The sequence below is a fragment of the Haliotis cracherodii genome, unplaced genomic scaffold (genome assembly GCF_022045235.1).
Source record: "Haliotis cracherodii isolate W230 unplaced genomic scaffold, xgHalCrac1.p SCAF_17, whole genome shotgun sequence".
In the NCBI taxonomy this organism is placed as follows: Eukaryota; Metazoa; Mollusca; class Gastropoda; order Lepetellida; family Haliotidae; genus Haliotis; species Haliotis cracherodii.
In genome coordinates this window covers 12,704,775-12,848,953 of record NW_027266272.1, presented here as the reverse complement: position 1 = coordinate 12,848,953, position 144,179 = coordinate 12,704,775, and the positions used below count along the sequence as shown (strand labels likewise).

The window sequence follows — 144,179 nt, the reverse complement described above, 5'->3', positions numbered from 1 at the left end:
CAAAGTAAAACAGGTATTGTTATGATCAATTGGAGTTGGTTCACACACACCAGTCATTACGGTTGTAATTTTATTTGTCAAATCTAATTTTCCAGTGTACACTTATTTTTGCCCGGCAGTTTCTATCCACTGAATATATGTCAGATGGGTCTGTTTTCGGATGAACGTTTTTATTTTAATGTTTATTTCTTTTAATGTTTGTTTATGTGGTTTGATGTTATAGTGTATGGAATCACCTTTCTTTGAATTTAAAATGTAACTTCGAAAGAATATTCATGATTACGAATTAAAGCAAACTATTGGTTACTTGAAAATAAATACAGATACATACTCGGCACTGATTAGTTTTGAGAGAGAGAGAGAGAGAGAGAGAGAGAGAGAGAGAGAGAGAGAGAGAGACAGACAGACACACAAACAGAGAGAGAGAACGAGAGAGAGAATGAGAGAGAGATAGACATACACACAAAGAAAGAGTGAGGTAGAGAAATAGAGTACAAGAGAGTGAAAAGGAGAGAAAATGGGGTAAATTGGATACTAAAGATGAGAGAGATATCGGGACAGAGGCCGCTTTAGAACTACGTGATTGTCTACTTTACGTCATTGCAGAACCGTCACTATGGCAACCGCTGCTGTCTGGGATTACCACCGCTTCTGCCTGAATCTAACACCCCAAACAAAGAAAGTCTACGGCATTAAATACGTCAACATAGAGTTACCTCCCCCTCTATCATACGTCCCCTCCGAAACACGTGACTATGACGATCAGTTTGAAGACACGGACGAAGAGGAACTGCTGTTTTCTGATGACGAGGAAGAAACGCGTCATCTCCCTGTGCGATCTGCTGCATCAAGATTACAAGCGATTCAAACACCGAGCCGTGGCCTAGCAACAGCGATTGGAGACTGCCTCCTATTGTCCTCCTCTGACCAACCAAGGAACATATGTTGTCCGCCAGGGATAAGATGGACCACCAGCGCTAAAGGCAGACGATCCAAATCATGTGATTCAAAATGGCGGTCTTTCTATTCCTCTTCAGCAAAACCTCGATTTAAGTTATCTTATCTCACTCAAGACGGGAGGGTTCACGAAACTAATCCAGCAGAAGCAGTTGAGAAGACGCCAGAATGTGAGGCATCGAAGGTGCCGGTTAATCTTCATCCTCACCCAATGGCAGATGTCGTGTTGGCTACCGACAGAGCGTGGGGGAACGCAGGCAACCGACCTCACACCACCGTCAGTCCAGACAGACAGGCACGGTCCAGACGAAGGTCGTCATACGGCAGACGACCTCATACCGTAGCCCCAGACGTGCCTGCTTGCAAGGGATCTGTCGCTGCGTCCGTCTATGTGTCTCGCAGAATGAAGTACCTTCTTGACTCCAGAGCGTCCATCTGCCCACGTGTTTTGACCGATGAAATCCTGCCGCTGTACGAGGGCGATGGCGCCAGTACACCTATAGATCTACTGGACGGTGAAGGGGAAGGGGTTGGTCAAGCTGACGGCTTGTTGACCGGTAAAAAATGTAGAAGATTTAGAAAGAGAGTTCTCAACTATCTAAGAAAACGAAGAGTTCTGGAGTCGTTTGAGAAGAAGCCCAAGACTGACGTGAGTGCACTTAGTCTTTAAGGGTGAGTGAGTGAGTTGGGTTTTACGCCGCTTTTAACAGTATTCCAGTTATATAACGGCGTGTCGGCTTAATGTGGGAGGAAAGCCCGAAGTGATGCAGGTCTCAGACGATACCATTTCGATGAAACCCACGAGCACGGGTATGGGGCTGACAAACCTAGAAACATAGTCATAGGTTTCTGGCGTGCCGAAGGGACGCAACTCTGCACAGCGAATCGCGGCGCCTTAGACGACTGGGTCACCCGTGCCCCCCAGATGTCCCATAATCAATGGAAGTCGTAGGAAGCGACTTCATGGATCAGGTGGTCAGATTCCTTGGTTTATTTCGCGTTATTTCAGCCCAGCACAATGGACACTGTATTATCTGGAACAGACTGGATTTTTTAATACGATATAGCTGGACTGCGGCGTAAAACACTCTTAATCAAACAAATCGTAAGTTAAGTGACGTGCTGTTATATATACTTAAACTGTATCTGTGAAATATGTGACGATTCATCCATCCTGAATTGAATGAGCGAGTAAGTGAGTTTGGTTTTACGCCGCATTTACCAATACTTCAGCAATATCAAGCGAGTTGGGTTTTACGCCGCATTTACCAATACTCCAGCAATATCAGACCCGTGAAGATTCGGGGTAGAATAGGTCTTCAGCAACCCATGCTTGCCATAAAAGGCGACTATGCTTGTCGTTAAAGGCGACTAACGAGATCGGGTGGTCAGGCTCGCTGACTTGGTTGATGCATGTCATCGATCCCAATTGCGTGGATCGATGCTCATGATATCAATCACTGGATTGTCTGGTCCAGACTCGATTATTTACAGACCGCCGTCATATAGCTGGAATATTGCTGAGTGCGGCGTAAAACAACAAACCAACCAACCAGCAATATCACGGCGGGGCACACCAGAAATGGGCTTCGCACAATTAACCATAGGGAATCGAACTCGGGTCTTAGGCCTGACGAAGCTAATATTTTTAACAACACGGCTACCCCCCCCGCTCCTCGTTTACTTAAGTAATGATATAGTGTTATTTTCGGCAATAATTAAACTAATAAGGATTGGCACTGATTTCAAATATCCATCTGCAATTTTCCGTTTTTACACAGGCGTACCGAAAGTTCAGGATGGTGGGGCGCATCGTCACGACCCTAGTGCGCATGCTCAAAGCTATCATGGCCAACACGGATGATCTGACCACGAAGTCTGCTGCTGAAATACAATGGCAAGCTCTGTACAGTGACAAGGATCCTCATAAACTGGCCTTCAACGTGTCGGTCTTCACCAGAGAGCGGGTAACGCAGTGTTGTGGAGTTGTATTTAGTGAGTGAGTGAGTTGGGCTTAACGCCGCTTTCAACAGTATTCCAGTTATATCACGGCGTGTCGGCTTTAATGTGAGAGGAAAGCCCGAGGTGATGCAGGTCTCAGACGTTTACCACTTCGGTGAAACCCACGAGCACGGGTAGGATGCTGACAAACCTAGAAACATAATCGGGGCGAACCGGGATTCGAACCCACAATCATAGGTTTCTGGCATGCTCCAGGGACGCAACTCTGCACAGCGAATCGCGGCGCCTTAGACGACTGGGCCACCCGTGCGGTCTGAGTTGTATTTAGGCATGTGTTTAAAATACCATGACTAAGGAGGAATAGTTTCCAATTAATGATGACGAAACGTTAGTAAGACCTTAGGAATACATGTCATATTTTAGATGACCCCCCCCCCCCCCCCCTGTCCTTGAACATTTTGTCATGACTCTCCCTAAAAAGACATATTTTGGTGACCCTCCCAAGATTCCCAGACATTGCTATGCACAACGATATGAATATCAAATCTACTTAAATGGGAAATTGGTCGGATAGCTCAGCAGTCAAAGCATTGCAATTCGCTGTGCAGAGTTGCGTCCCTTGGGCACGCCAGAAACCTATGATTGTGGTTTCGAATCCCGGTTCGCCCCGATGATGTTTCTAGTTCTGTCAGCACCATACTCGTTCTCTTGGGTTTCACCATGGTGGCGAACGTGAAAGATCTGCATCACCCCGGGCCTTTGTCACACATATATGCGCCACACGCAACAATATAACTGCAATATTATTCAAAGCGGCGGTGAACTCGGTCACTCACTCGTGTGTACTCAAGTAACTGTTTGTGTTGCTGCAATGTTTACAAAATGATTTAACTGATTGTCAGTGTGACAACTCAATTATCAAGGGTTTTTCTCCAACACATTCAGGCTATCGAGAAACTTCCCATGTGGTCCATGGACATCCTGCATAAGAACCCGGATGAGAGGGATGGTTTTGACTGTCGCAAGCTACACACACTGTTGAAGGGAATGAGGAGCTTTGACAAGTTTACGGAGAAAATCCAAAACTCGCTGTGCAAGACTTTTTCCTACATGTGGTAGGTTAGAGTGATTGAATGTCTTTACACGCCGTGGTAAGCAATATTTCACCACAGAATAAATCCAATTGAGACCATACGGGGATTGCATGTCAAATAATCAAAATCCATATTTGCGGTCTATTAAACCATTGCTTTATATCATGAAACAGCTGGTGGGTGTGTGGACGGGTTGGCGATTTGTCTTAGGACATTATCATATATTGCCGACCCAACCCACCCCCACCCTATTTAATGTAACATAGTTTCACGACCCGCGCCCCTCCCCTAATACATGACCAGTCTCTCAAAAAGATTGATTAAATTTATATTTTTTATTCCGTAAATTAGAATCGTGACATTAAGCGTGTCATCATATTTTGTAATATTTATCATCTTCTACTGTCTGATTCCATAGAATGAAAGGAATGTGTTTGTGTGCAAAACAAAATTGTGGCTGTATTTAGATTCTGATAGCTTTCAGCCTGTATCAGGCGTATTTTTAATCGTTTTTGGACGGACCCGCGATCCTTAATTTTCACAAATGTGGGAAAATAGATACACTGTTTTAGGTATTTTTATATTCTTTCTGCCCCAAGTCTTAAACGTGAGTAAACGGAGGAGTGAGAGAGTATGGTTTTACGCCGCTTTTAGCGATATTCCAGCAATATCACGGCGGGGGACACCAGACATGGGCACCACAGATGTCGGGAATCGAACCCGGGTCTTCGGCGTGACGAGCGAACGCTTTAACCACTAGGCTATGTTTCGACCACCGTAATCCATGTGATGAGGTTTCATCAGTGTGAACATCTTGGATCTGTAACTAAACCTTATCAAAGTTGTTGTTGTTTGTTGTTTAACACCACATTCAGCAATATTTCAGCTATGTGGCAGCGGTCTGTAAATACTCGAGTCTGGACCAGACAGTCCAGCGATTGACATCATGAGCTTCGATCCACGCAATTGGGACACGATGACATGCATCAACCAAGTCAGCGAGCCTGACCACCGATCCCGTTAGTCGCCTTTTACGACAAGCATAGTCGCCTTTTACGGCGCGCATGGGTTTCTGAAGACCTATTCTACCCCGGATCTTCACGGGTAGATTAGTGATGTCATTTGATGGTGACCGATGGTCCGCAAGACATGGAGATGTAATTTCCTTGGTGCGATACGTCCCATGAGATATCGTAAGTAAAAAAGTGTACGTGTGATACTAAATTTTGCTTCCCAAAACTAAAAAAATAGTTTTCTTTTAAGTATAGTTTGTTCCCCAAAAGATTTTTTTAATTTAGTTTTCAGGAGGGCCGTGTGATAATCAGACAGGGTCACGTGGGACAGAACTTTTACCTCATCTATTCTGGGTCCGTGTTCGTCAACGTCACCGAGACAGACTCTAGTGGACGCATGTTTGTCAAGAACGAAGCCGTGTTGATCAAAGGCGATTCATTCGGGGTACGTACAGTGGTCGCGTTCATACTTTGGAAGAGCCTCGATGGTCAAGTGGATCGAGCAGCAGCCCAAAGAGTGGAAGGTCGTAGGTTCGATCCCCGCCACGTCATTCCAAAAGACGTTAAAATATGGTACTTATTGTTACCCTGCCTGGTGCTCGGCATTCAGGGGCTTAAACAAGGAGTATACTGCGTTTGAGTGGGGTATTCATGTTAAACTGCGACATGGTATCGCAGTGGGCTAGCACTATAAATCGGCATTAGTCCGGACTAGTACAAGCAGTCACACATACACACACACACACACACACACACACACACACACACACACACACACACATGTGCACCACGTCGCTATATAAGTGCAATTATCTCGGAAGCGAAGTTAAACCCCATTTCACCTCACCTCTATGTACTTTGGAATATATACATATTAATCAAATATTCGCTGCTGCATGCATTAGAGCGATAGTTTTATAGATCTTCCACTTGTATATTCAAGTACGGAGTGTATACTTCACAGGGAGCTGATCATGAGAACCCAGTGGTACTGCATTGCTATCCAATAAACTGGGAAAAACGTACTTGCATGTTGTCCAGTTGAGCATGCTCCCCTGTGACTTTGTGTCAACATGAATACGTTCACTGTTAAATTATTAGTACTTCAATATTATCACAATACTGTAATGCAATTTAACATTCAATGTAACCGTATTACCGTCGGAGATCCCGCCCCACTAATAACGTACACCCCCTCATACTGAGGCGAAATATCTGCAATAACGAACACTCCTATATCAACGCCAGAGAATAGTCACTCTCGATACTCTGCACCAAACAGATACTATTTGGCGTCAGAGGCAATACAATTACAATTATATGGATGGATCACTGGATATGAGTGATGACACCAGGTGTCCGCAAAACCCGTGGAATTGTACATGAATAGCCATGCATGGTTATTACAAAGAGGTTTAAAATATATGAATCCGCTGCAGCCAAAGTTGAATACATGTACCTATTATTTTCTTTTTGTCCAGTCCAATACAAAACATCCAAATTCTTTTTGGCTAAAGTACATGCATTTTAAAGGAAACAATAAAATATCATATTCAGATAAATTAAAACATCATTTCCTAATGGTTACGCAAGATAACGCATATATATGTTTATCCTCACCCTAACATTCATTCGAGTGGACCTGTGAAGATCCGGGGTAGAATAGGTCTTCAGCAACCCATGCTTGCCATAAAAGGCGACTATGCTTGTCGTAAGAAGCGACTAACGGGATCGGGTGGTCAGGCTCGCCCAATTGCGTGGATCGATGCTCATGATGTCACTTACTGGATTGTCTGGTCCAGACTTGATTATTTACAGACTGCCGTCATATGGCTGGAGTGAGTTAGTATGGTTTTACGCCGCTTTTAGCAATATTTCAGCAATATCACGGCGGGGGACACCAGAAATGGGCTTCACACATTGTACCCATGTCGGGAATCGAACCCGGGTCTTCGGCGTGACGATCGAACGCTTTAACCACTAGGCTACCCGACCGCCCCTATATGGCTGGAATACTGCTTAGTGCGGCGTTAAACAAACAAACATCATTCGAGTTATTTTTTGGGCTGTTTGGTAGCCGGGTTCGATTTCCCAAATGGGTACAATGTGTGAAGCCCATTTCTGGTGTTTCCAGCCGTAGTATTGCTGGAATATCATTAAAAGCTACTCACTCACCCACTCTAGTGATTCCACAACGGTGTGTGCCTTATAAGGTATGGGCCATCTAATCCAGTGGTTGATAGCATGAACACCATCGCCATCCGATTCTCACAAGTAGGTTCTTGCGGGACGTGTAAATACAGGGACATATTCAAACCACGCGGGGAGTGTTTCTGTGTCATGTCTGTGTGTCTTCCAGGAACTGGCTCTCCTCCAAGACATCCGGCGCACTGCCACCATCGTTGTCAGGGAAACCTGCGAGCTGCTGGTGGTCGAGAAAAATGTCTTCTCGCAAGTTTGTCCAAGAATTTTCGAGATCGAGCTGGAAGAAAAACTGGACATTATGACGTGAGTGACCTCGAAACATGCCATTTGACTTTCTGTTGACATGATTTGATAATTGCGAAGGATATATATGTTAATATTCGCCGACGCATTTAATATGTCCACACTTGATGTTCGTGTTACTTCGTCACGGGTGACACATCCATATATCCATCATATAGTTTAATGTCATTTGTAGAATGATAGTTTTACGTTTAGTTTTGGGAGTCCGGTGTTTTAAATGCATGGTGGTTAAAGCGTTCGCTCGTCTTGCCTCGCCGGCACTCTTAATATTTCCTATTGACATAATTTGTATCGTAATTTTGATATAATATTGACGGTTATACCGATAGAAGACAGATCGTGATACTGATAGAATATTTATTGTGATGTTGAAAGAATATTGATCGTGATGTTGATAGAATATTGATCGTGATGCGGATATTAAATTGATTGTGTTATTGATATAATATTGATTGTGATGTTGATAGAATATTGATCATGACATTGATTGAATACTCGTATTGATCGTGGTATTGATAGAATATTGATCATGATAGTGATAGAATATTGATCATGGTATTGATAGAATATTGATCATGATATTGACATAATATTGATCGAGATATTGATAGTAAATTGTTTGTAATATTGATGGAATATTGGACCGCCTCCGTGGTCTTGTGGTAGAGCGTCCGTCCGGATCGGAGGGCGGAAGGCCCGGCGTTCGATTCATGGACGCGTCATGCCAAAAGACATTAAAAGATGGTACTTGTTGTTACCCTGTCTGGCGCTCGGCATTAAGGGGCTAAAACAAGGACTGGTCGGCTCGGAGTTAGTATACTGTGTCTGAGTGGGGCATTCATGTGAAACTGCGGCATGGTATCTCAGTGGGCTATCACTATAAATCGGCATAAGTCCAGACTAGTACAAGCAGCCACACACACACACACACACACACACACACACACACATACACACACACACACACACACACACACACACACACACACACACACGAGCATGCACGTCGCTATATAAATGCAATAATCTTGGACGCGACGTTAAACACAATTTCACCCCACCTAATGGAATAATGTTCTTGATATTGATAGAGTATTGAAAAACAAACAAAACACGAAAAAGTGAGAATGATCTTTTGCCGCTTTAAGCAATATATTTTCAATATCACGATCTGTAATTTATCAGTATCAGAATCAATATTTTATCAATATCGAAATCAATATCACGATCAATATTTTACCATTATCATGACCAATATAGTATCACGGTGCATATTCTAATACTTAATGATACACTTGCCTTATAAAACATGTTCAGCATCTGCATCACTGCTTCAGGAAACTGCATCTGTTCAGCCCTAAGTGGTGGAGCGAACGTGCTAAGAAGAACCTGGCCCTGACTGCCCAGATACAGGATGTGAGTGAGGATGTATTGCTGTTGTTTTCTGTTGTATATTTTATTGTAGTTTTTTTGTAAATATATAATTTTAAAATATTTACCATGATGTATATTTACCATGTATAAGTGTAATATCTCACACCAAATATTGTTTTCAGTACAAGACTAATAAAGTCATAGTGGCTGACAGCGTGCGAGAGGAGTGGATCTATGTCTGCATTGAGGTAAGTACAGTCCGAAACAAAACCGCATGACCACTACTATCTAATATACTAATGGTCAATTGAAATGTGAAACTTATTGATTGCTAAAAAAAGCAATAACTCATTTTAAACTAACAGGAAACCCCTACATAAAGACATTAAGTTTTTATTAGTTGGTTAGTTGGCCTAAAATCCAATGTAGGTGTTCGAAAAAACAATTTCTGTATGAAGACTAGATATCTTTTCAGCTACAGATACAAATAAGATATTTAAAAATTTAATCTGTGAGCCTAAATATTTGTTTAAAATGTATTTTTGTGGCAGACAATTAATTTTTTTTAAATGTCTGAAACATAATTATGTTTTCAAGGATTTTCTGGGACAATTGTTTTCGATAAAATCCCAGGCCCGGTCGGTATCTAATGAATGAAAGTTTTGACATGGCAAGATACCGAAAGAAAATGGATTTTTTATTTTGTTATTAGAATAAAGATTTTTATACTTGCTATTCACGAAATCTCACGAGCTGCGGTGATAAATATCGTGTGTGTGTCAAACGTCATTTTTGTTTTCTTCTTATTTTAGCTTTTTGGTATCGGTCGGTTAGGTCTCGTAAACCAACTAAATCAAAATATAAGGCCTTGTACTACTTTATCATTAGGAGGCACGGGTGGCCCAGTTATCTTAGGTGCCGCAATACGCTGTACAGAGTTGCGTCCCTTGAGCGGGCCAGAAACATATGATCATGGGTTCGAATCCCGGTTCTCCTAGACACCATACCCTGCTCGTGGGTTTCACCGAAGTGGTAAACGACTAGGACCTGCATCACTTCGGGCTTTCCTCCCACATTACGCTGACACGCCGTGATATAACTGGAATATTGTTGAAAGCGGCGTTAAACCCAACTCACTCACTATCTTCCTCATTATGTTAGTGATATGATCCCGACGTATTTTGATAATGTTGACAAGGGAAGCATCTTTAGTTTGTCTTTAGTTAGTTTGACATTTTAAAAAAAGAAGCAATTAGTGGGATGTACCATACTTGCTCTTCTTACCTCTGTCAATCCTACTCTGATGCCTCATTCTACAAAGTGTATGTAAGTTACCAATACGTCTGGAGGTGTGTCACCCGTACACCTACAGTCTCAGACAGTGTAGCTTACTTCAGTGATCGAGACACTTGTACGGTTTATTCTATAAACGCCGAAGAGTTTTAATGGAAGAAACTGTTGGTATATATCGAGGAACGCATGGAACAGTAACTTATACGTGTACTCCACTCCGGGCGAGAACATTTTTTCTCTTTTATGTGACGTTTACGCATCGCACAAATGACGAAAGTAACTGAAACGCACATAAAATATTCACAATTAACATTCCGTAACACACCCTCCCTCCGGTCTGGCCACAGAGCAGTAATGTCCGTGCTTTGACAGTCAGATAGTTCGATGTGCGTATCTCCTGACACTTTCCCCTGAGTTACGTTATGAATTAAATGAGGAAAATATTAAAAAATCTTCTCATGAGAAGAACATGGTCATGTATTATTGCGTAATTCTAAAAAGGAAAAAATGGGTCAGTACACGAGCCTAACATCTAATCTCTGAAATGTACATATTTTACAGATAACAATAGTTGTTACATAATAGTTATAAAAATAGAATAAAAAGAGCCCAGAGATTACTGCAGGAATCTAGGCTTGCCAAATATAATACACTTGTATGGGCTGTATTGGATATATTTGTTGACAGACTAGACAGTGCACCTACGGTTGAGGTAAATAAAACCATTATTACGAGCCAGGAAGGGCCATACAATGTTTTATCTTACACATCCACAGGGCAACTGTCAAGTTATCCGATGTCTGGAGATGGACAAGAAGGAAGAGTTATCTGCCCTTGCCATCAGACGCCGATCAACTGTTTTGCTGTCAGACGAAATTTTGGACCTGCTTGGGAGTTTCCCGGAAAGCAAATCAGGTGAAGATTGTGACACCATATTTACATCAATATACACATCTTGTCAACACAGGCGATGTGACATAGGCCCGCGATAACAGCACACGTGTCAAGAGAATAGTGACAGATCGTTAATACGTACGGTACATAAATGTCATAAGAATCTGATCAGAAGATCTGGTCAGAACGACCTTTCATCCGACCAATCAGAGCGTTGCTTTCCCGAAATGGACGATGACAGTCGGAATGTGTTTTCTTATCATTCAATCTCGATAGAGCTAACACGGGGTAACCCGAACGATAGTTACGGGCTGTTCGTCTGGTTCCGTCAAAATCCCTCGTCTATCTTTCTCTCTAATGGGATAAAGATTTGAAACGGAAGTGACTATTCAAAGCCGTGAAGATCCGGGCTAGAATAGGTCTTCAGCAATCCATGCTTGCCGTAACAGGCGACTATGCTCGTCTTAAGAGGCGACTAACGGGATCGGGTGGTCAGGCTCGCTGACTTGATTGATGCCTGTCATCGTATTCCAATTGTGTGGATCGATGCTCTATGATGTCAATCACTGGATTGTCTAGTCCAGACTCGATTATTTACAGACCGCCGTCATAAAGCTGGATTGCGGCGTTAAACAACAAACAAACAAAAAACAAACAAACCATATTTTTCAAAGTGTAGTCTGGAATGGAATTCGGCAGTTTGAAACTAGTGTCGCAAAGCCCGAGAAAGCTGCTTTCTGACTGGGTAATATTGACTTCTTGTCAGTCATTTCATTGGTCGGACAAAAGTACGCGAAAGTAAATTCTGACGTGGCCCGTAATGGCCTCACATCTTTTTTTAGCGGTGGAGAGCACTAACATCTGGTTTTAATGAGACACTACGGTAAGGCTCTCAGTGAACTCGTCAGGATTAACATATTTCCAAATTTCGGAATGGTGTGTTCAAGCATAGTCGCCTTTTACAGCAAGCACGGGTTGCTGAAGACCTATTCTACCCCAGATCTTCACAGGTCTGATGCCGATGTATTTGACACGGGTATCATTAAGGTGTTTGGACCTAAAGCTTGCAGTGTTTCGATGACTGATTCCAGCCAAGTGACGTTTTGATCATTTTTGTAATTTTCGAGTGGATACTTTCGTCCATGTGACGTCAGATATTGCCTCACCCACTCACTTCAACTATCTAATGCTTCCGCCAGCTCAAGAGAAGACGCGGCGTCAGTCTGGAACTGTTGGACCCAACTCGACCAAGGAGAAGCTCCTGGGCTCGCTCGGTCTCGACTATGTCGACACAGGGAGGGTAAATATTCTTCTTCTATGCGAAACATATAGGCAAGACCAGTTCATTTGTCTGGTGAATTGTTTACATATCCTTCCTTTTCCTAATTAAAAATAGATTGCTGAGGTTGATCGAGAATATATTTTATCACATGTGTCTTGTTGCATTTTCAATAGCTTCTCTGTGGAAATTAACACCAAATCCACCTTACTTTTACCTGTTGCTGCATGGAATATTTCCAGAGAAAATCTTAAAAACAAGATATCATCCATACCCTGACAAAAAGTTAAAGAACACCCGAATCTTTTATTTTACAATTAGTTTATCTGTCATGGAAACCGACTACAGTAATGATAGAATCGGATGTCTTTATCTACTTTTGAGTAGTATATATCGAGAAAGATTAACAATGGTACCATGAAATATTCGCGTGTGTTCCTTAATTTCACGTGAGTAGTATATATCATCTCTCAGGGACAAGGTGAGGCTTCTGTGTTTTTAACAAAAACAAAACCAAAGTCTATTCGTAGCAAGAGTTGTGTTAGAAGCGCTCCATAAATATCGGCATGGGTCGGTTATTACCTTCGCACACGGACGTTGATGTAGAAGCAAGTAACCAGAGTATCGCAGCCAGGGGTTCAGTGGGTAGGGACGACTTAGGTCAACCGAAGTATGACGTCAATCAGTTAACATGAACTAACATTGGTCAGCCAAGGTTAACTTGGGTTATACCTTGGTCAACAAAGGTTCCATGGGTTTCTAATCGAACGGAAAAGGTATCACGTGGCCGTCCCCGACGAGACACACTGCAGACAGATGAGTTGATGAACTGTACTCTTTCTGACATCCTGTTCACGGAACATTTGTCCGAACTGCTACCCCTTTGTATCTGTACAGGGGGCACAGGTGGCCCAGTCGTCTGAGGCGCCGCGATTCGCTGTGCAGAGTTGCGTCCCTTGGGCACGTCCGAAACCTATGATTGTGGGTTCGAATCCCGGTTCGCCCCGATTATGTTTCTAGGTTTGTCAGCACCATACTCGTGCTCGTGGGTTTCACCGAAGTGGTAAACGTCTGAGACCTGCATCACTTCGGGCTTTCCGCACACATTAAGCTGACACGCCGCGATATAACTGGAATATTGTCAAAAGCGGCGTTAAACCCTACTGACTGACTGACTTGTATCTGTACATTTTACTTTTGTTCCTATTAAACGAATATTAGTATCATATAAATATACATTGTTAACAAGTAGCTATTTATATATCGTGAACTATATTAACCGATGGCCAAAATAAAGTCTTGTCCAGTTTAAAATGGTATTGGTTTATCGTTAAAGAGCACCGTCATGTATACAGACTGCAAGTACTCAACCGTAGTCAGTACTGATTTAAAGACAAACTTTCCCATCACTTTTTGACCGTTTGTCAACATATCGTCCCATTACAATTCCACGTTAATGCTAGCTGGAATATTACCTATATTTCAGTTGTCAAATACATATATTCAATAAATTGAAGTTAACAATAGTAGTTATTAGACCGTTTTCACAATTTCAGAGTCCATGACTCGACATGATTTTTTAAAAATGTTTGTATGCTTGGGTTAAAGACATGCACCTGTTCAAATATCAGAAGCTCTGAAACCTATTTATCAGACTTACCTATACATACTTTGTCATCTGTCCAAATTGTTAAAGTGTTAAAATGAACAAATTCTAAATTTCGTTCGTGTGAATAGATCTCATAACTCTCGTTACGATTTCTAAATGTTTTGTTGATTTCCTAAATTATGCAGGTCAAGTCATCCTCGATTCCTCAGTTAATACATTCTATAAATACCCTTGCCCATTCGCCACCATATTTTCGTTTCGGAAGTGACGTCAATACCTCCTGCGCTCCTATCTGTAACTTAGCACAGAATTTCTCTCGCTCATAAAAGTAGTTTCATTGGACGTCTATTTTTAGTGTCGTACCTTTGGAATTTGGCTCGATACGAAGGTGAGGTTGCGAAAGGGCCTGGGGTTAAAAAAAGGCCTATTTATCAAAATAGAACGTAGACATAATAAACTGGATGATCTTAGATGAGATCACTCTGACCCCATAAGGGGTCAAGGGGTCCGTATCATGTCTTGTCGTTTCCCAACGTTGTTGATGATGCTGCAACTGAGCGATGCTCCACTTTCAGCGACAAAAGGCCTTCATCGAGGCCATAGAGCAAGTGGAGAAGAAGAAGGCCCTGTCGGCCGTGAGAGGTCACATGACCTTAACCTCCTTCATGAAGGACAAACTGGAGAAGACGACATCGGACCTTGTATTCCTCCATGTGGCCGTCCTGAACCCTAACGACATATTTGTAAGTGCGCTGCAGTTATTTATGTAAGCAACAGTCAATGTTACATAGCATTGTGCAACACAACCTCCAGTCCTAGGTTGTTGTTAAAGTATGACAGTTACGATCTGTCGTAGGTCAATGTTAAGATATGCTGTTTTTCAGTGGTAGGTCAGTTTTACGATATGGAGATATGACAGTCGTAGGTTAGTCTTATGCATGGTATGGAGTTAAGACAGTCGTAGGATAGTGTTATGGTATGGAGTTACGGCAGTCGTAGGCTAGTGTTATGGTGTGGAGTTACGACAGTCGTAGGTTAGTGTTATGGTATGGAGTTGCGACAGTCGTAGGCTAGTGTTATGGTATAGAGTTACGCCAGTCTTTGGCCAGTGTTATGGTATAGAGTTACGCCAGTCGTATGCCAGTGTTATGGTATTGAGTTACGCCAGTCGTAGGCCAGTGCTATGGTATAGAGTTACGCCAGTCGTAGGCCAGTGTTATGGTATAGAGTTACGCCAGTCGTAGGCCAGTGTTATGGTATAGAGTTACGCCAGTCGTCGGCCAGTGTTATGGTATAGAGTTACGCCAGTCGTCGGCCAGTGTTATGGTATAGAGTTACGCCAGTCGTAGGCCAGTGTTATGGTATAGAGTTACGCCAGTCGTCGGCCAGTGTTATGGTCTGAGGGTTACAACATTCGGTAGATAATGTTTTGGTATAGGTGCTATTAAAGTCATGGGGCTAAGTTTGCTTTGTTGGCCGCGGCCCATCCGCTAACTAAAGACAGTTAATGATAAACGTTTGAGTCGATTAATGTGTACCAAGTCTGTCGGAAAATCACGATTTGAAGAAATGAAACCAATTGACCCCGATTTGATCAGAATTCGTTCTGTGCACTCCATTCAATATCAGATTACACGTTCCCATCGCAAACAATCAAATACAATAATAACAACGCCATCCCGATTTGATTTAGTTCTTACTGGTCAGGATAATGTGCCAGTTAGTCTGGCGTGGTTGATACAGCCTGGTCAGTGCTGACCACATGATTGTGTGTATGACAGATCATAATTAAATCGGTGGAAAATAAATTGGCACTTTCCGATATTTTATTCTGGCGGTCTCGAGGGGCTTGGTATTTCCGTGTCCTTATCCCATTTTATGAAGTGTTTCAACTTGATAGATCTATCATATCTATCATCCTGTGGTATGGTTCGCCTACATGCGTCTGAAGGAAGCTTCTATGTAAACACTATGTTTTTGAGAGACTGTTTGTTTGTTTGTTGTTTAACGCCGCACTAAGCATTATTCCACCTATATGACAGGAGCTTGTAAATACTCGCGTATGGTCCAGACAATCCAGTGGTCGATATTGTGACCAACGATCCACACCGTCAGGTTACGATGACATCAAGTCACCAAGCCTGACCATTCGATCCATTTGTAGCCATTTAAGCCAAGCATAAATATCGATATACTCCCAAGGGAGCTGAGAATGAAATTCCTTGAAATGCTTGCTCACCCGCTGGCCAGCCACTGTAACATGTTGTCGTCGTATCCTGTCGACATGTGACGTTGTTCATAATACTTGTTGTTGTTTGTTGTTTAACGCCGCACTCAGCAATATTCCAGCTTTATGACAGCTGTTTGTAAATAATCGAGTCTGGACCAGACAATCCAGTGGTTGACATAATGAGCATCGATCCACGCAATTGGGATCGATGACATGCATCAACCAAGTCAGCAAGCCTGACCATCAGATCCCGTTAGTCGTCTCTTAAAACAAGCATGGTCGCCTCTTACAACAAGCATGGTCGCTTTTTATGGGTTGCTGAAGACCTATTCTACCCCGGATCTTCACGGGTCTGTTCATGATAATAACCACTAGGTGTGGCTGGCCAGGTGTATTACAGACTGCAGTGATAAAGCTAGAATAGTGAGTAAGTAAGTGAGTTTCACATTGTGAATCCACGTGTGGAATTAAACCCAAGACTTTGGGATGTCAGGCGAACACATTCACTACATTTACGATCTCGCTGCACCATTTTAGGCTTTCCTCCCACGCCCTGACGTGACTGAGATACTGTCCACATCGGTGTTAAACCAAACTCACTCTTTGGCCAATAATTTATGCTTCTGTTCATCCCGTAGCGAATGGGTACCCGGTAGGTTGAGATGGTAAATAAACTCTAAACCTTCTAGCGCCTCATCCGGCACTATAGGTTGCTATATAGTCCCAAGGTTGCTGAGAATTATTATTATTAATAATAATAATTGATTTTGTTGATGCTTCTGTACTGCTGGACGGTACAGAAATGAATGTCAACCATGTGAAGTGCCATATCAAATCGGCCAAGATACAGTTTTTCAAGGAGAGGCTGTCTGAACGACCACTGCATCGAGTTCATGTGCAGTGTGTTGAGGAAAACAGCAACCCTGCAAGCTGGCTGGCCTTTAAAGTGAAACCGAAGGCTTTCTGTTTGCTGCTCAGGACCAGCCACTTCCCACTCGAAACCGTCAATGTCTGAGTTTGCATCAAAATGTTAAATTAATAAAAATTATGAAATGTAGATAATGCAACGAATGTAATGAGAGTGTCCAACACATTGGACACAGTATCTTAAGCGGCACGATGGAGTGGCTCGATCCTTTTATTACTGTCTTCGCCATGCTTGTAGTTTTGACACAGAGGCCCATCCATGGTACGACCCAGAATATGTAGAGGGCTTCATGGAAAATGACAAATACAAAAGTATTTGGAATAGTCCCGTATACAGCCTCAGACCTATCCACTCCAACAAACATGATCTTGTCCTTTTTGATAAATCCAATGAAATCATTTATATATCGGGAAGCGTATATTTAAAGTTGCATTGGCCGTGTGACGTGGCCACACGTTTTAGTTGCCTCAGAGCCCTTGTTCTTTTTATCATTATTAACGATTGAGACGCGACAGTATAAATAATATCGTACTCTGTGCAACATTATATGTCCCCGAGGGCCTCAACACGAGGAACTACGCACGATAATGTTTACACAATCTGCAAGTATTTAGAGACACATTCTCCGAGGTCAAATATGATCCGGTTGCAGACATGTGGTAATTAAGTGTGACGCAAGGAGCGACTCTCTCGCCTATGGTTTTATCAAGTTATTCAAACATCACGGCCATAGGCGTGGGGGCTCTTATCAGGATGTGGAGTTGCTTTATATGAAACAGCATATCAGAATATCGGGAGATGGGAACATAATTAGATTGATTATCCAAAACGTATGGCAGCCTGAAAGGAACATTGTCGCGTTGTTGCGCCTTAAACCCCCTTTTCTGAAACATTTTACCTTGACCTTGAAAATGTCGCGAAGTCGCATTGTACGAAAGCCTAATGGTGCTATTTGGTAGCATGTTTCTTTTTACATCGACATTTCTCGTTATTTCAATTGTTTGTGTATTTTCTCGTAAGTTTTTAGATAAACCTGAAATAGCGAGGAAATGATCGAAGTGAGAGGAAATAACGTAAAATAACGAGAAAAAACCCCGAAGTAACGAGAAAGAACTCGAAATTTCGAACAAATAATTGACATAACGAGAAATTTTGATTGAGAAAAAAAAGAAATATGCTACCAGTATTGTCGCCCTTTGGTAAAAGAACAAAATATTATTCAAAGTACGACAATGCGACAACGTGACAATGCGATAAAATGTTGCTTACTTTTGGTGAAGGCGACAATGCGACCGTTCGACAATGTCCCCACTAAGATTCCATCAAAACATGTGTACATAACTCTTATCTCTCTCTAGCGACACTCGGCGTAAAATGAAAGTACAATGTTCAATCTACCGAACGCCCAGTTTAATTATATAGCTCAAAATATGATAAGGGTGCTTCTGGACGAATGTTTATTTGAATCTTTCGTGACCTCTCCGATAATTGTCACATCTTTTCATCTTTTCAAAAGTTTGGTGAGTTTAAAAATTGACATTTACAGTGCATCATAGAGTGCCCTATCATAGCTGGTCCTTACAGCTCGGGTCTTTGTTGTACCTGTTTTAAGAATCTTTGAATTTCATTGGTTAATGCATATCACGTGACGAAACAATTATAAACCCCAATGCTGACGAAAAATGAATATTAGAAAACATTTCGCTGAAGATACTGTGTTTGTGCCAAAGCTGGGCCTTCACTGACAAAGTGTTGGACAGTCTCATTAAATTGATTGCATAATCTACATTTCATATTTACATTTTGATGCAAAATCAGACATTGACGGTTTCGAGTGGGAAGTGGCTGGTCCTGAGCAGGAGACAGAAAAGCCATCTTTTTCATCATCATCATCATCATCATCATCATCATCATCATCATTATTGAATGATATAGAGAATATTACTTCATTGATTTTCATCATTGAATGATATAGAGATGTTACTTAATTGATTTCTGTGTTGCCCCTCCCCCAGGACCTGACGTGCGTGCTCAACCCCTACCAGCGTCTGGGTAGCAGCTCCTTCATGCTGGTCAGTGGGGGAGCCCGGATACTGAGGATCAGGAGGGACCACTTCCAACAACACGCCCCCAACGCCGCCCTCGAGTACACCCGCACCCAGGCCTACAAACAAAGGTAAGTTGAGGGTGTGGTCTGATCTATATATTACAGGGGGATTTCACTATTTGTCCGAACTGGCACAAGCAGACACGCTCGCACACACACACGTAGGCTAGTAAGGTTTCCTAACTAGCGAGGTTTCGAGACTAGCCAGGTTTCCAGACTAGCCAGGTGTCCAGACTAGCGAGGCTTCCAGACAAGTGATGTTTCCTGACTAGCGAAGTTTTACAGGCTATGCAAAGTTTCCAGACTAGCGAGGTTTTCTGATAAAAGAGGTTTCCGGACGAGCGAAGTTTCCAAACTAGCGAGGTTTCAAGAATAGCAAGGTTTCCAATCTAGCGATGTTTCCTGAAAAGAGGTTTCCAGACTAGCGATGTTTCCAAATTAGCGATGTTTCCAGACTAGCGAGATTTCCAAATTGGCGAGGTACAACGTCGGGTTTCACAGGTTTCACTCTGTTTAAAATGGATTCAGGTTTACAGTTCACAAAGGAATAGTAAGTTTATTACGAATTCTTATGACCCAAGCATTACCTACCGTAAACCATTTGCTTTCCCCCAGACATCAGGCACTGTTGACTGTGTTTCATGAACGAAATGAAAACACTGAAATTCCAAAGCGTGAAATTGCAACGCAGCAGTTAATGTTAACTTTGTCTGGTGAAGATAAAACGCCAACACTGAATTACGTTACACATTGGCTACAGAGTCAACTCACATATGAGCAAAGACAACGATGAATTAATTCTGTTTGCAATAGCATCACAATGAATTATCTACCTGATCTCGTAAAGTCTCGTCAGCGCGGTTTGGCATTAATCTAATCGACGTCAGTTTTTCGCCTGACAGTATAACAGAGTAATAGCCAACTTCACGGAGAGCCGTCAGCGCTGCGAAGACGAGATGATAGTTTAAGTCAAGAGAAATTAATCTCCAAGCGTGGGGAACGACGGGTATGTTGTCGGTATCACTGCACGCGGAACAACTGTCACTTAACGTTAGATATTGCAGGAGTCGAGATCTCCAAAAAATCAATCCTTTCAGATTATGTCAGACGAAGTAATCTCCGAAAATCGCTCACTGGTAAATAGCGGTACGGACCATCCGAACAGGATTACAAGTGGATTGTCGTTCGGGGTTGAATGTTTTACCAAAAGCTCTCTTTTAATCTTAATTTATTGAGGGTACGCTATCAGTTCACCAGCCGTTGCAAGTGTATAATCCGATTCTTCTATAATGGATTACAAGAAAATATTTCATGCTGATGGAAACACGATGTGGCCACGTGGAGACCAAATTAGTTATATTGTAGAATTCTTGCCACGCACGGTATTCTGTACAAGATCGATAGCCGTTAGGTCGTAATTGCATGGATGGTGCTGTGATGAATTTATTTTGTTTAAACCGTAACTCATTTAAGTGAAATCGGAGGTTATTTAGATAAAATATAAATTCGCATGTGGGCGTCCACTTGCTAATTATTTGAGTGGAATAAACGGTTCAGAGATCACAGAGCAGAATGTGCTTGCCTGCTGCGCGGGCGTCTGGTGTCTCGGGCTTTCTGTGATCTATCCCCCACAGTGCATTCCGGTCACTTTCAGTAAAGGTTTTTTGTGCACTTTGCCCACACTATGAAAAATGCACCCCTTATATTAATGATAGACTAGTCCAAAGTATTTTGCAACTGATGATTACTTTACTCTGTGCTGACAAAATTGTGATGTGCTTTGAAACACGTTGCTTATATATTTCCTCTCAACATCCAGTAGAGTAAATGGGAAGCCTGTGCATTTTCAAGTTGTCAATTCTTTGTAGAATAAAAAAACAGTGTTTATAGTCAAGCTATTGTTGTCTAACTCTAACACTTGAGAAGAGCAGGATAAGGGTATGTGGTCACACCTTATTTGTTGACGATGTAGTGGTCGTCGTTTCGTAAAGGTCAAATGAGTTTATGGAGTGGCGTGTTTTCCTCCATCCGTCCTTCCGCCAGCTTCATCTCCGATTGCAGGGATGAATCCTGCACGTACATGTACATCACTACCATGAAAGGGGCCATATGTGCTCACTGTTTCAAAACAATACTTAAAAAAAAGTCGTCTAAGGCGCCGCGATTCGTTGTGCAGAGTTGCGTCCCTTGGGCACGCCAGAAACCTATGATTGTGGGTTCGAATCCCGGTTCGCCCCAATTATGTTTCTTGGTTTGTCAGCACCATACCCGTGCTCGTGGGTTTCACCGAAGTGGTAAACCTCTGAGACCTGTATTACTTCGGGCTTTCCTCCCACATTAAGCTGACACGCCGTGATGTAAATGGAATACTGTTAAAAGAGGCGTTAAACGCAACTTACTCACTGCCCAAAGAACGTAACTCTGCACAGCGAATCACGGCGCCTTAGACGACTGGGCCACCCGTGCCCCTTGTATATGATAACGGATCAGCTGTTTTTCTTACCTTCTGTATTTCCTCTGCCTGACCCCGACCACCCAATCCAGTGTGTTACATCTCCATACCATTATGATAAATACCCAGGTCCAAATCTCTGCCCTATTTTCTTTTGGAGCTCTGTTAGAAAATAACCGTCTAATCAAATCACTCACGTGTGCGAGAGAAAATATGCGCTAAGTTAGTGATTAGATATTGGGGACGGTGACGTCACTTCCGAAACAAAGCTATGGGGGCGAATGTTAAAAGATGAATTATCACAATATGACGGCGATATGATGCATCTGGTAACTGATGATGGATCAAGACAAGTGATACCTGCAAAATGACGGGTTAAAATGAGGCCGGGGCACTTTGGGCATTGAAAATTGCGGGTCACGTTTTTGATAGCTTTCGTATACATCTTTATCACATTACATTACTCTCCAGGTCTAATGCATACCGATTCGACAAATCTGCAAAGCCTCGGGTTCCTGCAAGTAAGAACCAAACCTTAAGTGATTAATAAACATTAGCTGAGGTATTTCCTAGCATAGAAAACAACTACATTGATCACGTAAATTGCTCATGTACAACCTCGTTAAAGTCAGATCTTCTACGGCACGGTCTTTTTGTTGACACGATACAGCTCTGGGTGAAGATCTGAATATACCTCCATAGGTTGTTTTATCAGATGAACCCCGAATGGACTTTGACCATCCATTCTATATCAAAGAAGCGTACTTTCTTTATGATCCAATTTCATGTCAGCTTTCTTATAAGATTCGACTTAAGTTCAATACCACTATTCGGAAAATGTATCCTATCCCATATTTATCTATCTATCTATCCATCGATCCATCCATCCATCCATCCATCCATCTGTCTATCCACTGTCCCTCCGATAGTACTGCCACTTGGTCTAGATGCATGGTCCTTGGAAACGACAGGGTGTAGATGTCGTGCATGGTCATCAGAAACAGTTTGTATAAAAATTCAGAACAAAATAAGGGATCTACGTATATATTCGGATCTGGTCGATGTAAGTTCGAGATACAGAAACTGGTCTGGATGCTTAGCCCCCTCATACCGAGAAATTAGAAGACTTCTTTGAGTGTCATTTAGAAGTGGTGTGATGAAGTAAGACGAGTTCTATGGATGAACAACTTCTTTATTACAATTAGTGCGACGTTTCGGAAATGATGCTTGATAAAGGTGTTAGGATCTACACCGAAACGTCGCACTAATTGTAATTAGAAGTTGTTCATCCATAGAACTCGTCTTACTTCAATTTAGAAGACGCCTAGAGAAAGTTCTCCTGACTGATCTCCTTTGGGATGTCTTTAGATCGTCACACAGCAGTATCGTGTGGGAGTAACAGATCTAGCTTAATGACATTCAGCTCACGTACGGTATTCACATTAACATCATGACGGGGGACAGCTTTTGGGGGGAAGTTTGTGATCATTTGTTCATATACAAGAAACATAACCATGGTATTATTCGTTTATGTTGATGTGGTCAGCTGTCTCGAATTTGATGGAATTTCAAATAATTGTTAATAATAATAAGTGACGTTGCCAGTGTGATGTGAGTCTCACAATCTTTGCATTTGTTTGTCAAATATGTCGACGGAATTTTAGAATCGTCGAAGTTTTTACAACGCAGATCAACGTATTGAGACACCACATTTGCCTCGTCTGTATAGCATACTCCGTAGGCCAAGATGTTATCACCCTTTATATTGCACATGAAATATTCAAGATATTGTTATCAGTTGTTGCAATATTCCTGCTTTATGACGACGGTATGTCCAGTCTGTCCAATCTCCAGTCTCGATCAGACAGTTTAGTGATCTCCACAATTGGGATTGCATCAACCAAGTCAGCGAGCCTGACCACCCGATTCTGTTAGTCACCTTTTACGACAAGCATGGGTTACCATTTCTGACCCGGATCTTCATTGGGGAGACAAGCATAGGTTGTTGAAGACCAATTCTAACCCGGATCTTCACGGGGAGACAAGCATAGGTTGTTGAAGACCAATTCTAACCCGGATCTTCACGAGGAGACAAGCATAGGTTGTTGAAGACCAATTCTAACCCGGATCTTCACGGGGAGACAAGCATAGGTTGTTGAAGACCAATTCTAACCAGGATTTTCACAGGGGAGACAAGGATGGGCTACGGAAGGCCAATTCTAACCCGGAACTTCACGAGGAGACAAGCATAGGTTGTTGAAGACCAATGCTAACCCGGATCTTCACGGTGGAGATAAGCATTGGTTGCTGAAAATCAATTCTAACCCGGATCTTCACGGGCTGCTAATAACTGTGATATCCTTCCAGTTTTTAACGACAACACGCCGCCATCCTTTACATCAAGTGCATCATCATACTATTAGTTCATGAATGTTGCATGGATGTTGTCTGTTTCTGATGCAGCCCACGATTAGCCTCATTAATATAAAAGTCATGCTTCCAAGTGGGAAGATGCGAGTTGCATCTTGGCAACGCGGCGAATGAGAGCGTGCTATTTCAGATAGGCATGTTTCCTGTTGCGCTATAACTACCAACTGATTGCCTGTAAAGCTAATACAACACAACTAGTCTTGTCAATGAGCAGCAGGAGCTGCAGGATTTAGAGACGTTACGCGAACTTCTTCTCACCCAGCAGCTTCACTTAAACAGGATGAATATAATTGACATTATTTCAAAAACTCAACTTCGAAAAAAAACGTTTTCTTCCGAATTGAGTTTTGCAAGATCTTCTTTACTGATAATTTGATTTAAAATGAAATATTTTATTTTCTAATGGGCGAAATGCTTCCTTAATTCCTCGCAAATTTAGTAAAAATGAAATATTTCGCAAATGACATTGCTCCGCTATAGTGACGATTCGACACACCGTGCTCCGTTCTGCAAGATGCGTTTTGTCGAATTATGACGATCATTAGTGTTCCAGGTTGTTTAGAGTGAGTGTGTGAGTATGGTTTTACGCCACTTTTAGCAATATTCCAGCAATATCACGGCGGGAGGTATGTGTCGTCAAGGAAGCATCACAGTACACACTGTGTCGTAACTGTCGTTGCCTCCCTACTATTGTGAATTTAATTCTATTTCACCGGGCTCCAAGGTTCTACTATCATACGAAATAGAAACACGATCTGTGTCCCTTGCTAAATTAATCGTTGAACTAATATGTGTCTAAAATAAAACAGTAATGCTGCCGTTGCCCTTTTCACGAACACCTTGTACTATTTTCGTGATCCATTCATATAATTCCCCCCATTATTTTGTCTTTTACGCCCACTAGGATCGGATTCTGAAGATACTCGAGACTGAATATTCCCTGGCGTTGACGTCTTATATTCCTGATTATGAAAATGGTATTGGTCGCTTTTATTTAACTATCTCTAAAACACCTGCCGGATAATTAATTGTGCTACTAAGTGTCTATTTTACAAACAATGGAGTTACCGTGTTACCGTTAACACAGTATAGTGGAGAGAACAAGCCAGTATGTTCCAGTATTAACAGTAATCTTTGGATAAACGAATCATGGCACTTTGTAATTTCTCTTTAGTGACTGATGGAGTGAGTTGTGTTAAACGCGGCTTTTAACAGTATTCCAGTCATATCACGGCGTGTCAGCTTAATGTGGGAGGAAAGCCCCAAGTGATGCAGGTCTCAGACGCTTACCACTTCGGTGAAACCAACGAGCACGGGTATGGTGCTGTCAAACCCAGAAACATAATCGGGACGAACCGGGATTCGAACCAACAATTATAGGTTTCTGGCGTGGGGAGGGGACGCAACTCTGCACAGCCTTAGACGACTGGGCCACCCGTGCCCCCTAATTCCTCTTTAATCATACACAGACGACCAGGCAGTCATCGTCCTGAAAGCGGGATTTCAGTACTAACGGGGGTTCTCTCTATTTATAACTCAGTTTCACTCAGTCTGTATTATTAACGCGTTTCACTGTATTGATAATGGCTTATCGCTGTATTAACAACTGGTTTCTTGTATTGATAGCGCATTTCACTGTATTGATAACTGTTTTTACTGTATTAATAACGGGTTTCACTGTATTAATAACCGGTTTCTTGTATTGATAATGGCTTAGCGCTATGTTGATAACGGGTTTCACTGCATTGATAAAGGGGTTCTTGTATTGATAACGTAATTCACTGTTTTGATAACGGATGGTGTTACTGTATTAACAACCTGTTTCGTGTATTGATAACGCGTTTCACTGCATTGATATCGGGTTTCACTGTAGTAATAACGGGTTTCTTGTATTGATAACGGCTTATCGCTGTGTTAAAAAAGGGTTCTCTGTATTTATGACGGAGTTTCAATGTATCAATAACGGGTTTCACTATATTGATAACAGGTTTCACTTATTAACAACGGGTTTCTTGAATTGATAACGCGTTTCACTGTATTAATAACGGGTTTCAATGTATAAATAACGGCTTATCGCGGTGTTAATAAAGCGTTTCACTATCAATAACGGTTTTTGCTTTGGTGATAATAAAGTTTCACCGTAATAAAATAACGGGTTTCACTGTATTAATGACGAAGTTCCACTGTATTAATGACGGAGTTCCACTGTATTGATGACGGAGTTCCACTGTATTAATGACGGAGTTCTACCGTATTAATAACGGAGTTTCACCGTATGAATGACGGAGTTCCACTGTATCAATGACGGAGTTCCACTGTATTAATGACGGGTTTCACTGTATTGATAACGGGTTTCACTTATTAACAACGGGTTTCTTGCATTGATAACGCGTTTCACTGTATTAATAACGGGTTTCACTGTATAAATAACGGCTTATCGCTGTGTTAATAACGCGTCTCACTATCAATAACGGTTTTTGCTTTGGTGATAATATAGTTTCACCGTAATAAAATAACGGGTTTCACTATATTAATGACGGAGCTCCACTGTATTAATGACACAGCTCAACTGTATTAATGACGGAGTTCCACTGTATAGATGACGGAGTTCCACTGTATTAATGACGGAGTTCTACCGTATTAATAACGGAGTTTCACCGTATTAATGACGGAGTTCCACTGTATCAATGACGGAGTTCCACTGTATTAATGACGGAGTTCCACTGTATTGATGACGGAGTTCCACCGTATTAATGTCGGTGTTCCACCGTATTAATGACGGAGTTTCACTGTATTAATGACGGAGATCCACTGTATCAATGATGGAGCTCCACTGTATTAATGACGGAGTTCCACCGTATTGATGACGGAGCTCCACTGTATTAATGACGGAGTTCCACCGTATTAATGACGGAGTTCCACCGTATTAATGACGGAGTTTCACTGTATTAATGACGGAGTTCCACTGTATCAATGACGGAGCTCCACTGTATTAATGACGGAGCTCCACTGTATTAATGACGGAGTTCCACTGTATTAATGACGGAGTTCCACTGTATTAATGACGGAGCTCCACCGTATTAATGACGGAGTTCCACCGTATTAATGACGGAGTTTCACTGTATTAATGCTTGGCTGTCATCTTTCCCTGAGTATGCGCACCATCCCCATCTTCCCTGTGACCAAACACAGCCCCCTGCTATAATCATATTGACCAATGTTCTTGAGACGCTCTAGGGTAAACACGGACAACAACACACGCCTGCATCAATAGATCTCCGTTAAGGATGTCTGCAGCAGCAGTTGAAGTGTAGCCCGATAGTTACAAGCGAAGCTCTTCCCCGTGTCTTGCCCTTTGCTCATTCTCCTCACCGCGTTGACAAAGTTTTAAGCTGGACTAGGACGCGATACCTTCGCGAGTCACCGCCCTGCCCCTTTTTTGAACTTCGTTGCAAAGCATTACGGAGCATCGCTGCATCTCAAACCAAACCACATTGAATCACGGCGCATCTCGTGGAATCAGGGAATATCACATTGAATCACAACACATCACACTGAATCACGGCACATCACACTGAATCACGGCACATCACACTGAATCTCGACAGATCACACTGAATCACGGCACATCACACTGAATCACGGCACATCACACTGAATCACAGCACATCACACTGAATCTCGACACATCACACTGAATCACGGCACATCACACTGAATCACGGCATATCACACTGAATCACGGCACATCACACTGAATCACAGCGCATCACACAGAATCAGGGCACATCACACTGAATCACGGCACATCACATGGAATCACAGCGCGTCACAACGCATCACGATGGGCCTCATAACGTAAAATTCATATATAAAGGTGATGGTAAGATTTGCTTTGGATGCCAGAAAGAGAAAAGAATTTCTTTGTAAACTAGTATTTGCCTTGTCATAAAACACAAACCTTCGAGCAGATTAACAGGAATTACTTATACAGTCTACATTATGGGAATGAAACACATGAAATTAAAGCAACGTCTTGATTTTTCAATATGGAGGATGTGCTCTGAATTGGGAGCAGGGATGTTCACTATTAACTTTGGCGGCCCTAGTTTAAAGTGTGGTTCAATTGTGGTAAGTACAAGCTGAGCATTAGAGGGCGATGTATCTAAATAAGTGATGTTTCTGCCACTTGCGATAAATACATTAAAACCTCTTTAAGTTGGAATGTGTGGCGTTGTATCATATATAAGTCAATATGATGGATCATAGGACCGTTAAACTACCACGTCTTTACGACATGTTGGGTAAATGTAACGTTTATAGTATCTCTATCAGTAACCTATCAGTAAGTGTGCCTATATTAAATCTTACTTTTCATATACTCTTAAAAAGAGGTACGGGTCATGAATCAAACTGTTAATATAGCAATAGAACAAAGATAAGGACTGACGACAAACATCCTATGCAAGAACGTTTATGTCTGTAAAACGTAACGCCAAAACGCATTCTGTAGTTTTAACGTGTCGCGTGCAGTAGCGCCACACACATGCGTAGGGTGTCATTCCTGAGTTTGACATTTTCAAGGAAGGTCGATTAATATCCGTGGACCATTATTTCTGTCAGTAGTAATGATTCTGTTTATCAGACAGTTGTGATTTACTTGAACTCATCCACTGCTTGTGTATGAACTAGCGACGTGGCGTCTGCAACGCGCAGAGCATCTGCGGGTATTTGACATGCTGGATACTGGCAGAAGTCAGCGTGCAGTGGCCAATACGTTCAGTGTTTCACAGTCTGTGATCAGCATACTATGGAACAGGTTAAATTAACCCAACATGTTGACGATCGACACAGTTCAGGGCGTCCCAGGTCAATATTTCACTGTTCACAAACAAACATTGGGATCTGGACAAAGTACTTGGACAATTGTTATTATTATCAAGCATCAGTGTCTAGCAGGGTCGTAGCTGCGGTAGTTAACAGGTTTTGACAACTTTGGAGAAATAATGACGAAATGCTTCAACGAGGGCACAAGCGGGATCAGTTTCCACAAGTGCTTGTAGACCTCTGTGGCGAAGGGGTCTTTTCTCCAGTTAGAAATGTGACCGAAATATGTCCGAAATGTTAACGTCTTTCATTTTGTCGCGGTGTTGACATCAGACTGAATTTCGAAACGTTATATAACACAAGGCTAACACATGTGACGTCTCATGGACTAAATTATCTTTCCTCTTGTAATAAACCTTATGACCTGTATAATAACATTTAAAGGTTTATGTTTGGTCTAAGCTGATTATGATACCTGGAATTTGTTGTCGGGGAATTAGCGTAGGACCACACACCTTAAAACAACAAAGAGAAGCATCTTCAGTGGCCAGTCCTTATTCGGTGTATCTCATCAGCCACTGACATATCAAAATAAAACATAACCAGAGTACAACCCAAACCAATTAAAGTATTCCGAAAATGATGAATTAACAGTTGCAGTATAAATCTTACTGACAATGTATCATACAGTAAACAATTGCATTACATTTTTTAAACAATGAAACAAAAACACTTTACCTTTTGTTGAAAATAAAATACACGTGATATAGCGCGATTGAGGACAATGTATTGTAAATAAAAACAGAATGCCTATCAATTATAACTTGTGAATGAAGGCCGGCGTATATCAATACCGACTGCGAAATACTTTTAATACGCAAAATATTGAGTAATATACACAAAATATTTTTTAGTCTTATTTCATGAAATCAACATTATTCATAAAAATTAGAAGAAAATATGACGTATTTTGAAACTATGAAACTCTGTTTAAGGACAACTACTCTAGCCGGCGGACCGATGTATTCTCGCGAAAAGCAAATAGAACAAGATCTTGCAACGTTTATTTGCCGTTTGGGAGACATGAGAATATGCTTTTCAAGGATCGAATTTTAGAATGACATATTCCTAACACGGGATATTTACCATCTCAAATTACACTCGCGTGATAACCTCTCTTTGTAGGAATGGAACAAAAACACGCTAACAACACAGACTAATTTATTTGATTATTCTCATCTTACTCTTCCATGTTATAAACAATCAACCGTCTCGAACCTTCCCTCTATGCCGATATTCAGTCAAAATCCCATCTAATTTCCCTCATTACCGTTTCACTCAGCTCCGCAAAGCCACCTCCTTACTTGACTTTATGACCCGGGCGCGTTTCCGTACTACTGATCCTGTATGCTATTCCCCGATCAACATATTACTGCTCAGCGCTGCTCGGTTCTGATACGGCGTATGCTGTGAGTGTGTTGTTTGAGTAACCGATATCCTTTCTTTGTGATGGACATCATGAAGTGGAGGAGGATAATGTCAAGAGGACCCTGCATCTTCGCTTATCAGTGCGCTCCAGTGACGTTAAGATGGATTTGGAATATCGGTTCCCGATAGATTGTAGTGTCGTGTTTCGTGTTCTGTACCAGTCTGTAAATATCAAACGTCTACGGCAGGGTATAATCAGTCTCGATTATCTACCGAAACAGATTCCATTGAGAATTATTTGAAAGGATCACTTAAAACCAGTGATGACACCAGGTGTTCGCGAAAAGTCTTGATTCTGAACACATGAAATGTGAACATGTTTAACCATGTGGTCATACAAAAATCAGATTGATATAATTACAATTAAAGTCAGGAGTGAGAGATTGGGGTCTAATGACACTTTCAAAAATATTTCAGCAATATCATTGCGTGTCAGCCTCATGTGGAAGGAAAACCCAAAGTGATGAAGGTTTTTTGGCAAACACACGAGCACGAAGAGTGACAAACCCACAAGCATAATTACGGCGAACCGGGATTCGAACCCAAGATCAAAGGTTTCTTACACTCTAGTCAAACATCGTGATTTCACCACGATTACGTATTGTTGCAAAACGATATGGGAAGACTTGAAGACCGAACATCCTGTACACACTGGTCAAGGCAAACCGGGATTCGAACTCACGATCATAGAATTTTGCCACGCCTAAACTATAAATCATCCCCTCACTTCAAGGTTAGAATGGAGAATGTATATACATGGCCACCCATCCAAAGTGGATGCTGCCGCCTAATCGTTTGCAGTTCTTATTGGTTGTGAAGGATGGATTATGTTAAGATATGAATCACTGTCAACTAGGGGGGCACGGGTGGCCCAGTCGTCTAAGGCGCCGCGATTCGATGTGCAGAGTTGCGTCCCTTGGGCACCTATGATTGTGGGTTCGAATCCCGGTTCGCCCCGATTATGTTTCTATGTTTGACAGCACCATACCCGTGCTCGTGGGTTTCACTGAAGTGGTAAACGTCTGAGACCTGCATCACTTCGGGCTTTCCTCCCACATTAAGCTGACACGCCGTGATATAACTGGAATGATGTTAAAAGCAGCGTCACACCCAACTCACTCACTCACTATCAACTAGTGATGACGCCAGGTGTTCGCGACAAGGTGAGGGTATCCTGCCCGTCTGGAGTCACACAGCCAAACACGAACAGAGGTGAGGTGAGGTGAAATTGGGTTTAACGTCGCGTCCAAGATTATTGCACTTATATAGCGACGTGCATGCACGTGTGTGTGTGGCTGCTTGTACTAGTCCGGACTGATGCCGATTTATAGTGCTAGCTCACTGAGATACCATGCCGCAGTTTAACATGAATACCCCACTCAGACACATTATACTGACTCCGAGCCGACCAGTCCTTGTTTTAGCCCCTTAATGCCGAGCGCCAGACAGGGTAACAACAAGTACCATCTTTTAACGTCTTTTGGTATGACGCGGCCGGGGATCGAACCCCGGACCTTCCGCTCTCCGGGCGGACGCTCTACCAGTAGACCACGGAGGCGGTCAACACGAACAGAGGCAAAAGGGCAATTTGTGACAGCTGACAGAGAAACATCTGTGACGTTTACTTTTGACATTACAAGTGGAACCCTCACTGCTGAACCCTGAAAGGTCGTTGTAAGGTTTCTTCCATCGCAAGCAAAATTAGAATCACGACCACCTTTTAATCGACCGCCGAAGAAAATCGAAATGTAAGGAGAGGATTGTTAATTCCTTATCGTCTTTCCAGCAGATGTCACTTTTAGTTCATTTACAATTACCACACGCCAGTACCAATCCGAAAAGAAACACGGATGGAATCAATAGGAAGGCAGTGGTACCTATTCGAGAGAAAACGTCAAAAGAGGCTGTTTAAAGACTTCATTAAACAAAGACGTCTTAAAAAGGCTGCGGTCGGATACGGTCGGGTTCTTAAGAAAATCTAACGACTTCCTTGTGTAACGAATCGATGACATTTACGGTGTTTCCATAGTTATTGGTATCGAATTCCTGAGAAGAACCGTTTGTTACGCAAGTTGAAAGAGTGTCATGGTGCATTAGTCGTCCAGCGTTTGTTGTATTTAGGTTTATTGAACTCTGGCAAGACTATCGTGTTTCTTTTGAACAATGCTCCAGGAAATCGGGTTTTATTTCAATCCGCATTGCCATATCTGTTACATTCTTTCCACTGATATCCTCATGTGGCGAACGCCTCGATTCAATTTGGGAACAGTGAACGATGGGGGAAATAACAACATCAATAATTTAATTCTTACTGCAATGCTCGTTTTTTCTGCATAGAGCAAATGCAACCAGGCATCATTCTGTGAGAGAAGGTAGGCAAATGTTGGCACAAAATATCAGTGCTAATGAGAAGTTCTAGCAAGAGTCTTGAATAATGTTAAACAAAATACATTTTTTTACTTCTTCTTCTTCTTCTTCTACTATATATAATATATTATAATTATATATTACATACACATTAAAATTTCAAAAAAATCAGCAAAGAGGGTTTGGGTGATCCAGAGTCAGGCTGGTTATACTTATCATCAGCCCAGGGCCCTTGCCCCTTCTACACGTAGCCCAAACAGCAAATGGGACTTGCTGCCTAATCGAACCCACCCAGAACTTATCGGAGAATGTGACTCCCAAACACTACAGCCTTCTGCATTACCCAGATTGTCAGAAGGGCTGTATTCCTGATAGGAAACCCGGGTACTCTCCCGATGTCAGTCAACAGATTGTGAGGTACCAAAACTAAGGCACCGAGAACAATGGGGAGTCGGACAACTTGGTACTTGGGATGCAAGTCCGCATATTTGCCATGTTTTTCCTCAATCTTGTCAATCACATTAGTGTCAAAAGGTACAGATTATTATTATTATTATTATTATTATTATTATTATCCAGGCATGTACGTCATATTCATGATTAAATTTTCCTTCTTAACAGATATCCCACTGACGATGTGCTCATAAGGTCCTATAAAGAGCAGACGGATTGGGACGCTTTCAAGAGAAGCGTGGTAAGAGATGTTAAGAGCAGCCACGTGATTCTCAGAGACAGAAGGCGCTTTTACAAAATGGCGCCAAAGGTCAAGGACAAAAAGAGCCAGGTCTGGACGTTCCTGGTTGACAACAGAGTCGTTGAGATGAAGAGTCTTCAAAGGCGGAAACTCGTTGAGAAGAAGGAAACATCCCCAGCCGTGGAGAGGGTGTGGAGTCTGGACCATCGACCGGAAGTTGTCAGGTCTGTGCCGGAAAACATCGTCATGCGCAGACACAGTACTGTCAGATTCAGTGCCAATGCATCAATGGTTAAAAGGTTTCGCCCGATAAAGAGCCAAACTATTTCGGAAGAAGAAGCCCCTGTATTTAACAAAGGGAAGAGGCGTTCTGTTTCCATTAAACTTCCTATACAAGAGGAAGAGGAACCGGAGGAAACGGAGGATTAAAGCATCACGAGGACTTGCCGATTAGAATTGACTCGCTTAGCCGAAAGCTAAAGATTTGAATGAGTGAATTGGGTTTAACGCCTGTTTGAATTTCCGTTATATCGTGTCAGTTTGATGTGGGAGAAATGCCCGAAGTAATGCGGATCTTAGACGGTTATCACTTTTGTGAAACCAATGAGCACGGTGATAGTGATGCTAACCTAGGAATATTATCAGGAAAAATCGGGATTCGGGCCGAGGATCGTATGTTACTGACATAGATCTGGTCAAACATTCCGAATTAACTGTGCTAAAAATCAATACTGGGACAACTATCAAGTTGGTCAAACATGAAGAATGCACCGTGACTCAACACTGACTAAACATAATACCAGACAACTTGAGGATCAAACATCTAGAATACACTGTGACTTAGCAATGTTCACACACCACATGGGAAGACTTGGGGACACGTCAGCACCAGCAGTTAACCTTATGAAACACATGCTAACTGTGTACGTTTGAAAACATTACAAGATGTGCAGCCTTGATCGAGGCACAGTGTTGTGAAGCACCTTTAAATATTAGACTTGAATATTGAACGTCATGAAACTGTGGTTATCACGCCATGGAGACCTCACCCCATGTTACAGAGTTGCATTGACGGAGAGATTAACTTGTAACAAACGTTAGATAAGATATGCATGCATGGTGTGTGAAATGATAGTCCTTTAAAAGTGGTTTGTGTGGCAAAGGGTTATTTTCTTATCATTGACTTACAACAAATGAAAAAAACAAAGAGCGTTCTTGTTCCCGATGGGCCCTAAACATCTGCCACATCCTGAATCTCAAATGTTACTCCCGATTCCGGTCTCGAATTTAGAGTGTTATTTTCCATTTTTGATGTTAGCAGTCCCGACAACCAGCAATGGTTGAAGTCCCGTTGATTTCATTTTGTTTAAACTGACGTTAGGTACAAGTAGAAGTGATTGGAAAATCAAAATAATAAATGTAATGAGATTGAATTGAGCATCTCGTGTGGTTAAACGTCGTCTAAGGCGCCGCAAGTGTAGAGTTGCGTCCCTTGGATGCACCAGAAACCGTGGATTCGTATCAGCATCATGCTTAGGGGTTTCACCAAAGTGGTAAACGTCTAAAACATCATCACTTCGGGCTTTCCTCCCACAGCAAGCTGACACGCCGTGATATAGCTGGAATACTGTTAAAAGCGATGAATGTTATGTGCGAAAATACGACAAACCAATCAGAATGCGCGTATGTTTTCAAGTTCTTCGTCAAAGAATCCCTCAGAAATATTTTTTGATTTTACATATGTCTTGCAACTAAAAATATACCCAATACACAGTTAAATGTGTCCTATCACAAGGTATAATTCCGCATGTCCCGATGTGCTTTAAATTGCATCTGAAATATATATTATATACGGGGAAATATATGTGAACCATTACGCAACGAGTTGACAATTGTTTTAGGTATGCCCGTCTGCGCTAAGACGGAACCCGGTCACAAAAATGGCCACGACAGGGGCACGAGTCGCTGTTCGGCTTGTCCCGGAATAACACGAGTTGGTCACGAATGGTGATGCAGATGGAACAACAACGCACAAAGATTATGTTGATATCGGCTCTCACGAGGTGATTTCCAAATAGAAACCCCGAGGTTAACACCGAGAAACTGACCACACAAGATCGGCGAATAATCAGCAAAAGATACTCTGTATATAACTTGAACATACAGTTTTAGGTTTACAATCGAAAGGCAATACAATGGACCGAACAAGTGCATCAGTAATACGTATCAGGCCTAATAATATTGTAAGTGCACTGACGGATCTTCAGAACAATGTCACTGTTGAATGTCACGAAAGAGGTCTGTCTCTGTTCTGGAATCCAGAATAGTTGTGGACGCTGGCCGGTGTTTCCAAATAGGTAACAACTTTGCAAGAAGATTAAAAACACACCAGGTCTTGAATCGCCCTGGAGTGAGTCGCGTCTGTAGGTAAATCCAACTTTCAAACCAGTTTGAACACATCCTTGTACAACCATCCTATGAATTAGAACCCTTCTTCCAGAAACCTCTCCAATGAACAAGCCTGCCATTCATGTTGTTACGACAAAGACGGATAACCCTACCTTCCTACAGCACCGTCGTTGCTGTCAGCCGCGGTTCAAACCTGAGTCACGACAGCACTTACTGTTCATTACCTTTGCTGACACTGACAATTACTAAAAGTATTTATAACAGTTTCTTCCGCCACTTAAATCATTTATACATAACATTGCAAATATAGATCTTCCCCTTAATGTCCAGCAATATTCCAGCAGCGCCAGCCTTTGGCGTCCACATTTCAGAACTATTGAGGTTCAGTCGAGCGTGGTCTCTCTACGGAGAATTCAAAGAGCTTTTATACGACTCTTGCTCATCTAAATTTAGGTTACAACAATCAAGGTCCCGGTAAAGCTTTCAAAAGGGTTTCTGGTAGAGACATGTGGCGCATCAGTGGCAAAAGGGATCTCCGATTCAATTCTATATTTTGAATTATACCATACGCCCAGTGCTTTTTCGGGTGAACGTTTGACTTGCCTTTGTATGTGTTTGTGATCGGTACCTCTCGTGGGGTAGGTTACGCTCATTTTGTCGCGACACCTAGTGCCATCATTTTTTTATAGTGATTCATAAACACATTCTCATAATATAGTCGGAATCATAAATCAGCTTTCTTGTGGCTGTCGAAGGGACCTTGTGGCTTTTATCTCTTAAGAGTGAGTGAGAGTGAGTCTGTTTTTACGCCGCTTTTAGCAATATTCCAGCAATATCACGGCGGGGGACACCAGAAATGGGCTTCACACATTGTACTCATGTCGGGAATCGAACTATCTCTTAAGAAGTAAACTCATATTGTTAAATGTAGAGAGAGGGAAAGAGCAAGAGGGATATGTATTTATAACCATGTACAGTAAACTACGGTTATAACGAACTCAAAGGGACTACTCATTTTAGTTCGTCATAACCGCATTTCGTTATAAGCATATAAACAGCATAACTACAGCAAATAGTCGGGACTAAAAAAGTTAGTTCGTTATATCCGTCAGTTCGTTATAAGCGTGTTCGTTATACCCGTAGTTAATTGTATTTATCATACAATTTCTAAACCATCGAGGATCCGCATCGCACTATATTATTATAATCGTACTTAAGACAGGTGTCCGGAGTAACGTTGTCCAGACTACACAGGTTTCACTGTATCTGCCGACTTTTCTGCAGATCATCCACGGTTCTTTTCTCCCGTCTGAAAAATGATTGATTGCATAAATGTATTATGTCCACGCTAACATTTCCTAGTTGTGTCAATGACATGTCAAGTCGTCAACCCATCCTGTTGCATGTTCAATGCCAACCCTATATCACAATGTCAGTTATATTTACCACCACGGACAACAGTCGACGTAGGGTTTCAAAGTGTCGCCCCGGTTAGAGTATTGAAACAAACCTTGACAGGGGAAAACACACTTTTAAAATTTTTGTGTGAATATTGTCACCTTAAGTGACAATCTGCCTTACGTTCCCATCCCAAATCGAAATCAATGACAATAATCTGGGTGTAACCATGGTAACCATATATTTTATCCCAGGAGGCAGGTGAACATGTCGGGGTGAGATCAAAGACAAGGCTAGAGGCTATTTGTCGCGAAGTGCGATAATCAGGGAGAATGTCTTGTAGATAGTATCGTTGCTTCTGGTGCAGCCTTCAGGCGCTGGAGGATAACGCGGCTCTCTCTCGAGTGTTTGAAGTGAAAACGCTGAGTAACTTGACGTTATTGACGCGTCATTAAACGGAGTATGCGACAAGCACTCGAAATTTTGTAAGTGGATGAATGAACGGAATGATGATATATTCCCCAGGAAGCTGAGAATACAATTTGATTGTACACCGTTCCGACTGGAGTTGTGATGTTCTGCGCTGGTGCATTTTACTTTTGTTATTATCTTTGATATCTTTAATATCGTTTGATTGTTATGCTTAGTCGTAAGGCTGATGTTAAATTATTTGAATTGCTACAGTGTTTGAGCTAAGAGCGCCTTGTAAACTCACTCACTCAGTCACTCATTCACTCACTCACTCACTCACTAACTCACTCACTCACTCATCCACTCACTCACTCACTCACTCTCTCACCCACTCACCCACTCACTCATTCACTCACTCACCCACTCACCCACTCACTCACTCACTCACTCATCCACTCACTCATCCACTCATCCACTCACTCACTCACTCACTCACTCTCTCACTCACTCACTCACTCACTCACTCACTCACTCACTCACTCACTCACTCACCCACTCACTCACCCACTCACTCACTAATCCACCCACTCACTCACTCACTCACTCACTCACTGACCAGCTTAATTATAATGTCGCAACCATTGCACCGTTACAGGGAGACAGAGATGAGTCACATGAGCATGTGTCACATTCCAATTTACAGAAACGTGGAGGTGTAAATGGAAGCCTATCCTTGTCAGCGTCACGTGACACAAAACCGTTACATCCATAGTATAGATTACGATCGGCACTTACCACTCTATTGATTGTTTCCCTTGTCTCGTGCACATTTATCCTGAATCTGAAAATCGTCATCCTTTTAGCGGTACCAGGTGCTCTTGTTTTGATGCCACATTAGCTGCTGATGTTGTGGAGTCTGTACTTACTTTGGAATTGTTCACTATATACTGCTCCATACCCGACTATGAGTAATTGCAATGTACGATAGAAATACGAGAAAACATACAATGCTAACAGGTCTATGCCGTGCCTGCTGTAACAATATAACCATCCTCAAGATAAAGTGTTTGTGAAAGGATGACAGGAGCACTAAATATACGATGTAAGCCTCTGTCTTGTCTAATGTAACTGTATAACCACATGTAAACTTTAAATATGTTATATTTGGGATAACACTTCCTGGGTAAAGCACAGATTCTCGTAATTATTTTGGGTTGAGTTCCGTCCGGGATTCGAACCCACACTGCCAGTGAGGCACCTAATCGCCAGCAACACAAAGTCAGCGATCTAACCCACTCAGCCGCCGAGGCTTCGCTGACTTTGTATGCGGCGATTTGGTGCCTCACTCTGCCAGTGTGGGTTCGAATCCCGGACGTGTCTCAACTCAGAAAAGTACGAGATTCGTACTTTACTCAGAAAATGTTATCCCAAATATAATATTTGTACCATTTGACCACTTTCTAAATGGCATTGTTTGTTCATATATAACCACGTGCACAGTCAATATAAATTGTTTATGAACAGATCACAGAGACATTGACTATACGATGTTAACCTACGTCACTCCTGAACGACTGACAACAGTCATGCATGAAATGAAACACACACACACACACACACACACACACACACACACACACACACACACACACACACACACACACACACACACACACACATAGATAGAAATAAAGGGCCAAAACACAGGTTTAATTTAACGCACCGATACCCGAGAAATATTTCCGTCATGTATCCTTGACCTGTAGCCAAATTACACTTTCAAGTGCAACGACGAGCTGTGACGATTGTTTTTCTATTATTTGACATTTCACTTTTTTAAGACTTTACGCCTCTTTGTTTCTCTTTTGGCGCTAGTTTAGGTGATGCACACTGCCGGTGAAAGGCTGTACACACCCATGTTTGATGGTGGCTTAAAATGGAACAAACACGAAATGGATGGTCATGTATTTGATACGGGTTGTGTTTGAACCTAAAGTGTCCAGTGTTTCGGCGACTGCGCCCTCCACGACAAAGACGGATAACCCTACCTTCCTACAGCACCGTCGTTGCTGTCAGCCGCGGTTCAAACCTGAGTCACGACAGCACTTACTGTTCATTACCTTTGCTGACACTGACAATTACTAAAAGTATTTATAACAGTTTCTTCCGCCACTTAAATCATTTATACATAACATTGCAAATATAGATCTTCCCCTTAATGTCCAGCAATATTCCAGCAGCGCCAGCCTTTGGCGTCCACATTTCAGAACTATTGAGGTTCAGTCGAGCGTGGTCTCTCTACGGAGAATTCAAAGAGCTTTTATACGACTCTTGCTCATCTAAATTTAGGTTACAACAATCAAGGTCCCGGTAAAGCTTTCAAAAGGGTTTCTGGTAGAGACATGTGGCGCATCAGTGGCAAAAGGGATCTCCGATTCAATTCTATATTTTGAATTATACCATACGCCCAGTGCTTTTTCGGGTGAACGTTTGACTTGCCTTTGTATGTGTTTGTGATCGGTACCTCTCGTGGGGTAGGTTACGCTCATTTTGTCGCGACACCTAGTGCCATCATTTTTTTATAGTGATTCATAAACACATTCTCATAATATAGTCGGAATCATAAATCAGCTTTCTTGTGGCTGTCGAAGGGACCTTGTGGCTTTTATCTCTTAAGAGTGAGTGAGAGTGAGTCTGTTTTTACGCCGCTTTTAGCAATATTCCAGCAATATCACGGCGGGGGACACCAGAAATGGGCTTCACACATTGTACTCATGTCGGGAATCGAACTATCTCTTAAGAAGTAAACTCATATTGTTAAATGTAGAGAGAGGGAAAGAGCAAGAGGGATATGTATTTATAACCATGTACAGTAAACTACGGTTATAACGAACTCAAAGGGACTACTCATTTTAGTTCGTCATAACCGCATTTCGTTATAAGCATATAAACAGCATAACTACAGCAAATAGTCGGGACTAAAAAAGTTAGTTCGTTATATCCGTCAGTTCGTTATAAGCGTGTTCGTTATACCCGTAGTTAATTGTATTTATCATACAATTTCTAAACCATCGAGGATCCGCATCGCACTATATTATTATAATCGTACTTAAGACAGGTGTCCGGAGTAACGTTGTCCAGACTACACAGGTTTCACTGTATCTGCCGACTTTTCTGCAGATCATCCACGGTTCTTTTCTCCCGTCTGAAAAATGATTGATTGCATAAATGTATTATGTCCACGCTAACATTTCCTAGTTGTGTCAATGACATGTCAAGTCGTCAACTTGTAAACTCACTCACTCAGTCACTCATTCACTCACTCACTCACTCACTAACTCACTCACTCACTCATCCACTCACTCTCTCACCCACTCACCCACTCACCCACTCACTCATTCACTCACTCACCCACTCACCCACTCACTCACTCACTCACTCATCCACTCACTCATCCACTCATCCACTCACTCACTCACTCACTCACTCACTCTCTCACTCACTCACTCACTCACTCACTCACTCACTCACTCACTCACCCACTCACTCACCCACTCACTCACTAATCCACCCACTCACTCACTCACTCACTCACTCACTGACCAGCTTAATTATAATGTCGCAACCATTGCACCGTTACAGGGAGACAGAGATGAGTCACATGAGCATGTGTCACATTCCAATTTACAGAAACGTGGAGGTGTAAATGGAAGCCTATCCTTGTCAGCGTCACGTGACACAAAACCGTTACATCCATAGTATAGATTACGATCGGCACTTACCACTCTATTGATTGTTTCCCTTGTCTCGTGCACATTTATCCTGAATCTGAAAATCGTCATCCTTTTAGCGGTACCAGGTGCTCTTGTTTTGATGCCACATTAGCTGCTGATGTTGTGGAGTCTGTACTTACTTTGGAATTGTTCACTATATACTGCTCCATACCCGACTATGAGTAATTGCAATGTACGATAGAAATACGAGAAAACATACAATGCTAACAGGTCTATGCCGTGCCTGCTGTAACAATATAACCATCCTCAAGATAAAGTGTTTGTGAAAGGATGACAGGAGCACTAAATATACGATGTAAGCCTCTGTCTTGTCTAATGTAACTGTATAACCACATGTAAACTTTAAATATGTTATATTTGGGATAACACTTCCTGGGTAAAGCACAGATTCTCGTAATTATTTTGGGTTGAGTTCCGTCCGGGATTCGAACCCACACTGCCAGTGAGGCACCTAATCGCCAGCAACACAAAGTCAGCGATCTAACCCACTCAGCCGCCGAGGCTTCGCTGACTTTGTATGCGGCGATTTGGTGCCTCACTCTGCCAGTGTGGGTTCGAATCCCGGACGTGTCTCAACTCAGAAAAGTACGAGATTCGTACTTTACTCAGAAAATGTTATCCCAAATATAATATTTGTACCATTTGACCACTTTCTAAATGGCATTGTTTGTTCATATATAACCACGTGCACAGTCAATATAAATTGTTTATGAACAGATCACAGAGACATTGACTATACGATGTTAACCTACGTCACTCCTGAACGACTGACAACAGTCATGCATGAAATGAAACACACACACACACACACACACACACACACACACACACACACACACACACACACACACACATAGATAGAAATAAAGGGCCAAAACACAGGTTTAATTTAACGCACCGATACCCGAGAAATATTTCCGTCATGTATCCTTGACCTGTAGCCAAATTACACTTTCAAGTGCAACGACGAGCTGTGACGATTGTTTTTCTATTATTTGACATTTCACTTTTTTAAGACTTTACGCCTCTTTGTTTCTCTTTTGGCGCTAGTTTAGGTGATGCACACTGCCGGTGAAAGGCTGTACACACCCATGTTTGATGGTGGCTTAAAATGAAACAAACACGAAATGGATGGTCATGTATTTGATACGGGTTGTGTTTGAACCTAAAGTGTCCAGTGTTTCGGCGACTGCGCCCTCCATTGTATGTGTTTGTGCGAGTACCGCCTGTGCGACAGGATGCGCTGACCTCTTCGCGAACACCTGGTGTCAGCACTTTTGTAAAGTGATTCATAATACAGTCATGATACAGTCGGAATCTACGATCGCTTCTGCTTTTACCAGAGATTTCTGGAGGCTGTGGAAAGGGTTTTGTCGTTTTTATTATTTAGCATAGTGACTTTGTGGTATTATAACGTTTGTAAGTGTTTTAGAAAAATCCAATTTTCAAGTGCATGCTTTCATTCATTTGGCTCGGCAGTTGATGTGGAACCAGCGTCCAATCTGAGCACAAAAAGAGTTTGTCATTTGCAAAGACACATCTTATTCTACAGTATTTTATAACAAACACGTAATTGCAACAGACAAAAGAGTACATCTTTATTACATTCATGTACAGCACACTTGTAATTTGAATCTGGTCAATATATCTGATTACTTAATACCACTCTATAATATTAACCCTTGTTATGTAATAAAAACATCCGGGTTCTATCATGAGCACATTTGCAGTAAATATTTTCAAAAGCAGTACGTAACTTCAAGTGTTAGTCTTTCATGAACTACGAGTTTTTCCATGAGTGAGTATGGCTTTACACCGCTATTTCAGCAATATCACGTCGGGGGATACCAGAAATGGGCTTCACGCATTGTACCCATGTTGGGAATCGAACCCGGGTCTTCGGCCTGACGAGGAAACGCTTTAACCACTAGGCTATCCGACCGCCTCACTTTTTCCATGAGGATTACTAGAGAGCTATGCTAAAACAGAACATGAATGAAGCTATTATGTGAATAGGCATTGGCACTATAACCCATTGGCTAGCGCAAAGTAATAATATTTATCTGTCTTAATAAACAAATATCATTGCTGTGGTTTATGAACGTATGTATTCTGCCTATTAACAGGCGTGTTTGTAATACGTCTTCGACCTTTAAGCATACTTGTGCATTGTTGAGTGAATGAGTGAGTGAGTTGGGTTTAACGCCGCTTTTAACAGTATTCCAGTAATATCATGGCGTGTCAGGTAGGACAGGCAAAATGACACAGGTCTTTGACGTTTACCACTTTGGTCAAACCAACGAGAACGGGGAGGATGCTGACAAACCTAGAAACATAACTGGGGCAAACCGGGCTTCGAACCCACTATAATAGATTTCTGGCGAACCCATGAAACGCAACTCGGAACAGGGAATTGCGGCGCCTTAGACGACTGGGCCACCCGTGTATTTTTGAAATATAATTGACGTATATACTTTCAGTAACAAACCAATCAATTGCACTCATCTTTGCAATGTGTGACCTTATTTCAGTTCAGGAATATGTGTCTAAATCTCAAGACATTACATCAGAGTTTCATAAAAACTAGTGTTTTCTAGGATATGTTGATACGTGTGTGTTGAATAGAGAGCTAGCACTGGCACAAGTGACAAAAGACGTTCGGAATATACACACAAAACAGCACACACTTTGCATGTAAAGACCGGTTTAATTCTATCCTCACGTGTTCCGTGTGTATATACCGAGTGTACCAGTAACATAATCGGGGCGAACCAGGATTCGAATCCACAATCATAGGTTTCTGGCGTGCCCAAGGGACGCAACTCTGCACAACGAATCGCGGCGCCTTAGACGACTGGGCCACCCGTGCCCCTATTCCAATTGTAGTTCATAGGAATAGTAAACACGCGGTAAAATGAATGTCATATAAAAAAGCCAAGTATAGTTGATCACCGTTTTTGTACAGTATGATATAATCCAGGTAATAGTTACTGATATGATTTATACATAGGGCCCGTTCCCTTATCCATCCACAGTAGGACCTAGATAAAAGCAAAAGTCTTTGGAATAGGCCCGTGTACAGCGTCAAGCCTATCCAGGCCAACAAACCTGATCAGTTTTGATAAAATCCAATGAAATCATTTATGTTATTGAATTGTCTGTCCCTTTCGACACTAATATAATTGACAAGATTCAGGAAAAACATGGCAGTTATACGGACCTCCCTTTCGAAATGTCAGCTTGCAGCAAAGTACCAAGTTGTCCGACTCCCCATTGTTCTCGGTGCCTCAGGTTTGGTACCTCCCAATCTGTTGACTGACATTGGGAGAGTACCCGGGTTTGCTACTAGGAATACAGCCCCTCTGACAATCTGGGTAATGCAGAAGGCTGCAGTGTTGGGGAGTCTTCACATTCTCCGAAAAGTTCTGGTTGGGTTTGACTAGGCAGCGCTTCCTGGGAGAAGTCCCATTGGCTGTCTGGGCGGATGGCCTAACCAGCCTGACTGTGCCAGGATCACCCAAACCCCCTCTGTATAAAGTAGTTCATAAATAACGTTTATTTGGATCAAAAACGTACTGTATAGGTACCAGATATACGAAATATTTTGAGTAACGAGAAGGATAGATTTTCTATAAATATTATCATCGTAATCCTTGAACACATATTGACCCTTGGTATAGTAAAGATCTTGAGTGCCGAAAGGTTCAGTTAGTTAAGAGGTAAACCACAATATCCTGAGCCCTAAATCCCTCAAATACCAAATGCACTCAGATCCACTCGGCTTATTGCGCCAACGACATTATGACCGGAGCATCATCGGAGTAGTGATACATAATCTCACTGGAGCCCCTTCACCACCAGATCTCTCCGCAAAGTGAAATGTTAGCATATAGGACGGTTTTGAAAACAGCGTGTTGACTGCATAACGCACGAAATGTCAGGTTGATTTGGAGGTAAGCCTAAAGTGGCGCGGGTACATAATTACTGATCGGAATCTACCTGTTAACTGGCTAGGAATCCCGAGAGAACTTTGAACTTGTACAGTATGTGAGTGAGTGAATATGGTTTTACGCCGCTTTTAGCAATATTCCAGCAATATCACGGCGGGGGACACCCGAAATGGGTTCACACATTGTACCCATGTCGGGAATCGAACCCTGGTCTTCGGCGTGAAAAGCGAACGTTTTAACCACTAGGCTACCCGACCGCCCCTGTACAGTGGCCTAGTCGACGAATTTCATTGTTTCGTTGTGAGGTATTCAAAGAAGACAGGAAATTGTACAGCTCTACAAAAGTCTCATTTGAAAGAAATGAAATCTTTAGATCAATTATATGCTCGAAAATAAGATCTAAACAATTATAGCCATCTTGCTGTCAATATAATGTTCGAACTCGGGTTGCTAGCAAGCCTTAAGGACGCAACTCTTTATAGAGTGAGTGAGTAAGTATGGTTTTACGCCGCTTTTAGCAATATTCCAGCAATATCACGGTGGGGGACATCAGAAATGGGCTTCACACACTGTACCCATGTCGGGAATCGAAACCGGGTCTTCGGCGTGACGAGCGAACGCTTTAACCACTAGGCTACCCGACTGCCCCTAACTCTTTATAGAAGGAAGATATATACTTTGACGAAAAACAAACTAAAGTCAAAAGGAATCATTTCAGTATTGATACCAGGGTAACGTCTTACGTCATATTGCGTTTTGCCACGACGCCAATATGGAGTCCTCCCGGTGATTGCCGAGAACATAGATAGCATCATATATGACGTCATTACTAATATGATGTCCCATGAGACTTCATTGTTGATTTCAGCCACAAATAAGACATCTTTCACAATTCACGGTACGACATATTAAACATAAATGTACAGTCTAGAAATAAGATACATGTTTTATAATCCATCATTCACATTTATTATCGAACTGAACATGTGTACAAGGATTAAATAAAACTGCAAGACAACTTCAATGTAGAAAAAAACACTGAGAACATCAAGTGTGGATGTTGAAAACGTAAACAGTGCAACAACGTTAACCTGGAAATAACCCCTCCAAGTAAATCGTCCGGTTGAGACGTAAAGAAGAAAATAGCCGTTCGTGTGCGGTTTAAGCAGCCTGGGTGCGGATTAATGAGGGTCCGGATTAATGAGGGTCTGGATTAACGAGGGTCCGGATCAAAGGGATTACCATGTGTATGAAGATGAGGCAGAATTGTCCATAATGGTCTCTTGACTGCTGACAATGTGTACGCGTGTCTCAAATAAAAGCCGGGATTTTTTTCAAGCGCCAGCCCCTAACAAGAGCCGATTCTGATGCAACCCAAAACCAAGTCTATTAAGCCTCATGGGGATTCTGGATTAGCAATGGTACCCCTAGCAACCTATATGCTGGTCGTAAGAGGTGATGACATGGATCAGCTGGTCAGGTACGGTGACTTGGTTGATTGCATGTCATCCTATCCCGATGGCGTAGATCGTTGCACACACTATTAATCACAGTATTGTCTGGTCCAGGCTCTATTATGTACAGGCCGCCGTCATATGGCTAGAATATTACTGAGTGCGGCTTTAAACAACAAACAAACAAACCAACAAATCCAACCTCTTACAGCGTCGGGAGCGTTTCAATTGATTGCAGTGACTGGCCATGGTAACATTTAATGGTCTCTACTTAGCACTTCCCAGTCATCACCGATAGTTCATATAACACCGTAATCTTAAACTAATAAGCGCCGGACCTGTACTAACTGACGGTTCTTGTTAACTAAATATAACGCATGGTGCTTATTAGAGGAAATACGGTACTTTATTGCAACGCTGATTTTCTATTGCAGCAAACTATCTTCCTAAAAATTCAAATTTTATTCTTTTTATTATAATTTATTATCCTTGAGGCTTTCATTCAAACAATTTGAGACTTCCTTAACGTCTAAAATAACGAGGTATGGGAGCGATCAACCATGCAATTAAAATAAAAGTCATTTTTCGGAATATTCCTCCAACGAGTCCCGAGTATAAAACACCTGACCATCTTCCAAACACAATTTCGTTTAGTGCTCTTTTTAGATGTATTTAAGACACTTGAAATCAACACACTTAAAGATGACCTCAAAGTTTCCTCCCTTTTCATTTTTTTGTAACACAGTACACTTTAGCCACGACGCTTGATGACGTCATTCCTTGGTGACTTCACACCTAGACTGACACAAGTTTCCACATGTTCACGTCAGTCATCGCAATGGCAACACTGCATGTATGGAGAAGGCCACGGAGGTGAGTACGCAAGCGGTTACCCACGTACTGTACGTACGGTACGTATTCGCCGTATTACAGAAGTCTTGGTTATCACAACACGTCTTGGTGACGCAGCCTCGGGTGTTGTACTGATCGTCTGTGCAGTTCTCGAAGTCGTCGTGAGAATAACATTCACCGGCACAGCTTCGAACTGTCGACGTGTACTTGACGTTGTCTGTTGGGCTGTACATCGCGAAAATCACCTTCTGAAATTCAGAAAAATACAACTTAGCATCCAGTAACGTTTTGATGATGATGATGATGATGATGTTGTTGATGATGATGATAATAATAACAACAACAACAACAATAATAATAATAATAATCATCATCATCATCATCATCACTTCCCACTCGAAACCGTCAACGTGTAATTTTGCATCAAAATGTAAATATGAAATGTAGATTTATGTAATGAATTGAATGAGACTGTCCAACACATTGTCAGTGGATGCCCAGCTTTGGCACAAACACAGTATCTTAAACGACATGACGGTGTAGCTCGAACATTTTATTACCGTCTTCGTCATGCTTGTGGTTTTGACACAGGGGTCCACCGATGGTACAACCCGGAATATGTAGCGGGCGTCATGGAAAATGATGATTACAAAAATCTTTGGAATAGGCCCATACACAGCCTTAGACGTATCCAGGCCAACACACCTGATCTTGTCCTTTTTGATAAATCCAATGAAATCATTTATATCACACTAATGACATTAATGACTAATTATTGACACTAATGTGATTGACAAGATTGATGAAAAACACGGCAAATGTGCGGACCTCGCTTTCGAAATGTCACGTGCACGCTTGCATCCCAAGTACCAAGTTGTTCTCGGTGCCTCAGGTTTGGTACCTCACAATCTGTTGACTGACATTGGGAGAGTACCCGGGTTTGCTACCAGGAATACAGCCCTTCTGACAATCTGGGTAATGCAGAAGGCTGCAGTGTTGGGGAGTCTTCACATTCTCCGAAATGTTCTGGGTGGGTTTGACTAGGCAGCGCTTCCTAGGAGAAGTCCCATTCGCTGTCTGGGCTGAGTGAACAATGTGTTAAAAGCCCATTTCAGGTGTCCCCCGCCGTGATATTGCTGGAATATTGCTAAAAGCGGCGTCAAACCATACTCACTCACTCACTCACTCACTCACCCGTTATAAACACATGCAAAGGCAAGTCAAGCGTTCACTTGGAAAAACACGGGTAAATATGGTACAACTCGAAACAGGAAATTGCTTCGGACATCTCTCTGTCACTAATGACAAAATCAAAATCAAGTTTGCAAATGTCCTTCACATAAAACGTTTGAAAGTGCTACTGAGGCCTTGAATGTTGTAACCTTGAACAAACAACGTATGTGTCGTATGACGCGCTTTGAAATCTTTATTGCAAGAGCATGATCGATTGCATCAAAGGTTGTGAAATGTCGACACTAAGGGCTGGAGCTGCAGGAATATTGCTCGACATACAGAGAAAGCTAAATGTTGGACAGTTGAAGTCATCCCTGTTGTCATACAGACATGTGGAGAGTTTTTTGCCCCTCCGACTCTTTATGCATAGATGTGACTATGGAACAGATGAGACGGTGTAACTGGTTTCATTTATTTCTAGTTCAGGCGTGTAATTAGTGGTAAGGAATTGGCCATTTGACAAATAGTGAACATTTTTTATATTATTATTGAAGATACATCAAAGCTTTGAACGCACTTTCAAATGATAAAACATTGCCGCTGAGTGCGCCTTCTGTATTGATAGAGACTCTGTGATATTCTAGTTATTGTACTGTCCATCGTTGATAGCGTTTTGTATTGTCTAAATATACTACTCAAAAGAAGTTAAAGAACACCCACATTTTCCATAAGACTACAGTAAATCTGTCTTTGCTGGTGGGTATTGCAACACACAGCCTTTCAATAATTTATTGTGGGCGTTCTTTAACTTGTTTTGAGTAGTATATATGTATTATTAATGTACTTCTCGTCACGATATGGCTGAAATACTGCCGACGTGACGTTAAATCTTAACTCACTCACTCACTCACTCACTCACTCTTTATTGATAGACAGCTGACACAGGAGCAGGGCGGTTCACGAACATCACTACGTCTTATGAAGGCGATAATCTGATCCCCAAGGCATAATTTCACAAAAAGAGGATTGAACACAGTGATTTGTTCAAAGGTCATAGCTGACATCTGACAAACAAGTGCATGTTTATTTAAGGGATACCTTTCGCCACCTACGGGGATTTTGTACGGATTATTTGTCCCGGGCAATGGATGGCGTGAGTTTCAGGTCTAGGGACGTACATATTTGATTAATGAGGAGTAGATATTCCATATTTCATAGTTTCTGTGAAACTGATTGCATATCTTACCCATTGTCATTTTGAGAGAAGGGGCGGTCGGGTACCCTTGTGGTTAAAGTGTTCACTTGTCACGCCGAAGACCAGGGTTCGATTCCCGACATGGGTACAATGTGTGAAGCCCATTTCTGGTGTCCCCCGCCGTGATTTTGCTGGAATATTGCTAAAAACGGCGTAAAACCATACTCACTCAATCACTCATTTTGGGAAGACAACCCCAGGAAAAGAGTGAGTGCTATATCACATCATGTCAGCTTGATGTGGGAGGAAATCCCGCAGGTCTCAGACGTTTACCACTTTGGTGAAACCCACGAGCATGGGTATGGTGCTGGTAAACCTAGAAACATAATCGGGGCGAACCAGGATTCGATCTCAAGGTCATAAGTTTCTGGTGTGCCCTAGGGACGAAAACCACAGAAGAAAGTCAGCAATTTATCATGACAACTGTTGTTTATTTATGACGTCACGTCAGCTGATAAAATTGACCAATCAGCATTTGGATGATTTGTTGATATTTCTGTACCTCAGTTATTTACTCAGCAATGACGTCATTTAATAAGGTGTCATACATGTATACACTGCAATATGGGAACGTCAAGTGATATTTCATGATAAATAAAACATCTTGTGAATTTTGTGTGTCACCGTATTCCTTCAAAACAATTAAAGCTTGAATCAGATTCACAAGGGGCGATGGGGTAGCCTAGTGGTTGAAGCATTCGCTCGTCACGCCGAAAGACCGGGTTCTATTCCCCAAAACGCTACAATACGTAAAGCTCAAGGTTTGAAAAAAAGTATTTCTATCAAGGAATAATTAAGTCCCACAAGTCTCTTTATGTAGAGCTTAAAAGGGAGAGTGTGGACTGTGACAGCTGAAAAGGTATTGGGGTGACAGTTTTATTGTTTGATTGTTTGTTGTTTAACGCCTCACTATGCAATATTCTCAGCTATATGACAGCGGTCTCTAAATAACAGAGTCTGATCCAGACAATCCTGTGATTGACATCATGATCGATCCACGCAATTGGGATACGATAACATGCATCAACCATGTCAGCAAGCCTGACCACCCAATCCCGTTAGTTACGACAAGCATGGTCACCTTTTACAGCAAGCATGGATCTCCGGATCTCCATGGTTTCTATTAAATGTAGGCGTGTAGGGTTTCCAAATAAACGACGAAATCATTTCCATAATCATAAGAGAGACTATTTGTTTGAACGTTTAAGCGAGGTAATATTCCATAATAGTACGTTGATGCTAAAACGCGATAAACATCCTGAAATTACATATGGACATGAGTCATCTTCTAACATACACAAAAACCTTGTTTTTCCACTTATTTTTCGCTCTCTGCTATTTGCGTTCACTTGCAGTGCGTCTTTGACAAGACCATGCTGAGTTTCCTCAGGACCAAGCATGCAATGGCATCATCAAGCTAATAGGGAATTACGTCACGGCACTCCCCGTGGCTCTGAGGTGGTTGCTGATTCAATTCTTGGCACACTGGAAAGGTTACATTTGATTTATTATTCTATCTATATACATAATATAAGGTTTTCCATGGCCATAGATCATGCAACGTCTCGATTAGTATTGATCCCAATACATAAACTAATTATGGTTTACCCGCACACGATGTTGAGGAAATTATAAAAATTATATACTTCTCAAAAGAAGTTAAAGGACACGCTATTATTTCATATTACTAATAAGCATACTATTAGTTAATCGATTCTTTCATATACAGTGTAACTAGTTAACATGTCATGCCGTGACAGTTAAGCTGTACTAGTATGAAAGAATCATGTGTCCTTTGAATTCTTTTGATGAGTACATTTGTATATTTGGATATCCATGCATACCTATTCTATTGATAATTATAGTGATGATTATCATATTTGACATAGATTAAAGTGATGATAACAACAATAATGTCAATGACGATAACAACAAAGATGTTAAATGATAACATATATGTTGATGGCGGCGGTGGTTGCAGTGGGTTTACCGGCGCTTTGAACAGAGAGTGAGTAAGTATTGATTTACGCCGCTTTGTTAACACCATTCCAGCAATATCCTTGCGTTGGACACCACAAACGAGCTTCACAACAGTGTCCCTCTGAGGGGAATCAAACCCGGGTCTTCGGCGTGACGAGCGAACGCTTTAACCACAAGGCTACTCCGCTTTTAACAGTGTTTCAGTTATATGACGGCGTGTCATCGGCAAGACAGTCCAAAGTGGCTCAGGGTGTAGGCGTTTTAGTGAAATTCATGAGCACGTGTGTGGCTCTAACAAATTTCGGATCTTAATCGGGGACTCGAATCCATGTTTGTCGAATCCTGCACGACCAAGGATACGAAAAAAGCGGCGACTTTACGACTGGGCGTCCCGTGCCCTTGTGATGATGATGATGATGATGATGACGATGACGATACTGATTACACAAGAAAGAGAGAAAGTGATAAACATGCTTTCAAAACTCGTGAAATTTTATATTAGAATACGCTACAAATAGCCGTCCAATCATATGACTCTCAAAGGCGATAGAGTCTCGGAGGGCCAATCGTCGGAGGCCCCAAAATTCGTATTGCAGAGTTGCGTCCCTTGGGCAAGGCAGAAACCTATAATTGTGGGTTCGAATCCCAGATCAGGCTATTATATTCCGTGTTGTTTCAGCACCGGTACCATAACCGCAATCATGAATTTCACGAAAGCAGTATTCAATTCTTTATTCATGTACATGTGTAGGCCAGCGGCCCATGGAACAATATTTGGTCCATTATTAACATTTATAGGCTTAGCGTTTGGAGTCTAACATTCATAGCATGGTATATAAAAGTTGCAACATTTCTAATAACAGTTTCATTGTTTACCGCCATAAGCATATTGAATTTAGCAAGAGTAGGATGTGCAAAATACTTCTGTGGTAAATACTGAAGACGAAGTTCATCATAAGCGTTACAAATTAATAAAAAATGATATTAATTCTCTACATATCTTTGGTTGCAACTATTGCACGAAAGCAGTAAACGCATAAGGCCTGTATTACATGGGCTTTCATGCCACATTAAACCGACATGCAGTGACATAACTGAAATCCTTTGCGGACTAACTCAATCATAACGATAAAGGCCGCGCAAGTACCGAACAACCTCAGTCCTTTGTAGACCTTTCAAGCTAGACGAACTCAACACCACGCCACTGGAACAGTCAATTGAACGTATATACATGCTGAGCAACAACCAGAATCGATTGTAATCAAATGAACCCCACAGGGGCCAAGCAAGAATATTTTACAGCAAAGAATTCATTTCACGGCTGTTCATGAGAAGAAATTCTATTAAACGTGGAAGCCGTATCCACATGTGACCAAGGTCCAGGTCGACAATGGTCACTCCGACATGTACGAGAATAGCCTTACACCTGAAACACATCCATCCTCTATTGCGAACAGGACCCATTTTTATTTAGGCCCAAAATAGCCCAAACACATAATCGGATAGATTTCGTCTGAGCGTAATATACAAGGAAAACTCATTATTGCTAACCTAAGACTCTGAGACAGCCGCCTCATACCTACATTCATACATATCTACATGGTTGCTCAAATTGAACAGCCCCGTGGTGCAATCGCGAGTGAGTGAGTTGGGTTTAACGCCGCTTTTAACAGTATTCCAGTTATACAGCTTAATGTGGGAGGAAAGACCCAAGTGATGCAGGTCTCAGACGTTTACCACTTCGGTGAAACCCACGAGCACGGGTATGGTGCTGACAAACCTAGAAACAAAATCGGGGCGAACCAGGATTCGAACCCACAATCATAGGTCTCTGGCGTGCCTAAGGGACGCAACTCTGAACAGTGTGTGTCTTTGGGCTTGACGGCGTGGATCGTTGCTAATAGTAGTGATCGAACCGTGAAGATAGGTCAAAAACCATGGTTGCCGTAAAAGGCGAATTTGCTTGTCGTAAGAGGCGACTAACGGTATCCAGACTGGCGCCGCGTCTTCTCTTGGGCTGGCGGAAGCATAAGATAGTTGAAGTGAGTGAGTGAGGAAATATCGGACGTCACATTGACGAGAATAATAAACTGCCGAGCAAAGGAAGGTATCCAATCGAAAATTGCGTTTGATAAAAAAATTACAAAAATTATCAAAACGTCACTTGGCTGGAATCAGTCATCGAAACACTAAAAGCTTTAGGTCCAAACACAACAATTATACCCATGTCAAATTCATCGGCATCAGACCCGTGAAGATCCGGGGTAGAATAGGGCTTCAGCAACCCATGCTTGCCGTAAAAGGCGACTAGGCTTGTTGTAAGAGGCGACTAAGGGGATCGGGTGGTCAGGATCGCTGACTTGCTTGATGCGTGGATCGATCATGATGTCAATCACTGTATTGTCTGTTCCAGACTCGATTATTTACGGACCGCCGTCATATAGCTGGAATCTTGCTGACTGAACACCCTGGTATGTCCTTATCAAACATGCAATAATTCTCCGAGTGATGTATGTACAGGTTACCGGTCGAATCGGGGCACGGGTGGCCAAGCTGTCAAAGACGTTGCCAATTGTTGTGCAGAGTTGTGTCCCTTTGGTGGGTCAGAACCTCTGATCGTGGGTTCGAATCTCGGTTTGACTTGATTCAACCACCTCCGTGGTGAGGTTGTAGAGCATCCACCAAAGGTTGATTCGATCCCCGGCTTCGCCATACCGAAAGACGATAAAAGATGGTACTTGTTGTTACCCTGTCTGGCGCTCGGCATTAATGGGCTAAAACAAAGACTGGTCGACTCGGAGTCAGAATACTGTGTCTGAGTGGGGTATTCATGTTAAACTGCGGTATGGTATCTCAGTGAGCTAGCACTATAAATAGGCAACAGTCCTGACTAGTACAAGCAGCCACACACACACACTCACACACACGTACGTCGCTATATAAGTGCAACAATCTTGGACGCGACGTTAAACCACATTTCACCTCACCTCACCTGTTTCTAAGTTCACCAGAACCTACCCGTGCACGTGGTTTTCACCAAAGAGGTAAACATCTAAGACCTGTATCACTTCGTCCTTTCCTCCCACATAAAGCTGACATTAGAGAAAGTCTGCTGAAGTGTCGACTACTTTGGGAGAGGCAAGGTAGGGTTCCTTCCAATCAGGAAACACTGTGTCACTTTAACTTACCATTCCAGAAACGAGACTGTGTGAAGTAGCAAAACATCACTTCCGTATTTCCTTTAAAAGTGACATGGTACCGCTGGCAAGATTGAGTCCACATACGTTAGAAGTTTAGATCTGGACGATTTGAGTCATTAACTTCAATCTGTTCACATAACGTACGGCTCTGTCTCATCCAGAACATCTCTCTATGCTTTAAAGGAAGCCGTACCAAGCGCCAAGGGCTGCCACGATCAGGAATATCCATTAATACACTTTAAGAGTAGAAAGGAAATCTTTATAGTGATGTCTGTTGTAGATAAGAGGTATCGATCTTCAAAAGGATAGATCTGTCTTTGTTGAAGGATAGGTTTTCGTTAAGAAAAGTTCATGTCCTTTGAATAGGTTTGTTTTTATCTATTTGGAACTTTGATCATAGAGAGGTTTTCATCTGCACCATGGCAACTGCCAGTCGTGCATAGTACTTCAATTTTAGACAAAGAAGATCTCAAGTGATGAATGATTTTATGTCGTTATTGTTGTTTGCAGAAGCCAGTAGGGAACGTATCCTCAATCAAGGAACAGCAAGTGGGCGGTGCGTTTACTCTATTTCTGATAAATTACTTGTTTTATATGCATGGACATGATACATGGAATATTGTTCCTGTATTTGAGTCATTGTCATAATTTCATGTGAACATTTTTCTTAAATGGTTTTGGTTGGACTATAAACCTTGATCACAGGACCAATGGTTCACCAAAGTGGGATTCGAACCATGGACCTCGCCGCTTTGGGCTTTCTTTCTTCAAACACCCGACAAAGGGTTAGAACTGAAATTTTGTCCAAATTGTCGTTACATCAAATATATAAAACATCAACATCACAGAATAACCACTCTCGATTATCTGCCGCAACGGATAATGAAACAAGGGGAACAGCGGTGAAAACAATAATTAGTAGAAATCAGTGATGACACCAGGTGTTCGCGAACTAGCTTATGGCTGCAAATATTTCCCAGGTCTTTAGAAGTTTTCGTCAAAGTGGAGTTATTTCATATCGGCTTTTCTCAAAACGGGTGATGTTTACTGGTGAACCGGTGGGTGACATTTATGCTGTCATATCGCCATCATAACAATCCTTACCATCTTCGTTGTCCGACCAACCCTTACAATCTTTTCCATTTCGACAACTCTTACAGACTCCGCCACCTTGACAACTAAAACAATCTTCGCCGCCTTGTTGACAACCTAACAATCTTCTCCATCTTGTTGACTACACCAGCAGCCTTTGAACCCACAATCATACAATTCTGAACAATGAATTGCGATTTTGAACAGTGAATTCAGATTGCGAACAGTGAATTGAGATTGTGAACAGTGAATTGCGATTCTGAACAGAAATTTGAGTTTGTGAACAGTGAATTGAGATTGTGAACAGTGAACTGCGATTCTGAACAGAAATTTGAGTTTGTGAACAGTGAATTGAGATTGTGAACAGTGAACTGCGATTCTGAACAGAAAATTGAGATTGTGAACAGTGAATTGAGATTGTGAACAGAAAATTGAGATTGTGAACAGTGAACTGCGATTCTGAACAGAGAATTGAGATTGTGAACAGAACATTGAGATTGTGAACAGTGAACTGCGATTCTGAACAGAGAATTGAGATTGTGAACAGAAAATTGAGATTGTGAACAGTGAACTGCGATTCTGAACAGAGAATTGAGATTGTGAACAGAAAATTGAGATTGTGACAGTGAACTGCGATTCTGAACAGAGAATTGAGATTGTGAAAAGAAAATTGAGATTGTGAACAGTGAACTGCGATTCTGAACAGAGAATTGAAATTGTGAACAGTGAACTGCGATTCTGATCAGAAAATTGAGATGAGTGAAAGCCATGCGTGGAATTATTTGATATAGACTTTTCGCAAAACGGGGGATGTTTAATGGTGAGCTTCGATGGGATCACATACATACTGGTGTGAAACGGTAAATAAAAATCGGGTACACTATAGAATAGACCCCCTCTAGGTTTGAAAATACAATCGTGATCTGATTTAGACACGAACGAGATAGTGGGACACCCATAACCAAATATAGTTAGAACGAATATCTGCAGTGAGACCATTCGCGTCTGTGTTCTCTCGACACAATAGTTTGACAGAACGATCAGAAAGTTTCAAAACATACAATGTACTGTTTAAAGGAAGAAGTCAATCAAGTATGTTGACCACAAAATACGATTTTTTAGAACACCCAGCACGCCACACTCTCCACAAGAATACGAACTGGTCGTTCCATTGCCACATTGGCGAAACAGCCTAAAAGATCACAATCGTTACATTTCCAAGACACGCTCTTACCCTTATCTCACGGTTTTTTTAATATATCGAGGTTGTTAAAGTGTCATGTAAGAAATAACAGAACTCCAATGTTTAACAAGTATTGAATTGACGTCAGAAGCGACTATCAGACTGCTTATAAACATTGTTTCCCTTCAACCGTGGACAAGAGTGAGTGGATGTTTTTTTAAATGTCTCAAAAGAGTTGATGTTTTTTGTATCCAGTCTGCATAATGTCATTGAATGCAGACATTTTGACGAAGCCATCTCACATCCACATTAGCTTCTTTATGAGCAAAAACTGGAACCGAATAATAACGGTGAACAACCAGGAGAAAAGGGACCTTGTGGGCGCAAGGATACAATTGTGCTGTGACGTCATAAAGAAAGATGTTTGACGTCAACTTCCGTAACAATTGCCATGTGTGCGGACTGCACAGTAACATCCTACCTTCTCTCGTCAGTTCGTCACGTTAATAAAACATTTAAAAACATTTCAGCATACATGTCTAATTTCAATTAATGTCATACAGACATTATATTAATAAAATGCAACCGTTTTATAACTAGTTATAAGTCTGAAAATGACTTCAAATGTAAGGTGTCAAGCCTCTCTGTAATAGACGTAAACTGAAGCTTATGAATTGTATTTTGTGGTCCTAAGATACGGTAATTTTAAAATATAATATTCATTAAGTATTTCACCCATAGGTTCCCTTATATCAAGGTTAGTCACAATTAGCTTTTAGAAATGACTGATCTGCTAAGATGTCCCGTTTAGTGGTGTTTTTCACTAAAAGGGGCTTCGACATTAAGCTGTTGTTGGCTTTTTTTAAATCTCATTATGTTTTATGTCACTATGGATTTATTACCATAAAGTGACATTTAGCTCGCCAAAAGTAAATTTTGCAAGAAATAATCTGTTGCATTATTGAATAATATAATAACATTTGATAACCCATGTGAAGAGTGGCGCCGTGGTCGCAAAAATTTGACATTACTGGAAAGGAAAAAAAGTATAATTGATTTTCTGTTGCGTGGATTAGGTTAAGATAAAATAATTTAAAGGAATGTGTTCAGATATCAAAGCATGGTTATGTGGGTTATATGTGGGACTACGTGTGTTGCATAGTCCGATAAATACGAATGTCGTTTAATTAATTACACCCGGATGGTACAATGATGGTACACACTGGTATTGACAACCAAAACAATATTGGCCATCTTGTTGACAATATAAGGAATCGTAGCCCTTCTTGTTGACAACCTAACAATCTTCTCTGTCTTGGTGACGACACTAATACCCCTCGAAACCACTATCATACGATTCTGAACAGTGAATTGCGATTCTGAACAGTGAAGTGCGATTCTGAACAGTGAAGTGCGATTCTGAACAGTAAATTGAGATTCTGAACAGTGACTTGAGAATCTCAACAGAGAATTGAGAATCTGATCAGAGAATGGCGATTCTGACCAGTTAATTGCGATTCTGAACAGTTAATTGAGATTCTGAACAGTGCATTGAGATTCTGAACAGTGAATGGTGATTCTGAACAGTGAATTGCGATTCTGAACAGTGAATTGAGTTTCCGCAGTTAATTACAGTATCTAAGACCCCTGGGACATGTGTGGCCCCGTATATAGAGTTGTAAACGTAATGAGTGCAGTACTGATATATCTCAGCGAGTTCCTTTGTGATAGACCCGTACATATCCGGGTTAGAATGTATCTTCATACTTATCGTAAAAGGTAACAAACGGGATCGGATGGTCAGGCTCGTTGACTTGGTTGATGCATGTCATCATATCCCAACTGCGAAGATCGATACTTATGATATCAATCACCGGATTGTCTGGTCCAGATTCGATTATTTACAGACCGCCGTCATCTTGCTTGAAAACATAGTACGACGTTATACATCAAGCAAACAATCAGTTGTGATATTTGTTTTCATGTTGCAAGTTCATAATGTATAAATGGTAACATGTCATTTCTTCAATATGTTCGTAACGACAGTGACCATTGATATATGTAATGATGATAATAATAAAGCGACAAAACCCTTTTCATTACCAATATAAATCTATGCATAAAGCATAGTCGATGGTACAATTCCGACTATATCATGATCATCTGTTTTTGAATCACTTCCAAATAGTAATGATACCAGGTGTTCGCGAAAAGGTGAGCGTATCCTGCTTCACCCGTGGCACCCGTCACAAACACATGCAAAGGCAAGTCAATTGTTCACCTGAAAAACACGGATACATATGGTACAAGTCACTGACGCGTCAAACTTGGAAATGTCCTCCACAAATGCTCGTATGATGGTCTTTGAAATCTTGTTAGAAAGAGCTTGCTCGTTTGTATCTCTAAAGTTGTGAAATGTAAACATCAAAGGATGGAGCTGGAGCTTATAACACATTAGTACAACAGATCCATGTGTCACAATGTAGCCTCTTGTAAAAACAAACGTTACTTGTCTTTCAGGCACACGACACTTTTACCCACAAAGAGACAATAAGTCTTCTTATTTCCTTGCTATCTATAAATCATTCACGAGATAATACCGCCAGGAAATAGCTATTTAGGACCCGCAAGACGCCGGGAAACACGGAAATGTATGAAAATTACTCGGGCGAATTATTTCCCCAGTCTGATGGAAATGATTCCGAACAGACATGATGTTTGCACTGCATGATCCTGCAATACTCCCCAACATCCCCTGTGGATATATCAGGGAAGCGGAGACAATGGGAATATCAGCTCGCTCAACATGGCTAGAGCACAGTCGTACATTGAGTGCAGAATGACTAGCAAATATTTTATTGACGATGTGTTGTTTGTTTGTTTGTTTGTTGCTTAACGCCGCACTAAGCAATATTCCAGCTATGTGATGGCGGTCTGTCAATAATCGAGTCTGGACCAGGCAATCCAGTGACTGAGATCATGAGCATCGATCTACGCAATTGGGATCGATGACATGCATCAACCAAGTCAGCGAGCCTGACCACTCTATCCCGTTAGTCGCCTCTTACGACAAGCATAGTCGCCTCTACGACAGGCATGTACTGACGATGTACGAATAGTTGAGAGCAAAAACAGGCGTTTCTGAAAACAAATCATGTGTTCATATTTTTGCAGTTTTCATCTGTTTATATAGTTTCTAAATTGTTTATCTATACGCAGGCAAAATAAGTCTTCTATTGAAACAATATCCCCCTTAGTATTTGATAAAATCATTCCTAACATGAGTATGAATACCAAGAAACATGCAATTTCTACCGGAGAAAAGTGACCTTTGAAAAGTGATTTCGGACAAAAGAAAGTATACACCCATGTTTGATGGTGGCCAAACATGAAACAAACTAGAAATGGTTCTTCGATGCTGATGTGTTTGATACGGGTATATAGTTGTGTCTTGGACCTTGAGTTAACAGTGTCCCGGCGACAGTTTTCCACGAAATGACGTTTTGATAACGTTTATATATTTGTTATCAAATCCAATTTGGCCCGGAAGTTTAATATTGATAAAGTCGAATTCGTCAAGAAAGAGTATAAATAAATATGTGTTGAACCATATGCGGGTAGGGGCGCGGGTGTTGTGATCTGAGGAGACGCAATGATGTGCAGAGTTGTGTCACTTAGTCATACCAGGACTCACTGACCGTAGGATACCCCGATTATGATCTTTGATCCGTTATAACTATACTGTGGTGGGTTTTGTCAAGGTGGTCAACATCTATGGCCGGCGTTCTGTTGGCTTTCCATTGCAGTAAGGCGAGGTAGGGGTGGTATGGAGGTTCATGCGATGGCTTGTCTCCTCGAGGACCCGGGTCGATTCCTTTTAATTACACGTAGCTGCACTGTAATCTATGAAACCCATTTCTTGTGACCCCCTGGCTGGAAAATTGCTGAAAGCAGCGTAGAACTGAACTCCATCTACTTCACGATAATAACGTATTTATTGTGTGTAGACCGGTCGATATTTGGAGTATCTCACCACGCGTAGATGCTTTATATAGTACAGGACAAGTCCTTATCTAGAGATATTGATGATGTGAATATGATACACCCATCCTTAATCACCAAACACAGAACTCTTTCGGTGTCATTATGGTACCATTCTGTCTAAGGATAAAGAATAAACAACGTCAGTGTTACGGAGTCTTTTGACTAATTCATGAAGCCAGACACTGAGTGTATATAGTGACACTAACATCCAAGCTTAAGCTTCATATACATCAAATCCCCCCCCTCAAACCATCACTCCCCCCCCCCCCACACACACACACACATCCCCCCTATTCCCCACCCCCCAACCACCATGCAAATAGTTACACTGTCCAATTCGTAGCGTGCTTCGTCAGTGCCTGTAAGTTGTTCAATCCGGCTTTTATGACGCATTGCGCATCATTATGGCCACAACTCATTTCTAAGTAGGTTAAGTTCGTATTCCTGGAACCACGAATCTATCGAGGGTCGATGTTTAAATGATTCCCGGAGTCGGAATCAAAAATATTCACATGATCAGGAATGACTAGCTGGGAATCCTACTCCGTCATATCACGCTTAACAACGACACACTCACACACACCCTACCCACAATACAGGTCAACAAAATACACACCTTATACTCTTATCTCAGTTTGGCTCTATTCCACCTGGAGCTGTGGCAATGGATACATCTAGCATGATTGCTCACGAGAAATAGTGCCGGAGATACTTCAGGATTTATAAACATCCTCATCTTACGTGCTTTCATAATGAAACAATTTAGGCCCAACTAAAAAAATTAGGTCATACTCTTAAATAAAAAATCCAATTTCGTTTTGAATTACTCGAAGCGGTATGTATTTGGAAAAAATGTCTGTGTGTGGTGATGGTGATGGGGGGGGGGGGGGTGGGTGGGTGACAAGGAATGACACATCAATGTGACGGCTGGATTGACGACAGTGAGTCCTTTTCAACACTTTGCTTTATTCTGCCGGCATGATATAAAACGTTGTTTTTTCACATTTGGAGTCGGCGGATCGTAATTCAAGTTTTAGAACAAGTCTGGCCTTACATGCGTGTTGTGGTTAGCGCTGCTAACATCAGTACTTACAGCGCAGACGGTGGGGTGAAATGGGGTTCAAAGATTATTGCATTTATATGCACTTATATGCAAGCTATGTGTGTGTTGCTGCTTGTACTAGCCTGGACTAATTTATTACCGATTACCTGGACCGATTTATAGTGCTTAACCCACTGAGATACCATGCCGCAGTTTAACATGAGTACCCCACTCAGACACAGGATACTGACTCCAAGCCGACCAGTCCTTGATTTAGCCCCTTAATGCCGAGCGCCAGACAGGGTAACAACAAGTACCATCTTTTAACGTCTTTTGGTATGACGCGGCCGGGGATCGAACCCCGGACCTTCAGCTCTCCCGGCGGACGCTCTACCACAAGACCACGGAGGCGGTCACATTTCAGAAGGACCAAAGAGAGGCAGGTCGTAGATGTGTCGTGTTTTTGGAATACATTCAAATAAATAAGAGCGACAAAGCCATCACCATAATCATAAAAACCCGAGTCCATTGTAAAATTCCGATTACATCATGAGGAGAAAAATACTTTTGACCGTAGATAAAATACAAATTCTATGTACTTTAGGATTTGAAAGTTAGGATTAGTTGAATGGTGTCAACATTTTGCATCTCTTGCAGTTGGGGTCGGGTCGGTATGTGCGTGTGTGCGTGCGTACGTGCGTACGTGCGTACGTGCGTGTGTGTGCGTGCGCAACTATGCGTTCTCTGGGCACGCCAGAAAGCTATGATTGTGGGATCAAATTATTGATAATGTTGTTGATTTAGAAAATGCTTCGATCGTTTTATTCGGCCAATTTTTAGTAATGTTGTTACTTTAAAAAAATGCTTCGATCGTTTTGTTGGGCTTACTATTGGTCATGTTTGTTAATTTAAACTGCTTCGATCGTTTCATACGGGGGGACGGAAGTGTGTGTGTGTGTAGGGGGGGGGGGGGGGGGATCGGTCGGTATGTGCGTTCGTGCGTGCATGTGGGTGTATGCATGCGCAACTTTGCGTTCTCTGTGCACGCCAAAAAGCTATGATTGTGGGATCGAATTATTGGTAATGTTGTTGATTTAAACCCGCTTCAAACGTTTAGTTAATTTATACAATGCTTTGATCGTTTTATTCGGCTTATTGTTGGTAATGTTGCCAAAACAGCCGAAACAATATCAATAACAAAATAATATCTAATATCAAATATTGTTGCGATTTGCAATTTAATGAAAGTATTCCCATTGCACGATTCCGACATCATAAGCACGTGTTTATGAATCACTATCAAATAGTAATGACACCAGGTGTTCGCAAGGAGCAACGACTTCAAAACGCCCACACTAACTGTTACCCTCTGTATGACTGATCACCCCCCTACAAGTGGACATCTAGCACTGTCACTATTGTAAGCTGAAGGAAATGGGTGACCTTTTGTCCAAAAGGGAACATGTCTCACATTGCCCGGAGTGTGTAGGGGGAGTCAAATGTCACATGACATTACTGTTACTCGGGAGGTGAGTCGGTGACTCTCCGGGGCTCGTCAGTCTGCAGTTACCCAGCCCACGTTTTGTAATTCCAGACATTGATTGCGTAGGGCGGCCATTTTGATCTTTGAATAGACACACTGGGATCCGTGCATGAAGGTCAGACATTCATCAAATGGCATTACGTTTGTGTGGGTCATGTTTAAAGGTCATTTGAAAACGTGAGTTCATTATCTGAAATGTAATAAGTTTTATTATGAAATTGATTTAGCGTCCGCCCCGCCCAGGTTTACAAAATGCGCTGCTTATATCTCCGAACTTCGTATTGTAACACATACCATTGTGCGATGATGAATGTACACAACGCATTCATGGTATTCAATTGTATGCATGACTTGACAAATGATAAATGATAAATAATCGAATTTTCTTTCAGTTTTTGACATGGTCAATTTTTATTTATTCAACAATCTAATTTATATTTTATTTTTAAGACACTGCAAATGATGATAACACATAATTGTGATACGATGTAATGTTTTAAGATCAAAGCGCTTGCCTTATTATGATTTAGTTAAAAGTTCGGATAAGCCGAGTTTTTCGTCTTCCTTCACAAAGAATTACTTGATCCTGGGATAGCCTCGGATAGCCTGGTCTATTTTTTATCTACCCTCACGAAGGATTACTAGAACCTCGAATAGCCTGGTCTAGCTTGTATCTACCGTCACAAGAAATTACTGGAGCTTGTGATAGCCTGGTTTTATTCGTATCTATCTTCACAAGGAATGCTGGAGCCTGAACGTACCATGTTTTACTTGATAAATAGTATCTACTTTCACAGTAGTACCGATGTCTGGATCAGTCAAACCTATAGTATATCTATCTAACCTCGACAACAAGTACCGAAGTCAGACTGACCAGATTCTACAGAATATCCGTCAACTTGACATGCGTGTATGCAGGTTTAACGGCACTGGAACATCTCAACATTAGCTGATAGGTATGATTGATCAGCACCACAAAGCCTCAGCATAAATCATTCCTGAAAATTGGCTCTTGGTAGCCAGCCATTTGAGCTTAAAGGCCCCAGTTTGCCGCCGGGCTATCTATATTAAGCCATTCAAACCGGTACTTTGATCACGGTCCAACGAAAACAATTACGTCAAATTAAGACATCAAAGGGCACCTGCATGCCATTCCATGAAAATTCCTTTTGTTGTTGGGGTATTTTCAGTAAGCGTTTTGAACACCAGTACCTGGCTGTCATCATCGTGAAGCATCTTCTCTACCGAGACTTCAAAATGCACAATCTCCCTCACATGTAATTGTATACACGCCAGGCAGGATGTCAACGAACGTCACTATGGCCGGCACAGCTAACGTCGCTGTTTCTTGCTCTAGTGATCGCTGATGACATAATTATCTTAAGAAGCTTGCATATTTTCAGAAGTTCAAGCTGATTAATGTCACTCACTTGTAGGTATTGTGTGACTTGTGGAATCAGCTCATGTGCTTCAGGAAACGTTTTCATTATTAGCTTCTAATCCGTTTATGTCAATTCCCCACCAGGTAACATCATTCCGCCCTAACGCGCTGCCGTTCCTGTAGTGTAGGGGCGGTCGGGTAGCCTAGTGGTTAAAGCGTTCGCTCGTCACGCCGAAGACCCGGGTTCGATTCCCGACATGGGTACAGTGTGTGAAGTCCATTTCTGGTGTCCCCCGCCGTGGTATTGCTGGAATATTGCTAAAAGCGGCGTAAAACCATACTCACTCACTCACTCCTGTGGTGTAACTCAGATATTGAGTTACGAATATGAATACTGCATTTTCCAATGTTATAACTTTACAGAAGCGCTGAGACCATTACAGATCTTATTATTGTCCCGGTCGTTTGATCAGAGTGCAAATGGTTTGTATTCTCAGGTCCCTGGGAGTCATACAGCCAGCCAGCCTGTGTGGTGCTAAAAGGCTAACAGTTACACTGCCATCTTGTGCTACCAGATCCCCATTCACTTCTGGTGAACTGAGGCATGTTCAGACAAAGTCACGTGTTGAATGTGCTTCAGGCAAACGCTTCTAAATTAAAACTTCTTTCTTATCGGTTTTACACCTCAAAATGATTAATAATCACACCAAAAGTTGACAACCCAAATAGATTCTAACGTCCCATTCATCTAATTGGGTACGCGACACAGCGAAGGAGTCTGCATCACCAGGACCAGGACAATGCCGAAACGATGCTCTGCTGTCAGTCTCAGCCTCCGTTGTTTGATTAGTTTATTCTAGCGCTAGAAGAATCAATATTTCCTACTGACTTTCTGTCAAAATAAAAGTCATTCTTTCATTCATATGCAACACAGAGAAAGATTTGTGAATATAAAAGAACGGAGCTGTAAAAGTTCTACAATACAGATATTGTTTGATGGCGCGAATGTCACCGTAGATTTGAAGGACCAGTTACCTTTATCTTTTAATATTGATTCATATTAACTCCTTTAATCTTCAACACTTAAATTATAATTCCAACAGCACGATTTGTTACGTATTTTACCGATGTCCCTACTCTTACTCAGCCAATTGTTTATTTATACTTGTATACCTATATAAGATGTCATGTTTCAATTGTTCACTTATACTTGTATACGAATATAAAATGTCATGTTTAAAATTTTCACTTATACTTGTTTTCGTACATTGAATATAAGATGTCATGTTTAAATTGTTCACTTATACTTGTATATGTGTATATGATATGTCATGTTTCAATTGTTCATTTATACCTGTATATGTATATGAGATGTCATGATTCGATTGTTCACTTATACCTGTATATGTATATGAGATGTCATGTTTCAATTGTTCACTTATACTTGTTTATGTATATGCGATGTTATGTTTCAATTGTTCCCTCATACTTGCATATGTATATGAGATGTTATGTTTCAATTATTCACTTATACTTGTAGACAGACGTCTGGACCACCCATGTAACCCCAAAATGGAAGTTGTGTGTGATCCTGATGACGGACATTTATATTGTTTTAGCTCAAACTCATCATATTGGAGTGATGATGATGATGATGATGATGATGATGATGATGATGATGATGATGATGATGTGTTACCTGGCAGCACTGGTTGGGTTGACACACCTTCTTGGTGGCTTTGTAGTTCTCCGACGGGTTGATGTCGCAGTTGTCCGCGATGCAGTGCCAGCACTGGAGGGCAACCACCGTGTCTGAAAATACGACATAACCTTTATCAATATTGTGTTAATTTCTTAGTATTTTTTGGTATATCAAAATTCCATGAAATTCAAAACGACATCAAACACTGATACCAAAAAATCACAAACCCTTATAGTACAGCCATCGTTTCGGAACAGACATTTTTGTTACCCAATACCCAGTTTAGCCGTGTCCAAAGACATGACATGTTTCCTTCATACATTAAAGTGACCATTGGTTCCTCTATATCCGACCGCTTCCGTGGTCAAATGGCTGGAGGGTTCTCCTGGAGAACAGCTTGTCGGTGATTCGATCCCCTGGGCGCGACATACCAAAAGACGCTCAACGATGGTAGTTGTTGATGAGGTGCCTGTCCTTCGGCGCAAATGGATGAAACAAGGACAGGTCGACTCCCAGCCTGTATACTGTGTCTGAGTGAGGTATCCATGTTAAGCTGCGGGATGGTATCTCAGTGGGCTAGCACTACAAAACCGGACCCGTCCGGACAAGTAAAAGCACAGAAGCACAAATGTTCGCACTCACCCACACCCACTCACTCACTCACTCACTCACTCTTCAAACAAAAACAGCAGCGAATGGTTACACTGCGGTTACACTGGTTACACTGACCATATTTTGTTCTAGATGCTCCCCTGTCGCTTTCCTGTCTAAATCAGATCACGATTGTATTTTCAAATCCCGAGGGAGCTTTTTTCTTTGCAGAGTACGTCGTTTTCCATAAACGGTCTCACACTAGTCATCTCACCAAAGCCCCCCAATAAACTTCCCCCGTTTTACTAAGAAGCCAATATGAAATTACTCCACTTTGACGAAATGTTCTAATATCCTGGGATATAAATCTAGCAAAAATCTAATTCCATATAAAGCATGGCTTGGTTTCACGTTTCATCTTGGTCGTAAATGGACACACGCGGTGTTATGAGATTTAAGTGATGTCATGAACCCGTGGAAGATAATGCCGGCAGTCGTTGGATGAAACGTAAGACGTGGAGAAACTTGTGCCAGCGTTTAAGTTTGATTTAACGACATTTTGGACACTATTTCAGGCCTATCCCAGGGTGTCACTTGTATGTAGAAGGCAAGCCCGAAGTGATGTTGGCCGTGGGTTCGAATCTCACTTTGGTGCTGACAGATCAAGGTTTATAATCGAACCCAAACTATTTTAACAAGAATGTGTCACTTCATAAGAATCTGAAAAGCGTTCAATATATATCATTGTGACGATATTGCCCCAAACTTCAACCCACCCTCCTATACCAGACAGCCCCGTTCCTCCCTTAACGTGATTCCATGCCCTTGCCACTTCATTAGTCTCATGGATGGGGTCGGGGGCACGAGTGGCCCAGTCGTCTAAGGCTGTGATTCGCTGTGCAGAGTTGCGTCCCTTGGGCACGCCAGAAACCTATGATTGTGGGTTCGAATCCCGGTTTGCCCCCATTATGTTTCTGGGTTTGTCAGCACCATGCCATTGCTCGTGGTTTTCACCGAAGTGGTAAACGTCTGAGACCTGCATCACTTCGGGATTTCCTCCCACATTAAGCTGCATACCGCTATATAACTGGAGCACTGTTAAAAGCGGCGTTAAACTCAACTCACTCACTCACTGGATCGGGTTAACTAGGTTTACTGTTACCTTCACTATATGAAAGGCAGCGATGAAATACATGTAGTCGTAATATTGCATGATTTCTAATCCGCATCCTTTAACATATAGTTTACACAATATGACGGCCGGTTTCGAGATTTTATTGTTTTGAAATTTGGTTTTCAATATATTATAAAGCAATGGTTTAATACGTGTCACGACTGTCGCCAGATTGTGTTGTGCCGTGTTTGTTTCTTTTCTTTGTTTGTTGTTTAAGGCCACAAAGAGCAATATTCCAATATGTATATAATGGTGGTCTGTAAATAATCAAGTCTTGACCAGACATTCCAGTGATTGACATTGTGAGAATCGATCTACACAATTGGAATACAATGACATGCATCAACCAAGGCAGCAAGCGAGATTGACAAGAGATCCCGTTGGGCGCCTCTTTCGACGGGAATAAGGTGTAGAAGTCCAATTCTAACCTGGATCTTCATAGGGGGAGACAAGCACGGGTTGCTAACGAAAATTCTAACCCGGATCATCACGAGGGGAGATACGCATTGGTTACTGAAGACCAATTCTAACCCGGATCGTCATTGGGTGCTAGTGAACCTCCTGAATAAGTTTTAAAATGGCCTGGAGTATCACTTCTATATTTTATTTCTCACTCAAACTCAAACTGAGACGGAAAAGCCAATATCAATGCACTCTCAAAGTACTGTTGGTTCCAGAGTTAGTGAGTGAATGTCTTCAGAAACCAGAACTTGGCATGACAGCTCTCTGGCCTCAGTACTGCCTCCAGTAGCAATGCTGCCATCCAAGAGCTGTTATTAGATTACCACAAAGCGATCATAACCGCTGGGGGTTAATTCAATTTGCTCGGTTATTAAAAGGAGTGCATTTTATATTAACTTGATATTCCACACCGTTGGTGCGTTGCTAAAAAATTAGTTCCACATGTGTCCACTCTCACTGACGATGTCCATCAGCTCAAATGCAGCCATGGAACGGCTGGTATGTCATTAAATGTAGGTATAACTCACCGTATAGTGGTATAGTGGCACCATTTCTATTGCCGGCTTATAAAAATTACAAGGATTAAAATAAATAAATAAATTAAAGAGGGTTTGTGTGATCCTGGCACAGTCAGGCTCGTTAGGCTCTTCATCAACTCAGGGCCCTTGCCCCCTCTACACGCAGCCCAGGCAGCGAATGGGACTTCTCCCACGAAGCGCTGCCTAGTCGAACATTTCAGAACTTTTCGGAGAATGTGAAGACTTCCCAACACTGCAGCCTTCTGCATTATCCAGATTGTCAGAAGGGCATATGCCTGGTAGCAAACCAGGGTACTCTACCAATGTCAGTCAACAGATTGGGAGGTACCAAACCTAAGGCACCAAGAACAATGGGGAGACGAACAACTTGGTACTTGGGATGCAAGCGTGACATTTCGAAAGCGAGGTCTGCATATGTGCCATGTTTTTCATGGATCTTGTCACTCACATTCAGTGATATAAATGATTTCATGGGATTTATCAAAAAGGACAAGATCAGGTTTTTTGGCCTGGATACGTGGCGGGCAGAGACTAGGATCTTTTTCCAAGCTGGCACTTGAAATACATTGAGCAGAGATATGGGCGTAAATGTCGAGTCTGGGGTCACTGTCTCTTGCGTCCAACCCAATCACGCCCTGCCTGCACTCACTATAACCACGATTACCATATAACGTCATAATGACGTTCTGACATTGACCTCAGGGGACTGCATAACTCAATAAGAGAACATGCTTGCATCCTTATAGAAAATACAGCAAATTGATTTACACTTAAGCTACCTTTCCATGTCGCACACGTTGAAAGCATTCCTAGTGCAATATACAGGGCTTAATGCAATCAGTGGTCAGTCTATTAGCGGCAGCATTTGTGGCGCGCGATCGCAGCGAGATCACGGTAAGGTCAAGGACGCAAGACGTCTAGGCGGTGTCAACGCGGACTCTCATTAGACGGGATGACGTCACACTGAATGTCGCCCCTTTGACTGCTGATCAACGATACTGACACTACTTTCATGGAGAATGGAACCTTGATTAACGTCAGTTGACAGATCCTTTTGTCAAATACAAGCGGTCAAAGGAAACTCGGCGAGCAATGCGACCTCCTGTCTGTGTGAAATACTGGCCTTAAAGGAATCGCTCCATACAAATATCAATAATTAAATTTGGGTTGTGTTCAATGTAATTCCTGCATTCTGATTAGCTGAATTGGTCACGTGTTATTGCCTTCATTTCCCAATGAATGCAAAAAATGTAGCCACGCCCACCGAAACGGACTACTTTTATCACTACGGATTATCGGTTAATTCCAGTCTAATTACAGGCTATAAAGTTCCCTTTTTAGCAAAATTCATGCATATTAATGGTCCAAACCTTCCTTTGAGACCGAAGGCCGAGAAGGAATTGAACAGCAAACGTGCCTGCTCGCTCGCCAGTAAGAGTTGTTGTTTTTAGCTCGCCCGGGTCCACAAATTTCATGTCTTCATTTTTCATTTTGAACCCGCATTTTTCCAACTATTTCTTCCGGTTCTCAGGGAACTAATGTTTGAATCTGGTGGTTACTGATCATGTCATTTGAAACAGCCGCCTACTCTCGAACACACTACGGGCTTTCCTCCTACATTTAGCTGACACGCCGCGATATAACTGTAATACTTTTAAAACCAACTCACTCACTCTCTCGGACATATTTGTTCCGGTTTGTTACAGTTTGAGTGACGGGTCCTATGAACTTTGTTTTGATCCAACTCTCCGTTGATTGGCTACTGATTTAGTGGCAGCTGCCCCCTTTGATTTTTTATAGAAAACATTTCTCCTTGTGAAAGTTAACTTGAATAAGAAATGAATAATCTTATTTGCCACCCTGTCCAAAAAAGTTAACTACGGCCTTGCAGTGTTACCTTTGAAATGTCAGAATGGGTCCGAGCTCTGATTTTATGTGTATATAATGTTCTCATTTTTATACAATGTTTCATTTTTCCTCTTTGAACCTGGCTCGAAACAGTTTCCTCAGGGGGAACATTCTGCAGGCTTATATGTTTCATGTCCCATAAAACACCCACAGAAAAGTGTATTCCCTTTAGAAATGCAACCAACGTTAGCATAGTACAGCTACTAGTATCTATCAGATAAAGTCTATCAATGTCATACAATACCGGGGGCTTGCGTAAATTGACAGTGTCTATTAGCTATCAGAATTGTCCCGAGGGGAAAAATAACTAAGCAGGAGGCTAAATTATATCACACCAGTTTGCCAACCTGTTATCTATGAATGAAGAACAGTGTTGCCTTATGATAACCGCAGGCGATTAAATCCCCATCTCCCGGAGTTATTTACACTTCTTATATTATTTTGTACTCCACACAAAGTTGTTTTTCAAAGAGAAGACAATGAAGGATGTTTTTCCTAATCTTGGAAGTCATGAAGGGTTTTTGTACTCATTTTCAGATCTGATATTTTCTCTTCCCCATTGCAGTCAGACCGTAACCTTAATACTTCAGCATAAATGAATTCGTTTGACGAAATACTTTGCCATACAAAACACTATCGCTAGGAGATCGGATATGTTATACATCTTGAGGACGTGTGCCCAAACCAATGTAAATAAATCTTCATTTGTATTGTGAGACAGTCTGGCTACAATGCCAGTCTGAGACTTCTGAGGGGGAAAACATTTCCTCTGCTGGTTACATATAATTAATTCACAATATTGAATTACGTTACTGAAACACAAATATAGCGTAATTTATCGTGTTTTACGGTGTGATGTTTTTTTTGTAAGGGCAGAGGTTACATGCTGGGGAAAAGATCTGGAGCACCAGAGGGAAATCTCTCGCGAATATTTAGAAATATTTCAAGTTCCCAGTTCAAATTTAGAAAATCAAAATATGTGTATTTTATGTCTTGCAATTGATTCGTATGTTTGTGCTGTCGATTTATTTGGGAAAGTCTTTTTCGAAAAGATTGTCTCGCAGAAAACAGTGTGAAAAATCTGAATAACATATTTAAATTACAGCACGTGAAAGGAATTCATCTCAGATAAATAAAAATAAATGTATGCTGCTTGCGATCATGGTATATTTCTTACCAAAAATATTGAAGATCTGATGTTACGCTTATTTGCCGATGACATTGTACTGTTCTCGTATACTGTTCGGGGCTTGTAGAGACAGCTAGATGTTTTGAATACATATTGTTTGAAATGGGGATTGTGTATAGATCTTGATAAATCAAATGCTATTGTATTTAGAAATGGAGCGATAATAACCGAGTATGAAGTATGGGCACTGGATAATGTGAAGATAAAGACAGTAAATATCAATAAATATCTTGGAATAATGTTCTCCTCATGGTTAATATGGCCTAAAGCGTGTGAAACCCTTGCCTTGCAAGCATGGAAGGCAGGAGGGCCAGTTTTTCATTTGTTTAGTAATAACAGATTTATAGATTTCTCGTCTTCTTGTAATATAATTTGACAGTAAAATCGCTCCAATATTGATGTATGGTTCGGAAATATGGGGTATTAAATATTATGATACAACTGAAAAGATACGAACATGTTATTTTAAACGTTTCTTGGTGTGGTTAAATTTGCATCAAACAAAGATCTCCTGGTGAAACTGGACGTCATTGTATGTTTATAAATACGCAAATAATAGTACTGGATTAAGCCTTTGCGAATGAATGCAAGTCCATACCCCTTCCAAGGTTATGTTATGCTTAAAGTATTAGATGAGAATGGAAAAGTCAATTTGGGCATCGTATGTGAGACAAATGTTATTTAATAGCGGTTGTGCGTGTGTGTGGTTATTCCAAGATGTTGGTGATAAGAACATGTTTTTATCTGCATTTCGAAGACGCTTAAGAGATATATATTTCCAATCATGGTACCACAGTTAAAATCTAGAGTCGTCTACTTTTTTAGTGCATTATGCTAATATAAAATCTCTTCTGCAACCCGAATTCTACATAACAGGACACAGAGACAAACGATTAGTTAGAGCAATGTGTAAATTTCTAATATCTCTTCACAACTTTCGAGTCAACATTATTCGTAAAAGGTCATTGTTCAAAATACCTCATACAGAATCTATATGTAAAAAATGTGACTTTCATTTAGTAGAGGATGAAAACCATGTCTTTTTATGTAAGAAATTCACTTGAGAAATACTTTTCTTACCTTTTTACACAATATAATATAGGTACTATTACGTTTACAAATTTATATCAATCAAGTGATATTAATGTACAACGCTTGATAGCTTTATATGTATGTAAATTCTTTAAAATTAGATCGACGGAGATATAACACTCTAGACATGTGACCTATAATGTTATTAATCTTACATTTGTACTATGGGGCATTGGGCCTGAATTACGAAATAAACTTGATTGAGTATTGCAGGGATTCAATTTTTTCGACATCAGGTCACGTGTTGCTCAGAACAGTTGTTCGACGGATAGTGTTTAACACCGAATCTGAACAATCCTGATCTTACATATGGTGAATTGATTTTGTCCCGACGTGTTCTTCAGCGTGACACTGACATTGTGATGTGTGTCAGTAGAGTCACGGCTTGCCTTGTCAAGAAGACACTGCTCTCTCCTCGGGAAGCGAAACTGGTTTCTGTCCAAAGAGACCTTGTAAATTTTAAAAACAGCAGAGATAGTTTTTACATGATGTGTCAACATTGGTTATATTTGTGAAATACCATTCAGAATAATCGTCCTCGCCGGCGTCAACATCTTCACAATCATCCTCATCATAGTCGTCACAATCACCATCATCGTCGTCATCGTTATCATCTTCATCGTCACTATCATTATCGTCGTCATCGTCGACACTCAATCATCCTCATCACCTTCTTCATCAATAAATTATCATCAGCATCAACATAACCGTCAAATCGTCTGTATCATCATGTTCATCTTTTTCACCAACATCAGCAGCAGTACCAAAAGCATTATCATCACCTTCATCATTGTCGTCTTCGTCCGTTTATTTATTTAACTTGAGAACAGCCTACAGGAATATGACGACGTGTTGTCATCAAAGATCATAAATCAAACTCACTCTTTTTTCTTCCACACAATCAATAGCGTTATCAGACACCTCAGCCATTACCATACACTCTGTAAGACCAAGGTGTTTGTGACCCTAGCGTGTGAAGTGTGTTGCACCACATCAGCTACCAGCCAATGTATCATTCTGACAACAGATCGATTGCCTAACAATCGATCTGCGATCGTTCTTTTAACACGTCAGTATATGATAAGTAGGGTCTTGGATGGGTCATTGTCACAGGTATTGTGAGAATCAGAATAAGCGATGTTGCTTTCTTAGATGTATTACTGTCATATGTTATTGGATAGCGGATTAACATATTCAAGGTTAGAGGACCATTCACATAGATACCGAGTACGTATATATATTTAATCATCCTCCTCCTCCCCATCATCATCTTCACCACATCCACTCCTATCTTTATAATGGTCGTCGTCGTCGTCATCATCATCATCATCATAATCATCTTCGTCACCATTACCACATTCATTCCTATCTTTACAAAGGTCGTCGTCAACATCATCATCACCGTCATCATCATACTCATCATCCTCATCATCATCACCAACTTATTCCTATCATCATCATCATCATCATCATCATCATCATCACGTTTATTCCTATCTCTACTATCGTCATCATCATCATCAGCAGCAGCAGCAGCATCTTCTATCTTTACCATCACCGTCATCATCATCATCATCATCATCACCACATTTATTCCAATCATCATCACCGTCATCATCATCATCATCATCATCATCATCATCATCATCACCATCATCATTATCACCGTCATCATCATCATCACCACATTTATTCCTATCATCATCAGCAGCAGCAGTATCATCTTCATGTTCATATTCGTCTTCATTACCATCATCTCCACCACATTTATCATCTTTATCATTGTCATCTTCATCCACATATATTATATAGGGACGTTTCTCAACGTTATCGTCGAAAAGGCGAGTGTCCATATTTACAGCGTCCAGTGAGTACAGGTGTACGTGAATATTTCAGCTCTCGGGTGATATGATTGATACAACCAGAAACAGTTGTAAGACAAGATTACGCTCTGGGATTGAATTAATAGATCTATCACTTACATACGTCTGCAGGGACTTCATTAAGTCGACGACATCAACTCTACACCCACTAACAAATGTACCATTACTACACTCCGGGACAAGTGTCAACTTACACACAAATATAGCACCATCATTAATATCGGAAAGTTGAGAACGCTCAGCGGGAATTTATACACGTGTCTCATCCTGTGTTTGTGAGTGGATGTATCATATAGTAATATCATGTTGTAAATGTCAAATCCATATTAAACTTGGTATTCTCGTAGGTGAAATAAGAGACAACTAATTCGGAATACAATATGCTGCTATAATTAATAGAAAAATTATATTTAATCAAATGAATGGGAAGAGCCTATTTCTGTGAAAAACTAACAATACGATGTTTCTACAATCTTAACTTAATGCAAAATGGGGTATATTCAGAATATATATAACCATATACTTAAACACGTAGGATTTAGTAAATTTTGCTATGTTTTTTCATGACGACCTTAACGTGATTGAATGTTGTTTTACATCACAGTATGTGATATTTCAGCTATACTACTACGGCCTGGAAATAATCCAGTCTGGACCAGACAAACCAGTGACTGAAAGCATGAAGGACGACCCGTGCTATCGGAATACCCAATCCACAATAGCTACCGTTCCTGGCCAACCGCAGCAAAGATTAGTCAGGATATTTTAATTCCATTCAATCATATTATATGTTTTCGCTCTGCCATGTTTATTGTGATTTATCACGTTATAACGAGGGGTGTGACGTCACATAAACATTGTAAATACTCGGATGATGGCTTTTAAAGATGACGTTTATAGGCGAGTGAGATATTTTACAGTTGTTCCTGTGATTAGCGAGAAAATAGACAAACATCTTGTCTCTGAAATGAACATATTTTACAGAAAAAAACAGTCATCACTTTACAGACTTACGGTAATAAAATATAATAATAAGGAACGCAGAGACTTTCTTCATTTTCAGTGCAGTAATCTGGACTTGGCAAACATTATAGACTTGCTTGGGCTGTATTATTATGTTTGTTTCAGGATCTGTATGACAGACTAGCGAGAAAACTAGTGTTTCCTAAGCGTCCAAAAACCCACAACACGACGATATTCTAAAGACCATCAACCCTTTTTCAACCATGGCTTTGTTTTTATTCCGATTGAAATATCGCGACGCTAAAAGCGTGTCCAAATTCCAACTACATTCCTCTTAGGAGCTATAGAATGTATGTGCTAAACTCGAGATCGGAGGATGCCGTTTATGACGCCACTTCCGGAACGACAATATGGAGGCGAATGGGTCCAAGGTATGTACACATTGAACGAGGATATATAACCCAGTGCATAATCGAGGATTAGCAAAATGTACTTGAGATCAAGTCTACCTTAAATAACCGTGGGGTTGACCTTAATAGAGACAAAAGTAAACACAAGCAATCTGATTTTAATTATAGCAGCTATATAATAGTTATAGCAAATATTCCTATCCGGAAATGGTTCTGAAATATGTTGCAGAAATCAAAGCTATTAACATTAAGCGCACAATAACTTTAAGCCCAGATTCACTGGAATTGTTCCAGGAAATTTGTTCGTTGCATCCTTCAACGGCACATGTCATTTGGGAGTAGACGTCTTAACAATAGACGATATTGATCATCACTTGAAACCTATAGCTGGAGTACATTAGACCGTCTGGGTTAGAGATTTCATCTGGGAAGGAATTGAAAGAGTTATTCATACCACTTCAAAGAAACCCATCAAAGTATGGCATAGACTTATTTTTCTGCGACTATTCTGCTTTTTTAAAAGTAATTGCCTTTTAAGTATTCTTCACTCAATTACTAAGCTGTATCAGAAATGTTATTTCTTTTTAATCGAATATTGTTTTTAGAAAATAGAAATGTCAGTTTAACGTATTCACCATCTGCAGCAATATCCCCGTCGGCATTGAAAGAAGTGTACATGCATTGGTCTTATTAGAATAAAGCGTAAGCCATTATGTCGAGGAAACCGACTGGAATCTGTATCCTGGTGCGAAGCAATGAACCAACACGCACAGAGACACAATCAGAACATACCTGACTTCTTTAGGCAAAGCAGAACTGTCACCCGAGTTGATATGGAAGGCATCCCATCGTTATTAACTGTGACAATATTAGATGTAATAAGTTACTGGTCATAACTTACCCTTTAGTGAGTGAGTGAGTTTGATTTTACGCCGTTTTTAGCAATATTCCAGCAATGTCAGCAATGAAATGGGCTTCACACATTGTACCCGTGTCGGGAATCGAACCCGGGTCTTCGGCGTGACGAGCGAACGCTTTAACCAATAGGCTACCCGACCGCCCCAGTTACCCTTCAAAGGATCAAAGCTTTTCTGTTGATCTTATAAATTGATAAATAGTTACGAGTAGTCATGGTTATAATTAACAAGAACGGGGTCATACACTGTGATATCAATTAAGACAGAGCGGTCAGGCTGGGTAATTGATCGTCATCCTACCCATACGCTATGGCTTGCTCATAATATCAACCTCCGGTTATGTGGCCCAGACTCGATTAGTTACAAGCCGTCAGGGTATAGTTGAAACACTACTGACTGAGGCTGAAAAAGACAAAAAACAAACATGTTGTGTCATGACCTTCAAGTGAATGCCCTCCGCTGTCTTCTTTTGCGTCAGCAGAACTGTAATCCGCCCTAATTGTACATATACTGTTTTTCCTTTTCTTTCTTTGTATATGGAGACTACCTTCACTGCGTTAGAGCACGGCTTGGCAAAGTAAATAAATAAGCTGGAATACAACGACATGATGTCCCCCCGGACACTTCTAACGCTGGATGAGATGACTACCAGTACCCAGCCATATAAATTGCCGTCAGACGTAGTAGCTATAAATGAAACAAACAAGACATTTTTATTCGATGGTGAAGTATTTGTTACATTTGGTACTCCAGTTGTGTTTTGAACCTGAATTTTGCAGTGTTTCGGCGACCGTTTGTAATTTTTGGTCAAATCCAATTTTCAAGTGTATACTTTTTTTTGCCCAGTAGTTTAGTAGATTATTATAGTGGGCGGTGGTGAGTTACTGTAAGGGATTAAGAACATATTAAAGGGATTAAAGTCGATATATATACTTGCTTCTTCTCAAGAAATACAGTCTTGCCGAATGTCAGAGGCGGAATGGATCGTTGGGGTAGCCTGGTGGTAAAAGCGTTTGTCTGTTAAACATAGGTGTAGACAATGTTTTGTCATAACCGTTGTACGCGAAGTTGGCGTTGTGACTGACAAGAAGCCCTGTTACTCCTGAAGTCATCAACAGGCTTTTTCCGTTCTAAAAATAGTGATATTTCATTTTGTAGTTTTCAATAATATCAACGAATTTCAATCCTCCATTTTGCATTCGAGTTCTGATGTGGAAAACATGATGATAACATGTCCCTAATAAACGGAGATACTAGTTCTTGTACTCGTACAGTCTCTTGGGGAACTATAATGGTGAAGTCACTTTAGTCGCTTTACAGACAGATCGCCTTGTAAGTGAATATACATGCAGACAACACGCTGCCAGGCCCAAATGTTTTTAGATAGCTGTCAAGGCAAGCAGACTTATTTTCGCAATGCAATGTAATCATTGAACTTGTATTCGTAATTATGTGTGTGTTTGTTCTGTATTTTTTCTGAAACAATTATGTACAAGGGATCCTGAAACACACAGGGACATCATCACAGCATGATATATTATTGCCATTGCTTGTACGTGAAGTTATACTCCGAAGAGGTTAAGAAGTCCACTTCACAACAACCATCGTAAGGCATCTTTCTCAAGACGTCCATCTTAAGGTATCCATATGAATACGTCCATCTTAAGGCATCCATATCAACATATCGATATCAATGAGTCAAAACCAAGTTGTCTATCTATTTAAGGCATCCATACCAAGACGTCCATTTCAAGGCGTCAATATTATGACATCCATCGCAAGGCTACAACTTCAAATAGTCCATCTCAAGGCTTCAATATGAAGAAGTCCATCTCAAGGCTTCAATATAAAGACGTCCATCTCAAGACATTAATTTCAAGACGCCCATGACAAGACTTCAATTTCAAGACGTCCATCTCAAGGTTTCACTATAAATGCGTGTCTATCGTTCATCATACAGGTGAGTAACGTTTGGTGTCAACGGCCACACCAGGTATGTCCTTCACACAATGAACCCGGATTTTCGGTGTGTAGAGCAAGGACCACTAGGCACACACACCAACCCACCCACCCACCCAACCATACCAAGACGTCCATTTCAAGGTGTCAATATTATGACATCCATCGCAAGGCTTCAACTTCAAGTAGTCCATCTCAAGGCTTCTATATAAAGACGTGCATCTCAAGGCTTCAACTTCCAGACGTCCATCTCAAGGCTTCAATATGAAGACGTCCATCTCAAGGCTTCAATATAAAGACATCCATCTCAAGACTTCAATCTAAAGACGCCCATGACAAGACCTTAATTTCAAGACGTCCATCTCAAGGTTTCACTATAAATGTGTGTCTATCGTTCATCATACAGGTGAGTAACGTTTGGTCACAACGGCCACACCAGGTATGTCCTTCACACAATGAACCCGGATTTTCGGTGTGTAGAGCGAGGACCACTAGTCCCCCCCCCCCCCCTCCCCCCCCACACACACACATCCCGGTGAATCCAAAACACAAATGTGTAAATGCGAAACATACTCGGAACTTGTAACTTAATCCAATAAAATCTCGTCAAACAGCAAAAAATACTAATTAAATTTTAATGTTGAGGTCAACATCCGAGTTGTCGGAGATATTGCTTAACATCTAAATATCCCACATTGAAATGAGCTTTCGTATGAGACGTCGTTTTCCACTCTTGTATTTGATTTTGTACACTAAAACTTCTTGCGAAGTTGATTGGTTTCTGCACCAATAGGCTATCTTTGCTCCCTCCCTCAAACCACATCGTTTTTAACAATTGAACTCCCGTGATGAAATAGAGAGCTTCCTGCTCGCGGAAGACTTCAGTGTTCCTGTGGTCAATCAATCAACGAGACATGCTACCGAAATCGACAAGCTAGATGGATCAATGCATTAATGTGACATTGATTACAGGAGTGTTGACAAGGCGATCTATTTCAGGAAATGGACAATCAGTTTCAACTAGAGACAAATTCCTCAGAAATATTTGCCTCCAAATTGAGTCGCTGATGAGATGAAGATGTATTGAACAGAGCTCTTTTTTCTGTGCGCACCATGCAGAAGGTCAATCATTGGGACCTCTCTGGAAACGTTTAGGGAATATGAAATAGATTTCTTTGGTGAAGGAAATAATGTTTCAAGCTTCTTTGATTTTCATTTCAGCCGTTTATGTGCAAAACGCTCCAGATCGAAAAAGACCCAGTTTCACCAAACTATTGTGGCCATCAAAATTCCTGTAGTTCAATAAAGGTAAGAAAACCATGTCCACAATCATAACAAATCCCCAGTCCACCGTACGACTCCGACTGTATCATAATCATGACTGTGTTTATGAATCACTATGAAATAGTGATGATACCAGTTGTTCGCCAAACGGAATGTGTATCCTGCTCCACAGGTGCATCCGTTAACAAACACATGCAAAGGCAAGTCAATTGTTCGGCTGTTGCAATAATAACCTATGCTTGCGTTACGAGCCGATCTTTGCATTATTAACCCACGTTTGCACAACTAACATAGGCTTACAACCGTCTTCGATCACTTGGTGAAACGGAGCCAAGGAACTTTAATTGATATCAATGCTTCATTTGCGAGCGATTGCCATCGTTTTATGAAAAGATAAGTTAAGTGGAGACGGTGATCTACGGGCTAATGCCATGCGTAGTTCTAGACATTGCAATTGATACCAATGTGGTAACCTGATCCGCACTTTCTGAGTAATTAGGGTAACCTTTGCTGGATTGATTGAGAATTTAAACCAGCAGACAAAGTGATGTTTGATGAACTCGCACCACATTTGCTGGGATTGCCAAATCGACCGACTTTAGCCACTTTGACCATGTAGGCACTTTCTGAAGCTCGTTATATGAACTCCATATTGATTTGGTGCGCTCAGAATGAACACTTACGAAGGGATGTTTATACTTAAATAACTTGAAAGGTGAAAAAGATGTCTTTCGTTTAAGGTTTGAGAAAAAATGCGATAGAAATGCTTTGAATTTCTTTATACGTCTGTGCTTAGAAATGATTGTCCCCTCGTCAAAGCATTTGAGCGAGTATATGTTTACAGTTATCTGTCCTTGGTTACTAAGAGGAGGTGTAGATCATGACACAAAGAGAAACGGAAAACAATTATTTCGGTCTAGATAACGTGTTTCATTAAAGATACTGCTACTGTGAAGGTTATTAAACAATGATTATGATAACCGATTGGTAGCCTCCTGATGTATAGGTTTTACACGACACACAGAGACTACGAACATACTGATGTACGTGGAAATAATTGTTTGCCATCAAAATATGAATAATGGAAAAATAACATAAGAAAAGAGTTATTTTAACGACAGTTACGGGTATATTCTCTAATTTAGAACACATCCCAACTTTCTAAAACGTATACTTATACTTTCTTGTGCTGTACATTGGACAGACGGCCCGTGAAGATCCGGGGTAGAATAGGTCTTCAGCAACTCATGCTTGCCGTAAAGGGGGACTTTGTTTGCCGTCAAAGTTGACTATTCTTGTCGTAAAAGGCGACTAACGGGATCGGGTGGTCAGGCTCGCTGACTTGGTTGATGCATGTCATTGATCCCAATTGCGTCGACTGATGCTCATGATGTCAATCACTGTATTGTCTGGTCCAGACACGATTATTTACAGACCGCCATCATACAGCTGGAACATTGCTGAGTGCGGCGTTAACCAACCAACCAACCAACAAACAAACATGGAACAGACGCTCATGCAAGGTGCATGTGAATTATGTGTTGTGCTGCTAACACGCATGCATCACGCCGAAGCTGATCTTCAGAATGGATGACACAAGGCTCTTTGTAATTTCCGGGGTCTTAGACATTGCAATCGCTTGCACGTGTTGACAACATGCCGGTCGATGTAATTGGCAATATAGAGCCCTGAAAAAGGATGTATATTCTCCTCTTTGTTGTAGGTTTCTCATCAAAGGGTGGTGAAATAATTGAATTTTATATTAAATTTTATTTAATTAATTTCAAAGGACATAAAGTGCAAATAGGTAACATTGATATTGTCATAAACGCCGGGCTAAAGAAAATATTAAAAAATATGGATTTGACCCCCGACAAAATGACAACGTCATCAACATGTTATCAAGCTGACCTGCTGTGGCATTCTCGTGGATATGATGCATGTTATACCTTCAATGACACCCGCATCAAATACATCACTAACGAATAACTATTTCTTGTTTGTTTCGTTTTAGCCGCCATCAAACATGGGTATATACCGTCTTTTGCTCGGCAGTTTATGAAGCATTATATATCATTTCCCAAGCCTTAATGATGAGGAGAATAATTAATTTCACACCATTCCGTGTTGACGTATCCGTGATCAACGTTTACACGTTCTCATTTCATACGATGCGGCTTCTAGCCTTGTTGGCGTCACTTGTTATTCGACCTAATTTGAAATCATTCACTTCAGAGTCAAAACCAAAAAAAAATAGTTCCGTTAATTCCAAAATTGAAATTTGCGTTCAAGATAATATGCGTGAACAGTTGACAATCAATTTTGAAACTAATGTATCGCCAAAACAATAAAGTGATGTCACAAATATGTTTTAATATCCGAAAGAACTCTCGTTTCTTTCACAAGCTTTCATTGTATTGATTGTTGGTTCTATCCTCGAACATAACGTTTTAGAGGCTCTTGCCAATTTCGGACCACGATATAAAGTCGTTCAATAACCACGTGGTTTTTAAAACAAATCTTATACATATTCATATAAGCTTAGCAGTTACAGAAAAAGTGTTTATACATTCGAAATGACACGCTTTACAAAGATCTGTATTGGGTATTGGATTCAGAACGTTGGTTACAGTGAGAGAAAAGAGTTGTTAGCCGTTGTTAGCCATGCACGGGCAATGACCCCAGAGATGAGCTTCATTCATAGACATATGGGGAATCGAACCCGGGCCCTCACCGTGACGAGCGAACGCTTTAACCACAAGGCTACTCCGTTGAGAACGGTCCACCCTTAAGGAATACGGAAAAGTCCAGTTCGTATGGATACACGACAATGGACACCATTGGTCCACTTGACCGGGGCTCATACGACTCTGAAACGACAACCTGGTTTCTTCCAAAACTAGAAACTGTTTAGTATGTGGCCTACCTCTCTTGTTTCGTAACATTCAAATAATGACTGTTTCTTTTTAAACTAACTCGTCAGCTTTATCATCAGCGTCAGCATCAGCATCAGCTTTATCATCAGCATCATCATCGTCATCAACTTTATCATCAGCCTCAGCCTCAGCATCAGCATCAGCATCAACTTTATCATCAGCATCAGCATCAGCTTTATCATCACCTTCAGCTTTCTTTATCATCAGCATCAGCATCAGCATCAGCTTTATCATCACGATCAGCATCAGCTGTATCATCAGCATCAGCATCAGCTTTATCATCAGCATCAGCTTTATCATCATCATCAACATCAGCATCAGCTTTATCATCAGCATCAGCATCAGCTTTATCATCACCATCAGCATCAGCTTTATCATCATCACCATCAGCTTTATCATCACCATCACCATCAGCATCAGCTTTATCATCACCATCACCATCAGCATCAAGTGGCATGACAACTCAGGGGCACGAGATACTACGAGCACTACCCATTAAACTCAAACGATTTTGGTAGTTATCCACGACTGATTGTCATTTTTTTATCATATAACTGATAATGTTATCGACGCGATAAACCAATGCGATTAACTTGGTATCATGATCTGATAAATATGCATATGAAATCACCCAGGAAGTTCTACACATCAAGTTTTTCTTAGTTTTCTTCCAAACAAAGTATTGCATGACGTTCCCAAATGTTTAGAGGGTATTGTATCCCTATGTGTGGGCGCTCATGTAAACAAACATGGCTGTATATTATTTGGCACTATATATTAAATGGAGCGGTTCTTGTAGTCATTGTATTTCATTGTGATTTCTAAACTTGCCAAGTGAATCAAAATATGTCTTAAACTTTGATTATCTTAAAAATGAGATGATATGAGAAATATATTATTACCCCCATGTGTTTCCGTATGGTAAATGTCATTCATTGGGAATAATGAATATGTTTTAGGCTTGCACCACAATTGTGTTTTGGAACAATGTGATATGTCTTGGCAGATTGTCGAGACTGATTATTCTCTGGCGTTAACGTTTGGCAGGACATGTACCATTTTCGCCAACACTTGGTCATCATTGATTGTCAGTCATCCATTCATATACAGTAAACTACGTTTATAACGAACACGCTTATAACGAACTTACCGATATAACGAAGTTATTTTTTTTAGTCCCTGCCTTGTTTGTATATATGTTGTATATATGCTTATACCGAACTACGGCTATTACGAACTAAAATTAGTGGTCCCTTTGAGTTCGTTATAACCGTAGTTTAATGTGCTAGTAATTTGTATTACGGCTATGGTGCCTATTTGAATATATTTGTCTGATAATCGGGACTGGTTAATCTCTTTCCTTGACTTTTTATAGATATTTCTAGACCGTATATGATAATGGCGATACCATAACGCTTTCGGCGAGTGATCTCTTGTCTGTCTTGAGCTTCATATTTGCTAGCACATGTCTTAGGTGAAATAATCGTAAAATAATTAACGTACCGAAATACAGATTCATAATTGACAAAAAAATGGATGGCCATTTACCATTAGTTCCTTACTTGCGGGCTTTTTCAATCTCGTGTAGTTACCAAGTAACATTAAAGAGCCTTCCTATTGACTGCGGTGCAAATTACGAAACTTATTCGAGTTCTGGAGCCATTATCCTGTCAGATTGGATCTCGGCCCAATTTTACACTAGAGTAGCCAGCCCTTGCAATTAGGCACTTGAGAGAGGGGTTTTATTCCAACTGCACGTGTTTAATAATGCAAGCGCTGTTTTCAGTATTCTCAATAATCACGGTGCCCAGGTTACAAGCCCTTCAACTGATCCGGACTTCCGCTCATTCGGCACAAGAGCTTTTTGTCCGTGACATTTATTCTGACGACCTCGCGTTCTGTTGGCTGCATCTCCAACATGACTAATCAGACGCATATCAAACACCCGTAGACTGAATCTAACTTCTCATTGCACGCTAATTGGACAGGCGGCATCCTTCTCCATCTCCTCAATAACACCTAGAGTGACCTTACAGCCTTAATGACACTCGGAGAGGTGATGGAGTAGGGGGTGGAGTTGTCTGCCCTTGGCTTGCCTGCTCTAAATATATTTTTTCGGATAAACAACCGTTTCCAATCATCGGAATCAGAGACGAGAAGTAAAAATATTAGCCTCAACCCTCCAAGACGCCAAGCGCAAAGGGACCGCCATTTGATTTGCTTATATTTTGTATATTTTGAGACCGGATATTTTTTGTTAAAGCTGTGGGCCTAAATATGATTTTTTTTAAATCTTCTTCTAACAGTGTGATTTTTATGGTAGACAAATGTTTCCAAGTCAGTGGTATAATTACTTTTTTAAAGCATATTCTGGGACAATAACATGTATTTCTTTCGATAATTTCTAGGCGCCAAACCATACCATAAGACGTTAAAAGATGGTGCTTGTTGATGTGCCTCCGTGGTCTAGTGGTAGAGCGGCCGCCCGGAGAGCGGAAGGTCCGGGATTCGATCTCCGGCCGCGTCATGCAAAAAGACGTTAAAAGATGGTACTTGTTGTTACCCTGCCTGGTGCTCGGCATTAAGGGGTTAAAACAAGGACTGGTCGGCTCGGAGTCAGTATACTGTGTTTGAGTGAGGTATTCGCGTTAAACTGCGGTATGGTATCTCGGTAGGCTAGCAGGATAAAATTGGTCGCTCATGAATTTAATCACTGATGTCTCTGGTCCAGACTCGATCATTAACAGGTCGCTTTGATATAGCGGGAATATTGTGGCAGTCAGCATCCCCTTGACTCTTCTCTATTCAGCGCTTTATTATTCAGTCTGTGTCGTTCTGTCTTCGTCTGTTGGAGTGAGGGGCGGTCGGGTAGCCTAGTGGTTATAGCGTTCGCTCGTTACGCCGAAGACCCGGGTTCGATTCCCGACATGGGTACAATGTGTGAAGCCCATTTCTGGTGTCCCCCGCCGTGATATTGCTGGAATATTGCTAAAAGCGGCGTAAAACCATACTCCTCACTCACTCACTGTTGGAGTGAGTGAGTATGGCTTTTACACCGCTTTTAGCAATACTCCAGCAATATAACAGCAGGTGACACCAGAGATGGCTTCACACATTGTTCCCAATCGAAACCGAGTCCTCGGCATGTCCAGCGATCTCTTTACCCACTTAGCTCCCTCCCCATCCCTCGTCTGTTGAAACACTATCGGGACTGACACATATAATTTTTTACTTAATCATACACTTTCAGAAATGCTATTTTATACACTTAGTCTATAATTATCGTCTAAAACCCAATATGTTGCAAAAGAGACATTTTGAATACAGGTCTGTAAATATCGGCAGTCGATATTCTGGTTCATATTCCAAATGGAGCCGTTATTAAATTGAAGCCCTGCTCTCAGACTCTGTGATATGATTAGCAATGAAGAACCCATCCAAACGGCGACCGAACCAAAATATCCCAGCAATGAGAATGAAATTTGGCCGTCTCTTGCACTAATAAACACGAAATTAAGCCTCAAAAGCGATATTGATAGACATTGATGTGTTTCGCCCACCGCCCCTGAGCTAATTACGTGGAACAACAGCCTGAGAATTAAGTTTCGATAACAGATATGCAGACCATGCTTTCTGGCCGAACGATCCACCTGTAGGCCTTTCTGTCTCACAGGACGACTTGGGAACAGACTGTGACGTAACAGTCACGTGGATAGGAAGTCATGATCACGTGACGAATGAAGTGCCCTGACAGACTTCTTTGGTTGGACAATGCGGCTCATAAAAAAATATATAAATATAGGAAAGTTTCGTTTTCGTTATTGCTGTGATATGTTGTCAAAAGCTTGATATGCTAGTTGAGGGACCCTTTACCAAATCCGTTTCCTTCCATGGGAATTGTTTTAAAGTGCAAATGGCCAATGGGTATTGTTTTATGTATTGTTTGTTGTTTAGCTATAGGACGGCGGTCTGTACATAATCGAGTCTGAAACAGACAATCCAGTGATTGATGTCATGAGCATCGATCCACCCAATTGTATCCCAATTGCGTGGATCGATGCTCATGATGTCAATCACTGGATTGTCTGGGTCAGACTCGATTATTTACAGACCGCCGTCCTATAGCTGGAACATTGCTGATCACGGCTTTAAGCATCAAACATACAAACATTCTAAGCCGGATGATTTCATTGGTCCTAGAAACACTGAACTGTGTAGGACTACGTAGGACTTATTATCTCATACGTAAGACTTAGAATTTCCTACGTAGGAAGGGTATCTCCTACGTAGGACTTAGTATGGCCTAGAACTACTATCTCCTACGTAGGACTTAGTATCTCCTACGTAGGTCTTAGTATGGCCTACGTAGGATTTAATATCGTCTACGTAGGACTTAATATAGCCTACGTAGGACTTATTATATCCTACGTAGGACTTATTATCTAATACGTAAGACTTAGAATGGCCTAGAACTACTATCTCCTACGTAGGACTTAGTATCTCCTCCGTAGGACTTAGTATCAACTAGAATAACTATCTCCTACGTAGGACTTAGTATCTCCTACGTAGGAGATAGGAAGTCCTACGTAGGAGATAGTGACTCTAGGCCATACTAAGTTCTACGTAAGAGATAGTAAGTCCTACGTAGGAAATAGTAAGTCCTACGTAGGAGATACTTAGACAAAAAAAATCACCGTGGCCCTACTACGCTTCCGTAGAATACCCATCCAGATACTAACAAAGATTTTTAAAAAAGACCATTTTGCTTAGCAACGTAGTTAACTCAAGATTGTTTAAATCCGTCGTTGTGTTAAAGGATACAGCTTTACTTAGTTTAAATCGATTTCACATATATTAATAAACTGCTGGGCAAAAGAAAGTATACACTTGAAAATGGGATTGAACCGAAAAAATACAAACGTTATCAAAACGTTTATAGGTTGAATAAAACAGTCACCGAAACACAAAATGTGATATCCGTATCAAATACTTGACCGTCGAATAACTATTCTTGTTTGTTTTATTTTAGCCACCATCAAACATTGGTGTACTTTATTTTACCCGGCAGTTTACGCAACTAAATCAAAACAGATTTTCCAAATATTAATCCTTTCGGTATAGAAATAGGTTATTGTCGCTTATGATGATCAAATGTACACAAGAATCTAATGTCTGCCTGCCTGCCTGCCTGCCTGCCTGCCATAGACATTTTCTATCCCTTTTTGTAATAACTGACATATGTGTTTTTATTAGCAATCCGTTTTGTAAAACACTTCTGTTTCTTTTGTGTCCAAGCTGAGAGAGCCTGGATGTACACCAGTGATACTGGTAACAAACTGCAAGAAAGCTTCATTTCGCTCTGGGCATAAACGCTGACACTAGTCTTGACAAAAGCTTTGTTACGTGAGCAAATCTAAACCCAGAGTTTTTAGGGAATATCTATGAGGCAATTAGACACCCTTGCCACATCCCTTGAGAAGATACACTACGACTATGGGGCGCTCTCTTGCCAAGTGCCAAGATGTTGTAGCCGTATATGTTTCACTAGGGTCTGGGAAGATACATAACAGGGCCTATATATCTGAGGGCTGGGTCACAGTTTGTCGGATACACTGGGGGGAGTATTGGTAATCAATATACCTTTGTGGATAGACAGAGTTTGTTGGATGCTTTGGATGCATATTTGCCCAATCAGTTATCCGGTCGCTGAAAGGCATAAGTGCAAGAATTGATTGCAAAAAAGTGGAAAAATATTATCTGGGTTATACTTGGCATGGGAATATAAAACGATAACGCCAGAGAATATCCCTGACGAAGCAGATTCCATTGAGAGCAAAAGATAAATATCGGTGCTATTATTATATGAATGAATCATTGAAAATCAGCGATGTTTGTTTGTTGTTAAACGCCGCACTCAGCAATATTCCAGCTATATGTGGGCGGTGTGAGAAATAATCGATTCATGATGGTGTAAATATTATCACCGCGGTGGAAATAGTTTTCTGTATTTTCATTTTAATTTTTGACATTTTCGTTTTTGTTTCTGACATTTTCATTTTAGTTTTTGACATTTTCGCTTCACTTTTCAGCGATTCAATATCTTCTTTATATATGATTGCTCACATATTTGTATGACAAATCGTGTTAATTTGCAAAATGTTACGATAACAGTAAGTGAAATATGAAAATATTGAAAAACAGACTCCATGTCCCTTATGGGCCACAGTCGTTAATCACTACTTGGCAATGACGGAACTTTTCCCGTTTAAGTTTTTAGAATAAGTTCACGAAAACAGCGTGTATAGCCAGCGGGATACGAACCCGCGAAGTCTTCCGAAGGCTAACGAATGTTGTTGTTGTTGTGGTTGTTGTTGTTGTTGTTATATGTGTTTATGAACCGGGATATATTCATTTATATGTTTGTTTGTTTGTTGTTTAACGCCGCACACAGCAATATTCCAGCTATATGACGGCGGTCTGTAAATAACTGAGTCTTGAGCATCGATACACGAAATTGGGATACGATGACGTGCATCAACCGAGTCAGCGAGCCTGACCACCCGATCCCGTTAGTCGCCTCTTACGACAAGCATAGTCGCCTTCACTCATTTAGTATGTTTTTCGTGTAAACGTAACAGTGATGTGGAAGCTTTGCGTTAAAATAACTCATCTCTTTATCGATCAGTGATTGTTAATTAATAGGCACCTCCACATGGGCAAATAATTCATGTGATTGATAAACGTGCTCGAGTTGGTCCGACATGAAATGTATATTTCCCCGGACGTGCATTTCACAACTTGTGTTATGAAAGAGTGAGATTCAAACTCACGGTCATTGTTTTTAGCAAGTATGGAGGACGCAACTCAACACAGCAAACTGCGGCGCTTTAGACGACTCGGCCCCGAATGACTATGGGGACAAGTACAGCAACAGCATAAGAACTGATTGTCTTCACCTTCTAATCGATATGCCGAATTCCTATCTCAAAGACAATTAGTGTATTGATGAGTGATGGATCAAGCTTCATCCAGGTCTGTTCCCATGGGGTATGTTTTACCAATTTACCGTACATGGAATCATGGATGTTCTTGGTTACATAAAAAACCATGACAAACATGGTTACATGGTCACATGAGGAGGAAGCCATGCATTGCCTCCTATATTTGGGGTTTTAGCCCCAGATTGGCTCTGAGTACGAACCCTGCTGCTGTGATAAATGTAAAACAACTGCATCATTTCGGGCACATTTAGCTGACATGGTTTCATGTTTTTGCTTACTGTTTGGGATGCAGGTATAGAGCAGTTACATCAGCGTCTGCAGGATGTTGGTATATGTAGTGTACTGATCTGTTAGTGTCCATCGGTGGAGATTGTAGAGTTCTATAGCATCGTAAAGTGACATTTTTGATATGGTGGATGAACCACGCAATCTCCGATTCGAACACAAACTATATTTGTGTTAGTATTTGCCCCAACCGAACACAAATGAATTACAGAATAAATGAAAGCTTATTTCTATTACTTCTGCGTTTGATCTTTAAGTAAGAATAATTACTTTAAGTAAGAATAATTACTTTTTAAATTTATCCGGAATTTATTTTTGTCTGGCCTTATTTATTTTTTTGATGTAGTACAGTTTTATCTTGTGGTTGACGTCGTGTTTCAGAACGAATGTAAACAAATCACAAACTTCCAAGCAAAAGGAAGTATACGCTCGTGTTTGAAATTGAGGTGAAATTGGGTTTAACGTCGCGTCCAAGATTATTGCACTTATATAGCGACGTGCATGCACGTGTGTGTGTGGTTGCTTGTACTAGTCTGGACTGATGCCGATTTATAGTGCTAGCCCGGTGAGATACCATACCGCAGTTTAACATGAATACCCCACTCAGACACAGTATACTGACTCCGAGCCCACCAGTCCTTGTTTTAGCCCCTTAATGCCGAGCGCCAGACAGGGTAACAACAAGTAACATCGTTTAACGTCTTTTTGCATGACGCGGCCGGAGATCGAATCCCGGACCTTCCGCTCTCCGGGCGGACGCTCTACCACTAGACCACGGAGGCGGTCTCGTGTCTGATGATGGTTGTGGTATCACCATGGTACTGCTGTGTTATTACAATGAGACACGAGCATTGATTGACAAGACTTGTTCTGAGCCTCCTACAGAAGGAATTGCGTAATAGTAAATCTTTATGTTGTGGATATTACATGATGTCATAGAGATATATTGACAAACAATCGAGTCATGTGACCAAACTGTTTCACCGTGACAAGTCAGCAAACTAAGCATAGGTACGTGGACAAACCTGAGGTACGTGCACTGGTCAAGTATTTAAAGAAAAACACTTGTCACCAAAAGCCATCTATCATGATTTGAGTACAACACAAGGCCCCTTCCTATGCCACCATGCAAAGATTGGCAGTAGATTATAAGCGTGGTAGTGCAAGCATTAAACGACCGCCTTTCTGAAATGCCTGCGACATCAGCAACACTAGAAATGGTCTCGAGAATCCTCGACCGACGAATGACAAAACGTCATATTGCTAGTTCAGTAAAAATTTCCCAAGAGAGTATACGTTCAATTATCTAAGAAACTTCGGGAATGAGGAAAGCATCAGTTCGTTGTGTTCCACAGCTTTTGACATCTAATCAAAAACGCACCAGGCACATGTCTCGTGATAATCTAGCTCTGTTTGATTGGTTGGTTGGTTGGTTGGTTTGTTGGTAGAATAGGTCTTCAGCAACCCATGCTTGCCGTAAGAAGGCGACATGTAAGAGTAAGAGAGACTTGCTTGTAAGAGGCGACTGACGATGTTTTGTTTGTTTGTTTCTTGTTTAACGCCGCACTCAGCAATATTCCAGCTATATGACGGCGGTAGTTCTGTTTGATGCTGAGACAGAAAGGTTTTTGCAACGATTTGTGACTGTTAAAGAAACCTGGTTTCACCATTACCAGTCCAAACAACAATCAAACTAGTGGAAGCATTTCACATCACCACAACCACCAGCAAAGATGTCAAAGACTGTCCCCCCAGCTGAAAACATCATTGCCTCAATGTTCTGGGATGCCGAGGGCGTCATCATGTTCCAAAAGCCAAGGCAATAAACGAAGGATATTACACGTGATGAAATAATGACCAAGAGAGGTGGGAAGCTGAGAAATGGTGTGATATTCCATCAGGACAATGCCACAGTGCACAAATCAGTTGTTACCATCATGGCTACAATCCACAAGGGTGGCTTTTCCGTTCCCAAATTGGATTTCGTCCAAGCAGCCGTTGAGAACGTTTCGGACAGGCAAAAGAAGGCTAAACTCCCTCTAACATCGCTGGTAAAAGTATCAATGTAAAAGGGGATTATGTTGGACAATAGATAAGTTTCATGTCGTAGCTGTGATATTACTGAACATAAGCCGTAACATTAAACGTGGTGTTGCTATGCAATTACCCATGTTTCTGTGATGTAACCATGAAACTAACCGTGATATTACCCTTGGTATGCTTACACGTTGCATAGCCGTGTGTGTAACGCGTGATGGTATAATCGAGATATTACCCAGATATCTTCATACACATAACGCCGATATCATGGCAGTAATCACAGCGATATGTAAAGCCTTTTCCATGCATACTCCTCAATAAAGTATTCCTGATATTGTGTTTGAGTACATGGCAGTAGCAACGATCAATATATACTCACACGCAAAAGAAACGCAAGTCGAGTATGCAGTATACATGTTATCTATTTTCAACAGTAAAGACAAGAAATACTAAGAGGGCAAGATTGACCAAAAATTGTCTGAAGACAGTTTAATGGATTAAAAAGCAGATGACATAATTGTTTTTTTCAAATGTTAAGGGCTTACACAGTTTCGGGTCAATACCCAAAATGTCAGTCAATACCTGGTGTGACCACCATTAGCATTGAACACTGCCACACATCTCCCGTACATTGAGTGGATCAGACGATTTGTGAAGGCCCTAGGGATCCTCCTGCATACATCCAGAGCAGCTGTGCGTAGTTCATCGGCAGTTGTAGGTACTGGGCGCACATTGAACCTCATCCCACAAGTGTTCGATGGGGTTCAGATCAGGGCTGAGGGCTGGCCACGGTAGAACACGGATGTTGTGTTGTTGCAGAAAGGCCATGGTAGCTCTGGCAACATGGGGACGAGCGTTGTCTTGCTGGAAAATGTGTTGTTGATGTTGTGCAAAAAATGGAACAACGTGGGGTCTGATCACTTGGTCGATATACTGCTGAGCAGTGACGCCGTGTCCCCGACCTTGACCAACCTTCAGAAAGCACATGGGTCCAAGTATCGCATTAAGTCCAATCCCTACCCATATCATGACGCTAGGTCCACCCCATTGATCCCTTTCCACAAAGGTTCTGTCAGCGAAACGAAACGCCAAATTCTGACTCTTCCGTCTGCATGGGAGACACAAAAGCGACTTTCATCAGAGAAGATGACACACCTCCATTCACGATGACGCCAATTGTGATGACCCTGTGCCCACTGAAGTCGTGCTTGTCGATGCCGTGGTTGGAGAACAAGACGACGTGCTGGTCGGCGACATCTGAGATTGTTGGAACAGAGACGTCGGATCACAGTGTCCCGGCTAATGTGTCGATTATGTGTTCCTATGGTCTGTCGAGCACTTTCACTTGCAGTTAGGAACGGATGTCGCTGGTGTTGACGGGTAATCTGCCGATTTTGTCGAGGTGTGGTGACCCTAGGACGACCGCTCCGAGGAAGGTCATCTGTGGTCTGTGTAGCATTGTATCGATGCAGGAGACGGTAAATTGTGGTTATGTTAACGTTGAAATGACGGGCAACATCTTGGACAGACCCTCCATCTTCCAAACGTCCGATAGCCTGGTTTCTTTGAATTTGAGTTAGGCGTGGCATTGTTGACCAAGGAGTGGTAGGTCCAAAAATCGGCCACAGTTTTATACCCACTACAGTTCGTGACAGTTCGTGCATTTTCGATTTCGCGAGAAATGGGTGCATGATACCCACATATTCATTGAAATGATGCGTTTTGGCGATTCGTTTTTTATGTTGCGTTTTTACTCGGGGCTTCCAAAATGCAACCCAAAATATTGATAACACCATCAGGCTTCACACATGCTAAAATTCGTATCAATTTATGGTTCCGTGTTTGTTACCTATTTGCCTAAATCCACTTACGTTTCCTTTGCGTGTGAGTATATGTTTTCAGTATGGTTATTGAAACGCAGCAAAATCACAAAGAACACTTTAGTAGTCAAGAGATGCCACACTACCCTGTGATTCTCGGACTACCGGCATCCCCACTGAGCAATCAGCATCGATCAGTTTCCCGGATATATCATCTGAGTTTCCCGGATATATGAGCTTACTTTCCCGGATATATCATCTGAGTTTCCGGGATATATCAGCTGAGTTTCCCGGATATATCAGCTTACTTTCCCGGATATATCATCTGAGTTTCTCGGATATATCAGCTTACTTTCCCAGATATATCAGCTGAGTTTCCCGGATATATCAGCTTACTTTCCAGGATATATCAGCTGAGTTTCCCGGATATATCAGCTGAGTTTTCCATATATATAAATAGCTTACGTTCCAGGATATATCAGTTGAATTTCCCGGATATATCAGCTTACTTTCTAGGATATATCAGCTGAGTTTCCCAGATATATCAACTGAGTTTCCCTGATAGATCAGCTGAGTTTTCTAGATATATCAGCTGGGTTTCTCAGATATATCATCCCAGTTTCCCAGATAGATCAGCTGAGTTTCCCAGATATATTAACTACTTCTGTATGGCGGTGTCCTGTGTGACAATGTTTCGTGCACATCAACATTTCCGGACGAACGTTCAATGACAGACAGAAATATTCAAAATACTTTTTAATCATGACGTGAAACCAAACCTACTGACATATCGACCATTCGGCACAACAGTGTATGTTCTCTGTATATTCAAACATTCTTCCGAAGCAAAGCCAAAGTAAGCCTTCCCAAACCAGTCATCACAAGAATGATGATCGCCAAGTCTGTCACGACATTCAGATATTACCAGTCTTCAGGACAACATAATGGTGACCACCCAATATTTGCCATCGATTATCCCAGGACCGTCGAGGCCTCCTTCTGGACAAGAGATCGATCTGAAATATTCATCTTCAGTACAAATCGTGTCAAGGAGTGAGTTAATCATTGCCATCTTGCCACCTGTGAAACGCAAGCCAGCCCAAGTGCCAATACGATCACAATTGGGTAATTATATTGGACAGTAACCACACTGACGACTCCAAAACAAACGTTGCCTGACCTACTCTCGTCAAACTCATGTGAAAAGCCTTCATTTGTAGAGGGGATACTTGTAGTTGTCTTTGCGGCGTATTATTCATGTGGCGGTAAACGCATCCGTCATCGGCTTCCGTTGAAGGAGTTTGACGGCTACGTTATTTGTTAGACATTTGTCACTGAAATGTCTGTATTCATCTCACGGACCCTCCAATTGGGGGGTGTGGGCGTGTAGAGTGGGTTGTGTTTGTATGTGGTGGTCGTGGTTGTGGCAGGGAGTGGGGGGTGTAGGGGAAGAGAGATAAATGTTCGGCTCCAACACTCAGAGTAATGGTGACTTTGGGTTAAATTTATTCAAATTGTCTAGAACATGGTAAGGGGCGGTCGGGTAGCAAAGTGGTTAAAGCGTTCGCTCGTCACGCCAAAGACCCGGGTTCGATTCCCGACATGGGTACAATGTGATGCCCATTTCTGGTGTCCCCCGCCGTGATATTGCTTGAATATTGCTAAAAGCGGCGTAAAACCAAACTCACTCACTCACTAGAACATGGTACAATATAACAGTAAGGAAAAATGGAGCTAAAATTTGACTTACAGTGTTAAATATTTATTTTATGAATGTGACTCTGAAAATGTTTGGAGAAAGGCAGAGGATTCAATAATCTATGTGTATTTATATCTATAAGGTGATGTGAAATGGGGTTTAACGTCGCGTTCAAGATTACACACATATGTGTGTGGATGCTTGTGCTAGTCCCGGCTCATGCCGTTGTTTCTGCGCAAGTTCACAGTATAATGACTTCAGTTCTTATTATCCTTTAATACCGAACACCAGGCAGGGTATCAACAAGTTCCTTTTTCTGATGTCATCCGGCATGACGCGGGCGGGGATCGAACTACCTATCTTCCGCATTCCGGGCAAACGCTCTATCCACTACACCACGGAGGCAGCCCAACTCACAGAGAAACAAGTGTCTGACGTGAGACAGTGAAAACCCACATCAACGATCAACGACATCACATAGACCGCATCACATTTACTTCATGCCAGTGACTCAAACATTTAGCGACATATCTAAATGTGTTAATGTGGCTATAGATCTGGAGTGCCTTACGTTGCTAGCACAACGAAGTAAATAAAAAAACAGATGAATCCAATCAGGACAAATGTTATTTCTTGGTTCAAACGTGACCATTTCCCAACTTAAAGCATATTAACTAATCACCGAACTCCTATTGGACTTTAAAAACATTGTCTAGACTTTCATCTCAACGCAATAAGCGAATTATCATAAAATACCATTCATCGCACACAGCATGGTGTATCAATTCACAGAACTAATGGAACACTCTTTCTCCATTTCAAAGTCGCTGGTATTCTGTTTGAACGACAGGTTTTTGTAGATCAATTCTCGAGGTTTGTGCCTCGTTGTGTAACGCTATTCCAGAACTCCACTGCTTTTCAGCGTAGGCTGCAGCGGCAATTGGTTTCTGCCTCTCTTTGGATTGAAGCAAACACAATGTGCTCCTGACGATATAGCCCCCCAAGGGTACTCAAGCTGAATTATGTTCTCTGAGAAAAGTTATCCTATGGCTACAGTTTGTATGGAAGGAACGAACGAACGTTTTCTTTAGTTTAACTTTTACATCATTTTCAGTGAGATGAAACAGATTGATTGCTTCTCCAGTTCAACATGTTTCATGCTGAGGATAGGGGAGGGATTTGAGTGATGGGTGATGAAGATGTGCGGTTTAGATTCGGAGTAAGGCAGAGTTTTATTAGATTTGAAGATGGCAACATCATGAATGCGGTTTGCATTCTTTTGGGGTTTCCAAATAAGTCCAATATTCGTTCCTGAATAAGATGTATAAAGAAAGCGAATATGCTTCGGCGTAATCATATATTACACACAGCACGACTCCACCATAATGCGTGTACAACACGCGACAAAACGGCAATCAAATAAATACGATTTTACGTAAAAACGCATATACATTACCCAACTTGGACACCCATGAACGCAAATTATCGAATACGTAGCTTGAACGCGACCGTCCGATAGCCTGGTTTCTCTGAATTTGAGTTAGGCGTGGCATTGTTGACCAAGGAGTGGTAGGTCCAAAAATCGGCCACAGTTTTATACCCACTACAGTTCGTGACAGTTCGTGCATTTTCGATTTTGCGAGAAATGGGTGCATGATACCCACCTTATCATTGAAATAATTCGTTTTGGCGATTCGTTTTTTATGTTGCGTTTTTACTAGGGGCTTCCAAAATGCAACCCAAAATATTGATAACACCATCAGGCTTCACACATGCTAAAATTCGTATCAATTTATGGTTCCGTGTTTGCTACCTATTTGCTTAAAACCACTTACGTTTCCTTTGCGTGTGAGTATATGTTTTCAGTATGGTTATTGAAACGCAGCAAAATCACAAAGAACACTTTAGTAGTCAAGAGATGCCACACTACCCTGTGATTCTCGGACTACCGGCATCCCCACTGAGCAATCAGCATCGATCAGTTTCCCGGGTATATCATCTGAGTTTCCCGGATATATCAGCTTACTTTCCAGGATATATCAGCTGAGTTTCACGGATATATCAGCTTACTTTCCAGGATATATCAGCTGAGTTTCACGGATATATCAGCTTACTTTCCCGGATATATCAGCTGAGTTTCACGGATATATCAGCTTACTTTCCCAGATATATCAGCTGAATTTCCCGGATATATCAGCTTACTTTCCAGGATATATCAGCTGAGTTTCCCGGATATATCAGCTGAGTTTTCCATATATATAAATAGCTTACTTTCCAGGATATATCAGTTGAGATTCCCGGATATATCAGCTTACTTTCTAGGATATATCAGCTGAGTTTCCCAGATATATTAACTGAGTTTCCCTGATAGATCAGCTGAGTTTTCTAGATATATCAGCTGGGTTTCTCAGATATATCATCCCAGTTTCCCAGATAGATCAGCTGAGTTTCACAGATATATTAACGACACTACAGGACAAAAACTACTTCTGTATGGCGGTGTCCTGTGTGACAATGCTTCGTGCATATCAACATTTCCGGACGAACGTTCACTGACAGACAGAAATATTCAAAATACTTTTTAATCGTGACGTGAAACCAAACCTACTGACATATCGACCATTCGGCACAACTGTGTATGTTCTCTGTATATACAAACATTCTTCCGAAGCAAAGCCCAAGTAACGACTTTGCAAATTATATAAGGTTAGTCTTCCAAAGCCTTCCCAAATCAGTCATCACAAGAATGATGATCGCCAAGTCTGTCACGACATTCAGATATTACCAGTCCTCAGGACAACATAATGGTGACCACCCCATATTTGCCATCGATTATCCCAGGACCGTCGAGGCCTCCTTCTGGACAAGAGATCGATTTGAAATATTCATCTTCAGTACAAGTCGTGTCAAGGAGTGAGTTAATCATTGCCATCTTACCACCTGTGAAACGCAAGCCAGCCCAAGTGTCAATACGATCACAATTGGGTAATTATATTGGACAGTAACCACACTGACGACTCCAAAACAAACGTTGCCTGACCTACTCTCGTCAAACTCATGTGAAAAGCCTTCATTTGTAGAGGGGATACTTGTAGTTATCTTTGCGGCGTATTATTCATGTGGCGGTAAACGCATCCGTCATCGGCTTCCGTTGAAGGAGTTTGACGGCTACGTTATTTGTTAGACATTTGTCACTGAAATGTCTGTATTCATCTTAGGGACCCTCCAATTGGGGGGTGTGGGCGTGTAGAGTGGGTTGTGTTTGTATGTGGTGGTCGTGGTTGTGGCAGGGAGTGGGGGGTGTAGGGGAAGAGAGATAATTGTTCGGCTCCAACTCTCAGAGTAGAGGTGACCCAAATTGTCTAGAACATGGTACAATATGATAGTAAGAGAAAATGGGCCTAAAATTTGACTTATGGTGCTAAATATTTATTTTATGAATGTGACTCTGAAAATGTTTGGAGAAAGGCAGAGGATTCAATAATCTATGTGTATTTATATCTATAAGGTGATGTGAAATGGGGTTTAACGTCGCGTTCAAGATTACACACATATGTGTGTGGATGCTTGTGCTAGTCCCGGCTCATGCCGTTGTTTCTGCGCAAGTTCACAGTGTAATGACTTCAGTTCTTATTTATCCTTTAATACCGAACACCAGGCAGGGTATCAACAAGTTCCTTTTTCTGATGTCATCCGGCATGACGCGGGCGGGGATCGAACTACCTATCTTCCGCATTCCGAGCAAACGCTCTATCCACTACACCACGGAGGCAGCCCAACTCACAGAGAAACAAGTGTCTGACGTGAGACAGTGAAAACCCACATCAACGATCAACGACATCACATAGACCGCATCACATTTACTTCATGCCAGTGACTCAAACATTTAGCGACATATCTAAATGCGTTAATGTGGCTATAGATCTGGAGTGCCTCACGTTGCTAGCACAACTAAGTAAATAAAAAAACAGATGAGTCCAATCAGGACAAATGTTATTTCTTGGTTCAAACGTGACCATATCCCAACTTAAAGCATATTAACTAATCACCGAACTCCTATTGGACTTTACAAACATTGGCTAGACTTTCATCTCAACGCAATAAGCGAATTATCATAAAATACCATTCATCGCACACAGCATGGTGTATCAATTCACAGAACTAATGGAACACTCTATCTCCATTTCAAAGTCGCTGGTATTCTGTTTGAACGACAGGTTTTTGTAGATCAATTCTCGAGGTTTGTGCCTCGTTGTGTAACGCTATTCCAGAACGCCATTGCTTTTCAGCGTAGGCTGCAATTGGTTTCTGTCTCTCTTTGGATTGAAGCAAACACAATGTGCTCCTGACGATATAGCCCCCCAAGGGTACTCAAGCTGAATTATGTTCTCTGAGAAAAGTTATCCTATGGCTACAGTTTGTATGGAAGGAACGAACGAACGTTTTCTTTAGTTTAACTTTTACATCATTTTCAGTGAGATGAAACAGATTGATTGCTTCTCCAGTTCAACATGTTTCATGCTGAGGATAGGGGAGGGATTTGAGTGATGGGTGATGAAGATGTGCGGTTTAGATTCGGAGTAAGGCAGAGTTTTATTAGATTTGAAGATGGCAACATCATGAATGCGGTTTGCATTCTTGTGGTTTTCCAAATAAGTCCAATATTCGTTCCTGAATAAGATGTATAAAGAAAGCGAATATGCTTCGGCGTAATCATATATTACATACAGCACGACTCCACCATAATGCGTGTACAACACGCGACAAAACGGCAATCAAATAAATACGATTTTACGTAAAAACGCATATAGAACGCAACTTGAACGCGACCGACCAAAATGCGAATCGCTCGATACATATCCCAACTTGGACGCCCATGAACGCAAATTATCGAATACGTAGCTTGAACGCGACCACAACGTGAACGTAACGCAACTTTAACGCGACCAGAACGCGCCTTCCCGATACATCGAGCAACTCAAAAGCATAAACTTTGCTTACATAATTAAAAAACATGTACCAAACAGATCTTATTTTGGAGATGAGCTACATTCATACTTTTCAAGAAAGATTATTATTTTGACGCTGAGTGACACATCGAACGAACTGTCCCACTGACAGTGTTTCAGGGTGAGTTTTGGTGTACTTTAAACATTATTATCGTTATGAAACTCACTGATGAAACAAAAGGATGATTGATGTTTCCAAATTTGCATCCATTTCCTTACCCGGGAGACTATTTTGATCTATTTCACGCGGCATCGAGTAGATTAGCCTTGTCTCGATGGATGATTGATTGATGCAAGTTCTGTATCTGATGGGGAGGCAAGGGATCAAATGCCGAGGTACATATGGTCTCTTGGGTACGAAGAAGCTTAGTGTTGTCATTTGATGATATGCAGTCACATCGTAAATATGCATGTATGCATGCCATTCGAGGAACCAGTGATTGCTGTCCATCTAGCATCATCTTGTGAAGTTTAGTGAGTGAGTGAGTTGGGTTTAAACGCCGCCTTTAACAGTATTCCAGTTTTATCGCGGCGTGCCAGCTTAATGTGGGAGGAAATCCCGAAGTGATGCAGCCCCCAGACGTTAAGCACTTCAGTGAAACCCACGAGCACGGTATGGTGCTGATAAACCTAGAAACATCATCGGGGCGAACCGGGCTTCGAACCCACAATCATAGGTTTCTTGCTTACCTGAAGGACGCAACTCTGCTTAGCGAATCGCAGCGCCTTAGACGACTTGGCCACCCGTGCCCCCTTGTGAAGTGTAAGATCCTTTGGGTCAGGTATATGTATGATTTGGGGATATGACACAATGCGTTGGTATTTTTAAGAATCCGTCCTGTTCAAATATGCATTTGTTTGTTGCTTGTAAGAGCAATGTCAGAGAAATATAACTTAATGATATTGGAATATCGTTGTTAATTGTTTGGCATTGATTGTTTTGGTGTTCAATTACATGTATATATATTCTGTCGATTTTAACTAATAAAATGGGGGGCACGGGTGGCCCAGTCGTCTAAGGCGTCGCGATTCCCTGTGCAGAGTTGCGTCCCTGGGGCACGCCAGAAACCTATGATTGTGGGTTCGAATCCCTGTTCGCCCCGATTATGTTTCTAGGTTTGTCAGCACCATACCCGTGCTCGTGGGTTTCACCGAAGTGGTAAACGTCTGAGACCTGCATCACTTCGAGCTGACACGGCGTGATATAACTGGAATACTGTTAAAAGCGGCGTTAAACCCAACTCACTCACTCACTCACTAATAAAATGTTCTCTTTTCGAAGGAGTATTGAAAGCCATCTGCCAGACGCTTCCCACCAACACTTAGATTCAGGCCGAACCACATCCACAGTGGGAATCGTTACACAACACATCGACTTCTGATTAGTCTGGTACTGGTTCACGAAAGTACCGACCACCGTGATATATTTCATATTATCCTTAAATCGACTTTCGGGACATCCTATAGTATGACATATGATTTCAAATCCGGCTTCCACGACGGTAATCTGACACTCGACCCGAGTGAATGGACAATGGATTATATGGTGAGGCGATTATTCATGGAAACTCCATCCACCTGCAACACCTTGGATCCGACATTACCCTGGACACGCAAAAAAAGCTTGTCACGTCTCCAAAGATTTAAATACGGCCTGCTTATCACAACTTAGCAGTCTTATTGCTTTGTTCTTTATTACTATCTAAGGGCGGTCGGGTAGCCTAGTGGTTAAAGCGTTCACTCGTCACGCCGAAGACCTGGGTTCGATTCCCGACATGGGTACAATGAGTGAAGCCCATTTCTGGTGTCCCCTGCCGTGATATTGCTGGAATATTGCTAAAAGCGGCGTAAAACCATACTCACTTACTCAATTATCTCCCTTGTTCATTTTACCAACTTATACATGCCGCTTATGTTATCCGAAAGTGTGTCAGGAAGTAAATGAGACTTTCCGAAAGTGTGTCAGGAAGTAAATGAGACTTTCCGAAGTGTGTCGGGTAGTACATGAGACTTTCTGAAAGTGTGTCGGGAAGTAAATGAGACTTTCTGAAAGTGTGTCGGGAAGTACATGAGACTTTCTGAAAGTGTGTCGGGAAGTAAATGAGACTTTCTGAAAGTGTGTCAGGAAGTACATGAGACTTTCTGAAAGTGTGTCAGGAAGTATATGAGACTTTCTGAAAGTGTGTCAGGAAGTACATGAGACTTTCTGAAAGTGTGTCGGGAAGTATATGAGACTTTCTGAAAGTGTGTCAGGAAGTATATAAGACTTTCTGAAAGTGTGTCAGGAAGTATATGAGACTTTCTGAAAGTGTGTCAGGAAGTACATGAGACTTTCTGAAAGTGTGTCAGGAAGTATATAAGACTTTCTGAAAGTGTGTCAGGAAGTAAAGACATGCCATCGTAAAGTGTTACTTTCTTTACACCACCGACAACCAGAACACGCCATCCCCACCCAACCTCAACACCCAACACCACATTGCCAGTTCCATTGATCGGTCATCAGACTGGGTGACTAGCCATCGTGTCAGCGTGCCTCGCCGGCGTATTTATATAATTACGTTCATTTCAGTCAGACAACGTGCTCATGTCACATACAGTAATGAATACAGAAGTGGTTGTAGAGCTTACACTGATGAACTTCTTAATGGCTTCCTGATAACATATAAACTTGAAAGGTTTCAAGTTGTCTTGCTGTTTGTACTGGACATTTATGAAGTACATGTGTGCTTATTCGGATGTACAAATTGCTGTTCCATACATATTTTAATGCAGTTTTATTCGGGTGTACATTATATTGTTGTTCCATACATATTTTAATGCAGTTTTATTCGGGTGTACATTATATTGTTGTTCCATACATTGTTAATTCATTATATTTAAAGCAAATGAAACCTAATATATTCAACTTCAACGGCGTTCCAAGAATAATGAGTACGTATTCTTCAATTTGAAGGTAAATGTATGTGTCTGCCATGTCCCATGATTAACACGTGTGGGTTACATCTGAACTGCACCAAAGATATTCTATTCGTCTATAGATTAACATATGAAAAGATACTCTGAATATATATGGGATTTGCATAAAGCTTACATTATTCACATTTGTTTCAGGAGTCTGTTTGAAATTATACATCTATAACAGCCGGCCTTGTCGATAATGCATCTGCTCGGAGAGCGAAGGTCGGTGTTCGATCACTTCGGAAAAAAGATGATATTTGTTGTTACCATACCTGGCGCTCGGCATTGTGGGTATAAAACAAGGTTTGGTCGTCTGGGAGTGAGTACATTGACACTGAGATATCCATGTTAAATTGATGCATGGCATGGCTAGAACTATAAAGCCGATATTAATCCGGACTAGTTCAATACATACTCAAGAAAGAGTTGAAATAATTTTAAACGTGATGTTAAATCCCATTTCAGATTTTTCATATCGATAAACACACATGGTGATTTCTTAATAACCTCTGATTTCACGTTCATAAAGTATACATTTAAAAGTATACACGCATCATATTGTAACATCAACACTGCAATCTACTTTATTAATTTTTGATAATTTTAACCAATATTTAACGGTCACATATTGTTATATATACAAAGGTTCACATTTATCTACACCATCCCAGCTTGTACAATCCAGGACTGATGCACTTCTATAGTACCAGCCCACTGAGATACCATGCCGCAGTTTAACATGAATCCCCCATCAGACACAGTATACGGAGTTCTTGTTGTGACCCCTTAATGCCGAGCGCCAGACAGGGTAACAACAAGTACCATCTGTTAACGTCTTTTGGTATGACGCGGTCGGGGATCGCACTCCGGACCTTCCGCTCTCCGGGCGGACGCACTACCCCTAGACCACGGAGGCGGTCTCACTCATATGAAGACCGCAGGTGCACAGGTTTCAAGCGGAAGTGATTTCCATCTTTTCCTATCACTATATTACACGCATAGTGTTGCATGCCTGCATTTGTATGCGACAGGCATTTAACTAATACGCTGTGATATTATAAAAGAGTGTCTGGTATTCTTTAGAATGGAGGTACTACATTATCCCAAAAACTCTGCGGAAAGAAAAAGCATTACTTGTTTGCTTCACCGGCTACAGTGAAACAAATAAATCAATTTACCTAATGGTCTGATCTCTTTTCCTTTCAGACAGACATAAGCAGAGTCTGAATACAATACCTCATTTACGAGGTATTTACAGAGATGAGAATGGTAAAAAACCAAAACCTGATGCATTTCCCGTCTACCACGCTTTACCTATATAGTGCAAACCGTCCATGTCTACATCCAATGAATGGTCATGTTAAACAAAACTATACGATTTAGTTTCGAAAACTTTACATCCAGGGAAGTAGGGAGTTTCGAGCTCTCTCTGAATATTTCATACCGTATACTTTGCCTACAAACAATGAAGCGTTTTCATGCCATTTATTATTATGCCACTGCAGGTATTTATTTATTAATTTCAAGTTTGCAGTCATTGAAGGTTCTTGTACAGACGTTTTATCTCTTAGAGATTCGAGTCTTTGCTGAACGTGAACCGTATCATAAATATTAAATATTAGGAATCGTTGCATTATACGATGCTTTGGCGAATATCATATTTTATTTATCATTCCCAATACGTGATATCTACGATTCGGAAACACACGAGGGAAATATTATATGTATTATATACTGTCCTGTCACTTCGCAATGAAGTACTTTAGAAGCTGGGTATGAATAGTATTACAATGTTTGATCGAACCTTTCCATTTGTCACGTAGTGCAGAATCTTTTGAAATCATATTTCTCTGAAGGAGCGGAAGTCAAGTTTATTGATCGAGAGGACATTGCATCAATGCATGCTGCTGAAATGTTATTCCCGCTAAGTGACCTCATTTGCATATTTGCAATTTATCGGATTGGTCTATCGCATCGATAACACTGTTCTTATCGATATCATCGTCCTTTTTCGAAGAACGTAGCATGCCATTATCATCATTGACGTAGACCTCGGCCATGTCTGAAGTTCAGGTCAAACTGATGGTTGTACTTATCTCAATATAGCCATCGGTGACGTGTAATTCTGTATGTTTTAATGAGGAAGGGTTGAAGGCCTAGTATTAGAAACATGAGGACCCTGGTTCCAGACCTCTTGGTCACCCACTGATCCATATTGGTACACTGTGCTAAGCCCTAATTTGTGTCCTCGGGATCCTTAGTGATTTCGGGATTACTGGTAATTACGGCGTTAAATATCGCCCTCCCTCGTTACAGACATGGGGTTGTGGGTAAAATGGTGAGTAACGTGTTTGCTCGTTACGACGAAGGTCCGGGTTCGATCCTCTAAATTCCTCTGATGTCAGAACAATGGGCTGACAACACGGTGGAGTGAAAACCATCTTCATAGAGTATGGAGTGCTTTAACGCACACACACCCCTCCCCCACACCCCCACCGCACTGGGAGTTCTCATTATCAAGTTGATATTACTGTACTTCTTAATCTCCAATGATTCTCAGACGGACTAGGTCCCCTGTACTCAGCCAACTAAACTGTAGATTTTGTATTTTTCACAATCTACTTTTAATTGAGATATTTCCCAAATGTTATGTTCACCCACGTCTATACAAACGTGGTCGATAAATTGAAGTCAACGTACAGTAACGTCATATATATGTGCCCATGCTATCACCCACTGGTTATGTAAAGTGACGTGTACGCACATATATGGGTGCCATATTGCTGAAATCGTGTGAAACAGCATTCCCTCACCATAATTTTGATAATGCAAATTTTAATATTGAAGGCAGTTTTTCAGTACAAACCTGAAGTCTAGAAATAAGTATGAAATTTGACAAACAAACCATTCCAACTCGCCTTAACAGGAATTATCCACATACCCTAAGCCTTAACTATGTTACTTGTAGCCTGTAACTTGTAATTAAATACCCGTCTTCTAAGATGCACTACTTATTAAGATCTCTTTGACTCCATAGTAGAGGTCTATTATTTACCTAACTCCTGGGACCAAACCTTCTTTATTAGAAAGGTCTTAAAATGGTATTTGATTAAGTCCCTAAAAGCCCATTTGGGGGAAATCATTGCCTCCTTACTCCTCGCTGACAAATTGCTTTGGGTCAACGCAGGACATCATCATTCAAGATTTCAATGGATTCACACAGGAGCACGCAGCTAATGCTTTCCCCACGAAGTGACATTCTAACAGCAAAATAAGGGATGTTTGATGTGAGCCTGGCGATCAAACTGTCGTGGCCAAACAATGGGATAAGGAACATTACTATGTCACGACATACTTCAATGAAAGTATAGTTGGATGTGTCTTCACTGATTCCGTATCTGGGCCCAATTGGCGTTTGTATAGAAACAGCTGTTTTAAATATGAACAATATACCAGCAGATACATTTCTACACTTATCAGTGTACGTATTATTCAGTATTGTATATTTATGATACCGAACAAATATTAATATTCATTTCAGAGGATAAGGTCACGTGTTATGTAGTCTCACACCTGGTGTTAGAGCTGATTTTCAGTGAGCCATTCTTATAATTTTATAGCTATTTTGTCTTTTTAACGACCAACTGAATCTGTTTCGTCTGTTTCGCTAGTCATGCGGTGGCGTTGAATTATTTTATAGTTGATACATAAAGCGCCATCAAAGCAATACAACTTTGATTATACATTTTCGCATATTTACTTTGAAAATAAAAAAGAACTTATTTATCTTTATTCGCATTAGCATTTTATCAAGGATAGGCCACATCTGTTGCATGATCGGCAGATTAGTCCAATGTGCACAGGTGCACCTCATTGCTGCGTGAAAAGTGTGAGTATCAATGATGATAATATGCATCGATCGATTGCATTTCGTTATGCAAATATGTCTGATGTTCTATCAAGGCTAGCAGAGAATAACATGAAATTCTTATGCATACGGTATTTACCATGCGTCACTCTTCACATAGACCGCCATCTTTACCATGTAGCATGATTTCCGCATCATTTAATGTGGTAACTGTTTATCCGTGTCATAGTGTGAATGTCCCTAACCTTTTAAAAATTGAATAAAGCAGCTATGTATATTTTTGACTTTCCAACTGTGTCAACAACAGGTCTGTAACAATGCAAGTCCTTTGCGAGTTGTAAATATTGTTTTTCATCACTTTATTTTTTTTATCTCTTGGTTATTGGAATACATTGGATACATGTTATTTCAAATGGTATATTACATAAATGATTATGTTTGTCAATATATGATGTTAATCTATTGTGGTACATTTTAGATACATGTTGGATATCACATTTGTCAGTTGTAAGTTTGTATTCACATACATTCATAAAAAATGGGACTTTTTCATGCCGTTTTGAGGATGTGTATTTCATTAGCGACATCGAGATGTATATTCCCTACCGAGATACTTTGCAATTGGTCTGGTTTGAAAGTTTGGCCTCTATTATTCAATATGACTTTTAAATCTTTTGCTGACATTATTGTTGTTTGCATCAAGTAAAGATTTATCGCATTCACAAGGACAAAGGAGACGAGGACAACGTGTTCGTATGCATCGACAAAACAAGAACCATGACCATGTGTACAGCGTTTAGCCAATAACAACTATTACAATGTACCTACACAATGTATACAGTGTCTATCCAAGAACAAGGACTATGTATACAGCGTTCAGCGAAGAACCACGACCATGTATACAGGGTTCAACCAATAACAACTATTACCTACACAATGTATACAGTGTCTATCCAAGAACAGTGACTATGTATACAGCGTTCAGCCAAGAACAATGATAATGTCTACAGCGTACAGCCAAGAACAACGACGATGTATACAGCGTACAGCCAAGAACAAGGACTATGTATACAGCGTACAGCCAAGAACAAGGACTACGTATACAGCGTACAGCCAAGAACAAGGACTACGTACATAGCGTACAGTCAAGAACAAGGACTACGTACATAGCGTACAGTCAAGAACAAGGACTACGTACATAGCGTACAGTCAAGAACAAGGACTACGTATACAGCGTACAGCCAAGAACAAGAACTACGTTCACCGCGTCCAGCCAAGAACAAGGACTATGTATACAGCGTACAGCCAAGAACAAGGACTATGTATACAGCGTACAGCCAAGAACAAGAACTACGTTCACCGCGTCCAGCCAAGAACAAGGACTACGTTCACAGCGTACAGCCAAGGACAAGGACTACGTATGTTACTTCAACCCAAAAACAAAAACTCCGCGTGAGGCGTCAATCCAAATAAATTGACTATGTCTACATCCCCAGGTCAACAACAGTTAATACTTATGGAGTGCTTTGCCAAGAACAGCGGGGAGTTCACAGGATCAAACTGTATGCATTATTAATCGTGCAATAAACATCTGACTTATCACAACACTGTCTGTCGAGTTTCCTTAATGATCCCAGCCTCAACATATTGACTTCACTTTGGCTTTTACTAATTGGCCTTTGTGGACGTTTCCAGGACATTGATTCTATTTCTTTTGCTGATTGAACATCATTTGATATTTATATCATGCTCGATATGGGCTGGCCATGAAAACAACTAAGCCCTGAGTAAGATTAATCAGAAGAAATCAATCATCATACACCGCCTAAGCACAGAACACGCAAATGAAGGCAATCGCTCTCGGGCGAATATGTTTCTGTCTATAAAAGAACTCTTTGAATCTTTTTTTCGAAATAGTGATTTTAAATTCGTTTACGTTTGCTGATTAAATTACCAGAGAATTTTCTCTCAGAGTGTCGTTGATGCTTTTTGAAGGATCCTAAAAGTGAATATATATATATAGGCTTTGTTAGTGTTACAAAGATAATTTAATGGTCACATATGGATGAATATCATGATGTACAAATAGCTGGGCATGTTTATTGAGAATGTGATCGATAAGCAACATGTGTTGTTTTTTCTCTGTGAAACAAGGCCGCCATCAATTAACCGTGCAAGTCATCTGTACAAGATACGTGCAACATCAAGAACAGGCGATCCCACACGGCGCACACCTACATGCATCGTCACAGATAATCGTTCTATTGAGGAGTGGCGGGCTCGATTATTTATTCATTTATTTATTTATTTAGTTAGTTAGTTAGTTATTTTTGATGAAATGGTCGTGTTCACGTGAGCTCCTACTAAGTGTAAACTGCAAAATGTGCTTCCCCCTTTCAAATATCTAAAACTGAAGGAAACATCACAATTTGATATTTATGACGGTTCATTAATTCAGATCTTACACGTTACACACTACAGGCAGAGCGTTCTGTTACCGACATTCCCCTCGCCCCGCATGTGTCAAAACTCATCTCGAATGGTGACAGTGTAATCGAAATGTGTACTGTGGTATATCGATATTTGATACCTATCTTTTCAAATGATATTTGATACCTGTCTTTTCAAATTATATATAATACCCATATTTTCAAATGATATTTGATACAAGGCGCAATATGAATTTTCTGTTTTTAAATAGTTAAATATGATTTAAGACATTGTTCATAATTTATGGTAGTTGTAATATATACTACTCAAAAGAAGTTAAGGATCACCCGATTCTTTCATAATGGTAAAGTTAATCTGTTATGACATGAGAAATAAACTATAGTAATATGAATCAGGTGATGCTTAACTTCTTTTGAGTAGTATACATGCATATGCTCCATTCTTATGGTATTTATTCTGCACCACAGAATTCACATACCACAATGTAAAGAAATGTATATAGGAGAAGGCCTCGTAAGTGTGTCACTTGTGCCTGATCCATTTGGTTTTCCGTAATAAAATATGTTTAAATCAAAATCTTATGGTATTAAGATCGGACGGCATATATACGATAAATCTTGAATGATTTATTTATGAAGTTCGTTAATATTAAGTCATTTAGACATCACAAACATGGGTGTGTACATTCTTTTGGCTTGTAGTTTATATACCCACAGAATACATCTAGTCTGAATGCGATACACTTTTTCAATGAAGGTTCATTAACCAATGTTAATAACCACTTACCTGTCAAAACCCATGTAAGGATGAATGTAACGAATACCCAGTCAGCTCCCGACACTGTCTTCATGGTTCATCCCGTATCCATGAACACTGCTCCAGTAATCCGTTACCCGTCACACTGTCGAGGAGTTTACAATCGCATGCACTGATGAAGATCTATGTTCTGCCTATCATCGTGTACCAGCACACATCAAAGAGATACTGCATGAGCCTGATGTAGCCTGTTTCGTCTCTAACACCTGGCGTCGCTGTGTTGTAGATAAGGCGTGGCACTTGCCTCGGGGTTGGTTCTGAACACCTTGCGGAGTAAGATACTGTGTACGTACACTTTGAATGCTGTCTCATCGATTTCCTCCACCAAGGACTTTATTGACCCATAAGTCTGGTCGACCAACAGTTGTTACCAGTTCCAGGTGAAAATAATCAAATATTGAATAGAGAATATATTGGACGCTGTGTAGATCATTAAGATCAGCTTAATTTCCAGTGGCGCGTGCAGTCACGAACAAAGAAGCAAATGATACGAGGCTACACGACTAGGGTACATTCACGGCAAGGCTTCTCGATGCTTAGCCCCAAACTCTGTGTAAATGCCAATGTATGTACAATACTCCTTTGTCGTCGCACCATTTGTGAAGGAGAGAGTCCTTCCTTCACAACTCCCGTTTCATATCTTCAAAAGCCTCAACTGATCCCAGAGAACATTCCCGTCCTTCTATTTCGGACAGTCCAGCCCTTGGTCAAGATGGACAAACATGTATCACATAGATCTATCAGTCCACCTTCGGCCGCAATTGTCTTTAATGTCTCTTTCCGTCAACAACTCTTCTAACGGTAATCCCTCCTCGGCCTGAATAACACAGCCACGTCCTTCTTCGGGGCAGTTGATCGACTGATTGCCGATCTACAGAACAGGCCTTGAGACCAGACGCATTGAGGGAATGAGATAGTTAGTGGCGAAAACATGGTCCGGGCATTCGAGGGTAATCAGCCATTCATATCGCTAGGAATATTTACAGCCTATGTAAGAAGACCACGAGGCTCGCGAAGGTTTAATGATGTTGAATGACTTGACAGTTGGGCAAAGGTGTACGTCATCATATAGAGTCGTGGTGTTTCTACATTCATGGGACTTTTTGACACTGCTGATGACGAATAGATGACAAACTTTGCCTAATAAATGATTAAAAAAGGGTATTTGACGAATCGTGAAACAACTGTCATAAATAAATGTATAATATTTCTTGGTTTGGTTTTACTCACATGGGAATACAAATTAGCTTTTTAGGATCAATCTATATATTCTATGGTTTGAATATGTCTTGTTTTTTAATTCCGTTGGCAGGTCGAAATAAAAATTAAAGTGTGTCGCTCCATATTTTTCTTTTTTACTTGTTTCGACTCGTCGATCAAGTGTAAAAAAGAATCGTTTAGAGTCTATTGATGTCTGGTTTGTTTAAATACAGCTGTCGTATGGCGGGAGTACTTCACTATGGCGCCTGGCAACAAACAAACACTTACTTTTTTTGTGCAATTCTGTGATAGGCGGGTGCTACCGGTACGCTAGGACATGCTGACCCTTCACGCAAACATCTGGTGTCATTAATGATTTTCAGAGATCAATCCATAAAATTTTAGCGCTATTTTGCCTTTAACGCAATCTGTTTCCGTGGATAATCGATAATTGACGTTTTATATTTATGCTACTCAAAAATTGCTAAGGACCACCCGACATTTTTATATCACCATAGTTAACCTTTCTGAGTAGTATATAAGTGCATGATGGTTACGTACATTTACATGCACAGTGTATTTACTTATGACTGACTACCCGTGAAGATCCGGCGTAGAATAGGTCATCAGCAACCCATGCCTGCCGTAAAAAGGCGACTTGTAAGAGTAAGAGAGACTTGCTTGTAAGAGGCGACTGACGTTGGTTTGTTTGTTTCTTGTTTAACGCCGCACTCAGCAATATTCCAGCTATAAGACGGCGATCTGTAAATAATCGAGTCTTGACTAGAAAATCCAGTGATTGATATCATGAGTATCGATACAAACAATTGGGATCGATGATATGCATCAAAGAAAGTCAGGGAGCCTGACCACCCGATCCCGTTAGTCGCCTCTTACGACAAGCATAGTCGCCTTTTACGGCAAGTATAGGTTGCTGAAAACCCACTCTTCCTCTGATTTTCACGGGGCGAACCCACAATCATGGCATGCCCAAGGGACGCAACTCTGCACAGCAAATCGTGGCGCCTTGGACGATTCGAATTGGAAGTATTGAAGGTCGGTCCAGTAACATACAAGATGTTGAAATATGAGTGAGCGAGTATGGTTTTACGCCAGCCTTAGCAATAGTCCGGCAATATCCGGGCGGAGGACACCAGAAATGTCGGGAAGCGAACCCGGGTCTTCGGCGTGACGATCAAACGCTTTAACCCTTAGACTACCCCACCGCCCGAAATATGTTTATGAATGTGAAATGTACATGATATATTCTTAATATTGAACGCTGACTTTTAAAAATGAGAAAAATACAAATTCTAATGGCCTTAACATGTGCTGAGTAACTTTATATTAATAAATATGTACCGAAACGATTAAATTCGTTTCTGTAGTTTCAGAGTTATCACCCTTTGGTCGGAGATTAATATCCACTGCTCAAATACCACCAGGCCCTAAAGAATGCGTCCCCAAGGCAATGATGCTGATGGTGGGGAAGATAACGTTGTTATGAAGCGATGTTACATCATTTTCCCCGATACATTTATCAAATACTGTCTAAAGATTCTAAATATGCCACATTATCGATTTGCTCGAAAATATTACAATACGAGGTTGAAATATGAACATAATGGTGGTGAAACTTGAGCATTTAATGTGCCCTACAGATGTGATTGAGGTTATATTTGGAAATATTAATGTGCACCAAATATTAAAAACATTTTTTGTTGATATGTACTTCAGTAGTGGTCTTCTGATATAGAGTCATCTGGTACATGTTGCTCTTATATGAAACACAATCCATTATTATGTAATGAACGTTATTTAGCTGGTGTGAATTTGAAGAAGTGCATGCTATATCAGTATTACAATTTAGGTGACGAATGTACCAATATATCATAGTTTGGGTACCAATGTGATTAAAATGCATGAAATTGTAAAAACATATATTGACATAACAACTACTTTCCTTTACCTTAGTATAATGTATTTCGTAAGAGTGATATATGTCTGTCTGTCTGCCGACCGCCTCCGTGATCTAATGGTAGAGCGTCCGCCCGGAGAGCGGAAGGTCCGGGGTTCGATCCCCGACCGCGTCATACCAAAAGACGTTAAAAGATGGTGCTTGTTGTTACCCTGTCTGGCGCTCGGCATTAAGGGGCTAAAACAAGGACTGGTCGGCTTGGAGTCAGTATACTGTGTCTGAGTGGGGTATTCATGTTCAACTGCGGCATGGTATCTCAGTGGGCTGGTACTATAAATCGGCATCAGTCCGGACTAGTACAAGCAGCCACACAAACACACACACGTACATGCACTTCGCTATATCAGTGCAATAATCTTGGACGCGACGTTAAACCCCATTTCACCTCACCTCGACTGTCCGTCCGTCCGTCTGTCTGTCTGTCTGTCTGATATTACAGCTCTCACGTAGCCTAATATGGATCAGATACACAACTGGTTGACTGTAGAGTTGCGTCCCTTAGCCATGCCAAGTATCCTATGATATCATGGGTTTGAATGTGACATATCCGTGCCCCTAATTATATAAGAGGTAAACGCCGCCATAAACTACATTATCTCCCTCACGTGACAACAAACATCTTCGGGGTACAAGGACTTTAGCCATCCAATCCCCATTTAGTCTAATGAGCAACGATTAGCGAAAATCACCGTTCTGTATGTGTGTGTGAGTTGGGTTTAACGCCGCTTTTAACAGTATTCCAGTTATATCACGGCGTGTCAGCTTAATGTGGGAGGAAAGTGATGCAGGTCTCAGACGTTTAACACTTCGGTGAAACCCACGAGCACGGGTATGGTGCTGACAAACCTAGAAACATCATCGGGGCGAACGGGATTCGAACCCACAATCATAGGTTTCTGGTGTGCCCAAGGGACGCAACTCTGCACAGCGAATCGCGGCGCCTTAGACGACTGGGCCACCCGTGCTCCCACATCGTTCTGTAAAAAAGCGAGTCCAGACAAACGGTTGATATTATCAGCAACTCCCCATGATGTGGTGCGATGACACACAGTCACTCGCGTCACCGGGCAGACCACCCATCCAGTTAGTCACGTATTACGACAACACGTTACTGGGTACCTATCCTGGTGCTCATGCTGTCGATCTCATTGGACAGTTTCAGTTATTTACAGGCGCCATGGTGTATCTGAAATACTGCAGTATTTACTCACGTCGATATGTATTTAATTATAATCAACCAATAACAGACACATTGACCATACACATTCAGGGAGCACAGGTTGCCAAGTCGTCAAAGGCTCCGCAATTCGCTGTTCAGAGTTGCGTCCCTTGGACACGCCAGGAACCTCTGATGGTTGTTTCGAATCCATGTTCCCCCGATAATGTGTCCAGGTTTGTCAGCACCGTACCAACGCTCAAAGTGGTAAACATCTGAGACCTGCATCACTTCGGACTTTCCTCCCACATTAAGCTGACGCGCTGTGATGTAACTGGAATACTGTTCAAAGCGACGTTAAATCCAACTCACTCACTCATACACATTTATTAAGTGTTGCATGTTATAATAGATTAATATGAATATTCCTTGTGTTGATAATAATTCGGTTTAGGTAACCATGTGCACACAGACACATTAAAATTACATGGATACATATTATTTCGTCGACATGGTAACCATCAACCCAGCAATAAATATGATACTTTCGAAAATCAGTCACTAGAATTCCATTGGCAATTGCGGTGTAATTATTCGTCTTGGCAACGAGAACCTGTCTGATACCTCTCGAGAGAGCGACCGCCTCCGTGGTCTTGTGGTAGAGCGTCCGCCCGGAGAGCGGAAGGTCCAGGGTTCGATCCCGGCCCGCGTCATACAAAAAGACGTTAAAAGATTGTACTTGTTGTTACCCTGTCTGGCGCTCGGCATTAAAGGGCTAAAACAAGGACTGGTCGGCTCGGAGTCAGTATACTGTGTCTGAGTGGGGTATTCGTGTTAAACTGCGGCATGGTATCTCAGTGAGCTAGCACTATAAATCGGCATCAGTCCGGACTAGTACAAGCAGCCACACACACACATACACGTGCATGCACGTCGCTATATAAGTGCAATAATCTTGGACGCGACGTTAAACCCAATTTCACCTCACCTCACCTCGAGAGAGCAAAAACCACTTTCCATTACGCGGTCAACACGACAAACATTAGACCGTGCTTTACGTCCCTGAGTTAACACCTCATGGTGACGATATCCGACTCAAGGGATCTGAGCCGTGGGACTGAACCAATCAGCTCTCGATGAACGATACAACATTATCTTGGTTAGTCATGAATAGTTCATGAGGTAAAGCGGCCGCAAGACATCACCATTAAAGCCTTTTTATCATAAATCTAAGCGTTATGAAGCTATAAACACTACGTCTTCGGGGCATCCAAAATGAAACGTCAACAAAGGGAGGTAAGTGATGTTGGGTGTAACGTCACATCGAGCGAAATGGTGTCTTTTGATGGCAGTGAATATTCTTGGTTGGGTTTATTTTATTAGCGTCTGACATTTGCTCACGACAATTAGATAGGTGAAGAGGCTGTTTACTTGATAATTGTTAGTTTACAAAGGACAAAGGTAATGTTTTGGGTGAACTTTGCGAACCGGGGAAGCGTTAGCGTTCATGAAGGTCATGTCAGAGACAATGGTAGCTTTGGTTGTGTGACAATAACGTACGTAAATTTCCAAAATTAATATATGATATAAACATATTTATTTCCATAAAGTGGAGGGATTGGCAAACAAGCAAATGTTGCTTATCTGAATGCCTCTCCCAAAAATTAATATATCTGTATCACGTTTGTGAAACTCTGGTGAAACGTCTTCGCACGTGATGATTTACCGTTGTTGGCGTAGATCCCCCTGTAAAATCCCCGTCCTTCAGTTGTTATAGATGCTCAAATGACTTAAATTACTCACGTTCTCCTGTAATTTAATGGACCGCCTCCGTGGTCTAATGGTAGAGCGTCCGCCGTTCGATCCAAAAAGACGTTAAAAGATGGTACTTGTTGTTACCCTGTCTGGCGCTCGGCATTAAGGGGCTAAAACAAGGACTGGTCGGCTTGGAGTCAGTATACTGTGTCTGAGTGGGGTATTCATGTTAAACTGCGGCATGGTATCTCAGTGAGCTAGCACTATAAATCGGCATCATTCTGGACTAGTACAAGCAGTCACGCACGCACATACACGTGCATGCACGTCGCAATATAGGTGCAATAATCTTGGACGTGACGTTAAACCCCATTTCACCTCACCTGTCATTTTATGGTATTGGACGACGTAGCCCTCGGTACAGTGTTACTCATATCTATGTATAATGGTGTAGTGTAAATCGTTCCAGTCCTTGCTACTTGGGGCTGTGGGTAACTTAGTGGTTAAAGCGTTAGCTCGTCATGTCGAAGACCCGGGTTCGATTCTCCACATAGGTCCAATGTTTGAAGCCCATTATGGTGTCCCCCTCCGTGATATTACTGAACTATTGCTAAAAGAGGCGTAAAACCAAACTCATTCACCTTCCTATGGAATACTGTAAGGGACATTCTCGCGATCTCGACCTTTGAAAACGAGCTAAATATGTGTTCGTGAGATCGCGAGAATGTCCCTTACAGTATTCCATACCTTTCTGCTTCGCCGTTGTCCCTGTAAAGAAGGGCTTCATTGTACCTGTTTACGGCCTAACATGTAGACTAACATTTAGTCCCAGACATATAACTATCTTATTCAAAAATATATACATGTATCCACAAAATAATAAATCTATCCACAATGGAACCCAGAACAATGTTTCATTTCAGAGCTGAGGCAATCTATATTGCAAATTCAGTCTAGACTTGAGTTGGATTCCTATATTAAATTTCTCTCTTTAGGATAAGACAGGCTACATAGCATGTAATAGATATTCTGTTATACAGACCCTGAAACAAATATATACAATATAGCCCATGCAAGTCTATAATAGCTGGCAAGCCTAGATTACAGCACTTTCGGGAAACGAAGATTGAGTCTCTGGGCTCCTTTGTACTACATTGTAATAAGATAATTTAACAACGTATTTTCCTGTAAAATATTATCATTTTTGAGATTATACGTAAGTCTACATACCAGGGTTCACAATTCATGTGTTTCTATTGTTGTAAGTGTAACCATACAATGCATATTGTCTTATACTAAAAGTAGATTTCTTTAATTTTTACCTTTATAGACAGCCTGCCTTTAGCTATTGCGGGGCGGTCGGGTAGCCTAGTGGTTAAAGCGTTCACTCGTCACGCCGAAGACCCGGGTTCGATTCCCGACATGGGTACAATGTGTGAAGCCCATTTCTTGTGTCCCCCGCCGTGATATTGCTGGAATATCGCTAAAAGCGGCGTAAAACCATACTCACTCACTTTAGCTATTGCAGCGATTCTTGCGCAAGTATTTGCTGACATCATTTTCACATTAGGCCAGACCTCTTTTATAACTTGTTTTACGAATTTGCCTACTCGAAGAAATAGGCACGTGCTCCACATCAACCCAAAGATCCAACTCTTTACCATATGCCTGCGCTCAATTTTCCCACACCTAGTTTGCCTAGGGTATATTCTGTACTGTTGCCAATGCTTCGATCTCTTGTAACATATTTCTTTAATTTAAAAAAAATTAACAATAATATTTTGTTGGTTTGTTTATAGTGGCAATCATTTCAAAGCCCAACAATCACCCCTACGCCATATGTGGATGTTTTGGACAAAGTCTCAGAGATATGTTCCTATTCGTATCGCTGTTATTTTCAAAAAGCGAGTCACTCTTAATAAATGGGACTCCCTGTATAAAATTATTGTTTATTAGTATGTACCTTGTCTACCTGTCAGATGATTAAAACGCCTCCTTTATTCATTACTATGTTTTGTCAAAAGTCAGCCACGTTGCCAATATTGGTATGTTTATTAAGATGGCAATTATTGAAAACAGCTGCACGGTTTGACGTGTTTTAAAGCATTGATGGACCAAAATCCAATGTCTGCCATAACAGCGGCCATACACGACGTGTGTGTGTCAAATGATGCAGCTATTTCTAATCATCGGAGACAGCGATCCTGGGCATTGTGCTATACTTGTATTTAAAGCATAGTTTGTGTGAGTACCGCTGTGGGTAAAAAAAACGCACGTTTTAAACAACTTCACAACCAAAATAACCTAAGGTGAGGTGAAATGGGGTTCAACGTCGCGTCCAAGATTATTGCACTTATATAGCGACGTGCATGTACGTGTGTGTGTTTGTGTGGCTGCTTGTACTAGTCCGGACTGATGCCGATTTATAGTGCTAGCTCACTGAGATACCATGCCGCAGTTTAACATGAATACCCCACTCAGACACAGTATACTGACTCCAAGCCGACCAGTCCTTGTTTAAGCCCCTTCATGCCGAGCGCCAGACAGGGTAACAACAAGTACCATCTTTTAACGTCTTTTGGTATGACGCGGTCGGGGATCGAGCCCCGACCTTCCGCTCTCCGGGCGGACGCTGTACCACTAGAACACGGAGACGGTCAAAATAACCTAAGGCCAAAGTATACTTTGTTTGTTCAACGTCCCACGTCCAGCAATATCCCAACAATATGACGGCGGTATGTAAAAATCGAATCTGGACCAGACAATCCAGTGATTGACTTCACGAGCATCGATCTACGCAATTGGGATACGATGACATGCATCAACCGAGTTAGCGAGCCTGACCACCCGATCCCGTTAGTCGCCTCTTACGACAAGCATGTTCAACGCCGCATTCACAAATATTCATCTATGTGTAAATAATCGAAACTAGACAATCCAATGATTGACATCATGAGCATCGATCTACGCAATAGGGATACGATGACATCCATCAACGTCAACGAGCCTGACCACCCAATCCCGTTGGTCGCCTCTTACGAGCATAGGTTGCTGAAGACCAGTTCTAACCCGAAATCTTCACGGGAGTAACTGCTAATTGTCACCCAATAATGTCTGTATTTCACTCAGGGCACAAGCATCGACAAAAAAAAAGGATCGAGACTGAAAACGTGGCTGCTCGGCAATTCGGCAAAGGTGCATGGAATGTAGTCCAAATACAGAAGAGCTAGTGAGTGAGTGAGTGAGTTGGGTTTAACGCCGCTTTTAACAGTATTCCAACTATATCGCGGCTTGTCAGCTTAATGTGGGAGGAAAGCCCGAAGTGATGCAGGTCGTTTACCACTTCGGTGAAACCCACGAGCACGGGTATGGTGCTGACAAACCTAGAAACATAATCGGGGCGAACCGGGATTCGAACCCACAGTCATAGATTTTGGGCGTGCCCAAGGGACGCAACTCTGCACAGCGAATCGCGGCGCCTTAGGCGACGGGGCCATCCGTGCCCCCTCCACAGAGCAGGCATTCAATCATACCTTCATTGAAATATCCCGTGACATACATGTTTGTATGATGCATCATTTTTGTATTTCTATGATGAATGAACATTGTTTACAACACGTTTTGGAGCATCTGTTTAAAAAAAGTTATATTCTCTCATGACTCGAAACAAGCGCGCACAGTTCATGGCGTGAATGGATCACCTGTGACAGAAGATTCATCGAGGCAAAAAGATTCAACATCTGTAATTGTTTTCTGGAGATGGGATGACTTTGAAGTCGTGGGAGATCACCACGTTATATAATAACCTGCAAGTCAATACGTGGCATTTGATTGACTAATCAATTTTTTAGATAACAGATAAAATAACATAATTATCCCGAAGAACATTTTGGTTACATCAGAACAATGTCTCAGCCTATTGACAAACACATGTTCAAATAAATAAGAACATCACAAGCGTATATAAGTGTTAAATAAGATTCATAATTGGCTAGTATTAACTATTCGTTCTTCATTGGCTGACAAGAGAAGGGGCGGGGCTTGTCACCGATGCCCGATGTCACTGATTTCGTATTGTTGTCTGTTCGTATAAGTTGCTGAAATATTCAGTCTGTGACGTTATTATGTTTTCCGTATTCATTATTAAGCACTGACTTTAATATATTTCTAATTTAAAAACGTTAATGGGGGTACGTGTGGCCCAGCCGTCTTAGGTGCCGCGATTCGCTGTGCAGAGTTGCGTCCCTTGGGCACGCCAGAAACCTATGATTGTAGTTTCGAATCACGGTTCGATTGTGCTTCTAGGTTTGTCAGCACCATATCCGTGCTCGTGGGTTTCACCGAAGTGGTAAACGTCTGAGACCTGCATCACTTTGGGTTTTCCTCCCACATTAAGCTGACACGCAGAGATATAACTGGAATACTGTTAAAAGCGGCGTTAAAACCATCCCAACTCACTCACTCACTCAAAACGTAAATCGTGGATTTACACAGCATGTACACAAGTCTTTAGTTTACAACTCCATAGACGCAAAAAAATATAGAAGTCAAATCTTAACTATGTCTCAACAGGAGTGTCTTCCTCAAGAGTAATAATAATTGACATGCAGCTGTGACACGGAAGCCAACGAGTCACATAAAAAAGTCTCACTAAAAAAAGGCAAACTTCGAAAAACAAACTCGTTAAGCACATGACAGATTCCAAACCCTTGACACCTCATCTGAGACCCGTGAGTGCAGATTTCAGTCCCGGATGGTTTGTCGTTTGAATCCATCATGCTGCCGTTGTCTGTGGACTTATTGCAGATCACGGTGTTGGTATCTTGGAGACAATTCCTACGGGGCTGTTAAATGCCAGATTCGCCTTCTGTTTGATAGAGTGTCTAGTGTAGAGCGGAAGGCCCGGGGTTCGATCCCCGGCCGCGTCATACCAAAAGACGTTAAAAGATGGTACTTGTTGTTACCTTGACGAGCGCTGGGCATTAAAGGGCGATAACAAGGACTGATCAGCTCTGAGTCAGTATACGGTGTATACACAAATACACGTGCACGTCGCTATATAAGTGCAGTAACCTTGGACGCGTCGTCAAACCCATCGAGTTTGGGATGGCTAAATCATTCTCTAATGCGCAGCACTAGTGTGCTTGTGCGATATCAATGCTGAATATTCGGGTATTCACAAAGAGAGATACATGTTATATATGTATCGATTCATATACCAGCCGACAACGATTTGGGGACATTTTCATGGGATTTGAAAGAACTTTTGAACTCAAACCCCCGCTCCTCATATATTTTAAACTTTTGACGATGTCAAATTTGAAATTCTGTGGTGTGTGTTGGTATGTGTGTGTGTGTGTGTGTGTGTGGGGGGGGGGGGATATATAGATATATAGAGGCCCATGAGATACAGAGGCCCGTGGGATACAGAGGCCCGTGGGATACAGAAGCCCGTGGGATACAGAGGCCCGTGGGATACAGAGGCCCGTGGGTTACAGAGACCCGTTGGATACAGAGGACCGTGAGCTACAGAGGACCGTGGGTTACAGAGGCTCGTGGGTTACAGAGGCCCGTGGGTTACAGAGGCTCGTGGGTTACAGAGACCCGTGGGATACAGAGGACCGTGAGCTACAGAGGACCGTGGGTTACAGAGGCTCGTGGGTTACAGAGGCCCGTGGGTTACAGAGGACCGTGAGATACAGAGGACCGTGGGTTACAGAGGACCGTGGGATACAGAGGACCGTGAGATACAGAGGACCGTGGGATACAGAGGACCGTGAGATACAGAAGACCGTGGGTTACAGAGGCCCCTCACATACAGAGGACCGTGGTATGTAGAGGCCCGTGAGATACAGAGGCCCGTGGGATATAGAGGCCCCTCACATACAGAGGTCCATGAGATACAAAGGCCCGTGAGATAAAGAGGTCCGCGAGATATAGAGGCCCGTGACATAAAGAGGTCCATTTGATACAGAGGCCCGTGGGATATAGAGGCCCGTGAGATGAAGAGGTTCATGAGATACAGAGGACCGTGTGATATAGAGGCCCTTGAGATAAAGAGGTCCATGAGATACAGAGGCCCGTATGATATAGAGGCCCGTGAGATGAAGAGGTTCATGAGATACAGAGGCCCGTGTAATATAGAGGCCCGTGAGATAAAGAGGTTCATGAGATACAGGGGCCCGTGTGATATAGAGGCCCGTGAGATAAAGAGGTCCATGAGATACAAAGGCCCGTGTGATATAGAGGCCCGTGAGATATAGAGGCCCGTGTGATATAGAGGCCCGTGAGATAAAGAGGTCCATGAGATACAGAGGCCCGTGTGATATAGAGGCCCGTGAGATACAGAGGTCCATGAGATACAGGGGCCCGTGTGATATAGAGGCCCGTGAGATACAGAGGTCCATGAGATACAGTGGCCCGTGGGATATAGAGGCCCGTGAGATATAGAGGCCCGTGAGATAAAGAGGTCCATGAGATACAGTGGCCCGTGGGAGATTGGGGCCCGTGAGATATAGAGGCCCGTGAGATACAGAGGTCCATGAGATACAGAGGCCCGTGTGATATAGAGGCCGTGAGATATAGGGGACCGTGAGCTATAGATGACAGCGGAAAATAGGTAACCGCAAAGGGGCGTGGAAATAAATATAATGTCATTAGCCCCATCAATATATCTTCTCTGTAAAGCGCCCCATTGTTTCGTTCACTTCATAAAGATTCCAGCACCAGTCATGTATACATATATAAATGTACAGGTATCGGGAAACCAATATCAGTGACAGTTTAATCAAAGTTTGACGTAGTGCAACCCGCTTCAGCCATTCACTGTCCATTCCAACTCATCCCAACCACAACAAAGAACGTTTGATCGTGGAGTTTCATTTGCTGTAACATTTGCAGTCGAAACCCATATCAGAAGGAAATATCTCAGACACGCATCGGAAGCATGCGCAGTGGAAACATCCGGCGATAGCCCAGGGTGGGTGTTAATTCCGGGGGATAGCGTATGTGTGTAATTACATCTAATGAACCAGGATACCCCTGGGGTATTGATACTATAATCCAACTTCTGGGGGCCGCATTGTGATAACGGTAAGTGTCCACAGGCTATTGTCCTTGACGTGCAACATCGTCCGAGGGAGCGCTAATGGACACCAGCTGATAAACGGCGCGCCAGGATTGACATTGTGTTAAAGCGTACATTAGCCGCAAAAACAAGATTGTACTTTAGGTATTGGAAACTGATACCACTTTAAAAATGCATGGAGCCTCAACTCGGATTGGCAATGAATTTCTGAAAAAAACCTCAAATTGATCGGTTTGTTTGCCGGATCCATAATTCTTTAAAGTGTGCGTGTTTTGGTGGGGAAAGGTTTGAAGACTCGAAGAATAATATTACTTTCACGCCAATTAATGTGGCCCAGAAAACACTATCCAAACTGAACATTTCTATGCCAATTGCAAAATACATTATTTGCACAAATCCTTCCTATCGAACTTATTATTTTAATAAAAAATGTATATTGGCTCAAACGTAGAGCCAACTAATAAAACTGGAGCCTGAATAATGTGAGCCCCAAAATCTTCAAAAAAATATATGGTAAAGCATAGAAGGGATAAAGGAGTCCGTAGATCATTATGAACATTAGGAGTAGTTGGGAATTAGGAGCTGACACAATAAGTTTACGGCCGAGGTCTTGTGGTAGAACGCCTGACCTGAGAACGGATTGTCGGGGGTTCGATCATGGGCAACGAAAGATGGTACTTCTTGTTACCCTGTCTGGCGCTCGGTATTAAGGGGCTAAAACAAAGACTGGTCGGCTCGGAATCAGTGAGTGAGTGAGTGAGTGAGTGAGTGAGTGAGTGATTGAGTATGGTTTTACGCCGTTTTTAGCAATATCCCAACAATATCACGGCGGGGACACCAGAAATGTTCTGAGTCAGTATACTGTGTCTGCGTGGGGCATTCATGTTAAACTGCGGCATGGTATCTCAGTGGGGTAGCTCTATAATCCTCCGGGCTAGTACAAGCACAGACACAGACAAACACAGACACACACAGACAAAGACACACAGACACACACACAGACACACACGCATGTACGTCGCTATATAAGTGCAATCCTCTTAGACGCCACGTTAAACCCCGTTTCACCACACCTCACGGAGCGCGGAAGGTCGGTAGTTCGACACACCATACCAAGTTGAAGGGTGATACTTGTTAAGGATAAAACAAGGACTAGTCGGCTTGGAATCAGTCCACTGGGTCTGAGTGGGTATCGGTGTTAAACTGCGGCATGGTATCTGGGTAAACTAGCACTGTAATAACTGGCATTAGTCCGTATTAATACAAGCAGACAGGCATGCACGCACGCACGCACGCACGCATGCACATGCACATGCACGTCGCTTTAAAAGTGCAATAATCTTAAACGTGACGTCAAAACTCATTCCACTTCATCGCAGAAACCTCAGGTCCCTAAACCATCATTTCCTTGCTTGATAAAGTTTTATCCCCAACTTCGACCAAGCGATAACTGAATTAGGCATTAAGCTTTAACTGAAATGTCTCATTTCCATGACGACACTAACAGAGTGCCTTCAGAGATTACGGAGCCAAACGTGCCCTTAATTTCAGACAGTCAACATCTTTCTTCTGAATCAGTTAGTTTGGGTTAACGCCGCTTTGAACAATATTTCACAATCGTTAAAATCACGGCGTGTCAGTTTAATGTTTAATGTGCACTGTTCTACCATTCGGTGAGTGAGGTTTTTTTTCATTTATATGACGTGTCAGCTTGATGTGGGAGGAAAGCGCGAAGTGATGCAGGTATGGAATACTGGAAGGGACATTCTCGCGATCTCGCATTCTCGTGTTTTGGGCATACTTACCTCGTTTCCAAAGGTCGAGATCGCGAGAATGCGAGATCGCGAGAATGTCCCTCACAGTATTCCATATGCAGGACGTTCACCACTTTGTGGAAACTCATGCATGAACACGCTTAGGATGAGGTGAAGGTCCCGTCCTAGATGATTGCTCTTATAACGCGATGTGCATGCACGTGTGTGTGGCTGCTTTTTCTAGTCCGTATTTATGCCAGTCTTATGGTGCGGAGAAATCAGGCCGCAGTTTAACATGAAGAAGACAGCCCTTGTTTCATCCCCAGCCAGGGTGTCGCTGTCCACCACAACCCTTGCTCAACGACAGGCTGTTAAAATATAGGAGCTTAACTTCTAAGATCCTTTGTACAACGACACCCTGGGCAACGACAAGTACCATCCTTTAACGTCTTTAGGTATGACGCGGCCAGGCCATCGAACCATCGGCCTTTGACTCTCCGGGCAGACACTCTGTCCACTTGGCCACGGAGGAGGACCGTTAGTGAGTGTGAGTGAGTGAGTTGGGTTTAACGCCGCTTTTAACAGTCTTCAGTTATATCACAGCGTGTCAGCTTTATGTGGGAGGAAAGCCCGAAGTGATGCAGGTCTCAGACGTTTACCCCTTCGGTGAAACCAACGAGCACGGGTATGGTGTTGACAAACCTAGAAACATCATCGGGGCGAACCGGGATTCGAACCCACAATCATAGATTTCTGGCGTGCCCAAGGGACGCAACTCTGCGTAGCGAATCGCGGCGCCTTAGACAACTGGGCCACCCGTGCCCCCGGACGACCGTTAGAGTGCTGACAAACCCGGATTCAAAACCGGCGAACTCGGATTCCGATCCACTTCCCTAGTGTTCTTGCACGGTTAAGGGACGCACGGTTTCCTTAACGACTGCGGCTGCCCCCCCCCCCCCCCCCCCCGGCCCCCCCCCCCCCCCCCCCCCACACCCTCCTCGCCTGATCCCAGTAAAAGGTCGGAGGGATGTTCAAATTGACGCAGGTCGTAGAACACTTTACTCATACCAAGTATCACGAATGTTGCGCTGGGATACCATAATAGGGGCGAATCTGGAATTCGAACCAGTATCAGCGGATCCTGGTATCAGCTGATCCTGGCACACGTCGCGGCGTCTTAAACGGCCGGAATGCACTAAAACCCAGATTCATGATAAAAAAAATAAAAGCGAAACAGAAATAAATGTTGTAACTATATGCTGATCATGGGAAGAATATGAAGATGAGCATCGGCTTGAATGTGCACTGAACACGAATAAACGAAAATGGAAAACCAACTATGCTGAACTGTTTGGCACTCGATGAGGGTTGGAAGAGCAAGGACACCTTTAACTGTTGTTCCGTAAAAAACGCCCATTAGGAATCCACAGTGGACAGAGATTGAAATATTCAGCCTCCACATCAGTCATTACATCTATCTTGGCGACGCCTTTGTGTTGAAACCCAATTTCCCCAATTCTTTTGGGAACTGGTGGAAGGTAATGATTTCACATTAACACATTTGTTCTATTAAAGGATTTTATTTAACGGGATTTTCTGCAGCTGATGCAGAGGATTCCGAAAATTGTTGGAAAATTGAATTTGCGAGAACACTGAAACAGTAATAAATGTTCTATGGTTTGAGAAAAAGTAACATTCGATAAAAAAAATCAACGTCTGTAAAGAAATGGGATTTAATTGTTGATTGCTCGCTGCATCAAGACATGTATGAAGTGATGCCTTCGTATGACGTATATGCCCAAAGTAACGCTGTATGCGTTTGATGTGACTTTATATCTACCTCCTGATACAATGGGTTGTAGCATGGTTACCATTTGACGTGACGCTATCAATGCCTACTGTGACGACGTTATCATTTGACACGATGCCTATTGGGAGTTTATCGTTAGACGTGACGCTATGTATGCCTATTGTGACATTATCTTGTGACGTAAATGCTATGTATGCCTATTGTGACGTTATCTTTTGACCTTACGCTGTGTATGCCTACTGTGACGTTATCTTTTGACCTTACACTGTGTATGCCTACTGTGACGTTATCTTTTGACCTTACGTTGTGTATGCCTACTGTGACGTTATCTTTTGACCTTACGCTGTGTATGCCTACTGTGACGTTATCTTTTGACCTTACACTGTGTATGCCTACTGTGACGTTATCTTTTGACCTTACACTGTGTATGCCTACTGTGACGTTATCTTTTGACCTTACGCTGTGTATGCCTACTGTGACGTTATCTTTTGACCTTACGCTGTGTATGCCTACTGTGACGTCCTTATCGTTTGATTTGATGTAATGTATGACTAGTGTGGCGTGACGCTATGCATGTCTACTGTGACGCCGTTGTTGTTTGACTTGACGTTGCGTATGTCTGTTGTTACGTGGCGCTATAGATGTCTGCTGTGACGTCGTTATCGTTTGACGCAATGCTATGTATGCCTATTGTGATGTATCGTGTGACGTGACGTTATATATGTCTATTGTGACGGTACCGTTTGGACATAATGCTATGTATGCCTATTGTGGACGATATCGTTTGACGTGACGTTATGTATGTCTATTGTGACGTGACTGTATGTGTGTCTATTGTGACGGTGCCGTTGGACATAATGATATGTATGCCTATTGTGACATTATCCGTGTGACGTGAAGTTATGTATGCCTATTGTGACGTGACGGTATGTGTGTCTATTGTAACGTTATCGTTTGAGGTTACGCTAGGTATGTTTACTGTGACGGTATCATTGGACGTAATGCTATGTATGCCTATTGTGATGTATCGTGTGACGTGACGTCATGTATGTCTTTTGTGGCGTGACGGTATGTATGTCTCTTGTGACGTATCATTTGACGTCACGTTATAATTATGTTATCTTTAAGTTTTGTTTCTTCATTATGGGTATCCAAAGGTAAAAGTGAGGGAGCTAGCTGGCTTAAACATTGATACTGACCACACAACAAAATACCCTTGTCTTTCGAAATCTAAACGAAAGGGTACTTGCTCGGAATGCAGATACACCATGTCCTGTTAATACACTCTGCACACAGATGTACTTTGTTATGCATTAATCATAAACTATTTGACATGATGACAATCATTTGCTCATATGTTACTGAGACAATGTTGTTGTGTCAAAGATTTAGCAAGAACTAAATGGGGATAAGCTATTGTAACGTTTCTTCTCATGTGTTTTTATCTTAGTTTCAAAAAAGCACTCATAAAAAAAAAAAAAAACCACACAGATAGACCTAGTCCAGATCGCTGACTTTGTGTACCCCAAAACTTACGTTGTACTTTACTGGGAAAGTGTTATCCCCAAATATAACATTTGTTACATTAGACCACTTTCTAAATGGCATTGTGTGTTCATAGCTTTCGGCCATTGGAGCCGTGCCACTTTACACTTGTCCGAGGGGTACACAAAGTCAACGATCTAGATTTCCAGCTGTCGGACTTTCATTTTTGTGAAAGCCTGAGTGAGTTGGATTGCTGATTTTGAGTGTTGGCGATTTGGTGCCTCACTCTGGAAGTGTGGGTTCGAATCTCGGACAGGACTCAATCCAAAAAATTACGAGAATTTGTACTTTTTGATGAAAGAGTATTATTCCAAATATAACATTTGACCACTTTCTGAATGACATTGTGTGTTTATTAAAATAAACTCATACTTTCTCAAACGTAAAGCAAATCAAATCCCTACTACTTCCTCAAACATAAACACACCTCAACTTTCTCACTAACCCCGCCCAAATCTACTTTTAGACATTCTTTTGTAGAAATTATTATCACTTTCAAATCTTCTAAGGTTCAGGACAATTTGTCAGACGATTAGGCAACAAAGAAGACCTCCCGATGTCCCCCCCCCCCCCCCCCCCCCCCCCCCCCCCCGATCTGTTTCTTTATGCACATGAACATGTACCAGTACGTTTTCTATATTATCTTTTGATATGTACTTTCTAAAATAAATGTTGAACATCAGTGTTTATACGAGGGACAGTAACTAACTAACTTACTTATGTTTCCGATCGCCGTCTTTGACAGTTTTTGTGAAGAGCGAAATGAGCTTATGGGTTTTCCTGGCCTCACGTGTTTCTGGCAGTCAGTCTAATGTCAACGTTGACAGGATCTCCGCCACCAGAGCTGTGTGAGCTGTGACAGGTTATGGCGACCTGTCCATTTCATTGTGAGAATCAGGGAACGCTGTTCTGGTCCGGGTCGATCATCAACGTTTTGCGTTTGACGGAATCTGCCTATCACAGAATTGGCATTGTCAGAGAAGTGACTTGTACCAATCTACTGGATGTATACAGCCCCAAGACGTCGTCCTTATCCAAGCGGTACATTGTTTGTTGAACACCAATCAGTGACAAGGTCGTACAGTGTGAACGTTTCGTGTTTGACGGAATCTGTCAATCACAGAATTGGCATTGGCTAAGAAGTGCTGACTTGTACCAATCTACTGGATGTATACAGCCCCAAGACGTCGTCCTTATCCAAGCGGTACATTGTTTGTCGAACACCAATCAGTGACAAGGTCGTACAGTGTGAACGTTTCGTGTTTGACGGAATCTGCCAATCACAGAATTGACATTGGCAGAGAAGTGCTGACTTGTACCAATCTACTGGATGTATACAGCCCCAAGACGTCGTCCTTATCCAAGCGATACATTGTTTGTTGAACACCAATCAGTGACAAGGTCGTACAGTGTGAACGTTTCGTGTTTGACGGAATCTGTCAATCACAGAATTGGCATTGGCTAAGAAGTGCTGACTTGTACCAATCTACTGGATGTATACAGCCCCAAGACGTCGTCCTTATCCAAGCGATACATTGTTTGTTGAACACCAATCAATGACAAGATGGTACAGGGTTTTCAAAGTTGTATGAGTCAAAACCCTGCCGTTTTCACGACAATGTTTGAATAATCCATATTTAATATAAAACAATCTAATCATAAATCTACCCTTACACAAGACTGCCTCATGCTGTTAATGCAGTTGAAAGGGTGTAGTTTGACATTAATGTTTCAATGTGACACAACATTTAATGGTGGTGGTTCTACCCATAGATTTCAACCTATGTCGTTTCTGAAGAAATATAGCGTTTTTAAGATCTCCCCAACCCCTTCATTATATATACTGCCCAACATTTGTTACGGATATTCTCAGTGTCCAGGTGGGGGGATATATCTGACTGGTTGTTTGGGGATGTACGTATAGGATGCAATTTGGGTTGAACTGACACACGTAGAGCTTCATTTCATAATATACAAAAGTAAGCATTTCTGTGTGTTATTGTCTCCCTACTTTCGTGATGATATTCATGAGCTGGCATATTACCCCTATAAGGATAACGTTGAGTAACATTGTACATATATTTACGGAAACAAATACGACTGCAGTATCTCCAAACACTTTCCAATATCAACTCTCGGCGTCCAAATCACATGCGAGTGAGTGAGTGAGTGAGTGAGTGAGTTTGGTTCAAATCCAGTTGTGCTTTGTGAACCAAACTCGCTCACTCGTGATTTGGACACTGAGAGTCGATCGATAGTAAAATGTTTAGAGATGCTAATGTTTCTGCTTCCGGTAAGAGTATTCCAGATATATCACAGCGTGTCAGTTGATGAAGGAGGAAAGCACAAGGTGATGATGCAGGACTAACTTATTGACCACAAGCACGTCTGTGGTGCTGAAGCTGAGTGATTGAGGATGATATGATGAAGTACACGTATTACCGCTACATCACACCGGTGCTTAAAGTAGACTGAAATAAAACTTATGTGTCATTCAAAATCTTGGACAAGTACATACTAGTATTGAAGAACATCGTGTTCATATCCCAAGTTCCCAAACCATCAACTTTTGAATGCAGCAAATGATTAACTTTTGAAAATGTAGTTTCATGAGTGCTAAGAACCTGCCACAATGGTGAAAGTGGCCGATGTAGGGCCACTTGTAAATATAAGACGTCAATGCCAGAGAATAACCAGTCTCTATCTATTATCGGCTCTAACAGATTCCATTCGGCGTTAAAGGCAAAAGAGTGTGAAACCTAAATGAATGGATCGCTGAAGTCAATGATGACACCATAAAAACGGGACTAGTCGTCTCGGAGCCACACACACACACACACACACACACACACACACACACACACACACACACACACCTCTATCGTAATGTTATTTGACTGTCCCCATATAATTTTCATGTGTTCCCTATTTCAGCTTTTAAACGTTATAACTGTAGTGTTACAGAATAACTGCCAGTATCGCTGATATTGACAGGCGCATGAGTAACAGGAAACTGTAGGCATATAACAAACCCCCATCACTTGGCTACTGGGGAGCGCCATTGCTGTCTACAATATTATATGACCGCTTCTGCAGGTGTTGACCTCTAACGGACACAATACCACACGCGGTAGTTGTTTGTTTGTTGTTTAACGCCGCAATATTGCAGCTACTGTAAATAATCGAGTCTGGACCAGACAATCCAGTGATTGACATCATGAGCATCGATCCACCCAATTGGGATACGATGACATGCATCAACCAAGTCAACGAGCCTGACCACCGGATCCCGTTAGGCGCCTCTTCCGACAGTCATAGTCGGCTCTTATTACAAGCATGGTTTTGCTAAAGACCTATTCTACCCCGGATGTTCACGGGATACACACTATAAAGGCAATCATCTCACATATGCAGGAATTGAGTCAACAGTAATGTTGCAGAAAGTTAATTCAGTGTAATGCTGAAACAAAGAATGATATTTCACAACTGCAGCTGTAATGAACTCTTTGCTTCACTAATATAGCATAGAAAGCAAGGGAAATCTGTGACGTGACCACTACTTATCGCCCTTGACAATGTCCCGTGATGCACAGGTGTTGGACATTGTGGCGTTGTCGCATTGCTGCGATAGTTTGGTCAAAAGGCAGCATCTCATCTAGGGCTTCATAAAAACAGGTGGTTTGGGGCCATTGCTTGGAGGTTTTAACTTTCTATGATGTCTGTCATGCCACTCGAATTAAAGGGGATCGGATGGTCACAATGTGTGACCTGGATGATTATGTATCATCGCCCTATACAACCACTGGAATCGATGATTTACAAACCGCCGTGTTTTATCAGAGGTTTCAAATGATAACAACAACCTCTGATTGAAACAGCGGATTTGAAGTCGGAACGCGGACTTCATAAAAAAATGTTTCTACAGAGTAGATCGATGCTCATGATATCTATCACTGGATTGTCTGGTCTAGACTCGATTATTTACAGACCGCCGTCATAAAGCTGGTGAAAGAGAACGAACCTCGAAGATGATCCAAGATCAGGAGTGTGAGTGAGTGAGTTGGGTTTAACGCCGCTTTTAACAGTATTCCAGTTATATCACAGCGTGTCAGCTTAATGTGGGAGGAAAGCCCGAAGTGATGCAGGTCTCAGACGTTTACCACTTCGGTGAAACCCACGTGCACGGGTATGGTGCTGACAAACCTAGAAACATAATCGGGGCGAACCGGGATTCGAACCTACAATAATAGGTTTCTGGCGTGCCCAAGGGACGCAACTCTGCACAGCGAATCGCGGCGACTTAGACGACTGGGCCACCCGTGCCCCCATCCCAGATCAGGAAGACCTTCAACTGCTACCACTGAAGAAAGGGATGATACCAGTCTACCAGGCATCTCTGTTGAGAGATTTGACAACATTCGGAGGAATGAACTAGCATGACAAAGGTTTTAACACCTACGTTCCAAGCCTTCTGATTGATCCTGGGGTTCCAAAGGAATTCTACTGGTGGGCAACGTCCCGAAAGGTCAAATCGTTGATGGTCAATATTTCGCATCTGCGTGAGAATAGCATGGCTAAACGTTGTTGAAAACTCACTTAATGTGTATTGTTCCACAAGGACAATGTTCCATTGCACAAGTCGGTTGCAATGGCTGCAGTTGAACTCCGTATTCACCTGATATGGGACCGCCTATGTGGTCTAGTGGTAGGGCGTGCACCTGGGGAGCGGAAGGTCTGGGGTTCCGGCCGCGTCATACCAAAAGACGTTAAAAGATGGTTCTTGTTGTTACCTTGCCTTGCTCGGCATTATGGGGCTAAAACAAGGACTGGTCGGCTCGGAGTCAGTATATTGTGTCTGAGTGGGGTATTCATGTTAAACTGCGGCATGGTATCTCAGTGGGTTTGCATTTTAAAATCGTCATTAGTCCTGACTAGTACAAGCTGCTACAAACACGCACGCACGCACACACGCACGCACACACACACACACACACATGCATGCACGTCGCCATATTAGTGCAGTAATCTTGAACGCGCCGCTTAACCCCATTTCACCTCACCTCGCCTGATATGGCACCGTCAGATTTCCAAAATTTGAAAAAAATCTGTCTGTCAAGCATTGATCAAATGTTGATGACGTCACAGGGTTTTACAACATTTATCAAAACATAATCCGTAAGTCCTCGTAGTTCCGTGGTTATTGTCGTATTCCAAAATAAAAAATGGCACTCTACAACACGCCACTGGTATTCCTTATCTCAGCTGACATCAAAACGTTTGTCACGGTAGGATTAAGATATACTCACTGTGCTATCAACATCGTATGATCGCGTTTGGTTCCAAGTTCAATTTAGCGCCGTTAAAATCTGAATGTAAAATATCACCGCAACGAAAACACAATAGGTGTTTTACTTATCTAACCTACCTCACTGTCATGGACTGCAGGTCGCTATGCGGCTGAAATGATACCGATGTGACGTTAATTTTAACTCATTCACTTACCGACTGCGGAGAACGCCTTTCGAACACATAAAATAAGGAAAATTGAAAGTACTATTTTGAAAAGTTATTTTGTAATTAAGATATCGGCGAAAAAAAATCCAAACATTTCATCATCTGAAGCAAATGCAACAGTGTTAGCTAACGCGTCAGGAGTTATGTCCCTTGAAACAACAATCCGTATACTGCCCTGACCACACGTGGCCACCTTTCACTAGCCTGTCTCACAGTTTCGGAACCATATTATTTTTCCCCGCCCAGCCCCTACTGTAACGTAGCCCTTAAATAAACAAGTCTAAATTTTCCACGGGTTCTGAAATTCCCATCTCACTGGGGTCCTTTTCAAATTAAATGTAGTTGCTTGTGTCTGTCACTATTGTATGGGGGCATGGGTGGCCCAGTCGTCTAAGGCGCCGCGATTCGCTGCGCAGAGTTCAGTCCCTTTGCACACCAGAAACCTATGATTGTGATCGAATCCCGGTTCGACCCGATTATGTTTCTAGGTTGCTCCTGGGTTTCACCGAAGTGGTAAACGTCTGAGACCTGCATCACTTCGGGCTTTCCTCCCACATAAAACTGACACACCGCAATATAACTGGCATACTGTTAAAAGCGGCGTTAAACCAAACTCACTCACTCACTATTGTATATTTTCAAGTCAAAGTCTTAGACTACATTTTATCATACACACGTAATTCCCCATATGCAATCCATAAATCACGTACCAACGTTGATTTCATAATTACATATATATGAATATTGGTTACACATGCGAAATCTGTAACTTAAACAAGACAGAAGATGAAAAACACTTCCTTTTTTACAGTCCGAATTATAGTTACTAAAGACAGTTACTTCTTTAAAAAATGGATTTATTAAACTGCCGAAATGATAATAAGTCGTTTGCAAGTATCTTGAACCCTTGCCCTGTAAAAGCAAAATATGTTACACGAATTATCTCTGACATTTTTATAAAAAGAACCCATCCTATAATCAACGTCTAGAAATGACGTTAAAGCTCTGCTACAACTATTGTAACTTATCAATACAGTATCTACACTAAGTGTACCCTGCCAGCCACCTCGTGATATATATAAATGTTTATATACTATGAATATAGATAATTAGTAATATCTGAATATATAATGTACATTATCTACCTGTCTATAATTATATTTATTAACACATGTAGTTTGTATTCTGCCCTACGAGGGTGTTCTGTACCATACAAATCTTGATTCTTGATTCGTGGTTGATGTACTGGACGTTTAAGTAATGATGATTTATGATGATACAGGTGTACTTAAGCACTCTCGGTATATTTAGTGTTATTTAATGCATGTTCGATATTAAGTTTACAATATTTGGTATCTTTATCGCACATATCATGCCAAAAGTGAAAACTTTTCACTCACAACCGGTACATTATGCCTCAAGGTGAGATTGACCAATCAGATAGCAGAACTACTGACCCCACATGAGCCCGTATACCGTCAGTAAAAATCCAAGATGGTTGTTACTGACCTAATATGAGACCTTATACCGCCAGTAACAACCATTTTGAATTTTCCAAAACCCACCTCACATATTTAATTTCACATGGACATTCTGGTACAGACACGTGACGCCAATGACGTCACATAGCAATAGAATAGACAGCAGCCCGTCGTTAGGGGAAAGCGGACTGCTATCAAGCGGGCCTTTTTATGATAATTCTATCCATTTTAGCTACTTTAAACGTTCACATTTAGTGCATTATATATTTCTTTGTTAACGTTTATGTTTACATTAAAGCGTTGTATCGGAAACATGTACTAGTCCTGTCGTTTATGCCGGTTGTAAGTGTCAAGTTTTCATTTTGACATAAAATGTGCGACAAAGATACTAAATTGAGTAAACTTTTCGGCATAATAAATTCGTTATGATGTCTTTAGTTGCCGTATACGGTGTCATATTAGGTTAGCAGGAAACTATTGGGCTCATATTATATGAGTTTTCTTGTCATTCTCTGTTTACGACACGAGTGTCAAAATTCCGGTATTTCCCGAGCGAAAGCGGAAAATACCGGAAGTTAGGCACGAGTGTCGTAAACATAGTATGCCATGAACACGGATATACTGCTCTATTTATTACCGAAGGCGATGTCTACTTCCAGAGACGAAGTTTAGTGGTTACCTATAAGGTCAGCAAGTCAACCACAATTTGTCGAATGATGTCACCAATCATCAGCTATGACGTCATTTCAAGTGTGACGTCATTCCGACCACACGTCACAACAACTTTCGAATGACGTCAACAATGCCGTCCGGATGACGGAAACAATACACTGTTGTCTCGTGTCGTGATATGACCCAAGGGCACATATGATTTTTTTTAACCCCGATATGTTTGCCCTTGTAGGTTATAAAAATGAGTCGCACCTGTGGTTGATAGTGTGAGTGACAGACCAACCGGTGTGTATGACGATGCATGACCATCCAGGGAGTGGTTACCATGGTGATAATCTCCCCATCAGCTAATCAAGCCATCGGATACCCCTATCGGATGCCCCTAATGCTCTACTATTACAAGACGCTTAATCTAAGACACATCTAGTTATGTTAACAAGGGTTACATTTACCTTATCCCAGTGTGACCTCACCGGCAAATGTACAAATATTATTTAATATATTAATATGCGATTTCAAATAAAGTTCAAAAACGGTAAAGAGGTAAACGTCGAAGAGTGAGTGAGTGAGTTAAGAGTTAACGTCACATTGGTAGTATCGTGACGAGTCAAAAAACAAAGAAACAAAGGAACCACACTAAAGAACAAACATAGCTTAATAATTATAAGGCTTCAATTGCCATTTTATGACTAAGCCATCCTGAAGAACAAACAATAAAGAACCAAAGGAACCAAACTAAAGAACAATTGTAGTTTAATAATTACCAGGCATCATTTGCCATTTTACACAGACGTACTCGAGCAAGACTTCATATGAAGGTCATAAAAATATAACTACATGTTGTTTTACCCAGTGGGTTCATTATTAGCAATATTCTGTATGACCCAGCTTTCTAAAGACTACCACGTGTCAGCGTGTCCCCCCACAATATTAAATTAATCATAAACGCGTGTTGTTTTCCCGCACGTTTGTTTACACAACCAGTCTCCACAGAATCTCAACCGGCCAGAGCAACAGGCACGCACACGAGACACGTACCGTATATCCCCTATTAACTTTGGGTCGGAGTTAAGGATTATTACCCTTATATAGCGACGTGCATGCATGTGTGTGTGTGTGTGTGTGTGTGTGTGTGTGTGCTTGCACTAGTCCGGACTAATGCCGATTTTTTAGTGCTAACCCATTGAGATACCATGCCGCAGAATACCCCACTCAAACATAGTATACGAACTCCGCGCCGACCAGTCCTCATGTTCGTCCCTAAATGCCGCGCAGCAGGCAGGGTAACAACAAGAACGCTGTTTTCACGCCTTTTGGTATGACGCGGCCGGGGATGGAAACACAGGCCTTCCGCCCTCCAGGTAGACGCTTTACCACTATTCCCCTTGGCATTTGATTAACAGTTAACAAAACTAAACCCCTTGTCATCACTTCCAGTAACACAAAGAAATAAGAGCTTTCCTCTAACATGGGCCGCGTTAAGAAAGAACCGAAGTAGACATGGGTCAAGGTTCACAGAGAAAATACGGTATTTCGTAGCTTCTCGGAACGTACAGCCAAACTTGATTCAGATCAACTCTGGAAATAGTTTGATTTATAAGAGCCAGACGCCTGCAAATGGAGCAGAACCTGATAACTACGCTATTAAATGTGACGTATGGCTGCCGATGTATTATCTAAGCTTATTTATTAGAACGTATTTATGTACAGTGAGAAATAAATAGACACAATCCATGAGACGTACTTTAAATACAGAGATAAAACGCGTGAAAAAAATGAAAATATTTGTTTTAAAGAAAAAACAAAATACATTGTATAACGTATAGCTGAGATGGGTGACTTGCCGGTACGATAACATGCAATCTCTCTTGCTGAGCCTGACGACAGGCTCTTGTAAGACCTTATCGTTGACACTCAATATAACGGCAACTGAATTGAACAATTACTTCGTGACGTTACGATATGGTTATATATGAAATAATTAATACAATATCACCATATAATCTTGGAAAATATCAATAGACTAAAGTAACCGCACTACCTAGCCTGTCTCACAGTCCCTGAACCATGTTACTTGCCCTTGCTGTAAACCGAAATCGTTAAATGATGCAAGTCTAGATTTTCCACAGGTCTCATCAATTTCATTTGGGCTCCTTTTCAATTTAAATGTAGTTTCTGGTTTCTATCAGCGTTAGAAATCCGTGATACCGTGATGTAAATGATAACTGAGAGTTATTAATGATTGTGCCGAAGGTGACTGAATGGGCTTTTTTACAGATTAATCAATATTCAAACTGTGCACACAACAGAACACGTATGAAAACAGCACAAGGCATATTTATGTCGATTTAATAGGGGTACAAGACAAAAGTCGACTCAAGATCGCTTTCTTCTATATCAATTGCTTTACATCTCAGGTGTTGAATTGGTTAGAATAGGTCTTTAGCAACCCATGCTTGCCGTAAAAGGAAACTCTGCTTGTCTAACGGGATCGGGTGGTCAGGCTCGCTGACTTGGTTCATGCATGTCATCGATCCCACTTGCATGGATCGATGCTCATGATATCAATCACTGGATTGTCTGGTCCAGACTGGATTATTTACAGACCGCCGTCATATAGCTGGAATATTGCTGAGTGCGGCGTCAAACAACAACCAATCAGTCAATATCATTCCAATAATTTGAACACAGAGACAAATCTTATATGAAAAAAAGCGTTTTGAGTAATGAGGAGGAACATAATCAAAGTTACATTACCCCCTGAGTATACACTGCCGGGCAAAAGAAAGTATAAACACACCCATGTTTGATGGTGGCTAAACATGAAACAAACAAGAAATGATTATTCGATGGTAATGTATTGATACGAGTATCATAGTTAATATGTTTTGAACATTAGGCTTGCAGTGTTTCGGGGGCTGTTTTAGCCTAGTAACGTTTTGATAACGTTTGTAAGTTGTTGGTCAAATCCACTTTTCAAGTGTAAACTTTATTTTCCCCGGCAGTATATATTGTTCATTATCCCTTCACGCCAACCTCCCTATAGCCCATGTATAGGGATGTCAGTTGATGGTATTTGAAAGATCAGAGACATATGGTCTCTGGTTAGATATTATCTGGTATGATAATTCTCACAAAGTGTCATCAGTGAGCCCCCTCTGTTACACTACCCCAAACACGTCAAAATAGAAATACCGGGGCCACAACAGAGATCACGTCGCCTCAGCTTCCCCCAGACCCTGGAGAATATATTAAAACTGAATCCAACTCAAGTCTAGAAGATTTTGGCAAGTCTAGATTGCCTCGGCTCAAGGCATTCTTCTGGGCTCCTTTTGGATTTTACTTTCTATTTTGTTGTTAATTTTTTATAACTATGATAACTTTATCACATGTGCTGTATCATATGATATGCGTGCTAATATACACAATACACTGTACAATACAAATACCAAAATAGTACATTTCTTTATCAGGCATTAAAGATAAGACGAGTTCATAAAAAAATGTACATGTCGATCATTTCCTTGGTTTTAACTAAAATCGGATTTCGTATCCGCTTTACTGTAAAAAACCTCCCACACAGACTGTAATGTGAGCATGCTGTTCGCGAACCCCCTACAGTGAGAAATTACTCCAATATATAACCCATCTTAGTCTGGTCAGCTCATGCAGACAACAAGTCTCGTGGGGGTTCTGAGTTATGGCGAGAATTACAGAGGGCGCTGTTTACGGAAACCGACGAAGACGGTCGTTGTCGTTGACCGTAGTCACGATTCCTTGGTCCCAGATAGTATTATCAATGGCCAGCCTCATGGGGTGAGTTTATCAGCCGAACAAACGAACTGGCGATAAGACCTCGTTAGAAATCCAGAGTTCTCGTTTCTGGAAAATGTTATGTCAACTAGGTTCTCGAATAAGTAGTAAACCTTTGCGCGTAATTACAACATCTGAAGCACAGGAATCTAACTAATTTCATAAAAAGAAATAAAAATAGAAAAATAACTCACCCTTAGGCCTCGGAGCGGGGTTTGGGTTACCATATGTAATACGCCTTTACCATATAAAACGTACGATAAGTTTTAATAAGTTATTAATGTCGCTTCAGATTGCTGACAAATTCATTCTTACAAAAGTAAGACTAGTATAAAATTTCGCTACAGATTCTTTCGCTGGAGGGGTAGCCAGGAGGTAGATATTTTATATATAAAAGGTATTTTGTTATTATGAATTGTAAACGTGGACAATTACACGTTTGTATATATACACAAGATGAAAATTTGTCTCCTCAAGCGAGCAGAAAACATTTATGTAGATCATATGTTTACCCATGTGGCTTTAAACGTCCTCAACATGAGTGATAGACTAACATCTAGTCTCTGAAATGAAAATATGTTTAAGAATTTAGTTATCTTTATAAACCCAGAGACTCTGCATTTTCAGAAACTTCAGTAATCTATACTTGCCAGACTCGCATGGGCTGTATTGGATATATTTGTTTCCTGGTCTGTAGACGACATGAGAGACACATCTGGCTTCAGTGCACCTTGCTCCAGGACGGAACGTAACAGGATGGGCTGGGCTACATTCGTGCACGCTGGTGTGGTTGTTTACGGCATATTTACCTACGTGAGTGAGTGAGTTTGATTTTATGCCGCTTTTAGCAATATTCCAGCAATATCAAGGAGGGGGACACCAGAAATGGGCTCCACACATTGTACCCATGTCGGGACTCGAACCCGGGTTTTCGGCGTGACGAGCGAACGCTTTAATCACTAGATTAAAGCCCCTTTACCTACGTAACGGTTTCTTCATTTGGGACCGCCTCCGTGGTCTGGTGGTAGAGCGTCCGCCCGCAGAGCGGAAGGTCCGGGGCTCGATCCCCGGCTGCGTCATACCAAAAGACGTTAAAAGATGGTACTTGTTGTTACCCTGTCTGGCGCTCGGCATGAAGGGGCTAAAACAAGGACTGGTCGGCTTGGAGTCAGTATACTGTGTCTGAGTGGGTTATTCATGTTAAACTGCAGCACTATAAATCGGCATCAGTCCAGACTAGTACAAGCAGCCACACACACACTTGCATGCACGTCGCTATATAAGTGCAATAATCTTGGACGCGAGGTTAAAACCAATTTCACCTCACCTTCTTCATTTGGAGTTCTTTAGAAACAAATGGCGCAAGGAACGGCCCAGGAGCAGACGATGTTTCAGTCAAAAGCCGAACAAAATCATACCGACCCTGAAATAGAACAACAATATTCTAAAAATCCCGAATTTAATCATCAAATATTTTCGTTTCTGCGAGTTAATGTTATTCAAATGACCCCGCTACTATTTAGTTATTTTCTGAATCGATGGTGTATTGCACTAGACCACACTCCAGCTATATGATAGTCACGATATGGCTGAAATATTGCCGATGTGACTTAAAACTTAACTCACTCACTCACTCCAGCTATATGACGGCGGTCTGTAAATATTCCAATCTGGATCCCGTTTTGTAAAGCGATCTTAGCGCTAAGACGATCGAAACTTCCATACATACACAAGTCGTAGTGGTGAGATCGCTTAGTGAAGCGAGTTACTGCACCAGACAATCCAGTGATC

General features: G+C 41.6%; 2 protein-coding genes across 2 annotated transcripts; one reads left to right on the top strand and one right to left on the bottom strand.

Moving 5' to 3' along the window:
- The first annotated feature begins 10,468 nt into the window (after positions 1-10,468).
- On the top strand, positions 10,469-14,753 carry LOC139464619 (uncharacterized). The gene is made up of 4 exons (XM_071246145.1): positions 10,469-10,477; positions 10,978-11,116; positions 12,295-12,395; positions 14,559-14,753. The coding sequence occupies exons 1-4, from the start codon at positions 10,469-10,471 to the stop codon at positions 14,751-14,753; spliced, it is 444 nt and encodes a 147-aa protein (XP_071102246.1).
- A 32,426-nt stretch (positions 14,754-47,179) lies between these two features.
- LOC139464393 (uncharacterized) lies at positions 47,180-113,528 on the bottom strand. Its single transcript, XM_071245920.1, has 3 exons — positions 112,594-113,528; positions 67,367-67,479; positions 47,180-48,022 (listed from the first exon to the last, which is right to left on the bottom strand). The coding sequence occupies exons 1-3, from the start codon at positions 112,655-112,657 to the stop codon at positions 47,753-47,755; spliced, it is 447 nt and encodes a 148-aa protein (XP_071102021.1). The 5' UTR covers positions 112,658-113,528; the 3' UTR covers positions 47,180-47,752.
- Between the last annotated feature and the right edge of the window lie 30,651 nt (positions 113,529-144,179).

Coding starts and splice junctions, on each gene's coding strand:
- LOC139464619 (XM_071246145.1), top strand. Junction 11,117..12,294: donor TTTCCCGGAAAGCAAATCAG/GTGAAGATTGTG, acceptor TGCTTCCGCCAG/CTCAAGAGAAGACGCGGCGT. Junction 12,396..14,558: donor ACTATGTCGACACAGGGAGG/GTAAATATTCTT, acceptor CTCCACTTTCAG/CGACAAAAGGCCTTCATCGA.
- LOC139464393 (XM_071245920.1), bottom strand. CDS start 112,657: ATGAAGACAGTGTCGGGAGCTGACTGGGTATTCGTTACATTCATCCTT. Junction 67,480..112,593: donor CCTTACATGGGTTTTGACAG/GTAAGTGGTTAT, acceptor TCGTATTTTCAG/ACACGGTGGTTGCCCTCCAG. Junction 48,023..67,366: donor AACCCAACCAGTGCTGCCAG/GTAACACATCAT, acceptor TCTGAATTTCAG/AAGGTGATTTTCGCGATGTA.